The sequence below is a fragment of the Somniosus microcephalus genome, chromosome 2, assembly GCF_052327205.1.
Source record: "Somniosus microcephalus isolate GS21.2 chromosome 2, FLI_Smic_1.0, whole genome shotgun sequence".
In the NCBI taxonomy this organism is placed as follows: Eukaryota; Metazoa; Chordata; class Chondrichthyes; order Squaliformes; family Somniosidae; genus Somniosus; species Somniosus microcephalus.
In genome coordinates this window covers 237,520,824-237,642,719 of record NC_140988.1, presented here as the reverse complement: position 1 = coordinate 237,642,719, position 121,896 = coordinate 237,520,824, and the positions used below count along the sequence as shown (strand labels likewise).

The window sequence follows — 121,896 nt, the reverse complement described above, 5'->3', positions numbered from 1 at the left end:
GTCTTATTCTGTCTTTAATAAATTTTGGTTTTCTTGCACCAAACCACTTGTCTACTTGATTTTCTTTATCGCTGCCTGAACCTAAGTCCGGTGTCCAGAACCCAGGGGTGGGGGAACGATTCGAACCGCTCAGAGACAATCAGAGGCGAAGCTGGCTGGGCACACAGCCACCCACTACACATCAAAGATCCTCCCCTTTAAGTAGTGGAGAAAGTCTAAGCCAAACATGACTTGGAATTAGACTGCACCTGATATTGGCCTACCTGTTGAGTGGTAAGCCAATGAGCAGCAGTTTTAGCACTGAGATCAGCACTATAATCATGTAAATGAGCACGGAGCACGAATTTTGCATTTTACCTAGACCACTTTGACCCGGCGCAGCTAAGTAGCACTGGGCCATGACACCGCCCATTTTCAGGCCATATCCAATTTCTAGGCCAAAATTAATTTTCGAATAACACACCCAAGCATGTGTTCCGTTGGTCAATAAAAGGTGTTTATTACATACAACACTTTTATCATTACACACTACAGGACCAAATGCAGTGTTGGAATTCAAAGTAATGTAAACCTAAAAAGACAACACAATTAGAAACAATTGCACTTTGCAACACTTTAAAAAATAAAATTAAACCAAGTTACAGTAACATTGTATCATAAAATCACTTTTGTACATGGAATGAGAGTAGTACAGTATTAGAAACATTTATTTTGATTATATGTAACTCTTAGCCATTTATATTTGTATGGTTACAGGAAATAGTTTTACATTTTGTTTTTAAAAACAGTAAATGAAAATGTAAAATTACAAACACAAAATATTCAGCAATGACAAAAGTTTTGTATTCCAAAAAAAGTTAAGAATTGTGCCCTTGAATAAACATTTTGATATTTTATTTTATATTAAAATTAACTACACAGTGCTTGTTCCTTTCAGTGCTGAATAAACGAGAACTCCATATAATTAGCTCAACAAATGCTGTGACAGAATTTTAAGGATTAATGTAAAGCTACAGCATAATAGTACTTAATGTTTGTTAGTGCAACGTATCTTGAACAAAGGTTTGGACAATATACAGATATCATATTTCACTTTCTACCAGTATAAATTGCCACTCCAATAAAATTATTTACCGGAGTAACAGGGTCGTTAAGTTTTCCGGTGTCAGGTTTGTCTGCATAGTAACTATACATAAACACAGTTAGCACATTAAATAGCTGTCATATATTTTAATACGTGACCCCCATCTTTTATAAATTTCAATGTATCTCAGCATAATACCTATCAAATACATGAAATACTGTGTATTGACACCATTGATATAGCATTTACAAATAAATTGGATGACATTGAACCCCACCTAGAACATTAAATTGGAATGAAACTTTACTGTAATACAGTATCTTAAAATATGGTTCTCCAGAAGTGTATCTGTAAATAGTTTGGGGTCAATCTCCAGCAAGCCAATTACTTAAATTGAATTTTCTTTACAATACCGATGAAACAATAATTTGTCTTTTGTTCTATATAAATGAATATTTTTTCATTCTTTCATTTTAGAATCCATAATGAATCACTGTGGGAAATCAGCAAAAAATGTATCCTCACAAATTAAAGTTTATTTAATCTATAATACCTTGAGGAGATGTTTGCAGCAAGAAAGCTGTGTGTGACACACCTAAACAACAGATGTGTTTTGTGAAAACCGGCACTGATCGTAAACATAACCTTAAAATTACTTCCACGTTAATATGCAGCAAATTATGCATAAGGTTCTTAATTTTCAGGCCTTATTTTAGGATTTCATTTAATCCCGAATCCAGTGTAACATCTTCCAGGGAGCAAACCAAAGTCACAAAAAAATTATACAGTGCTTCCTGCCTTCCTTTTGATTTTAGGGTAAGTAAATTCAGAAATGATCAGATTTGTCCAATCTAAATTTTAAAAAATTGTTTATTTAGAATGAATTCATTTTTGTCCATTTAAAAATGTAATAATCCCAAAGGGGAATTGTACCCCAGGCACTTTTGGGAGTAATAAATTTGATTTAGGTTGAAATAGTGTTAGAGGCTGCTTGGAGATGGAGAAGGAATGGATACAGTGGGGACAGAAATAAGTCAGAAATTCAGTCGAGGGACCAGAGCAATTGGTAGCAGGGCATAACAGTCAGCAGAAAGAATCTGAAATGTCAAGTTTTAAAAAATGAGCTACTATTTGACAAAAATCAATAAAAAAATTAGTTGTGAGTTAAAGATAAAACACTAAAAAAAACTGGATAGTTAAAATCAGAGATAAAAACAGAAAATGCTGCAAACACATAGCATATTTGAAAAAATGATTACGGTTTCTGATGTATACCTTTTGTCAGAAATAGACTGTGACACATAATCAAATTCCAGTTCTGACTAATGGTTATAGTTGTAATATTAGCCCAGCTTTTCTTTTAGATGCGGACAAACCCGACGTGTGTTTTAAGCATTTTCCAATCTTAGTTACACATTAGTCTGTTCAATCAGAATTTCACAAACCAATATCAACACCGATTAAAGCCAAAGTTCTACTTTGTTGAACTGTGTGGGAATTGTAATTTCAGGAAAACTTACACAACTCAATGTAAATTAGGATGTTCAGCTGCCTTCTGTTTGACTTATTGCCACGTCTAAAGGCTTGAAAGGCATGGATTATAAACTGGTAAATTATAAAGACGTTTTTTACAGTCTTTTTGTACTGAATGTGCAGTTCACATCCATTGTTTCTGTCCACATGCCACATCCCATAGACAGGCATGTAGCCAAAGTTTAAAAAGTAAGAAACATGAAGAAAGTGATTTTCTGTGTATATTTCTCTTGAAATTCCAACTTCATTTACATCTGATAAAAATTTAAAATGGAAACAATGACAACTGTACTCCTGGAAAGGTCCTACATTGCTAAGCAGGCAATGTAAAAATCATCAGACTGCTTGGAAGCACTAATAATTTAGTTTTTAAAAAATAATTAAATTGACTGATGGGAAGCAACTCACATAAATTGAATAAAATTATGGAAACAGTATGTTGTGCACATGATTTAATTACCTAAAATCCCTGTGATAGTTTAGTTATTGAACAAGCAGTCAATGATGACTCCTAAAGCTAATGAAGCTAATATATTACCCAAAGAGTTACAGTAGTGTTTGTTTCAATAATTGTAGACTGCAATAGCTTCTAGATTAGATTAGAATGGTTCATTTTTATCTAGACATGCTACATAAAAGCTGAGGGCTTTATGTTGTTTCATTAGTTTTTATTATGTCCTAGAGCATTAATTACTCTTGTTTTATTGTTTTTTTCCTCCTAGGATAAATAGTATAAGCAAATCTCATAAAATACATTGCTTACATCATTTTAGACAGTTAGCAATCAAAATTAAAATTGATCATGATTTTGCTTTTATGTCAGAAACTGATGGTCAAAATAAACAAAGCAGAACATTCTCAAATATTGACTAATTTCTATAGTTTCATGAAATGTAAAAACACCATAATAAACAAAATGCATAAATTGGCAACTTAAATACAGGTCAAAGAATACATATTGTTTAAGTAATAGTGGATGGCTGCTTACATTACACAGCGAAACAGAGGATTTGCAGGTTTAATTTGAATTAATCAGCCTGCTACTTTCCATTGCAGGGTGCAAGATAGGCAGAGTTGCTATTTCTGCTGAAGTTTCTGTCTCAGTTTCAGTCATTATATGGTTTTTCTTTTGTTATTGCTTATAAAAACATTAGTGCTTGGACTAAAACAGTTGATAATTCCATTACTGCAAGCATGCTGAAGAGTTGACATTCTGTTATGTGTCAGGCCTAATTATTCCTTTGTGAGTTTAAATTTAGTGTCAGGTAAGCAGAAAGTTATATTATTACATGTGATGGAATAAGGCTGTATGTTTTTAATAAAATACATTTTTCTTCTGTGGGGGTCCCTCAAATACAACAAAGTAGAAAAATGCTTCCTATGAAAGTGTGCCATTTTATATATAATTTAAGGGCTGTCATAAACTATTTTGGCAGATTAAAGTGTGTTTTGATCACAATAGTTCACAGTAACTTTTCTAAGTTCAAACCAGTAAACAGTTGATTCCTGAATAGCTTTGAGTAAATCTTGTAACCCTAATGAATAGCTGTTTAATAAAACTTAAATAATGATTATACATAACCTGCTGAAAAGGGGTGTCTTTTAATAGCTGCACTGCATCTTAAAAGCAACCAGGGAACAACAATATTCCAGACATTTTGACCAGTGCAACCCTGTAGGTTTTTCCGATATCTGTTATTTTCCTTAGGCGATTGATTATACTATCATTTTCACACTGAATTTATGCCTGCAGCAATGTAAACTTAGCATAAAAATCATAGGTGTTGAATTTCAATCTACTTTGGCCATGCTATCTTCAGCAAATCCCAACCAGTGCTGAGACAATGGTGGGGAACATTATGTCAGTGCTGGAGCACCAGTCAGAATTGATATAATACTCAAAAATGGATTAATTTAGAAAAATCCAAGTTAGCTATATTCAGATTAAGAAACAAATTTGCAGTTAAATTCTGCTCATCTGTGAAATATGAATAATAATTCGAGATATAAAGAAAAAGAACCCTAAAGCTGCTTCTTCCTCTCCTCAGAAATGGAAAAAAAGCTTAAGCAGTAAATCCTGCTTAAATTTTGGTTATCTTCCAGCTTAAAGTATATCTGAAAAGTTTTTTTTCCATTGTTCAATATCTTCTGTTAATAGCATTTTCTTGGTTGCTGGAAGTGTTGCAGATATGACAATTTACAAAATACTGTAGTTTATAAGTCACACATTTGCAAACTTATTTTTCCCTTTGGCAAATTTTGGAGGAGTGACGTGCACTGTTCTGTGGCCAGATTTTGAATGTTGTGTGCATCATCGGGAGTTTTCAATCCTGCTGTTCTTTCCATGTATGTGAATCCGCCAGTTGGGGAGAAGGAACTGAACAATAGAGAGAAGAAACAGAGAAGTGATGTGAAGAGACATGGAAAGGAGAATCAAGCTGCCAACAAATAAAAACTGATGTATAGGAGAGAAAAAGAGAAAAGTGTATAGAGGAGTGTACATAAGTGAAAAAAGAGCAGACATACAAATGAGTCAAGAAATAATTACTCAAAAGATAGGCGAAGAAAGAGGGAGAGAAACCAATTGACAAGAACAAGTAAAAAGGACTTGGAGAACAGAAGAGAATGGCCCAGTGAGAAAGACAGAAAAGAGTAAGAGAAAATACAGGGATGTATTGGAGTAGGAGGCAAACTCAACAAGAAGAATACTGACTTGCTTGAAAGGAGCGAAAGATACAGGCCCAGAAAGCAGAATTTGCACAAACAGGGAGACACAAACATGAGCTCGAAAGAGGGGCAAGAGCTTAGCTCCCTTCAAGGTCACAGCAGACAAGTATCTTGAAGAGTAACACATCAGCGACAACAGGATAGCAAAAGGTGGACTAGATGGACATCTGAGGAGTGAATTTCCATGGGGGTTCTCCTGGTAGTCTGCTAGAAGAGCCATGGAAGCCCTGGAAAAATAGCGTAAACGGTAGTTACGCCATTTTTCCAGGGTTTCTGTGGTTCTTCTGCACAAGTTACAGGAGAACCCCAGCAGAAATTCATCCACCATGGTCTTTGAGACTGTCCCACAGAGCAGGAGAAATAAAACAGAACCTCAAACAGTCTGAGACAGATTAAGGTGAGAAGCAACCACTGAAGTGCAGAGGAGATATCCTCACCACCATTCAATGCAGCAAATGTCACTTACTGTACAGACATCGGCACCTTACCCAAATTCTGTACAACAGGAAAGATCAAAAATTAAGACATGGGCCTAGAAATTCAGTGGCCTGCGCCACCAGTTTGCGCCCAAAGAGGGCTTTTGCGCCAGTCTGCAAACTTCAGGCGAAATTAAGCGGGGCGCTAATGGCGGCGTTAGGCTGTAGCGCTGCGCCGCCACCGATGACGTCATCGGTGTGCGCAGCGCCCCGTTTCCGCAAAGAACGCCATATTAAGTCGCGCCGGCCGCAAACAGCGACCGGTACACAGGGCCTACCTGTGGCGGTAATTAAAGTGGAGGTGCGGCCGGCCGCTTTTTCAGCGGCTGCCTGCCCGCACCTCCTTCCCCGGCCTCCTCCACCCCCCCCCCCCGCGGCATTGCCGGCTGGTTTCCGGGAGCCCGGCACTTCTCCGTTCTGCCGGGCTCTTTTGCCGGCACTCGCGATCGGGGCTCCAGCTGCTGCAGGCACCTCCCCCTTAAGAGAGGGAGGAAGGCCTGCAGTACCGCAGCCTGCCGCTCCGCTGCGGGTGGCGCTGCGGCCACTAGCGCGCCGATAATCAGTTTCAGCGCCCAAGCGGGGCGCCGAAACCCCTGTTTAGCGGCCGCCTTCCACTTGGTGCGCTGACACTGAATATCCCGCTTGCGCAAGTGGATCCGCGCGCAGCGGTAATTCCGGCGCCCAGGCGAGCTGGGCGCCCCATAATGAATTTCTAGGCCTATATTCTTAATTACAGTCAGATCAGCCATGATCGTATTGAATGGCCGAGCAGGCTCGAGGGGCCAAATGATCTACTCCTGCTCCTACGTCTCATGTTCTTATGTTCTCATGTTACATGGGGGGAGAAACTATTTTTCATCACTATTTTAACTACCATGTGTAAGCTGTTTTAACTATTACCATGGCATTTTGGATTTGTCTTCTGATCTATATTACAGGGTACTGCAATTCTTTCATTTCTGCTTTAAATGTTGACTAAATTAACCAACTATTCGAAACAAATAACCTTTGTTTCTTGTCCATGTCAGTATTTTTTGAAAAAAAACATATTTTTTGTTCTAGAATTACAAGCATGTACATCATGCCAGAATCCAATCTGCCTGTATTAAATATAATTTAAGTAAATGCTAAAATTAAGATCAGGTTTCATTCACAGTCAAGTTATGAAAATATTTAATATTTTATTGTAGGTCTTTAAGACCCCATTTCGATGACCCTACAATACAAGTCAAAACTGAGACATTTTAGAGAAAAGGGAACATCCTTTCTGACAAGTTTTGAAAGTAAACCTGGGTTTGAAGTGGTGTTAGCAGGAGGGAACAATACCATACGCAGTCGAGGACCACAACAGTTAAATGTACGCAGTGGCAATTGCTATACATGTATGTTCAAATTTACAAATGATATTGGGAAACTACAGAGAATGTGAATGGAGATAGATTTACAAGCTAGATGTTATTTGCATTCTTGATATACTGAGAAAGGTGATGCCTGCAGCACATGCGGTGGTTTTTATGGTTTTAATCTATTTTGAAAAAAATACAATTTAGCACTTTTTGTTTAGTGATAGCTATACAGGATATAGTGGCAGTTCCCAAACCATTTGGGGTCATTTAATTATCTGAGGACAGTCGCTCCAAGCTTTAGCTTTTCTCTTGGCAAGGGCTAGCCAGGCAGGTTCCACGGATACTGGCGCAGCATCAGGAGTTGAGAATCTCTTCGGTAATTCTTTTACTGCTGGAGTTGATGCCACCGAATCACAAATTTCAACTATGCAAAGAGAATTTAGAAAAAATTATATACATGAAAATACCAAAAATGGATTTTATTGAAGAGTAAAATATAAGGAAAATATTGCAATGGGGAATAGGAGGAGCTTATTATAAAGAAGTAGAACTATATATTATCAATCTAATTCAGTGTGCTGCCATTTCTTCACAATCCTTTCTGTTGACATGGTATTACTGTACAACATTGCTTTTGTGGGGGGAAAAGATTTCAGAGAATAATAATTCTTGTTTAGTCAATGAAGTAGTTTTGGAAGTGGAAATTCTAACAAACCAAATTTAACTTGGCATTCTGCTCTTGGCCAAATATTAGTGCTGTGTGAGACAGATTGGGCTGTGGGAGGTTTAGAGTACCAGAAAGTATGATTTGATGTCCCAACTTCAGCAATAAGAATAAAACAAATTTCATAGCAGACTTTTTCTCACAGCATTTAACTGCTTTATTTTAGTTGTGCACAAATTGTTAATATTATTCTTATATTTAAAAAGGAAGATAGAACAAGTCCAGGGAATTATAAACCCACTAGCTTCACGACGATGGTAGGAAAGATAATGGAATCAATACTCAGTAAAAAAAATGCACATGGAGATAATGGTCCGGATTTTGCAGTAAGAATAACGGTGAGGCTATCAGCGCTCACCATTATTAAGGAGTAAATCGGACGGCAACGTCCGGCGTCCACACATGTATAGTTGAATGCGGAAATCAGGAAGTTGCTGTCCGATTTGCCCTACTCCTCCAGAAGCTTCGCTACACCGGTAGTTCGGCGAGAGACTCCCCATTCAAATACATGAAGTTGTGGTGCTTACCCACTAAACACACAAGAAAAAGTTAGGGCTTATCCATTCAAGTGTAAGTGAATTTCTAACAATGAGATATGTCTTAATTACTGCCAAACAACCTCTCTGGCACTGAAAATTTTCTTTTAAAAGTGTGGAGTCTCATTCCTTCAGATTTTATTATTGTTGGAGATTTAAAAAAATTCAAAAGTTACTTTTTTTTTAACCTTTTATCTCACTTTATCCCATCTTTCTTTCCCTCTCTTTATTTTGATTTCTGTACATGATTTGGCATTGAATTAAATATTCTAACTGACATTTCCTGCTTTAGACTCTGCGTGGCTCAGTAAGGATTCTTTATTCTGATTGGTTAAGGAGACTCATCATTGCTTGCCCTGTTCACACAGGTCCCAGATCCCCTGCAGATGGTGCCGCGGTGTTTTGGATTTCTAATTACTGTAAGTCGCAGTGCAAAACAGAAAGTTTATGGGCAAGTGTAAGTGTAATGAATGGCAAGCGCCATTTTTTTGTTGCTGACTGCAAAACCCGGGTCATTAGATTGTCATGAAAACCCAGTTATTTCACTAATGTCCTTTAGGGAAGAAAACCTACTGTCCTTACCCAGTCTGGCCTATATGTAACTCCAGTCCCACACCAATGTGATTGACTCTTAACTACCCTCTGAAGTGGCCTAGCAAGCCACTCAGTTGTATCAAACCACCACAAAGTATAACAAAGTGACATGGACTTCAGTGGTTTAAGAAGACGGTCCACTACCAACTTGTCAGGGCAACTAGGAATGTGCAATAAATGGAGGCCTTGCCAGTAATGCACACATGCCGAGAATGCATATAGGATAACACGCAATCATTCTTTGTCAGGTTAGATATTAGGTGCCAGCTTTGGCTCAATGGAACCACTCTTGCCTCTTGAGCCAGAACATTTTGAGTTCATTGCGCACTCTAGTGACTTGTGTTAGCCTAGATTATGTGCTCATCAGTGCTGTACTGAGGGTGTACTGTACTGTTGGCCGTGCCATCTTTCAGATGAGACGTGAAACTGAGGCCCTGTCTGCCCTCTCAGGTGGATGCAAAAGATCCCAGGGTGCTATTTGAAAAAGAGCAGGAGAGTTTTCCCACTGTTCTGGCCAATGTTTATCCCTTATCCAACATCAATAAAACAGATTATCTGGTCATTTATCTCATTGCTGTTTATGGGATCTTGCTGTGCACAAATTGGCTACCGCGTTTCCTACATTACAACAGTGATTACCCTTCAAAAGCATTTAATTGGCTGTAAAGCACTTTGAGTGTCCTGAGGTTGTGAAAGGCGCTATATAAATGCAAGTTATTCTTTCTAAGCCTGATCTCACGCCCTTTATAGAACTCATTTGATTTGCATTCCACTGAAATCAGCTAGGTCTACACCATTTTCTGGTGGAATCCCTGAGGATTTTCAGGGCCATTATTTTTAATTTAGGGTTAATAAAATGAAAACAGCATTGAAATAAAATCACTGTGACAAGTCAGCATTCTAGAGGATGAGTTTCTCACACGAACTGAGCTGCAGAAATGTTAGAAGCACACTGTTCCAGGATCCACTTGTTCCCAAAACACATCTAAGGCAGCGACATTACTCATTTAATGTAATTTCAAAATAGTAATGTGTAAGAAATGTTATCCTGTTTAAACATGGCCTGGAGTTTCCGCTTGATAGCGCTGTTTTTTTGGTGCAATTCCCCCAATATCGGCGTAATTGGCACAATAGATCGTGGAATTGTTAAGCACAAATTGTGTTCAGCACAACTCGAGTTTCCGCGATCTTTTGCGCTGGAAGCAGGCCCCACCCACAAAACTGGCCACGTCCCCAGGGTGAATTAATAACCATTGGGAGTTTCCGCAAATTACGCTTGTTTGCAGGCCTTCGAGGAGGCTCCAAAAATTAAGCTGGATCTATTGGGCGCAAGGACACTAATAGGCAAGTTTTGAATGAATTTGTATTTTTAATTTACTAAGGAACTGACTACTGTACCCCTATATAACTAGAAAATAGTTTTGTATTTTTTTTAGTCACTTTTATTAATCTAAAATCAGTTTACTCTCAGTGATGCATTTACACTGTGATTTAAAATACTTACTTTTTATGATAAACCTATTTTCAGCTGTATTAATCAACCTTTACCAAGTTGCAACACTTAAATATATCAAGGAATGCTTTTTAAAACAAATTTTTTTTTTAAATTGCATTTTAAAACACTGCCCAATTGCACTGGTTCACGGTAGATTTTGTGTTCGGTGATATGCAAATGAGTTTGAATGGAAACTCGGGGTGGGGGAGGCGGAGAAAAGCATTTTTCAAATGGGTGGAATTTTGGGCACAGTTTGTGCAGGAATCACCGTTTGTGCCCAAAGCGAAAACTCTACCCCATGAACTGACAATATGTCTGCCCTCTTAAAACAATTATATCAAGTACCTGTGACAGAATTTGGAAGTGTGGCAGATTTTTTCAGGTGTTCACGACGTTCCACTTTTGACAAAATATTGCTCCCAATTTTCTTTTCTTCATCCTGACTGGATTTCTGCAGTGCAGTTACATAATGATTGCCTCCTTTATTGTCCATGCAGCTGGAGACCATTGTCTGTAATGGCAAAGACAGACCAATATAAATGAGAAGACATTTCTTTATATTTTTTTCCCAATATATTTTGCATTTTACCAGATAGTTGTCCTATTTGTTTGTTAGAACTACAAGTGGCTTAAATCTGGTGTCAGTATCTGGTGGGTGTATTATTTAGCTATTTGAGTAGCAGGGTAAACTATATGCATGTTTTCTATTACATTCGAGTTACATTCTTTCTTTTGTCAGCCAAAAGATTTGATGATCTTTGTTGAATTAAAAATTATTTTTTTCCATGATAAATTCAGTTTTGGGAAGATGTCCATCTTAGGGTTGCCCTGGGTGTATTCGTGAAGGTTTCATCACATGACCTCCCACCTCAAACCATCCTACCCCCACATTCCCGCCATTGGTTCATCCTCCGGGCGCACTGCTTTCCCCAGCCAATTGGAAAGTGAACAGGCTCTTTGATATCCGAATGAATTAATCTTGACTGTTAATCAAACAACCTTTCTTCTCCATCTCCAATATTTTTATAATCAATAAAGTAAAGTATTTAAAGAAATTGATAAAAACACATTCTTTTCAATGCCCTATGATTTTTCTCCTGGGTTGCTCACAGCAGTGACCTGGAGATCAATTTTCAATTCCTGGAGACTCCAACACAATCCTGGAGGATTGGCAACCCTACTCCATCTTTGTAATATTTTGGAAGTAACCTTCTGAAATATCTATATTTTGGGATTGAAGGTAACATGACCATGGATGAGCAACTGACTGCATGCTATTTTAAAAAGAGTGAGTCTCATCATCATCGACTTTCCTTTTCAAAATCAAACCATTACAAAGAATAGCAATTACCTTGTCAAACTGTTTTTCTAAACCCTGTTTTGTTAAAAAAAAAATTGTTTGAGCAGTTTCTGATAATAACCATCTGTATCTTCCCTCTGACATTCCAGAGCTGAATGTCTCTCTAACTCAAACCCACTTGCCGTTCTCTTCTCCAATTTCACACCCACATATCTAATTTAAAAAAACATGCTACACTGCTGGTTTTCCAGCAGTTATATCTTGATTTAAATTGTTTCCTGCTAGTTTTCTTCCTTCTTCTAGAGTATGATAGTATGTAGCACAATCTCCATATGCTAGCTGACTTTGAGGCCACGTGTAACAAATTTTCTTTCACTGTGCACATTGACTTGTTATCTGTGGTAGATCAACTCAAATTACTTAAAAAAAATTCCTTGCATGAACTGTGTCAGATGGGTAAGGGATTGATAGACACATAACACAGATGTTACTGATTAACATTTTCCCTCTTATATACTTTAAACACTGGCTTATATTTTTATTGGCTTGGCTTGAGGTTTGAGAGTCAAAGCAAGATTCATGGCTTCCCTTGGGTTCAACACAACCTTGAAAATATCTGGTATGCTCACTTTTATGCTTAGAGTTATAATCTGATTACAGAATTAAATCAGAAGGCCTATTATAAGAACATGGTTCCAGTTTGTATAGCAAGGCCTCTAAATAATGCAAGAATAGTAGGGATTGTTGTTAACAACAGCTGCTTAGTAACTGCTTGTCTCCAGTTGTGGAAACAAGCATCTAGTTAATATATACAAAAAAAATCACTGTAATTTAAATTTTGTATAGAAGTGTGACAGACATTCACGCTCACTCACCTGATCCGTATATTAGTAAACCTGTTTAGAGCAGGCTCACTAAGTTATAGTGATAGCATCCTCCTTCCCCACGTTAGAGGTATTTAAATGAGATTCTTCTTCAGAGAGTTTTTTTTAAAGATAATGGCAAAATCATTTTTTAATTCGTAAGTTAAGTTCATTAGCATAAACGCCATTACCATGCCCCCACCCCCTGACTTCACCCCAGGTTTTGTAAAGCCAGCACATGTAATTGCTGAGCTATAATGAAGCATCTACTCTCAATTTACATATATAGATTAAGGTTTAGTTAGCAGAATTTGCAAATAATCTTTAATAGATCAAAACGTTCTGTGTTTAATAAAGATAGGGGGTTGGAGTTTTTACTTTGGGCGCAATCATGAAATTGCACCCAAAATGCGCTCAAAACTGCACTGGTTAGGTTACAGTTCAAGCTTCATAATCATAAACGTAAAATCTTCCATGAACCAGTGCAATCAGGCAGTGTAATAGAATGGAATTGTTTCTTTTTTTTCTTTTCATTATAAACTATTCCTTGAAGTATTTAAGAGTGGTAACCTGGTGCAGTTTTATTAATCCAGCTGAAAATGGGTTTATCACCAAGAATCAGCATTTTAATAAGTGTTCTAGTCCTCCACCTGTGAGTAACCAGATTTAAAATCACTGAAAATTACTTTAAAAAAAACTATACTGAACCATTTAATAGTTTCATTTGTGTACACTAGTCTGTTTCTTAGTAAATTCAGTATTTTTTGATATAAAAAAACTTAAAACGTGCCGAATAATGCCTGTGCGCCTAAGACAATTAGCTCAATTTGAAGCACCTTCCCTAACCAGTGCAATTTCACAATTTTGACCTGGGGGTGTGGCCAGTTTTGTGGGCGGGGCCTGATCTGGTCAAATTGAATCTTAAACCAGCGTAAATGGTTGTGGACAACATGACCATAAATAGTTTTGGGCTAAACTCATGTTTAAAATTCCCCGATATTTTGCACTGGTTTGGCCAATTCCACCCAGATTGCGCTGATATTACTAGCGTAAATGAGCAGAAACAGTACCCCAGAATATGTAGTTTTATATCGAATATACAGCATAGAATCAGGCCATTCGGTCCAACTAGTTCATGCTGGCAGAGTTATAAGGTTATAAGGCAAATCTCATTTGGATTAAACCTATTTTGTATATATAACTTTGGTCTGTTCTGCATGATTAGATACATGTTATCCTTAGAGTAATGCATTTACAACAAAAACTTGCATTTATATAGCACTTTTGATACAGAAAAACATTCCAAGGCACTTTACAGAGGCATAAAGAAAACCAGATGCCAACCCAAAGGAGGAGTGACCAAAACTTGGTTAAAGAAGTGAGTGGTAAGGTGGATATTTTAAAGGATGAGATATAGGTGAAGGGCTATAAGGAGGGAATTTAAGAGCATGAAGGCTAGGTGGTTGAAAGCACAGCTGCCAATGATGGGTGAAGGAGGGAGAGATATGCACTGGAGTCAGAAGAATGGAGAGTTGGGGGTGGAATTGTAGGGCTGGAAGAGGTTACAGAGATAGGGAGGAGTAAAGCCATGAAGGGATTTAAATGCAAGGATCAAAATTTGAAATTGGAGGTGTTTGGGGACCAGGAACCAACGTAGGTCAGCGAAGACAAGGGCAATGGGTGAGTGGGACTTGGTGTGGAATAGGATTTGGGGAGCTGAGTTTTGGATGAACTGAAGCTCACAGAGGATGAGCAAGAAAGCACTGGAATAACTGAGCCTGGAAGTGACAATGGCAGGAATGAAGGTTTCTGAGACAGATGGGTTGAGGTAGGGGAAAATATGGGTGATGTTACAGAAATGGAAGCAAGAGGTCTTTATAATTGAGTGGATATGGGTTTGGAAACAGTTCAGGATGCTGAGGTTTTGAACAGTCTGCTTTAACCTGAGACAGTGGCTAGGGAGGGAAATGGAAGTCAGTGACAAGGGCACAGAATTTGTTTCCGGGGCCAAAGATCATGGGGATGATTTTCATTCAGAAGTTGGGAAGGAGGCGGGACTACAACTTTCGGGGTTGTACTCCCGCCTCCATCGAGATGCGGCCAATCCACGCGATTTTAACTTGATTGACCTTGCTGAGCCCGCCCAGCGGGCTCAGCAAACCAATTAAAGGCCACCCAGCAACAGGTGACGTCACAGACTGAAATTTCATCTGTCAAGACGTTTTGACAGATGAAATATCAGTGTTTCACAGCTGTTTGAAGCTGTCAAACTCTGACAGTGTTACTTCTAACCTGATTACTTCTCCACAGACTCAGTTAGAAATCTCGCCGGCACAGAAAGCTGCAGGCTGTCACTTTTGACAGATCACAGCCATTCTGCTTTCTGTGCCGGTTAGATGATGGACTCCCGAAACCTAGAGGAAGGAAGGCTGTAAAGGTAAGTACAGGTAATTTAAACTTATTTACACACTTTAGACACACCAAACACACTTACCTTTGCACTCATGCACACGTCACTCACCTGAACACCGACATCTCGACCCCTCCAAGTCCTTCAACCTGACGGCCCGACTCCTTTAACTTGGCGTGGTTTGGAGCCATTGGGAATCCCACACTTCAAGCTCTAAAATAGGGATTAGGCTAAAAACTGCCTGTTAACTACCTGTTAACAGGCAGTTAATTGGCACTAATCCCTTACCGCCTCGGGTAGGCGGGTCCCAGTGTGGGGCGGGTACCCGCCTCCTTTGAAACTTACATGGAGGCGAGTTGGGGGCAGGATGGTGTCGGGACCCCCGAATTCGGGACTTTAACCCCCCCCACGTCTCCAATCCTGACTCCACGGGTCAATGAAAATCGACCCCAATGTCTTCACAATGTTTAGCTGGAAGAAATTCTGGCTCATCCAAGATTGGATGTCAGATAAGTAGTGTGATAGCACAAAGGCAGTAGAAGGAATAAGTAAGATAGTGGAGAGGTAGAGTCGCGTATCAACATCATATATGTAGAAGCTGACCTCATATCTCCAGATGATGTCACCAAGGAGCAACATGTAAATGAGGAAGGGGAGGGCCAAGGATGGATCAGGGAGAGGGGTTTAAGGAGGTGGTTGGCAGTAGATAAAAGGATCCTTCGCTTATTTTTGTCCTCTGGGATAATCCTAGAGTAGTGGGAAGTTTTGACAAAGGAGAACAAAGCCTAATAGAACTTAATGTAGTTGAGCCAGATCTGGTCAGATGGATGGCTTAGGGGGTGACATGAATTATGGGTAGGAGAGTTTATATAGAGGAAGAGGCTTAGGGAGGAGAGAATATCAGTGAATTCGGAGGACAGGGCACAAGGGGAGGGGTTGAGATGGAGATTGAAATCACAGAGCATGTGGAGTTACTTGGTACAGAGACTGAGGAAAAAAGAAAAAGAAAGTCTTGCATTTATATAGCACCTTTCACGACCTCAGGATGTCCCAAAGCGCTTTACAGTCAATTAAGTATTATTGAAATAACAACACAAAATGCTGGAAAAACTCAGCAGGCCAGGCAACATCCGTGGAGAGAAAATAGAGTCAACGTTTCGGGTGAAAACCCTTTGTCAAGACTAAAGATGCACAGGAAATGAAATAGATTAAGAGGCCACGCTGGGAGAGAACAAAAGAGAAGAGACATTAAGAGGTATTCAAAACGAGACGAGATGGTGATAGGACTAGTGGAGACAAAAGACGGTTCTAGATTAGGTGTGAAATGCGCTGGCAGAATGGGAGACAGCTGCCATGTGGGAGAGAGAAAAAAAAAGAAAGGGGGGGGGGTGGGGAAAGGCCAAAAACAAAGGTGTGGATAAAAAATATAAGTTAAAATGTAATAGGGGCCGAGCTTATGATCTGAAATTGTTGAACTCGATATTGAGTCCGGAAGGCTGTAAAGTGCCTAATTGGAAGATGAGGTGCTGTTCCTTGAGTTTACGGTGAGCTTCCGTGGAACAATGCAAGAGGCTGAGGACGGTGAGGTCCGAGAGGGAATGGTGCGGTGAATTAAAATGACAGGCGACCGGAAGCTCGGGGGTCACCCTTACGGACTGAACGGAGGTGTTCCGCAAAGCGGTCACCCAATCTGCGTTTGGTCTCCCCAATGTAGAGGAGACCACATCGTGAGCAGCGAATACAGTATACTAGATTGCAAGAAGTACAAGTGAATCACTGTTTCACCTGGAAGGGGTGTTTGGGGCCCTGGACAGTGGGAAGGGGGGGAAGTATAAGGGCAGGTGTTACATCTCCTGCGCTTGCACGGGAAGGTGCCAGGCGAAGGGGAAGGGGTGCTGGGGGAGATAGGGGAGCGGACTAGGGTGTCTTGGAGGGAGCGGTCCCTACGGAATGCTAAAAGGGGAGGGGAGGGGAAGATGTGTTTGGTGTTGGGATCACTTTGGAGGTGGCGGAAATGGCGGAGGATGATCTGTTGAATGTGGAGGCTGGTGGGGTGAAAGGTGAGGACAAGGGGAACACTATCGTGGTTCTGGGAGGGAGGGGCAGGGGTGAGGGGAGAAGTGCGGGAGATAGAACAGACACGGTCGAGGGCTGTGTCAACCACGGAGGAGGGGAATCCTCAGTTGAGGAAAAAGGAAGACATGTCGGAAGCACTGGTGTGGAAGGTGGCATCGTCGGAGCAGATGCGGCGGAGACGGAGAAATTGGGAGAATGGAATAGAGTCCTTACAGGAGGCAGGGTGGGAGGAAGTGTAGTCCAGGTAGCTGTGGCAGTCAGTGGGCTTGTAGTGAATGTTGGTCAATAACCTATCCCCTGAGATGGAGACGGAGAAGTCGAGGAAGGGAAGGGAAGAGTCAGAGATGGACCATGTGAAGGTGAGGGAAGGGTGGAAATTGGAGGCAAAGTGAATGAAATTGTATAGTTCAGGGCGAGAGCAGGAAACGGCACCAATACAGTCATCAATGTATCGGAAAAAGAGGTGAGGGAGGGGACCTGAGTAGGACTGGAACAAACAGTGTTCCACATATCCCACGAAATGGCAGGGATAGCTAGGACCCATGCGGGTACCCATAGCAACACCTTTGATTTGGAGGAAATGAGTGGAGTCAAAGGAGAAGTTGTTCAATGTGAGAACAAGTTCAGCCAGGCGGAGGAGGGTAGTGGTGGATGGAGACTGGTCGGGCCTCTGTTCAAGGAAGAAGCGGAGTGCCCTCAGGCCATCCTGGTGGGGGATGGAGGTGTAGAGGGATTGTATGTCCATGGTGAAAAGGAAGCGGTTGGGGCCAGGAAACTGGAAACTGTTAAAGTGGCGGAGGGCGTCTGAAGAGTCGCGGATGTAGGTGGGAAGAGACTGGACAAGGGGAGAAAAGATAGTCGAGATAGGTAGAGATAAGTTCCGTGGGGCAAGAACAGGCTGAAACGATGGGTCTACCAGGGCAGTCCTGTTTGTGGATCTTGGGAAGGAGGTAGAAGCGGGCTGTGCGGGGTTGGGGATCTATGAGGTTGGTGGCCGCGGGGGGAAGATCTCCAGAGGAGATGAGGTCAGTGACAGTCTTGGAAACGGCGGTTTGATGTTCGGTAGTGGGGTCATGGTCCAGGTGGAGGTAGGAGGAGGTGTCGGAGAGTTGGCGTTCAGCTTCCGCTAGGTAGAGGTCAGTTCGTCAAACAACAATAGCACCACCCTTGTCAGCAGGTTTAATGACAATGTCAGGGTTGGATCTAAGAGAATGGAGTGTTGCAAGTTCAGAGGGAGGTAGGTTGGAGTGAGTGAGGGGAGCAGAGAAATGGAGACAGCCGATGTCACGGCGGCAGTTAGCGATGAAAAGATCTAGAGAGAGTAAGAGGTCAGGGGGAGGGGTCCAGGTAGAATTATTATTGAAGTATTATTGAAGTGTAGTCACTGTTGTAATGTAGGAAAGGAGGAAGGTTATCTTGAGGAAAAACATGAGGTGGGGCAGGAAGGGGCTAGTAAACAATGAGGAGTTTAAGGGACAGGCGAGAGCGGTGGAACAGGTAATGTGCCAGAGTAGTAGGGGGCAGAAGCCAAGGTGTGACTTGGTGATGAGGACCATGCCATCTATGTGGCAGTTTGGGCAAGGCAGGTGCTGAAAAGTATAGCCGGGGGACACCTTGGTAAAGGGCAAGATGCTGCGACACATGAGCCAAGTTTCCAAGTGTCAGTAAGCCAGGATGTCAATACGATCATCCATAATAAGGTTGCTGATGGCCAGGGCCTTGCTTGCAGATGAACACACATTCTGGAAAGTAATGTTGGGACTGGGAAGGTCAGTGAGAGAGGAGGATAGGACAGTTGGAGTTACTGCTCTTAAGGAGGCAGTGATAGATATGGATAGTCACATATCTGAAACAACTTGCTGAGTTTTATGACTTTTAATACACATTGCTGGCACTATACTAGTGTAATTAAAGCTGGTGATTCACAACAATTTCTTCTCATGCTGTAAGTACCCTACAAGGTGTAGAGAAGTTAAAAAAGAAGCTGTACTTAAAATTCGAAGTAAATATTTAAAAAGTGGCCACAAGTTCATTCTTATCTATGTTGGACAAGTAAACCACAAACTTTTAACATATTTATGTATTTTCAAACCAACTGTTTTCTTTAACTTAGGTTCACTCAATGCTGCCAAATCTCCCAAACAACAGGACTAAAGGCAAATAAAAAAAAACTCAAACATTAATTGTGGTCCCAATGATGAAAGCAGTAGAAATTTGATAACTACACTGTGCAAATGATGGTTGTATTAAAGGAAGAAAATATTGTCACCATTGTTACTGTTGATCTCTACCAGAAGTAACAACCTTAATACGTCCAACAGCTTTATAATGAAATAACAACAGAAAATGCTGGAAATACTCAGCAGGCCAGGCAGCATCCGTGGAGAGAGAAACAGAGTTAACGTTTCAGGTCTGGGACCCTTCATCAGATTTCCAACATCCGCAGTATTTTACTATTGTATTAGCTTTATAATGAAATTAGCTCCCACCAGACTAGATGTGCAGTTCATTTGGTTCAGTCTAACATTAAACCTTAGAATAACAGGAATTGCATACATTTTCTTTAGCCTGTTTATCTGCTATCTTGGCTTCTCTGGCTTGCCTTCTCTCCTCTCGGCTGGCCTGCTGCTCACGGAATCCTTTCTGTTTCTGCATCGCCAGGGTGATCCATAAAGGTTGGGCAGATTCCACCTTGTCCATGAGCCTTGAGCTGTCCAGAGAATGTCTGCTCTGAAGAACAGGTTTCTCTGGAAACAAATTGTGGAGCTGATTAATTTTCACCAAAAGGATGATAGCGAAATAAAACTGGTGATACAGATACATTTACGGTCAGATTATCTAAATTAACTGCAAATTATTTACGGCGCTTGACAAATGAAAACTAGATAGAGGAAAAGAGCTCAGTAATATCAATTATTGTAATGAATACACATTTTACTCCAAGCGGTAACAAAAGGAAATAAATACTTTCAATTTTAAGCTTAATGTTTGATGGGGCTGAGATGATATCAGTAAAAAGCATGTTTCAATACTAAATAGTAAATATCAAAGACTCCATGTTCAAACGCTGACTCCAGAATTTACCCCACATAATCCCAGATGATGAAGATATGAAGGGACTGAAATATTGACATTTCAGTAATTTTAGCAAAGAACAGATGTGAATAAAGAGTCAGGGATTTCAAGTTGTGTGGGATAAATACTAAATTCATGATCTAAATATCAATTATTACATCTAAAGGCATATTGGCATAACATAGTTTTAAGGGTAAGATTACTGTTTCTCTCTTTTCTCTGGTCTTCCTGAGAAAATGCAACTTAAAAGGAAACTCAGCAACCTGCTGGCAGACTTCTGTCAATGCCATTCTAAATTAGTCACCAAATGGCACTCAAATTCAAATTCAAATTCAAATCGCTTTATTGGCATGATAAGGTACATCTTATGTTGCCAAAGCATCAAAATACATTTATGGTTGAACACATAAACGCAGTTCTATTCATACAGTGTATAAACAGGTATATCCCTGAGTGTATAAATATACATTCGCATTGTTTATATATACTCTTTTCTTAGTTTACTGGTTGTCCCTCTGTTCATGGCAAGCTGTAACATAGTGTGCCGCCAGTGTTACACAGCTTCTCTCCTCCCCCAGTAGGAATGGGAGTTTTTGGTTGTCATTCAGATTTCTGAATTCAGGGCATATTTGTGAGAATTTTTGGTAGAAATTCTCCCTGATGCCCTGATATTTTCCACAGGCTGTGAGGAAGTGCATCTCTGTCTCCACTACTCCCTGACTGCAGTGAGAGCATATCCTGTCTTCTCTTGGCAGCCTTGTCTGCCTTTTTCGATCGCTAGGCTATGTTCGCTAAGTCTGTACCTTGTCAAGGTTCTTCTCAGTTTGTTATCCTTTACCATGGTCAGGTAATCAGCTATGTTGTATTGTCTGTTTAGGGCCAAGTAGCAATTGAGTTTGCTTTGGGTTTTTGTTGTTTCTGCCCAATATGTCAGATATTTTTCCTTTTGCTTAGCGACGATTGTGTTGGGTCGAATTCTTTGTGTTACCCTGTCACTGTCCTGGGGCTGGTTATTGTTAGTATTGTTAGTAGTTACTTCACTGAGTCCCAGGACTAGTTGACTGAGGGTATTCTTCTTTATGGTCAGCTCTTGGCATTTCAGGGCGTCGTAGTGATAGCATTGGGGGTTGCTCATTTGTAGGTGATTCCAAAATTTGGTGGCTCTTTTTTGGATAGTGATTATTAATGGATATTGGCCTAGTTCCGCCCTGCATGCATTGTTTACTGTTTTCCTTTGAGCTCCCAGATTGGTCTTGTGGTCACTGTCCTTCTAATTTCCCTGCTCTTGCCCCTACCTCCCGTAAGAAAAACTTCTGGCCTCCACTCTACAGCGCATAGCTTTCTAATAGATGAGTATTATAAGATATATAAATTTAAGATCAAAATGTTAACAGTAATAGTAGCATGCTGTCGGTTTCAGAATTTATCATCCTTTCCATATCTGCTGACTGGGGAGATGTGTTCCTATAGCTGTGCTGTTCAAATTAATTTATATGGTTTTTTAATATTTACAGTGCCTGTGCTGTGGACCTGGAAAGTTAATTTCGATCCAGATCCAGTTATGATGTTGATATATAGCTTATGTTTTTACAGCTGAGTGTAGTAGCTGCAGAAACCGATGCCCAAGTAGGAAAATAATTCCATAGATGAACAGACTGGGTAAATAAAAAGGTGTGGATTAACATCCCACACTTTGTATGGCCGCAGTGTTTTGTTCTTTTCATGTGTTTGATACACATAATAGATTGATCTCCAGCTACCATTTTTGGTACTGGGCGTATATTTAATTCAACCTCATAGCAACTGCGAATAAGGGTGGTTTTTAAGTTACCCTTTTTCCAGCATTATGGAATTATTTCTAGAGCAATGGACACCCTGTGGTGATCGTAACACTGTAATTCAATCAAGTGGTTCAAATAATGGCATAACCTCTGAGAGAGGGAAGCTTGAGTGCTTTAGAACCATCATGTGGTCCTTAGATAAAATGATAGTCTCATGATCACTCCATGTTGCCCGTGTTTTTATGTAAAGATTCAAAATAACTGGAGCCAGGGTGTCTGCAAGCTCTTTCTCGACATCTGTAGGTGCTCACTTAAGTTGACAGCAGCAAGTTCTTAACCGACTTCCGCTTGAGCTGAGTGTTTACTTAGCGGCAACCAGAGTTCGAACTCTTAAAGGGGGACACACCTACACTTTACACCTACACTCGAACGAGCCGACAGAAGGCCAGAGATTTTTTATGTTCCCTGGAGGAGAACTCCTGTACCTTGTGAGCCACAAAAATAAAAGTGAAAAAAATCCTTTTCCAATTTCCAAGTTTGTTTACTTGAAAAACTTTCAGAATTTAATTTGTTTGTCTTTTGTAAAAAAAACTCTCAGGAATAGGCTTTGTGATACAATAAACAGAGAAAAAATTAAATATTTCAGAATACTCATTATATCTATCTCTATGTTTAGGTCTATGTGTCTCTCTCACTCTTTCTCTTCCTCACTGTCTCTGCCTTATTCTGTGTCTCTGTAAAAAAAATGATCATATGGTATTGTTTAAATATGAAATATTACCTGACTGTAGTGTTTGAAAATTTGCCATGTGCTTTTCAAGTCATTTTGAAACACATAGAAACCTCTCAAACAATTATGGATACAGTTTGTACGTGCATAATTCAGAGTTATTCTACTAATGCATGCAAGGAAATTCTGGAAACTACACATGATCAGACTGCACAGGAATGATCTGTAATTCCCTTCTACTAAAAAATGTCCAGTCAAACCATTGGCTTTTGAGATGGTGGCTGCGATGTAAAATCTTCAAAAGACTGTAGAGACAATTCTATAGTAAATTTAATAATGTTATTGTGCAATATCTAATTTTTGGAATATTTTTATTTTGTTTAAAACCTTATTTTAAACATTGGAAATTTCAGTTCCTAAGCAAAAATGGTCGAGGAAAGAACTCAGAGTATTTTTCTGTGAATTGATTGGCTAGCCATACCCACTGTGTGTAACTCAAGCACCTAGAAGAAATGTGTTCAGAGGAGAGAAAGCAAGATCTTGCACTTATATAGCACCTTATCACATCCTCAGGATGCCCCAAAACACTTTACACCCAATGAATTACTTCTGAAGTGCAGTCACTGTTGTTATGTCAGTTTTTGCAGCAGCTAATATACAGTCAGCAGGGTCCTGAGAAAGTAAATGCAATGTTTATGGTGGCATTGGTTGAGGGAAGAATTCCCTGCTCTTCTCCACAATGTGCCATGGGAACATTTACATCCACCTGAACAGGCAGACAGCATCTTGGTTTAACCTCTGATCTGATAGACAGCACCTCCAGCAATAAAGCGCTCTCCAAGTGCTGCACTGAAGGGTCAGCCTACCTTAGGCATTCAATTCCTGGAGTGAGGCTTTATTCGCAGCCTTTGACGTCGCGGCAAGCTTAGCTCAGTTGCTAGCATAAGTGTCAATGGAATCAATTTGTATAGCACCCAATCAATCGCAAGATGTTTAGATAAAATTGCTTAAAATACATTTTATAAGTAATACATTTGGGTGGATGGCAGAACCAATCATAGGTAAATAGAAGAAATAGTGTTAAAAGTAGTAATAGTATGTGTAACAGAAAATTGGCTGGGGTTTCCACGGATCTTCTACCAAAGTTATGGCAGACGATCAGGTGAACCCCTATGGAAGTTCAACCTCTGTGTGGGAATTTGGGGATTATGTCATTTTGGTATTAACAAACTAGACTAGGGTTGCTTCATCAGTTCAAATTATACTATTCAAATTCCACTGTAAACCTCAAAGAGTTAGCATGAAGTGAGTCTAAAACCTGACTATGCAGAGCTCAATCACTGCACATGGTTTCAGCTTTAGCTCATAAATAAGATTGACTTAATATGAATTCAGCTTATTGTTCATTTATAGTTCATGAAGATGAAAGAGCCCCCCAGTGCCTGATAATCTGCATCCCACAGTACTAAAAGAGGTAGCCATGGAAATAGTGGATGCATTGGTTGTCATCTTCCAAAATTCTATAGATTATGGAACAGTTCCTGCAGATTGGAGGGTGGCAAATGTAACCCCGCTATTTAAAAAAGGAGGGAGAGTGAAAACAGGGAACTACAGACCAGTTAGCCTAACATCAGTAGTAGGGAAAATGCTAGAGTCTATTATAAAGAATGTGATAACAGGACACTTAGAAAATATCAACAGGATTAGACAGAGTCAACATGGATTTATGAAAGGGAAATTGTGTTTGACAAACCTACTGGAGTTTTTTGAGGATGTAACTGGTAGAATAGATAAGGGAGAACCAGTGGATGTGGTGTACTTGGATTTTCAGAAGGCCTTTGATAAAGTCCCACATAAGAGGTTAGTGTGCAAAATTAAAGCACATGGGATTGGGGGTAATATACTGGCATGGATTGAAAATTGGTTAACAGACAGGAAACAGAGAATAGGAATAAATGGGTCTTTTTCGGGGTGGCAGGCGGTGACTAGTGGGGTACCGCAGGGATCAGTGCTTGGGCCCCAGCTATTCACAATATATATCAATGATTTGGATGAGGGAATCAAATGTAATATTTCCAAGTTTGCTGATGACACAAAACTAGGTGGGATTGTGAGTTGTGAGGAGGATGCAAAGAGGTTTCAAGGCGATTTAGACAAGTTAAGTGAGTGGGCAAATACATGACAGATGCAGTATAATGTGGATAAATGTGAAGTTATCCACTTCGGTAGGAAAAACAGAAAGGCAGAGTATTATTTAAATGGTGATAGATTGGGAAATGTTGATGTACAAAGGGACCTGGGTGTCCTTGTACACCAGTCACTGAAAGCAAACATGCAGGTGCAGCAAGCAGTTAGGAAGGCAAATGGTATGTTGGCTTTCATTGCAAGAGGATTTGGAGTACAGAAGCAAGGATGTCTTACTACAGTTGACATTCTGTTGTTTGATGAGTCCTTGTATTCAAGACTCATCAAACCTATCTGCTGAGCAGAAATCAGATGGCTGCTACATCAGAGAATGCAGTAGCCATCTGTCATCTCTGCCGGTGTGATGCCAGTTCCCCAACTGTTGAAGCCTGCAGGAAGAAACAAAGGTAAGTAATCATTTTCTATCACTTTACACTCACCTCACATACTTACCTCTCCACACTTGTACCCATCACTTACCTCCACAGCGCACTTTTGGACCCCTCCGACCCCCACAGACCCACTGCTCGCCTCGCTGACCCGGACGGGGTTTCCCGACATCGGGAAGCCTGCTCTTGTAGGGGTAAAATGGGGATAATCCTCTTAAGTGACTGTTAACTACCTGTGGGAGCCGCCTTCCTGAGGTGGGAAGGGGATTACGGCCACTTTACTACCTGTTAACAGATAGTTAAGTGGCCGTAATCCCCTTTCCGCCTCGGGAAGGCGGCTCCCAGTGCGGGTTGGGTACCCGCCTCCTGGGAAGATGGCACCCACCCGGGTTGGGGGCAAGATGGGCACCCACCCCCAGATTCTGCCATTTTCCTAGCAATCCTGCCTCCAAACCCGCCTCCCCAGGGCTGGCAAAATTCCCCCCAGAGGGTCAGCCATGATCATATTGAATGGTGGAGCAGGCTCGAGGGGCTGAATGGCCTACTCCTGCTCCTATTTTTCTATGTTTCTATGTTTCTAAAGCAAAATGATCATCGCTCCTTATAAAATCTCTTACATAGCAATCAGAGGAGAAATTTGGAGATAAACACACTCAAATTACAAATCAATTGCTGATATTTTCTTTTATATAACTGAGTGATTATGCAAACCTCATCCGGTAATTCATTTTTTTTCAGATAGCGGGTCATTCAAGTATTACAATTTTTCAGCTGAAGGTTCAGAAGCTATTAGTGATGCATTATTATATGGATATTGGCTATTGGATTTGTTAAACACTTGACCCCTTCTGAGGCCTAGATTTAAATTAAGGCTAGAATGTACAGGACCAGAAAAGACCATTTATGGCCTAGCTGGCTGATCCCAAAGGATGGGATTAGGATTGTCTATCTGTGCTCATGGTTTAAAAATGATATTCAAAATTCTTAACTGAGCTTCTAGTTGTCAGAATTCCTCATAATCTACAATTTATACAGATATAAATGTTTAGCGTTTAAATAGGTTTCCGTGAACTGTTTAGATTATTGTTTCCTATTTTTGTCAGCCTCCAATATACTTCATGATCTAGGATGTATGTATGATGTATATATTACACTCAAAAACTCATACAGAAGCTGTTGTTAATATGCTAAGCTATTTAAAGGATGGTGTTAGAGTTGATTTATGAACTGAATTGGTCTAAATATCTTTTGCTTGCTTTACACCACTGTAACATGGGTTTGAGCAGCAACCTTTTTTCATGTATTAGGTAGCAGAACAATAGGGCAACTGTACTAATGACAGATGTTTTGCAAGATTGACCAAAGGTAATTTTACTGATCCCACCCTTCTCCATCTGCAGTGCTCTGCACTGCGTCCAGGAACCACGTTCAAAGGGAATGCTAGACAGAGATGGGGCTACAACACTATCACAGCAATTCTCCAACCCATGCTCCCTTTGATCCACTAGGAGCACAGCATCAGTAAATTTACCCCCAAAAAATCCAAGACAATTTGTGCTGGGGTACCAAGGGGAAAGCCCCAAATTATTTAATTCTTTAATGCCATACAACACTACCTTCTCACTTGACACATATCATGCGGATTCAAGATTTTTTTAATATAGACAGATACTTAGATGCGATAGCTCATTTTGTCATGGCACTAGTCTAACAATGTGACCCCTTTTTGGCAAAATGACAAAAAAAGTAAAATATACAATAGGCTCGCTCTGATTCAGGAGGATATCAGGCTGTTGCAAATGTTGTTTGAGGAAATAAAGTAAAAGGAAAACATGAGGGAACAAAGAAGATTGGAAAAATTTACCATGAATGCAAAAAGAAAATTTTAACAGAGTACAAACATTCCTAAAAATCTAATGCAAATAATAAAAACAAATGATTAAATATATTGGTAATACCATTTCAAGAAATATTGGGTCTGAGTTTGCGGTCGGAGGCTTCCTGCGGGCAAATGCCTCCGAACTGCAAGAAAAATACGAACCTACCTGATGGTCCCGGGATGCCTGAATATTGCCTGAGCCTGAGGATGAATTTCAGGCGCCCTTCGGATGCAGTACATATCCCTGCAGAACTGGCTATTTTTTCCCCCATTTCATGCCCCAAAAATGATCCAGTTTTTCCCCTGTTGATTTTCTACTTCCTCTCCCCAGTAATGGAATATTGTTACCTCCACACATGAAGGATATTACTTTACTAAATTGGATAACTCTAAATTATATTTCATTAATTAATGCTACTCAATTCAAATACGATTACAGAGTAGGCCTAGAAATTCAGTTGTTTGCGCCAGCCGCTAGCGCCTTAGGAGGAGGAGAAGTGGGGTGCTAAGCAGCTAGCACCCGGGCGCAGCGCGATCTGCGCCTCTCGCGAACTTCAGTTAAGATTTAGCGGCGGCACAAAACCTTTGCGCGCGCTCAGCTGAGCGCGCATATCCTGACGTCATTTCATGGTGCAACGCCCTTTGTGCGCCCCAAACCGGAAATTCAGTGGCGCCGGCCTATTGTGCGCCTGGCGCCCCTAGCGACTGGTAGAAGGGAACGGTTCCCAGTCGCTGCAGGGCGCGGGGGGCGCTAATTAAAGGGCACTCCTCCTGCAGTATAAATGACAGCCATTTTGCACCACTCCTTCTTTGTGAGAGACGGATCTTTGGAGAGAGACAAAGGTAGAGAGCTTTCTGGTTTGGCTCAACACTCGCACAGGTACTTGTGGCTTCAGGCCATAGCTTTGCACTTGTCTTTAACTTCAGAGTCATAGCATTGATTGGAAACATATAATGGGGGCTGCAATGGGTGGAAACGTTGGGCTTCTCCATTGCATTCAAAGGGCTCAGAGACGCCGTGCCAGTCATGGCCAGATGGAGAAGGGGCAACAGGCGTCGACAAAGGAGGCCTTACCCACCCAGGGTATACCGCCAGCAGTTCTCATATCTGAACATGTCTGAGGAGCAGTGTGTTCGGAGGCTGCGATTCAGAAGGGCGGTGGTCACTGAGATCTGCCACCTGCTTTGCGGAGATCTGCAGCCACAGCTGAGGAGCAGGACGTCTCTCTCGGTGGCAGTGAAGGTGACGGTGGCTCTCAACTTCTATGCCACGGGCTCCTTCCAATCCGCTACTGGGGACATTTCCAACATCTCCCAGTTTGCGGTACATTGCTGCATCCGCCAGGTGACCAATGCCCTTTTCAGAAGGAGACGTCAGTTCATCTCCTTCCCCATGACCGTTGACAAGCAGCAAGAGCGTGCAATGGGCTTTGCAGCATTAGCGGGCTTCCCCATGGTGCAGGGCGCCATTGACTGCACGCATGTGGCTTTGCGGGCACCTCTAGAGAATGGCGAGGATTACCGCAACTGGAAGGGCTACCATTCGCTCAACGTGCAGTTGGTGTGTGACCACAGGCAGCTCATCCTAGCTGTCAATGCCCACTTTCCAGGCAGCAGCCACGATGCCTTCATCCTGCGCCAGACTTCTGTGGCAGACATGTTCGAGGCCCAGCCTCACCCACGAGGATGGCTTCTCGGGGACAAAGGCTATCCTTTGTGCACCTGGCTGATGACCCCGCTCCGTGCGCCCAGCACCCCTGCTGAAGAGGGATACAATGACAGCCATCAAGCAACCAGGAACATCATTGAGCAAACAATCGGCGTGCTGAAGCAACGGTTCCACTGTCTGGATTGTTCCGGAGGAGCCCTACAGTACTCGCCTGAGCAAGTCTCCCATTTCGTTGTCGTGTGCTGTATGCTGCACAACCTGGCTATCCACAGGACTCAGCCACTGCCAGCAGACATTGGAGGACCACCAGAGGAGGAGGAGGAGGAGGAGGAGGAGGACCAGCACAGGAGGGAGGCAGAAAGTGCAAGGGCTGCCCGTCGGCGGCTTATTGCAAGTTGGTTCTAGGCCCCCTCTCAGGGAATGGCTTGTGCCAATGGCAGAAGATGAATGTAGCCGCTCCACAAGCCCTCAGCCGAGCAGGGCAACCAGGACTTCCAAAAGAAAGCATGGACAGTGCGATTTAAGAATTTTTTTTACTATGATACCTCTGTGCCCTTCCCACATGACAAACTAATGGAGAGAAACCCCCCCCAAAAACACAAATACACCAGTCTCGGCCTTTACAAGTAAAACAAATAGACCAGTCTCGGCCTTTAAATATGAAACAAATACACCAGTCTCGGCCTTTAAATATGAAACAAATACACCAGTCTCGGCTTTTATAAGTAAAACAAAACATTTGGCCACACCTTCTACTTTTTCCCCTGCGAGGGTGATCCGTTTCGCTTCCGTGACTGGCCCCTACCCGCCCTGCAGCTCCTCCTCAATGGGACCCCAGTGGCTGCAGCAAGGCTGGGGGAAGGCTGCTGAGGGTCAGATGGTGAGGCGGCAGATGCCCTTGGGGGTCGGCCTGGACCAGCTCTGGGCCTGGAGGGGCCGGCTGCTGACTGCTCCAACTCTGCTTGGGCGGCAGCAGTCTGTCCAACAGCTGGTGGCAGCTGCAATGGAGGAGTGACAGTGTTGGCTGCAGGAATGCTGCCAACCTGACAGATCACAGGCACTCCCTGGTCGGCTGATACATTGGCATGCGCACGGGCCAGCACTGCAGCATGCGCAGCAATCTGCTGAGGCACAGACTGCTGGGCTGCTGCGGCACAGTGAGTGCCCCGGCGATGCCTGGCCGATCCAGCGAGTGTGGCAGCAGTTAGTGCCCGTGTGGCCCTGGTCTGTGTCTGCATGACAGCAGCCAGTGAATGCACGGCACGACTGAGCACTTGGCTAGAAGCCGCCTGTGAAGCAGCGAAGTCCTGCTGACTCCTAGCCTGTGCTGCCGCGATGTCCTGCAGACTCCTGGCCTGTGCTGCACTGAATTGTTGCAGACTCCTGGCCTGTGCTGCCCCGAATTCCTGCACACTCCTTGCCAGTGACTCTATGGAGTCAGGCATCCTTGCCACTGCAGCCATGAGCTCAGTGTGCCTGCGCTCAGCCTGGGCGCCCATTTCCGCTAGGAGCCGCACCTCCTCTGTGCTCACCGTAGCAGGACTGGAGGCCGCACTCACCCTCCGGGGAGAAGGCCGCCGAGCTTCCCCACCCCTCCCGCGTTGCTGCAGCCCGCTGGTCCCCGGAGCTTCACTATCCTCCGACCCTTCCCCCCCTGCTCCCCTCCAGGGAAGACGTGTCACCATCATGGCCATGGGCTGCCTCGGCTGAGGGTGTCCCTGATGGGCTGGCTTCCTCTTCCTCCTCCTCTATGTCTGACTCGGACACAGTGCCAGCTTGAGGGGCCACCTCCTCACCTGGCGAGTCACCATCTGAAAGCAGGGAGGCACAAGAGTTGCTTTAGAGTGAGGACAGGGCGGCATGAGTGCTGCTGTGCACTGCATTGGTTCGATAGTGGCAAAGGATGCTGGTGTGAGGCGCAAGTGGAAAGGGAGAGGTCAAAAAGGTGATGACCTTACCATTGGTGCCCAGAGCAGGGTCAGCATCTCCAGTGATGACGGGGCCACTCAGCCGGCCTGCCATGATCCGCTCCACTCGCTGCTCGAGGTCGCTCAGCTGTTTCAGGTCAGGACGGCCTCCCCCGGTCTGTCGCTGCTGTCTTCTGTTATGTGCCAGCTTGGCCTGCAAGAGAAAGGACCGCCTCTAAGTACAGTGTCAAGCCCTGATCTTGCCCGCACTGCCTCCCATGGTCGAATAGCCCTGACAGTGTCTAAAGTCCTGATTGCGCAAGTGCTTTTCATGACAGTCCCATAGCTGCTGGATGAGGGCTGGCCATTAGGGCTTTCAGACCTGTTTGGCCATAAAGTGAGGTGCACATGCAGGGATGAGGAGGATACTGGAAAGGGTACTCACCCTGACAACCCGAGTGAGGTCGTTGAATTTTTTCCGGTTGGACGTGACCCGGTTTGCCACATCCCTCCATGCTTTCCGATATTCGGCGGGCAGCGGCCTCCTGCCACCCTCAGGGAAGAGGATATGGTGCCTGTGGTCCACTGCGCCAACCAGCAGCCTCAGGTCACCCTCGCCGAAGCGCTGCGCTCTCTCCCTGGCCTTCTCCATTCTCCTGGGCGTGGAGCTGTTCCAGAAGCAGTGTTCAGGCCTTGCCTTAGGGCTGCAGTGTGCAGGGCATGGCAGCCAAGCAATTCCACCCTCCCCCTTTAAGTGCTGACTGGCACCTGACTGTCTGCCCTCAATGAGCAACTCGCCGCACCTGCGCTGTGCCCGCCTTCGGTGTTTGCGCCCCGGATCGCCGGCTTAGCGCCTAATGATAGTCGTGCATCGCCTGCTTTAGCGCAGCAGCAACCTCTTGAGGCGATGCAACTGAATATCGGCGAAGGTGGCGCTAAGTTGCGCCGGGCGCAAAAGTTAGCGAACGCCATGCTGTAGCGCCCCAAACGTGGCTATACTGAATTTCTAGGCCTAAATCCTTTACCAGTCCTAGACCAATCCAACCACAGTCAATGGATGCACAGGTGGAGGATACGCCAGCAACATTATAGCGCTGATTCTCCAACCTATTGTCATACCTGATGCAAACGAGGATGGTTGTGCTTGTTGGAGGCCAGTCATCGCAGTCCCAAGACTTCACTGCAGTGTCCTCGGCCCAACCATCTTCAATTGCTTCATCAATGACCTTCCCTCCATTGTAAGCTCAGGAGTGAGGCTGTCCACTGATGATTCCAGAGTGGTCACAACTCCTTTGATAATGAAACAACCCTTGCCAGTCCACAGTAACAACAACTTATATTTCTATAGCGCCTTTAACGTAATAAAACATCCCAAGGTGGTTCACAGGAGTGTTATCAAAAAAAAAACTTTGATGCTGAGCCATATAAGGAGATGTTAGGGCAGATGACCAAAAGCTTGGTTGAAGAGGTAGGTTTTAAGGAGCGTCTTAAAGGAGAAAAGAGAAGTGGAGAGGCAGAGAGATTTAGGGAGGGAATTGCAGAGCTTAGGATCTAGGCAGCTGAAGGCACGACCGCCAATGGTGGAGCATTTAAAATCGGGGATGTTCAAAAAGCCAGAATAGGCAGTGCGCAGAGGTCATGGGGATTATAAGGCTGGAGGAGATTACAGAGATAAGGAGGGGCGAGGCCATGGAGGGATTTGAAAACAAGGATGAGAATTTTAAAATTGAGATGTTGCTTAACTGGGAGCCAATGTAGGTTAGCAAGCACAGGGGAGATGGGTGAGCGAGACTTGGTGCAAGTTAGCACACGGGCAGCAGAGTTTTGAATGACCTTAAGTTTATGGAGGGTGTAACTAGGGAGGCCAGCCAGGAGTGCATTGGAATAGTCAAGCCTCGAGGATAAAGGCATGGATGAGGGTTTCAGCAGCAGATAAGTTGAGGTAAGGGTGGAGTTGGGGGATATTACGAGGGTAGAAATGGGCAATCTTAGTGATAAAATGGATATCAGGTAGGAAGCTCAATTCGTGATCAACTATGACACGAAGGTTGCGAACAGACTTGGTCAGCCTTAGATAGTTGCTGGGAAGAGTGATCAAATCAGTGAAAAGGGAATGGAGTTTGTGGCATGAACTGAAGGCAATGGCTTTGTCGCAGTCAATCAGGATGTAATTTGTGACCTTGGTAAGAGCAGTTTCGGTACTGTGGCAGAGGCGGAAGCCTGATTGGAGGGATTCAAACAAGGAGTTCTGGGAAAGATGGGCATGGATTTGGGAGGCGACAACACGTTCAAGAACTTTCGAGAGGAAAGGGAGGTTGGAGATGGGGTGATAGTTTGCAAGGATGGAGGGGTCAAGGGTTGTTTTTTTGATGACGGCAGATTCGAAGGAGAGGGGGACAGTACCTGCGGCGAGAGAACCATTAACAATATCTGCTAATTTGGGAGCCAAGAAGGAAAGTTGGTTGGTCAGCAATTTAGTAGGAATAGGGTCGAGAGAGCAGGAGGTCGGTCTCATTGATAAGATGAGCTTGGAAAGGGCAAGAGGGGAGATAGGAGAGAAATTAGATAAATATGCAATTTAGGGTTAGGGCAGAGGGAAAATGGAGAGGAAGTAAGGTCCAGTGGGTTTGGGGAAGGGAGGGAATTGAAAGCAGAAGCAGTTGAATGGATGTTGTTGATCATTTTAACAAAGCAGTCCATGAGCTCCTCCTGTTGGAGGTGAAGGAGGAGGAGGCAGGGGAGGGTGGCTTGAGGAGATGGTTAGTGGTGAAGAGAAGCCCGGTGTTATTTTTGCCATCCTAGATGTTCTTAGAATAGTGGATGGTTTTAGTGATGAGAGCAGGACCTGGTAGTGCTTTATATGATCTAGCCAAATCTGGTGATGGATGATTCGACCAATTGTCCGCCAAAGACTTTCAAGTTGTAAGGTCCACAAAATTTCGGCAGCCCCCAAAGATTATTTGATTAAAGAAAACCTGGTTGAAATGTACTTTAAAAACCCAGGACATCAAAGATGGCTGTAGCCGGCCCCGTGGCAAAAGAGAAAGACAGCCTGTATGAATATGAAAGGGGGATCTCCCAGCACTGGCTGACGAAAGGATTGAAAAAAACCCCAGCTTCTGAGTACTTAAGTACTTGAAGTTGTCAATCAACTGTGGTTAGGAAGTTTCAACACGGAACAAAGGACTCTGTTTACACAAGCCCTCAGCAGTGTTGACTCAAGGGCTTAAGTGGTTGCTGTCAATCAAGTTGCGGTTGGGCTGTAACCACAGGACAAAGGATTGTTTACACTAGCACTCAAGTACTGTTTACCTAGCACTCAAGAAACCAGCGAGACATTTCAAACTGGGACAGCTCCATTCACAAACCAGTTAAACGAATGGGAAACGCATTATAGCCGCATTCAAACCCATTATGGTCAATGGGGCCAGATCGGTCCCTTTTGTGTAACCCAGATACATCCAGATTTGGGCGCGAAGGTAAAGGCTCCCAATGGGGTATAAAGGTAGCCCCTCAGGAAGCCATTCTCTCTCTCTACCGCCTCGCCTCCAGTGCCCTGCCTTCAAGAGGACTGTCACAGCCCACCCAAAGAAGTGGAATACCAGCAGTTACTTTTGAATTACTGGGGTATCTCTACTTCGGGCGGTGAAAAATCCAAGGCAGACCGCAGGGCATGGAGCAGGCGTTTCAACATCATAGACTGGTAGCATAAACTTTCTGGCCCATTACAAGGCAACCTAGATAGGTATAAGGGGTGGGAACTAAAGGGGAATTTTGTTAAATTGTCATTTTAGTCAATTTTCCCTCGATGTGTCCGTCTTTTCTCATCCCCGTTAAGTAAAAGTGTGCTGTATTCATAATTATTTTCACTGTATAGCAATTTATTCTTTATTTCAATAAAACATTGGTTTTCTTTGCAACAAACCACTGGTCTCATTTTGTCTATATCGCTACTGAAATAAGTCCGGCGGTCAGAACCAAAGGGGAAGCGATTCGAACTGCACGGGGCTGGAACAGCTCAGACACACGGCTGACTGACCAGGCAAAAACGCCAAACCAACCCCCCCCCTTACAAAGTCTGCATCCCTTGAACTTAATGGAGCGGAGCTGAGGGGTATTCCAGGGGGAACCCGTCCTGTGACAGTTTAAACTGACTCTCTCTCTTCCTGTGACAGTTTGAACTGACACTCTCCCGTCCTGTGACAATTTGAACTGACACGCTCCCGTCCTGTGACAGTTTGAACTGACACTCTCCTGTCCTGTGACAGTTTGAACTGACACGCTCCCATCCTGTGACAGTTTGAACTGACACTCTCCTGTCCTGTGACAGTTTGAACTGACACGCTCCCGTCCTGTGACAGTTTGAACTGACACTCTCCTGTCCTGTGACAGTTTGAACTGACGCTCTCCCGTCCTGTGACAGTTTGAACTGACACTCTCCCGTCCTGTGACAGTTTGAACTGACACTCTCCTGTACTGTGACAGTTTGAACTGACACGCTCCCGGCCTGTGACAGTTTGAACTGACACACTCCCGTCCTGTGACAGTTTGAACTGACGCTCTCCCGTCCTGTGACAGTTTGAATTGACACACTCCCGTCCTGTGACAGTTTGAACTGACACTCTCCCGTCCTGTGACAGTTTGAACTGACACACTCCCGTCCTGTGACAGTTTGAACTGACACTCTCCCGTCCTGTGACCGTTTGAACTGACACTCATCCGTCCTGTGACAGTTTGAACTGACGCTCTCCCGTCCTGTGACAGTTTGAACTGACACTCACCCGTCCTGTGACAGTTTGAGCTGACACTCTCCTGTCCTGTGACAGTTTGAACTGACACACTCCCGTCCTGTGACAGTTTGAACTGACACTCTCCCGTCCTGTGACAGTTTGAACTGACGCTCTCCCGTCCTGTGACAGTTTGAACTGACACTCTACTGTCCTGTGACAGTTTGAACTGACACTCTCCCGTCCTGTGACAGTTTGAACTGACACTCTCCTGTCCTGTGACAGTTTGAACTGACACTCTCCCGTCCTGTGACAGTTTGAACTGACGCTCTCCCGTCCTGTGACATTTTGAACTGACACTCTCCCGTCCTGTGACAGTTTGAACTGACACACTCCCGTCCTGTGACAGTTTGAACTGACACTCTCCCGTCCTGTGACAGTTTGAACTGACACTCTCCTGTCCTGTGACAGTTTGAACTGACACACTCCCATCCTGTGACAGTTTGAACTGACACACTCCTGTCCTGTGACAGTTTGAACTGACACTCTCCCGTCCTGTGACAGTTTGAACTGACACTCTCCCGTCCTGTGACAGTTTGAACTGACACACTCCTGTCCTGTGACAGTTTGAACTGACGCTCTCCTGTCCTGTGACAGTTTGAACTGACACTCTCCCGTCCTGTGACAGTTTGAACTGACACACTCCCGTCCTGTGACAGTTTGAATTGACACACTCCCGTCCTGCGACAGTTTGAACTGACGCTCTCCCGTCCTGTGACAGTTTGAACTGACACTCTCCCGTCCTGTGACAGTTTGAACTGACACTCTCCCGTCCTGTGACAGTTTGAACTGACACACTCCTGTCCTGTGACAGTTTGAACTGACGCTCTCCTGTCCTGTGACAGTTTGAACTGACACACTCCTGTCCTGTGACAGTTTGAACTGACGCTCTCCTGTCCTGTGACAGTTTGAACTGACACGCTCCCGTCCTGTGACAGTTTGAACTGACACTCTCCCGTCCTGTGACAGTTTGAACTGACACTCTCCCGTCCTGTGACAGTTTGAACTGACACTCTCCCGTCCTGTGACAGTTTGAACTGACACACTCCCATCCTGTGACAGTTTGAACTGACACTCTCCCATCCTGTGACAGTTTGAACTGACACTCTCCCATCCTGTGACAGTTTGAACTGACACGCTCCCGTCCTGTGACAGTTTGAACTGACGCTCTCCCGTCCTGTGACAGTTTGAACTGACACTCTCCTGCCCTGTGACAGTTTGAACTGACACTCTCCCGTCCTGTGACAGTTTGAACTGACACTCTCCTGTACTGTGACAGTTTGAACTGACACTCTCCTGTCCTGTGACAGTTTGAACTGACACTCTCCCGTCCTGTGACAGTTTGAACTGACGCTCTCCTGTCCTGTGACAGTTTGAACTGACACGCTCCCGTCCTGTGACAGTTTGAACTGACACTCTCCCGTCCTGTGACAGTTTGAACTGACACTCTCCCGTCCTGTGACAGTTTGAACTGACACTCTCCCGTCCTGTGACAGTTTGAACTGACACACTCCCGTCCTGTGACAGTTTGAACTGACACTCTCCCGTCCTGTGACAGTTTGAACTGACGCTCTCCCGTCCTGTGACAGTTTGAACTGACGCTCTCTGTCCTGTGACAGTTTGAACTGACACACTCCCGTCCTGTGACAGTTTGAACTGACTCTCTCCCGTCCTGTGACAGTTTGAACTGACAAACTCCCGTCCTGTGACAGTTTGAACTGACACTCTCCCGTCCTGTGACAGTTTGAACTGACACTCACCCGGCCTGTGACAGTTTGAACTGACACTCTCCTGTCCTGTGACAGTTTGAACTGACACTCTCCCACCCTGTGACAGTTTGAACTGACTCTCTTCCGTCCTGTGACAGTTTGAACTGACACACTCCCGCCCTGTGACAGTTTGAACTGACACTCTCCTGTCCTGTAACAGTTTGAACTGACACTCTCCCGTCCTGTGACAGTTTGAACTGATGCTCTCCCGTCCTGTGACAGTTTGAACTGACACGCTACCGTCCTGTGACAGTTTGAACTGACACTCTCCCGTCCGGTGACAGTTTGAACTGACACTCTCCCATCCTGTGACAGTTTGAACTGACACACTCCTGTCCTGTGACAGTTTGAACTGACACTCTCCCGTCCTGTGACCGTTTGAACTGACACTCTCCTGTCCTGTGACAGTTTGAACTGTGTTAGATCCGTGATTCTGAGAGTATGATGTTTTCCAATAACCACACGGATGCTGTAACTGAACAATCAACAGATGTTTACTGGAGTAGGGTAATCTCAAGACTGGGGTACAGAGGCATGCTCAAGGCTTATATACAGGTGTTGTCACTGCCAGTACTACAGTATACAGGAGCTGTAAAAGTAGTTCTCTCTTAAAGGTACATACACTACAATTCCTCCCCTTTTAGATTAGTAGTATCCATAATATTCAAATAACAATTAACACTTTAACATGTACATTAAACAACAATAGTCCATTTATAGATTCAGTCTTTGGGGCGGCTTCCTGATCCTTTCGGGATTGCGCCTTTCCTGAGGTTCTTGTTCTTGGTGCGGAGGCGATTCTGGCCCCTTTTCATCGGTTAGTTCATCGGGTTCCACTGCTACTGGTTCGGAGGTAGATGCTACCGGTATGTTGGGTTCATCCCCAGGTACGCAAGACATGGGGTTGACTCGTTCCTGTGACGCTAAGATCTGATCAACATGGTGTCTCACAATGTTCTCCCCGACATCCACTGTGTACATTAATGGCCCCTGCCTTGTGCATATCGTTCCGGGTTGCCATTTCTCTGTTCGGTAGTCACGGGCCAAGACTGGTTGTTCTACATTGAAGCTCCTTGTTGGCTTCTCATTGATGTGCTGGAATTGTTTATCCTCAACATTTCTTCACACATTTGGTAAAGCAAGTCCAGACGAGATCGCAACCTTCGGTTAAAGAACATCATGGCCGGGGTCTGGTTGGTAACTGCATGTGTCGCGTTTCGGTAGGCTAATAAGAAATTGTCCACCTTATGCTGTAGTGGAATTTCATCGTCGCACGTGGCCTTTATCGCCTTTTTAAAGGTTTGCACGAACCTCTCAGCCAATCCATTTTTGGCTGGATGATACGGGGTGGATGTGTAATGCCTTACCCCATTCCTTCTCATAAATTTTTGAAACTCTTCGGACACAAACTGTGGTCCATTATCAGAGCAAAGCTGCTCTGGCAAGCCGTTTCTGGCAAATATGGTCCGTAGGACTGCAATCGTTTTCTCTGTAGTGGTTGAGGACATTTTTATCACCTCAGGCCACTTCGAATGAGCATCCACTGCTATTAAGAACATTGAGTCCATGAATGGACCAGCAAAATTAATATGCACCCATTGCCATGGAGAGGAGGGCCACTCCCATGGGTGTAGAGGGGCATGTGGTGGTGCATTTTGGACCCTCTGGCATCCTGAGCAGCTCTTGGTTAGGTCTTCGATTTGTTGATCGATTCCCGGCCACCACACATAAGCCCTAGCAAGGCTTTTCATTTTCACTCCCCCCAGATGACCTTCATGTAGCTCCTTTAGCACTCTCTCCCTTAACTTGGGTGGAATCACCACTCTGGATCCACACATCACTGTCCCCTGGCATACTGACAGCTGTTCTCTTCTGGATGAGAATGCTGGCAACAGTGAGTCGCCATGTGTTGGCCATCCCCTCACCGTCAAATCATATACCCGAGACAGCGTCGGATCATTGCGGGTCTCCTTCTCTATATCCGCGTTAGTTACTGGCAATCGTTCAATTATTGACGAATAAAATATCTCGATAGGGTCCACTGCTGGTGCTTCCTCCACAGTAGGCAGTGGCAGGCGCGATAGCCCATCAGCGTTTCCATGCTGTTTCGTGCCTTTATATTCTATTTCATATTGATTCGCCCCTAGAACCTAGAAACAGGGACCATCTTTGTAACCGTTGTGCCGTCATTACTGGAACGCCCTTCTTAGGATTAAAGATGGAGACAAGTGGTTGGTGGTCAGTCAGCAAGGTGAACTTCTGCCCATGCAGATAGTGGTTGAATTTTTTTACTCCCCATACTAGGCTGAGGGCCTCCCTGTCAATCTGGGCGTAGTTGCGCTCGGCTGAGGTTAGTGGCCGAGACGCAAAGGCTACTGGCCTCGCCAACCCATCTGGGAATTTGTGCGACAGCACCGCTCCAATACCATAGGGTGATGCATCACATGCCAAACGAATTGGTAGTGCTGGGTTGAAATGGGCCAACACCTCTTTTGATGTGATCAATTCTTTACACTTGTGGAAAGCTCGTCTACGTTCGTCATTCCACTTCCATGGTACCCCTGTTTGTAGTAGGGTGTTCAGTGGGTGCAATACTGTGGACAAATTTGGTAAGAACTTATGGTAGTAGTTTACCAGCCCGAGGAACAACCTCAGTTGTGACACATTTTCCGGTGCTGGAGCCTTGACTACTGCCTCAATCTTTTCAGGGGACTTATGTAACCCCTCTTCATCGATGACGTAGCCACAATACGAGATCTGCTTCTGGAAAAACTCGCACTTGTGGCGATTAGCTCGTAGCCCATATTCCTTTAATCTGGTGAGCACCTTCTCCAAGTTGGCGAGGTGATGACTGTCATTTTCGCCCGTGACCAGGATGTCGTCCAAATAACACTGGGTCCCTGGAATCCTTTGCAGGACTTGATCCATCGCCCTTTGCCAAATATCCGGAGCCGATGCTACCCCAAACACCAGACGGTTGTATTGATAAAGACCTTTATGAGTGTTAATCGTAAGGTATTGTTTTGAGGCTTCTTCTCCCTCCATTTGTAAGTACGCCTGGGCTAGATCAATTTTGGTGAAGCATTTACCTCCAGATAGCGAGGCGAAAATATCCTCAATTCGTGGAAGTGGATATTGTACCGTGTGAAGGACTGGGTTCACTGTCACCTTAAAATCCCCACAGATGCAGACCTTCTTTGGTTCCCCAGGCGTATTACTCAACGACCTCTTCATTACAGGAATGATGGGTGTAGCCCACTCGCTCCAGTCTACTTTGGACAGTACTCCTGAACGTTCCAACCCTTCCAGCTCTGCTTCGACAGCTGGTCTGATCGCATAAGGCACTGGTCTGGCCTTAAGAAACTTTGGGCTTGCATTTTCCTCTATTTTAATCATTGCTGTTATGCCTTTTAGTGTTCCGAGTCCCTCCTGGAACACTTCGTTTGCATCAGTTAGCATTTTTGACAGTCGTCCAAGTGTGACGTCGTCATCCTTTTTGGCCTCAACCTTCAGTGCCTGTATGGAATGCCAATCTAATTGTATCTTCCGGACCCATTCATGTCCTAGCAGTGGTGGTCCTCCGTCTGGCAATACATATATATCGATTTTAGGTATTTCCTGGCCTTTATATATCACTTTCACCCTTATTTTTCCTTTGGGGTAGACTTTTTGTCCCGTGTACGTCTTCAAGACAATCTCTGTAGCTTTCAAGGGTATATGTGAAAATAGCCGCTTGTAGTCCCTTTGGTTTATGACTGTTAGGGCTGATCCTGTGTCCAATTCCATTTTCACTTGGACTCCGTCTATCTTGAGTGTAACCCAGATAGTCTGGTGATCCTCCATTTTGGTTACCTTATGTAGTTTCAGACAACCCAGCTCCTTGCTTCCGGAGTCTGTATCACTTTTCTGTTCGTCTGAACTACTGTCCATCACCTGGTGTACCTTTTTGTACTTCTCCTGTGGAGATTTCTTACTGTTGGTTTTCTTCCCAGAACTGCAGACTCTTGCTATGTGTCCTGCTTTTCCACACTGTCTGCACACTTGGTCCTTGAACCAACAATCCTTCTGGTCATGTGTTGTTCTGCCGCAGCGATAGCACTTCCCTGTTCCATGGGACATTTCATTGGTGCCATATTCTTGCGGTCTCCGTTGTATCTCTGCAGCGCCCCTTGTGGCTGCTTCGTGTGATACTGCCATACTGAAAACCTTGTCCAGCGTAAGATCCTTTTCTGATAGAAGCCGTTTCTGGGTTCCTTCACTTTGCAGCCCACACACAAACTTGTCCCTTAACGTATCTGCTAGTCCCGCTCCAAACTGGCAGTGTTTCGATAGCTTGAGCAGTTCCGTTAAGTACTCAGCTTTGCTTTCGTCTTTGTGTTGGTTCCTTTTATGGAACTTAAATCATTCTGCTATCAGCAGCGGTGTGGGGTTTAAGTGGTCCTGTAGGATTTCTACTATGCTTTCGAAATTCTTGTTCACAGGCTTCTCTGGGGTTATTAGGTTTCGCAGTAACCCATAAGTTTTTGCACCCATGGAATTTAACAAAACCAGTGCTTTCCTAGCATCTGGCACTTCATTCGCCCTGCAGTACACCTCAATACGTTCCACATATGTCGCCCAATCTTCGACTTCATTGTCGAACGTAAAGATACTGCCACTCTTCTGCATCCCTGGGTGTGATTTAACTGTCAAAAATGGCGTCTCCCGCGCTTCCCCTTCTTCTCCGCTGGCACAAAATGGCGTCTCCCGCACTTTCCTTCCTTCCCGCGCTCGCCCTTCTTCTCCGCTGCGGCTTCTAAAAATGGCATCTCCCGCGCTCTTCCTTCTTCTCTGTGGCTCAATGGCATCTCCCGCGCTCTCCCTGCGGACACTGTTCAGCCCTTGAGCCCTGGCTGTGCTCTGCGTGTTCTTTTTTTTTTGTGCGCCTTTCCCGTTTCCGCCACTCGGTCCTGAACCCGGCTGTTGTTTTCCCCTCTCTCTCTCCATTTTGTTTTTCCTCGACGCTGCTCGGTTTTCAACCCCCGGCTGCGCCCTGTGCGCTTCACCCTCTGTCTTACCCCGTCGATGCTGCTCGGCTTTCTCTCCGCCGTCGGTCGGCGCCAGCCGCCGCTGTCCGGGAAGGGTCTGCGCTGTACCTGTCGTCAGTCTATTGCTGATCGTCATGGCTGGGGAATCAAGCCCGGCTCTCCACAGCCACCCCTGCGATGTTCACTCTCTGCCGGACGACTGGGCGGTTGCTCGTGGTCGACGCCCGTGTTTCTGGCCTCGACTTTCTTCCACCGCCCTCCCGGAGCGAATCCTCGAAGGGAAATGCAGAGTTGCAGGTAGATTCGAATCGACACTCGTCACCACTGTTAGATCCGTGATTCTGAGAGTATGATGTTTTTCAATAACCACACGGATGCTGTAACTGAACAATCAACAGATGTTTACTGGAGTAGGGTAATCTCAAGACTGGGGTACAGAGGCATGCTCAAGGCTTATATACAGGTGTTGTCACTGCCGGTACTACAGTATACAGGAGCTGTAAAAGTAGTTCTCTCTTAAAGGTACATACAATACAAACTGGCACTCTCCTGTCCTGTGACAGTTTGAACTGACACGCTCCCGTCCTGTGACATTTTGAACTGACACGCTCCTGTCCTGTGACAGTTTGAACTGATGCTCTCCCATCCTGTGACAGTTTGAACTGACACACTCCTGTCCTGTGACAGTTTGAACTGACACTCTCCCATCCTGTGACCATTTGAACTGACACTCTCCTGTCCTGTGGCAGTTTGAACCAGCACTCTCCCATCCTGTGACCGTTTGAACTGGCACTCTCCTGTCCTGTGACAGTTTGAACTGACACTCTCCCATCCTGTGACCATTTGAACTGACACTCTCCTGTCCTGTGGCAGTTTGAACCAGCACTCTCCCATCCTGTGACCGTTTGAACTGGCACTCTCCTGTCCTGTGACAGTTTGAACTGACACACTCCCGTCCTGTGACAGTTTGAACTGACACACTCCCGCCCTGTGACAGTTTGAACTGGCACTCTCTCATCCTCACCACATAAGCAGGACATGGCTAACACCCAGCCTTTGGCTGACAAATGGCAAGTAACGTTCACACCACATAATTGCCAGATAATGACCATCTCGAACCAGAAAAGGCCCAGCTACCTTCCCTTAACTTTCAGTGTCACCGCCATCGCTGAGTCCCCCACCAACAACGTCGTGGAAGCTATCAAAGATCAGAAGATGAAGTGGACCAGCTATATCAACACAATGGTTACAACATCTAGGCAGAGACTGGGTACAACGAGATGGTCACCTCCTGACCCCTCGAAGCCTCTCCACCATGTACAAGGATCAAGTCAGGAGTGTGTTGGAAACTCACCACCCACCTGGATGGATGCAGCCACAACAACTGATAGGGTGAATAAGGAAAAATTCTCTCATTCAGGACAGAGCAGTCTGCTTGTTTGGTGCCCCTGTCATCAGGCTCAATATCCATCCCCATCATTACTGGCGTATCATGGCTGCAGTATGTACGATCTACAGGATGCACTGCAGCAGATTACCAAGGTTGCTGTGACAGCACCTCTCTTCCCTTACCACCAAGAAGGACAAGAGCAGCAATGTTATGGGAACACCATCATCTCAAGGTTCCCCTCCAAGTCATTCACCATCCTGACATGGACATATATCACTATTTCTTCATCGTCTCTGGGTCAAATTCTTGGAATTGACTATCTAACACCACTGAGGGGGCACCACTGCCACAAGGACTACAGTAGTTCATGGAGAATGACCAATGCCTTCTCAGGGCAACGAGGAATCGGCAATAAATGCGGCTTTGCTAGCATTGTCCAATACTGAAAACAGATTTTTTTAAACTATGCTCCCTTCCAGCATGGTGTACCACTAGTCAGTGAATTTACCCAGCTAGATTCAGCAAGATCCATTTCACAATGTGGACCTCGTTTGCATACCAACACCAAAACTTTGATGAAAGGCAGTGGAATTGCAAACTGTGCTCATTTGACATTGGAGGCACTGTATTCATGAAAAGTGTTTGGGGAAACCTTGGAGAGATTTGAAGAGTTATGCATTATTTACATAATGGTAATGTCGTGCCTAAGTGGTATGGTTAAATATTTTGGTAATATTTTCATCATCAGAAAAGATTTGCCAAATTTTTCTTCTTGAAAACTATTGACCTGAAATTTCTTGAGCCAGAAGTGCAAGATTATCAGCCGCCAGTCTGTCTTACCCTTGAACCTGTCCCAGATCCCAGGGACAGGGTCATTTTCATAAACTACAGTGACATAAATCAAGTTAAAAACATGGGGATAGATTTTTGTCTTCACCGCCTGCACAGTCGTCTGGTGGAGCTGATCACCCAGGAATTATAGAACCTACCTGATTTTCATTCCATTGATTGTTCTATAATGGGCGGGCAGGCGATCTGGTTTGACAGACTGTTGCTGATGCAGTGAATTAAAAAATTTACCTCATAATTACATAACCTGTTTGTGCCATCATTGTGACAAAGTGACATTTGGCTCTTGTTTCTCTCTCAAAGAAAATTGGCTTGCCAAACATTTTTTCATGAAAACCATGCCTCTTTAAAGTGAACCACATGTACAAAAACACAGAACCAGGAGTAGGCCATTTGATCCATCAGACCATGTCTGATCTTTATCTTTTAATCCCAATTCTTTGTCTTTACTCTATATCCCTTAATAACCTTACTTCCCAAGTATCTATCTCCTTTTTAAACATCTCAGTTGATTCTGCATCTATAGCCTTCTGCAGTACATTCCACAGTCTTGCAACCTCTTGTGTGAAGAGTTTTTTGGATTCATTTTAAACTAGCTTGATTCATAAGAATGCATGCATAAGAAAATACATCGAAAAGGGCAAGAACAGCCCATCAGGCCCATCAACAATCACCCTAACCGTCAGATGATGCAACCTTGTGCACCACCCTCCCCATCTAATACTGTTGGTAATTCCCGGGGAAGGAATTCTCCCCGGCCATTCCTAATGGTCATTCTTGGGGAAGGCAGGGGGAAGAAAAACTTTAGCTCATTTCAGAAAAAAACCTCTGGGAAATTTAACCCTGAGTCAGAAAACCAATCAAGCATGCTCCAGCAGACCACAGTTACCCATTGGGCATCACAAACCACACCCTTTCCCGTCCCATCCCTCCTCCCCCCTCCCCACACTGCCACATGTATTAATGTCGCTGGACTCTATAGCACCAGAAAAGACCATTTCTGCCCATTGAGCTAATTCTAATCCTAAAATGATGTCCCCTTGTTCTGGATTCCTCTACTAGAGAGAATTTTTCCTTATTCACCCTATCAGTTTTCTTTGATCTTGGTAACGGAATTTCTCCATGGTTAGTGTTGCAACAAAGGGTTATTAGTTTGGCAACAATAACTCCGCTCATGATTCCAGACTTGAATGTTTTTTAGAACAAACTGTAATACATTGACTGATAACAGTCGCCATATTGTATTAAATGACATGCAAATAATACAACCTGGTTCCCAGGCTTCGACTACCTCAAGAATGCTCCCACCCCTGAGAGAAACAGGCATCCCATGTTTCTAAGGCATGGCGTGACCAGATGCAGCCCTCTAGGTGGCTGCGTAACTCATGACCACCTCGAGCATGCTCTCTGCCTTGTGGGGAAACAGGTTCTATTCTTATACTATAATACAACCTTGGCCTGTTACGTAGACATGTTTAGCTGAGGCTGCATTGTTTGGTCTTTACCCCGCTTATAATCTTTTCAGCCTTTGCCTCTATTCTACAAGCTTTGCTTATAATACAGTAAGTACATAGCCAATCTTTATCTTTTACTGTGGCATGTGGTGTCTTGGCAACTAGTCTCTTATCAGTGAATGAGCCTTTTTCTCCTGGGTGTTTATCAATCTGTGCCCTTGTGTTTCCAAACTGTCTGTTGTTCATACATAGAGACAAGATTCAAGTTCCTTTTTCTCCCACATTTGCTCTGACACTAAAAATGTGAAGGGAAATGATGCTGGGATACCCGGCCATTTAAATCATCTTAAAGCATTCTAACAGTTCCTCTAAACACCGCAATCAGATCACCCCCTAACTTCCTCATTTCAAGGGACTATAAAACATGTTTACTCAGTTTATCTTGGTGAAATGTCATTGAACTCCCTCCAGGGCTGGTGTATATTTTCTAAGGTGGGATCCTAAAACAGAACACTCCAAATAAGATCTGACTAGCACTCTGTATATTTGCAGTAGCATTTCATTGCTGCTATTCTATTACCTTTGTGGTGTAGCCCAGCATCCCATTAGCCTATTTTATTGTTTTTGCACCTTCCAGATAGCTTTTAATGACTTACTTATCTAGAACCCTAAATCTTCGTAAGGGGGACCCCGAGCTCCCGGCGGCCTGTCACTTTAATTCACCGCCCCATTCCCACTCAGACCTCACCGTCCTCGGCCTCTTGCATTGTTCCACGGAAGCTCTGCGTAAGCTCGAGGAACAGCACTTCATCTTTCGATTAGGCACTCTACAGGCCTCTGGACTCAACATAGAGTTCAACAATTTCAGATCATAACCTCGGCCCCTATCACATATATATATTTTCTTCTTTTTTTTATCCACATTTTTTGTTTTTTCTTCCCTCCCTTCAGCTGTCCGTCATTCTGCCAGCGCAATTCACACCTCATCTAGAGCCATCCTTTATTCCTTAACCTGTCCCATTTCCACCTTACTTGCCTTGAATATCTTTTAATGTCTCTCAATGTCTCTTAATCTCTCCTGCTTTCTATTCTATCACTGTCCTTCCCTTTTGTTCTTTCATCCCCTCCCCCTTTTCCCAGCCACCAAACTTGCTTTCCATTTCCTGCTTTTTTCCAGTTCTGACGAAAGGTCATCGACCTGAAACGTTAACTCTGTTTCTCTCTCCACCGATGCTGCCTGGCCTGCTGAGTTTTTCCAGCGTTTTCTGTTGTTATTTTGGATTTCCAGCATCCACAGTATTTTGCTATCCTAAATCTTCTTTGTTCACCTACATGCATCTACATCCTGCATGCTTCTCCATTGTAGATCAACAGAATGGCTGTCAAGCTATGATAATGTGGCCATAAGTGGTTCCCAGCACCTACACCAGTTCTCCATGGGAGAAGTTGTATAACAGTATTATTACAGCTCCTGATACAGAACTCCAACAATAGGAATCTAGTCAACTGTGGCTCAGTTGGTAGCACCCTAGTCTCGGAGTCAAAACTTGTAGGTTCAAGTCTCAATCCAGGGACTTGAGCACAAAATCTAAGCTGACACTCCAGTGCAGTACTGAGGGAGTGCTGCACTGTCGGAGGTGCCATCTTTTGGATGTGACATTAAACCGAGATTGCATCTGCCCTTTCAGGTGGATGTAAAAGTTCCCTTGGCACTATTTCGAAGAAGAGCATTATCTGGTCATTATCACATTGCTGTTTGTGGGACCTTGTTATGTGCAAATTGGCTGCCGTGTTTCCTATAACAGTGACTACACTGGTTGTAAAGCGCGTTGGGAGGTCATAAAAGGTGCTATATAAATGCAAGTCCTTCATTTCTTTTTATAGTACAGTGCTCCTGAGGAATTGAAGTGCATGACCCTTTGTAGCAAGGAAAATGTTCTACCACTGTTACCGAAGCACACTGAAACCAAAATACCTACAAAAAATTCACACTTTGCCTACCTTTCTTAATGGAGTCTGACTTTTTGTCTGACCTCTCCCTCCATGGAATGTTGATGGATGGGAAAAAAGATTTTCTATCTTTTATTTCTTCTTCTTCTTTCTTTAATCTGTATGTTTGTACTGAGGTATCATTCTTCTCATCTTCTTTTCTCACATTTGAATCAAGTGAAGCCATTGTGTTTTTGTGATCTGCAATCTCAATAAAGTCTGTCTTGTTTAAGGTATTGTGAGGGGACAGAAGTGGAGTGAACTGTGTAGGCTTGGGCACTAAAGTTGGTTTTTGAGATGGTTGTGGCCTTGATGAAATTTTCTCATTTGAAAGTGCAGCAAGTTTATTTTTAACATGTTTTGCCACATCGATACTACTTAGATATGTAATCCCAGTCTGTGAAATGTCTGAAATGTTATTTGAGCTGTCTTTCAAAATGTTACTATTCTTATTATCTTTGCTATAAGTGCATTGCTTACCAGAAACAGTGTATGATTCACATTCTTTCTCTTTTGCGGCCAGGAAGGCTGGAATTCCTTCCATACTATCTCCAGCACTGTATCGCTTCTTCCTTTTTTGTTCTCCTTGCTGTTCATAGTGGAACCGAAGGGAATAGTGTGTCCTCCGTAATTTTATGCCAAATGGTGATGTATCCATTGCCCCTTCAGTTTGTGAGATCAAATTCATAGCAGCTTGGTTGCTAAAGGAAGGTTGAGCTTGCGGCAGTGAACGTTCTTTCCTCGGTGTAGCAGGAAGACTTGGAACTAGAAATGATGGAAGATCTTTGGCAAACTTGTAGCCTTCAGCAGCATCTGCTATCCTAATATTATGATTATCTGAATGTGAGCCCTCTCTTATGTCTTTGGCTACATCCTGTATAATGTCTCCAGATGTCAAAGACCTACTAGATTCAGAAGAGTCCATTGTACAATTACGTGCAGACACAGTTTCCTCAGGTATATTTTGTTTCTCTGTTTCATGAGAGATATTTATTTTCTCACAATCATTGAGTTTATTGCCATCTGCCCATTTCTGCCATGCAGGCGTTATTGAAAATTTTGCATTAGCAGATAGCGTTTTTCTCAAGCTGCTATGCATACTGGAAACTCTGAAGTTAGTCCAGTCGTCACTAAGTCTGCCATGGACCCTTCTATCTTTTTCTTGCAACCTTTCATCAGAACTTTTAAGAATTTTAGCCCTAATGGTAGCCCACTCAGTTAAAGTTGTTGATCTTGACTGGTCAACTGATTGTTCTGGATTGAATTTGGATTTACCAATTCTACTTCTCATATCATGATTGGATTTATTTGGTTTTTCAACAGGTGGCAAATCAGCAGTTTTTCTCTCTTCTGAAAAACCAAGCAAAGATTTGCAGGCAGTGTCTCTGATCTGTTTCAGATCAACAGCTGTACTACATAATTGAGCTCCAGTAACCAAAATGGCTGTATGAGGAACATAAATTGAAGAAGAGAGCCCTTTACTTGACTTTGGAGAGGACTGTAAGTCATTTGCATCTAAAGAAGGAACTGTTTCTCTTGGATGGGTCACAGGGGTCAGATTAACTTTCTGAAAAATAATTTGCTTTTCTCCTGAAGCAACTTGGAATGAAAATGGCCTTGACATAGTTTGTCTTTGATCTAACTCTTTCCATCTAAGTTCCCCTCGACGTTGCTCCTCTTCCTGTGCCTCAAGGAGTCTTTGCTCTTCTTGATTTAACAGTTCACTGTCCTTTTGCCTCTGGTCTTCTCCCCTTTGTTGTTTCTTCAAATCATGCTGCCTCTTTTCTTCTTTCTGTTGTTTTTGCACTTCCAAATCTTGTTCTCTTTGCTCTTCTTCATTCAGATGTTTGTTTTCAGCAGCATGGAAATGCAGTTCCTCTTTCTCCTGCCTTTGTCTCAGACCTTCTGCCTCAGCACATCTTTGCTCCTTTTTCTTCATTTTCAACTCTACCATCTCATGATATTGCTTTTCTGCTTCCCTATTTTGTTCCTCCATTTCACAATGTCTCTGTTCTTCCTCGTACAATTTCTGCTCCTCCATTTCACGACATCTCTTCTCTTCCTCGTACAATTTCTGCTCATCCAATTCACGACGTTTCTGTTCTTCATGTAAATTTTGCTCCTCCATTTCACGACATCTATGTTTTTCCTCTCGTATTCTTTTTTCTTCAGCTTCCTGTTTTTGTTCGTCTTCCCATCTCTTTTGTTCCTCCAACTCATTATGTCTTTGTTCTGCTTCCTGCCATTTGTGCTTCTTTGCTTCATCGCTGCATCTTTGTTCCTGATCCTTATGAGGCCTTTTTTCTTCCTTTCTTTTTTCCTCTGCTATTTTGTAATGTTTTTGTTCATTCGCAACATGAATCTGCTCCTCTTCTAGCTCATATTCAAATTCATGGACAGTCATATTCTGCATATCCTACAAGTTGCAAAGATTTTAATTAATTCCAAACACTTCTATACAATTTGCACCTATTCACAATAACTTAAATATCAGATACCTCAATCCCAGCCTCAAAAGACGACCCCCACTGCACCAGTGTGCCACTTTTCCACTTCTCTGAATGAGACTGATGATTTAGTGACATATTAGTCCACAGGTGGAGGCTTGAAAGCAGGTCACATATCAACCTGCACACCTGAGTCAGAGTGTGTCAAGGAGGGAACATGTAGGATTAAGTAAAAAATGAGGTTTATGCTCTCAAAAAAGAAAGAAAACATAGATGCTTTATAATCACTGCAACTGGAATGTAAGTTAATAATTCCATCTCTTCATCCAGATTACATTATTCTACTTCTTTGAGATAATTATTTAACCTGATGGAAATAGAATGGGCAAACAGGTGACAAATGCAGTTTAATGTGGATAAGTTTGAGGTAATACATTTTTGGAGGAAAAACCAGGAATGGGAGTATACACTCAATGGAAGGATATGGATAAACAGAGACCTAGGGGTTCAAATAATTCCATGAAATTGCAGTACCGATTGATAAAGCCATAAAAAAGGCCAATAGTATTTTGAGTTTTATAAATAGGTGCATGGAGTAAAAAAGTAAAGAGGTAATTATAAATATATACAAAACATTGGTTAGGCTATAGTTAATGCAGTTTTGGGTGTGCCTTTATAGAAAGGACATTAAATCCATAGAGCACATCCAGTGTAGGTACACCAGAAATGAGAAACTATAGTTATGAGGACAGACTTGAGAGCTAGAAGACTAAGAGGAAATTTTATAAAGCTTTTTAAAATTATGAAGGTATTGGCCTAAAATTTGCGATCGGAGGCTTCTGGATGCCTCCAACTTGTAAAAAATCTACTCATTTACCTGGTGGCCTGGGAGGTATGGAGGCTTGCGATCCTGGGCCTCTCCAAGTACGCGCGGGCAGAGGCCCACGTATCCCAGGGGCGCATGCGGTTCGTCATGCTTGACTAATCTACTGGAATTTTTTGAGGATGTAACTGGTAGAATAGATAAGGGAGAACCAGTGGATGTGGTGTATTTGGACTTTCAGAAGGCTTTCGATAAGGTCCCACATAAGACATTAGCGTGCAAACTTAAAGCACATGGGATTGGGGGTAAGGTACTGAATTGGACAGAGAACTGTTTGGCAGACAGGAAGCAAAGAGAAACATAGAAACATAGAAGATAGGAGCAGGAGTAGGCCATTCGGCCCCTCGAGCCAGCTCCGCCACTCAATGAGATCATGGCTGATCATCCAAATTCAGTACCCCGTTCCTGCCTTCTCCCCATATCCCTTGATCCCTTTAGCCTTAAGAAATATATCCAACTCCTTCTTGAATATATTTAATGAATTGCCCTCCACTGTCTTCTGTGGTAGAGAATTCCACAGGTTCACCACTCTCTGGGTGAAGAAATTCCTCCTCATCTCAGTCCTAAATGGCTTACCCCTTATCCTTAGACTATGACCCCTAATTCTGGACTCCCCGGCCATCGGGAACATCCTTCCTGCATCTAGTCTGTCCAGGCCTGACAGAATTTTATATCTTTCGATGAGATCCCCTCTCAATCTTCTAAACTCCAGTGAGTACAAGCCCAATCGACCCAATCTCTCCTCGTACGTCATTCCTGCCATCCCAGGTATTAGCCTGGTGAGTCTTCGCTGCACTCCTTCCATGGCAAGAACGTCCTTCCTCAGATAAGGCGACCAAAACTGCACACAATACTCAAGGTGCGGTCTCACCAAGGCCCTGTACAACTGCAGCAAGACATCCTTGTTCCTGTACTCAAACCCTCTTGCTACAAAGGCCAACATACCATTTGCCTTCTTAACCGCCTGCTGCACCTGCATGCTTACCTTCAGCGACTGGTGCACAAGAACACCCAGGTCTCTTTGCACTTCCCCTTCTCCCAATCTATTGCCATTCAAATAATAATCTGCCTTCCTGTTTTTGCCACCAAAGTGGATAACCTCACATTTATCCACATTATAGTGCATTTGCCATGTTTCTGCCCAATCACCCAACCTGTCCAATTCGTACTGGAGTTTCACAACATCCTCCTCACAGCATACCCTCCCACCCAGCTTTGTGTCGTCTGCAAATTTGGAGATACTACATCCAATTCCCTCGTCCAGATCATTAATATATATTGTGAGCAGCTGGGGTCCTAGGACCGATCCTTGCGGTACCCCACTAGTCACTGCCTGCCACTCGGAAAACGACCCGTTTATTCCAACTCTTTGCTTTCTATCTGCCAACCAGTTCTCTATTCAAGTCAATACCTTGCCCCCAATCCCATGTGCCTTAACTTTACATGCTAATCTCTTATGCGGGACCTTATCGAAAGCTTTCTGAAAGTCCAAATACACCACATCCACTGGTTCTCCCTTATCTATTTTACCAGTTACATCCTCAAAAAATTCCAGTAGATTAGTCAAGCATGATTTACCTTTTGTAAATCCATGTTGACTTTGTCCGATCCTGTCACTGCTTTCCAAGTGCTCTGCTATTACATCTTTTATAATGGACTCTAGCATTTTCCCCAATACCAATGTTAGGCTTACCGGTCTATAATTCCCCGCTTTTTCTCTACCACCTTTTTTGAATAGTGGGGTAACATTAGCTACCCTCCAATCCATGGGTACTGTTCCAGAGTCTATCGAGTTCTGGAAGATGACCAGCAATGCATCTACTATCTCCAGGGCCACTTCCTTAAGTACCCTAGGATGTAGATTATCAGGCCCTGGGGATTTATCGGCCTTCAATCCCGTCAAGTTCCCCAACACCATTTCCCTACAAATACTGATTTCTTTCATTTCCGCCCCCTCATTAGTCCCTATGTTCCCCGACATCTCTGGGAGGTTATTTGTGTCCTCCTGTGTGAAGACAGAACCAAAATATGTATTTCATTGGTCTGCCATTTCTTTGTTCCCCTGATTCTGACTGCAAGGGACCTATGCTTGACTTCAGTTGGAATAAACGGGTCTTTTTCCGAGTGGTAGGCAGTGACTAGTGGGGTACCGCAGGGATTGGTGCTAGGACCACAGTTATTCACAATATATATTAATGATCTAGATGAGGAAACTAGATGTAATGGCCCAGAAATTCGGGTCTCCATGGGTGAGTACGCACGGGGTACTCACTCGTAGGCCCAATGGAAGTGCCGGTTTCCTGCATACACTGCGCATGCGTGGGAAACCGGCACTTCCGTTCCTCTGAACGAAGAGGTTCAGAGGTCGAACGCGTGCGCGGGAGAGGCTGCGCGTGTGCATCAAACTTAGGTTTTTCTTTTACAGGTTTTCCCAGGAGGGTACGCCTGCAGAATTTAGAAATATAAAAAGCAGGCGTAAGGCCTGCTTTTTACAAGGTAAGTGGTGAATTAATTAAAATTAAAACATTTTTTCCACAGGTTTATTATTTTTAAATATTTTAAAGCAAGGTAAGTTTATTTTTAGCCCCATTAGAAAATAAAATTATTTTTTTCAAAAATTTAAATTATTGTTTAAAATAGTTATTTCATGTAATTTATAGTTTATTTAAAAAATGTGATAAAAAAACATTATTTGAAGATTTAGTGCTATTTTGGGGCCGTAGTATTTATAACTCTTGACAGCACTTCCTGTCAGACTTATGAATGGAGCATTCCCTGCTCCGATTGGCTCCCCATGGCCCACGTGATCCCAGGGGATGCATCGAGCTAACTGCGCCCCTGAGATACGCAAGCACTGCGTGCCGGCAGCTGGACCAGGCCCCGGATCGGAATTCCACGGGGGCCCAGAGCTCAACGGCTGGCGTGCAAGGTAAGTGCAGATCGGGGGCTTGCACCCCCGGGAAGCCCCGACCCGAATTTCTGGGCCAATATCTCCAAGTTTGCAGTCGACACAAAGCTGGGTGGGTGTGTGTGCTGTGAGGAGGATGCAGAGAAACTCCAGTACAATTTGGACAGGTTGGGCGATTGGGCAGATGCATGGCAGATGCAGTATAATGTGGATAAATGTGAGGTTATCCACTTGGGTGGCAAAAACAGGAAGGCAGATTATTATCTGAACGGCAATTGATTGGGAAAAGGGGAAGTGCAACGAGACCTGGGTGTCCTTGTGCACCAGTCGCTGAAGGTAAGCATGCAGGTGCAGCAGGCAGTTAAGGCGGCAAATGGTATGCTGGCCTTCATGGCGAGAGGTTTCGAGTACAGGAGCAAGGATGTCTTGCTACAGTTGTACAGGGCCTGGGTGAGACCACACCTTGAGTATTGTGTGCAGTTTTGGTTGCCTTATCTGAGGAAGGATGTTCTTGCCATGGAGGGAGTGCAGCGAAGAGTCACCAGACTGATACCTGGGATGGCAGGAATGACGTTATGAAGAGAGATTGGGTCGATTAGGCTTATATTCGCTCGAGTTTAGAAGAATGAGAGGGGATCTCATTGAAACTTATAAAATTCTAATAGGAGTAGACAGACTAGATTCAGGAAGGATGTTCCCGATGGCGGGGGAGTCCAGAACCAGGGGTCACAGTCTAAGGATAAGGGGTAAGCCATTTAGGACTGAGATGAGGAGGAATTTCTTCACCCAGAGAGTGGTGAACCTGTGGAATTCTCTACCACAGAAGACAGTTGAGGCCAATTCATTAAATATATTCAAGAAGGATTTAGATATATTTCTTAAGGCTAAAGGGATCAAGGGATATGGGGAGAAAGCAGGGACAGGGTACTGAATTTGGATAATCAGCCATGATCGCACTGAATGGCGGAGCAGGCTCGAGGGGCCGAATGGCCTACTCCTGCTCCTATCTTCTATGTTTCTATGTTTCTATGTAAATGTATATGGTTAATGCTATTGTTTAATATATAACTGTAGAAAATTACATTTATTTATTCAATTACTGTGAATAATTTCACTGTCCAGTGAATAACAGTGCATGGTGGCATAGTGGTTAGCACTGTTGCCTCACAGCGCCAGGGACCCGGGTTCGAATCCGGCCTCGGGTGACTGTCTGTGTGGAGTTTGCACATTCTCCCCGTGTTTGCGTGGGTTTTCTCCGGGTGCTCCGGTTTCCTCCCACAGTCCAAAGATGTGCGGGTTAGGTTGATTGGCTATGATAAATTGACCCTTAGTGTTAGGGGGATTAAATACGCGGGGATAGGGTGGGATATGTGTTGGTGTAGGGGTTACGGGGAATGGGTGGGATATGTGTCGGTGCAGACTTGATGGGCCGAAATGGCCTCTATCTGCACTGTGGGGTTTCTGTGATTCTGTGATTTCTGTGAATCAACATTTCAGAGCACACTTAAATTGTATGATGATTTTTCCATGGACCCCCACTGGCACCTTACTGATATTGTATCACACGCATTATGTGGTGATTGAAAAATGTCCTAACTTTAAAAACAAAAATATACAAAATTCTCACAATAAACTTTCCTAACTTTAAAAACAAAAATATACAAAATTCTCACAATAAACTTAACAGTACATTTACCTGTGCCAGTCTCCCATGTTTTTTTGAGACTCTCTGATTTCGTGGTTTGACAGAAAGTTTATGTTTAGCAGCAGTGTTGTCCAGGCGGCTCATAGACTGTGGAACTGCATCAAGATTAATTGATTCAATGGTCCCACCAGAACTCACGGAAGACAGGGGACTAGTGGGCCATGAAGATCGAACAGGTGTAACCTATAAAACAACAGCTGTATTCAGAACAGACAACTTAGGTTTAAAAATGTAAAGATTTACAAAATACATTAAGGACACACAATGCAAATGGGTGGACTACAATTTTTTTTAGTTTTAGTTTAAAATTAAAAAGAAACTACTGCAGATGCTGGAACTCAAACAAAAATAGAAAACACTGGAACACTTCTGATGAAGGTTTATGCCTAAAATGTTAACTTGTTACTTCTCTCTCCACAGATGTTGTGTTTGACTTGCTGCATGTTTCCAGCACTTATTGTTTATGCTTAACTTAAATATTGGTGCATAGTACTAGATTGTAATGAAACAATTAATAGTATTTCTAGCTGGAATATTAGATAGCAGAGTTTATAGGCATTGTAGAATGATGGCAATTTTGTCACCACTCTTCATTTTCACATTTATTTTCCATCTTGCAAGATGTAAATAAACTGGTCAACCATTTTTTAGTGATGTCAAGCTTTGTTACCTGCTCTTCTGTTTCACTTCCTGTTCCACCTAAACTCAAGGAGCTTAGTCGGTTGGATGGGTCATGGGACTGGAGAAGGGAAAATAAAATGGAAGGATGGATTAAAAAATGTTGATGGTTATAAAAGTGATGATAATTATGAAAGATAAAATGGAAAACAGGGGGAAAGCTACTTAAATCTGAATGGGAATTGTTGATAAACTATGTAACAAAAGGTGCTTTGCACTTTTTGAAATAAACTATAATTTCACCTGCTGTTTATTACAACTAATAGAAATATCTGACTTGCGGGCCCAGAAATTTAACTCAGGCGGTGGCACAAGACGGGCAGTGTTGGATTGGCTGCCTGTTATACGCAGCGCCTCAGGCACTGTGTATAACGGGTGGCCGATCCAACACTGCCCGCTTTGCACCACCGCCCAAAACAATTTCTAGGGCACGGAATCTATTTTTCCCCATGTTCTATTCTAGTTTCAAGACCAAGGTAAACTGCTGCAGGTAAGTAGAATGCAAGAAACTTATCATTGGTGGTAAAGAGGTGAATTTTCCAAAATTTAGGCTAATATTTTGTTTAATATGGTAATCCCTCGAAAGTGCTTGGATAAAATAGTCACTGAGTAGGACTTTGCAATGCCATTGCCCCACTCATGGATTGCTAAAGGGACTTCGTCTCCATGAAAATGTGATGAAGCCATGTACAATCAACACAATAATGCATTTATATCATTGTGTCAATTGTTTCTAAAAAATGGAGAAAAGTCGCAAGCTATTTCTCATGAAGAAAGTGCCCCTTTAAACTTGAAGGGCCTAATTTTACAATTTGTCCAGAGCGGCAAACATCCTTTGCTGAAATTTCTCCTCCCACAAAATACATCTTTTGAGTCTTGCTCCAGTCACATTATGGGGAGCCCCCTAATTGAAATATTTTTTGTGGCCTTTTAATGACACGTCTGTCAACACATTATGAGCCCCATACTGTTGTGAAAATGAGCCTGTGGGCAGTAAAATCGCCAATTTAAATGGGATAGATGAGAACGGTTCAGCACTTGCCCAATTGTACAGCCTTACTTTTGAAAATGAGGCTCAGAGTTTATATTATACAAAATGTAAGATCTGCAGATGAAATCTAGTAACAACTGAGCACTCACCTTGCGTGCTGAACCTGGTAACTGGGTTTCCTGCAGAGCAGATTGTTCCAATGGACTTCTGGGAAACCCATCAACCTCTGAATTGGCTCTCGTACCTTCCATTCTTTTCACAGTAAGAGTCAGTGGGGGCTGGCCAAATTTAATGTTTTTTGCCAGCTGATGCTAAGAAATAGAACAAAATGGAAAATGAATTATGTTTACTCTAGCTTTTCAAATTGTTTGGTGTCAATTCATAAAAGCAATAACATCTCATCTCAATAAAATCACAAGTATATGCTAATTATTCTGTTTTTATCCTGATCTCCAAATGAAACCTTTCACCTGTTTACACTGAAGGCTCTGTTCTCAATCACAGGTCCATTAAAGTACAATGCTATACCGTGGGGAAAATGCATTTAATCTAACCTTCTTCCTCCCCCACGCCCCCCCCCCCCCCCCCGCTCCATAAAAATATTAGAGCTTTTTGGTCACACCAAACATTGGAAGGAACAATTATTCTATGGATTGTATGCAACTATGCGAATGCAGCCCTATTGATCAGAAAGATGTGACAGTAATTTACTGTGCAATATAAATCAACACCATTGTTAAAAAAGGTTGCAATTTCTGCCACCTGAGAGAAGAAATTCTAGATTTTCAGACTCACTGGATGCTCAGCACATCAGAGCTCCCAACTGTGAAAGACCAGTCTCAAGAGAAGTACTCAACTGAGAATTACTCAACAAACGGCAGGGGTGGTTAAAACAAAAAGAGCAATATGGGACACAGAAGTGTTTTACAGTGAAAGGCTTAATCTTATAGTTCCCTTCTCTTTTAATAAACTTATTCATTGCACAATAAATTAATATCAAGCCATCAAGTCATAGAATGAGTGTTGCAATAGGGAAAGCGGGTAATTCACGTCACTTTCTAGAGAAATGCGGAAGCTTTTATTAGTACCAATCTGAAAATGACTAACAGAGCAACTTTTACTGCCTGCACATGGAACTTTGCTCAGCTTATAAAACCTTATTGCATCCATTCAATGTTGCCTTGTGTTAATGTCCTTCTGTACGTTAACTAATGTTAGGAGAACAAAATAAACGTCGGCCACGATTTCGCTGACCGAGGTGGGTCCGGGGCGGCCGGGGTCGGTGTCATGGTCCCTGCCCGCTGCCTACTGCAGCCCGCACTCACCAAGTGATTTTATGTTAATAGGGCTTGTTAAACCCGCCCTGCGAAGTTCCCGGACAATTAAAAGGAAGCGGGTTTGATGATGCGTCATCAGCCAGTTTCCTTAAAGGGGCCACATCCAAATTGATTTTGACAGTTCTGCTGTCAGTGCTCTACAGCATTGAAGTGCTGCAAACACTGACGAGCACTGTACAGAGCTGCACAGCTGCATCCAGGCTCTCCCATGACTCCCTGTCACAGCACGTAGGGAGGTTCTCTTCTCTTCCCATGGGTGGAAGAGGCCTCCCCAGGAGATCAACGCAGCCTGGTTGCACATTGCATAGGAGAGCAAAAGCAGGGATGTCATCAGGAGGAACAGGCTGCAGTGGCGCAAACCTTTCAATGATCTCAGTAGAGCACGAAACATTACTGCCAAGTCACACTCAACCTCATCCTGCTGTGCCACTCATCACATCCCCATCACTCTGCCTTCCCTACGCTACTCCTGCACATCCTTACTCACACCAACTTACCTTGAATCTCCACCCATCCTTCGCTATCTACATTATCACTTCCTCATTTCACTAGCCACCCCTCACACTCACCCTCATCCTACTGCAAGTATACCAACTAACAACACAAGGGGAGGCACTTGGGTGGTTTAGCCAATGTTCATGTGAAGTTTCTTGTAATGTGCGGTCAAACATTGAAACTTTTATTTTCAGCACTTTGCGTTCTTGAACAGATTTGTGTCTTCTTCTTCTTAGGCAGTCCCTCAGAACTGAGGATGACTTGCTTCCACATTAAAAATGAGTTCTCAGGTGACTAATGAGTCCAATGTGGGACCTACAGTCTCTGTCACAGGTGGGGCAGACGGTGGTTGAAGGGGCGGGTGGGTGGGGTGCTTGGGTTGACATGCACTCCTTGCGCTGCTTGTGCTTGGCTTCCGCTTGCTCCAGGCGAAGAGACTCGAGGTGTTCGGCGCCTTCCTGGATGCTTCTCCTCCACTTTGTGCGGTCTTGGGCCAGGGATTCCCAGGTGTCGGTGGAGATGTTGCACGTTTTCAAGGAGGCTTTGAGGGCGTCCTTGAAGCGTTTCCTCTGTCCACCTGGGGCTCTCTTGCCGTGTCGGAGCTCCGAGTAGATTGCTTCTTTTGGGAGCCTCGTATTGGGCATGCGGACGATGTGGCCCATCCATCGGAGCTGATTGAGCGTGGTCAAAGCTTCGATGCTGGGCATGTTGGCCTGAGCGAGAACACTGACGTTGGTGCGCCTATCCTGCCAATGGATTTGCAGGATCTTGCGGAGGCAGCACTGGTGGTACCTCTCCAGTGCTTTGAGGTGCCTGCTGTACATGGTCCATGTCTCTGAGGCACACAGGAGGGCAGGTATCACTACTGCTCTGTAGACCATGAGCTTGGTGCCGGGTTTGAGTATTCAAATACTCTCTTTCTCAGGTGACTGACAGCTGCACTGGCACACTGAAGGCGGTGTTGGACTTCATCATCGCCGTCTGCCCTTGCTGAGAGTAGGCTCCCGAGGTATGGAAAGTGGTCCACATTATCAAAGTCCATGACAAGGCCTTGGACAATCAGGGGGCAGTACTGTGTGGCGGGGGCAGGTTTGTTAGAGGACCTTTGTCTTACGGATGTTTAGTGGAAGGCCCATGCTCTCGTACACTTCGGTGAAGGTTTTAACGATGGTTTGGAGTTCAACCTCTTGGACAGATTTGTGTGCACCTTTGGAAGTGGCATAGTGAGTTGTAGTGAATGGTGAGACATAACGGTACCCCCCCCCACCCCCCCAACGGTGATGAATGTGAAAGGAATGGCTTGGGCATTGTAGGGATGCTTTATGGTGTTGGTGCGGGGTGGTGCCAACCTGGCGCATCATTTGACATCCAGGGTGTACAGTGTCAAGTGAAGTAAATCTGGCCATCGTGAGGCCATCCCTGGTGTCCCAGGCAGCAACGTCGTTGGGTGTTGATGCCCTGTGTCCTGTGTAGCATCAGTTGATTGCAGAGAAGGCAGGTGTTGTTGTTGTTGCTGCTGGTGTGCCTGGTGATGCTAGTGTTAGGACTGATCTTGGTGCGATTCTGAGGACCAAGGTGAGATATTTTCAAGGGCAACGATGCTGATGGAATAGATGGTAGGTGAGGTTGTGATGACAGAAGCGATCTGTCAATGGTGAGCAAGGTTGTTCCAATGAAGTGGCACTGGATAGAGAGTTGACTGCAAACAGTTGCAAGCTGCAGAAAGCTCAATATGTCTTCCAACTGCAGTAACCAACAGTTTCTGAGCTTTGAAAGTGAACAGCTGTAACATGGGATCTTTTATACAACTTGGGCAGCTGTCAGGTCATGAGATAATTCAATGCTGAATCCACTCACGACATGTTGAGCTGACGTGTTCCTGAGCAGTGGGTAACCCATGGGGGAGCACGTAAAATTGAAATGTAGGATTAAAATAACAGTTAATTGGCTGTTAACAAGCCATTTAATGATGCGAATTGCCTCCTTTGCTGCTTGGTGTCAGGTCTGTTCAGCGCCGACAGACCCGACACCTGGGAGACCCGCGTGGAGGCGGATTAGCAGCAGGTTCCCTACCCGCTGTCAATCTTTGCTATTTTGATAGCAATCCTGCCTCCGAACCCGCCCATGAGCGCTGGCAAAATTCAGCCCATTGTCTCTAGTTAATTTATGTAATATAATGAAAAGAAACACTGATGATGAATAACGTTTTACTGTTACCCTGATAAATTTTAGTGCAACAATAAGAATTGAAGCAAATAGGGAAAACTGAATTCAGAGTTTGGTCTGGTCTTTCAACTTACTGGTACATGCACCCCTAGCTGAGTGACACTGAAACATTTATGATAAACTAGCAGATCTCCTGTGGCATTGTTGACAGTGAGTTGTAGGATACAGTGTGTTATATATAGGGGCATTATCAAGGCACGGCAGTTACAGAACTGTGTGCTATATGCAAGACTTTCAATATATTATAAATAAAAGCTTGTGAACTTTCCTGTCTACAATTACACAAATTTCATATATTTTTTTTTAGACAGAACACCATGCTCACTTACAGCATTTTATGCAACAATGCAATATATTTCAGACTCTCTGAAAAATTGGCCATGTGGTTGATAGTGAGGAAGAAAGCTGTAGACCGCAGGAAGATATCAATGGAATGGTCAGGTGGGCAGTAAAGTGCCGAATGGAATTCAATCCGGAGAAGTGTGAGGTAATGCATTTGGGGAGGGCTAACCAGGTAAGGGAATACACAATAAATGGTAGGATACTGAGAACATAGGAACAGGAGTAGGCCATTTAGACCCTCGAGCCTCTTCCGCCATTCAATGAGATCATGGCTGATCTGTGACCTAACTCCATATGCCCGCCTTTGCTCCATATCCCTTAATACCTTTGGTTAACAAAAATCTATCAATCTCAGATTTAAAATTAACAATTGATCTAGCATCAATTGCCATTTGTGGAAGAGAGTTCCAAACTTCTACCACCCTTTGTGTGTAGAAGTGTTTCCAAATTTCACTCCTGAAAGGTCTGGCTCTAATTTTTAGACTATGCCCCCTAGTCCTAGACTCCCCAACCAGTGGCAATAGTTTCTCTCTATCTACCCTATCTGTTCCCCTTAATATCGTGAAAACTTCGATCAGATCACCCCTTAACCTTCTAAATTCCAGGGAATACAAACCTTTTTGGTGTAATCTCTCCTCATGATTTAACCCCTGGAGTTTGGGTATCATTCTGGTAAATCTATGCTGCACTCCCTCCAAGGCCAGTATATCCTTCTGAAGGTGTGGGGCCCAGAACTGCTCACAGTTCCTGACAACAGATGTTGGGCTAACTGGTCTATAATTTCCTGGTTTCCCTCTCTCACCATACTTAAATAGCGGAGTGACATGTGCAATTTTCCAATCTAAAGGAACGATTCTTGAATGGCGAGAACTTTGGAAGATTCTAGTTAGGGCATCTGCAATGTGTTCAACTGCTTCCTTTAAAACCCTGGGATGGAAAACATCTGGTCCTGGGGATTTGTCACTCTTTAATGCCATCATTTTCATCATTACTGTTATTTTGCTTACGTTAATTTTGTTGAATCCCTGTCCCTGATTCTATATTAATTTCCTTGGGATTTCCAGCATGCTATCCTCTTCCTCTACTGTAAATACTGACACAAAATAATTATTCAATATGTCCGCCATTTCCTTATTATCATTGACAATATCACCATTATCAGTTTTCAAGGAGCCATATTGCTCCTGACCATCCTCTTTTTCCTAATATAATTGTAAAAATGTTTTGTGTTGATTTTGATATCCCTTGCAAGTTTCTTTTCATACTCCCTTTTTGTAGCTCTTACTAGCTGTTTTGTGACCCTTTGCTGTTCTTTGTATCTTTCCCATTCACCAGGATCTGTGCTCTTATTTGCATTTTTGTATGCTTTTTCTTTTAAAGAATTGTAGAAGAACAGAGGGACCTTAGACCTGAAGTTAGCAGGACAGGTAGATAAGGCGGTTAAGGCGGCGTATGGGATATTTTCCTTTATTAGCCGAGGCATAGCATATAAGAGCAGGGAGGTTATGGCTGTATAAAACACTAGTTAGGCCACAGCTAGAGTACTATGTATAGTTCTGGTCACCACATTACAGGAAAGATGTGATTGCACTAGATAGGGTACAGAGAAGATTTACGAGGGTGGTGCCAGGACTGGAGAATTTTAGTTATGAGGAAAGATTGGATAGGCTGGGGTTGTTTTGAAGGGATCAGCTACTTGAAGGAAAATCCACATCGGAGCAATGGGAGTCTTTCAGAAAGGAAATCGAGAGGGTACAATGGCAACATGTTCCCGTAAAGGTCAAGGGTGGGACCAACAAGCCCAGGGAACCTTGGATGTCAAGGGATATACGAGAATGGATTAGAAAAAAAAGGGGGGCTTTTGGCAGATACAAAGGACTAAAGACAGAGGAAGCCCTAGAGGAGTATAAAAAGTGTAGCGGGATACTTAAAAAATAAATTAGGAGAGCGAGGAGGGGCCATGAAATAGCACTGGCGAGCAAAATAAAGGAAAATCCTAAGGTATTTTATAAGTATATTAAGGGCAAGAGGATAACTAGGGAAAGAGTAGGGCCCATTAGGGACCAAAGTGGCAAGCTGTGTGTAGAGCCAGAGGATGTAGGTGGGGTTTTAAATGAATTTTTTGCATCTGTGTTCACTAAGGAGAAGGACGATGTGGACATTGAAATTGGGCAGGGGGACTGTGATATACTTGAACATATTAGCATCGAGAGGGAGGAGGTACTAGCGGTTTTAGCAGGCTTAAAATTGGATAAATCCCCAGGCCTGGACGAGATGTATCCCAGGCTACTATGTGAGGCAAAGGAAGAGATTGCAGGGGCTCTGACACAAATTTTCAGAACCTCTCTGACCACAGGGGATGTGCCAGAGGACTGGACAACAGCTAATGTAGTACCATTATTCAAGAAGGGTAGTAGGGATAAACCAGGGAATTACAGGCCAGTGAACCTAACATCAATGGTAGGGAAATTATTGGAAAAAATTCTGAGGGACAGAATTAGTCTCCACTTGGAGAGGCAAGGATTAATTAGGGATAGCCAGCATGGCTTTGTCAAAGGAAGATCATGGCTGACCAATTTGATTGAATTTTCCGAGGGGGTGACTAGGTGTGTGGATGAGGGTAGTGCAGTGGATGTGGTTTACATGGATTTCAGTAAGGCTTTTGATAAAGTCCCGCATAGTAGACTGGTCAGGAAGGTAAGAGCCCATGGGATCCAGGGTGCCTTGGCACATTGGATCCAAAACTGGCTTAGTGGCAGAAGGCAGAGGGTGATGGTGGAAGGTTGTTTTTGTGACTGGAAGACTGTGTCCAGTGGGGTACCACAGGGATTGGTGCTGGGTCCCTTGCTGTTTGTGGTCTACATTAATGATTTGGATGTGAATGTAAAAGGTATGATCAGTAAGTTCGCAGATGACATGAAAATTGGTGGGGTGGTAAATAGCGAGGAGGGAAGCCTCAGGCTACAGGATGATATAGATGGGTTGGTCAGATGGGCGGAACAGTGGCAAATGGAATTTAACCCTGAAAAGTGTGAGGTGATGCATTTTGGACGGACTAACAAGGCAAGGGAATACACAATGAATGGTAAGACCCTAGGAAAGACAGAGGATCAGAGGGACCTTGGTGTGCATGTACATAGATCCCTGAAGGCAGCAGAACAGGTGAATAAGGTGGTTAAAAAGGCATATGGGATACTTGCCTTCATTAGCCGAGGCATAGAATATAAGAGCAGGGAGCTTATGATGGAGCTGTACAAAACGCTGGTAGGCCACAGCTGGAGTACTGTGTGCAGTTCTGGTCGCCACACTATAGGAAGGATGTGATTGCTTTGGAGAGGGTGCAGAGGAGATTTACCAGGATGTTACCTGGGCTGGAGCGCTTCAGCTATGAAGAAAGACTGGACAGGCTGGGGTTGTTTTCCTTGGAGCAGAGAAGGCTGAGGTGGGACCTGATTGAGGTGTACAAAATTATGAGGGGCATAGATAGGGTAGATAGAAAGGAACTTTTCCCCTTAGTAGAGGGGTCAATAACAAGGGGGCATAGATTCAAGGTAAGGGGCAGGAGGTTTAGAGGGGATTTGAGGAAAAACTTTTTCACCCAGAGGGTGGTTGGAATCTGGAACTCACTGCCTGAAAGGGTGGTAGAGGCAGGAACCCTCACAACATTCAAGAAGCATTTGGATGAGCACTTGAAATGCCATAGCATACAAAGCTACGGACCAAATGCTGGAAAATGGGATTAGATTAGACAGGGATTGATGGCCAGCATGGACGCGATGGGCCGAAGGGCCTCTTTCTGTGCTATATAACTCTATGACTCTATGTTTTCTTTGGAAGAGAGGAAGTTGAGGGGAGACTTAATTGAGGTGTATAAACTTATGAGGGGCCTAGATAGAGTGGATAGGAAGGGCCTATTTCCCTTAGCAGAGAGCTCAATAACCAGGGGCCATAGATTTAAAGTAATTGGTAGAAGGATTAGAGGGGAGTTGAGGGGAATTTATTTCACCCAGAGGGTGGTGGGGTTTTGGAAACTACTGCCTGAAAGGGTGGTAGAGGTAGAAACCCTCATCACATTTAAAAAGTACTTGGACATGCACTTGAAGTGTCGTAACCTACAAGGTTACGGACCAAGTGCTGGAAAGTGGGATTAGGCTGGATAGCTCTTTGTCAGCCAGCACAGACAAAATGGGCTGAATGGCCTCCTTCTGTGCCGTAAATTTCTATGATTCTACTTGGTAACATGAGCAATCTATCTAATTTTAATTCAGGCTATCAATAAACAAGTAAATAAAAATGACTAAAGCTGGCAGAGCAGGCTCTGTGTCAGGACTGTAGTATGTAGGAGTTTGTGGACAGCGAGAATGTCCCAGATTCCCACATCTGCAGGAAATGTCTCTGCCTTTAGTCATTCCGGCTCAGCGTCATTGTGCTGGAGTGCGAGTTTGAGACACTCCGAAACATAAAAGAGGGGGAGGAATTTCTGGACAGTTTTATCCAGAATACAGTCACACCCCAGAGGAATGCACAGGTTCAGGAAAGGGAGCCTGGTAGTGAGGACTTAGGAGAGGTTGAGAAGGAGGTCCTGCAGACTCTGGTCCTGTCCAACAGGTACGATGTACTCGCTACCTGTGAGGGCAACGGGAAAGACTGCGGGGAGCACAGCCACAATGCAGACCAAGGCACCATGGCTCTGAAGGCTGTCCAAGGGCGGGGTGGGTGGAAGAGCAAAGTAGAAATGTGGTAGTGATAGGGGAGCCTATAATAAGGGGGATAGATAGCATCCTCTGCAGCCATAAAACAAGAGTCCCAAAGGGTGTGTTGCCAGGGTAAGGGATATCTCGAGGTGGCTGGAGAGGAATTTGGAAAGGGAGAGGGAAACTCCAGTTGTCGTGGTCCATGATGGAACAAACGACACAGGTAGGAACAGGGAGGAGGACCTACTAAGGGAGTATCAGGAATTAGGAGCTAAATTAAAAAGCAGGACCGCGAAGGAAATAATCTCTGGATTATTGCCCAAGCCACATGCAAATTGGCATAGAACCAGACAGATCAGGAGAATTAACACGTGGCTAAAGGGCTAGTGTGGAAAAGGGGTTCCTTTTCATGGGACATTGGCGGTAGTGGTGGGGAAGGAAGAAGCTGTACCGATGTGGCGGGCTCCACCTGAACCAGAATGGGACCAGTGTCCTAGCAGAAAGGATAAATAGGGAGGTGGCAAAGGCTTTAAACTAATAAGACAGGAGGAGGGATCTACAAGAAATGTAACAAGCCTGAATATACACAAAACAGGAAAAGAGAGCATGGGCATACTAAACTAAGGGAGGAAATAAATGGCAGGGAATAGGGGGAAAAATTCGGTAGCGCCCCAGAAAAGTTAGTGCCCCTGCACCGTAAATTCAGTCGTAGCGCCTCAAGCAGGAGGTGGGGTGGCACTGGACGTGCTCCCCCTCCTTCCTGGGGTGCTACAAGTGAATATCGCAGCGCTCCGTGCAACAGCGCCATACGCGTCGGCACGTAACGTTGCGGTATTGCAGGCCTCCCTCCCCTGATTAAAGGGGAGGGGCCTAGTGCTGCGTGCACTGCGGTCCTGCTGGACCACCGGAGAGCGGGGTGCCGGGAAAGCAGCCCAGCACTCAAGAGGAGCGCCGGGCTGAGCGATTGCGGCTGGCACCCCGAATAAAAAAGGGGAAGGGGGCAGGTGCTGGCAGGCGGCCAAAAAAAAAATAGTCGCCCAACACCTGCCCTTTAAATTGCGCCGCCACGGCTGCAGAAACGCTCCCTGGTCCTGTTGGACATATCGTCCAGCGATAGGTCAGGGGGTGCAACTGAAGTTTGCGGCCGGGGCACTGCGCACAGCGATGACTTCATTGCTGGAGGCGCTGTGCCGCGGGGCGCTACTGGCTACTGCCGCTGCTAACCTCCTGCTGAATGATCATAAGTATCACTATGGTCAGCTGGAGGCGGGAGCGTTTCCCGAACTCCAAAACCGGAACTGGCAAAATCCCGCGGAGGCGGGTTGGAGGCGGGTTCCGAACCCAACCTCTTTGAATCTGATTTTCCCACCTTTCCCGTCTCCAAACCCGTCTCCTCCGACGTCAGAAAATCGCCCCCAAAGAGGATTAAACCCCTGGTCCGGATGGATTACATCTGTGTATTTTAAAATAATTTAGAGAAGAGATAGCAGAGGCACTATTACACATATTTAATAATTCGTTAGGAAAAGGTGTAGTGCCAGAGGACTGGCGGATAGCAAACATTTATATATTTAAGAAGGAAGATAGAACATGTCCAGGGAACTACAAACCAGTCAGCTTAACATCGGTGCTAGGAAAATAATGGAATTCCTACTAAAAGAGAAAATAGAAAAACATGTAGGGGGAGAAATTCATTATAGCCCAGGAGTGGGCGCTAACTTTGGAAAAGTTTTAGATTTAGCGCCAGGCGCTAATGAATCTCGCTGCACACAAAATTCAGTGTCATTGCTCAAAGAAAGGACTGGAGTGCTAAATCAAGAGATAATGGCCTAGCTCAATGGCATTAGACTCAAAGCGCAAAGCAATTTCAGGTGCAGTCTAATCACTAGTCATCATTGCCACAGGATCTTTCTAGTTCTTAAAGGGGAGGTTCAATCATGCTACAGAACCTCATTCTCAGCATTGCTGGTTCTGCAGCTGTCTCAGCAAGCAGTAGAAGGCCAAGGAGAAGGAACCAGACCAGTGAAGGAGGTGTCATTATGGCAGATCAACGGCCCAGGGAGAGAACTCGCAGATTCTGTGACCAAGCATTGGAGGCCTTGGCCCTCGCTGTGGAGAGACGGAGGGCAGTGTTGTACCTGGCAAGAGACAGAAGGCCCTCACCGCAAGTCTACCGCGTCATATGGAGGGAGGTAGTTCAGCAGGTCTCGGACTGCACTGTGGCCCCCAGGACCCACACACAGTGCAGAAAGAAATTTAACGACCTCACTCAGGTGGTCAGGGTGAGTCAACGCTTCAACAAATGCTACATACCACCATCTGAACCACAGTCTGCACACACTGGCCAAAGCACCACACCCCCAGCACTCACCCACCAACAATCTCTACCTACCAACACTCACACCCACATCTCACACCTTGCACACAATGACAGCTATTCAACTATGGCAGGCACATCTCCCAAACACATTGCTCCACACTCACTCACACACTTTCCTCTCTCTTGCGGGCCAAGGTCGCTCAGGACAGGAGGGAGCAGGAGTGCACAGGCGGGGGACAAGCTGACACCCAACCACTTTCTGAGCTGGAGGAAAGAGTGCTGCAAATGATTGGGCGCCAGGTGGTGGGAGCCGTGGCCACCGGCGACATTGACCCCCTTGGAGACAACAACGGTATGTTCATCCCTACTCCTTCTTCTCACATCCCACTTCCCCCTCATCCTACAAGCCTTTCCCACTTTTCAGCTAATCATGCTGTATGCATGCCTTTCTCCCTTCCTGCCCCCCTCCCCTCACCTTAACCTGACCCTTGTGCCTTTATGTTTACAGATAATGAGCAAACAGCTGAGCAGCCTGTCCCTGAGGGCACCATAGAGAGTGAGGCGGAAGAAGAGGAGGAAGAAGAACACACCACGTCACTGCATGTCTCACCCGCAGGCACCAGCTCACATACTGGCACTACGCATTCTTTAGAGGCTAGTATAGTAGTGGGATATGCACAGGGTAATGCACTGGGGACGAGTGATAGCTCGGGGGCCAGCTCCCCAGAGAGCGAGTTCTGCTGCACAGGACTCAAATGAGGACCTCGATGGGGAGGCCTTTAGAAGAAGGGTGATGGGTATGCACACAGAGATGATAGGTACAATGGCAAGTGTAAAGTCTGTGGGTTATATGGTGAATTAATACACAGACTACAAGAGTAACTTTAACAGGACTTTACTATTCGAAGGTCAGGGCGAATCTGCCCAATAAATCCTTACACAGCACTTATATACCGGTGTGGTCACCACCGGTATTACAGTATACTGTAGCCAAGATAAAGTAGTGCAACCCTTAAAATAGTTCTCTTAAAGGTGGAACGTTACATACACTACAATCCTCCCTTTTTAGGTTAACAATATATATATATTCCCATTAATATAACATCTTAACATATATACAACTTTATGTGAAACAGTTCACAGATTCAGTCTCTCTGGAGGCTTCCGGACTCTGTCCGGATAACGCCTCGGTGGTGTAGTCGTTTTCGGTGGTGTAGTAGGTTCTTCTGGCTGTGATGAAATATTCTATTCATCACTGCCTGTGACTGTGGTTGGTTTCAGGTTTCAGTTCCCTTACCTCAGTTCCGTCTCCTCACCATTGTATTGTATATTGTAATGTATTGTGTGTAGGGCTCCGCCCATACCTGGCCCCTATGTAAGCAAGCTCAGTCTGGCCTCATATCCAGTACTGCAGACCTCCAGATGGAAGATACCTCTCTCCACTGCGTGTTACCTTCTAAGTTAATAAAAGCCTTGTTTTGTTTCGCTAACATCGAGTCTCGGAATTATTGAGGCACATCAATTTTATTAACTTATTTTTCAACACAATGGATCAACTCCTAAAACCCGAACGTTTGGATTTGGACCAGCATGCTTCGGACGCATCGGCACGCTTCGGACACTGGTTTATGTGTATGGAATTCTTCCTGGACAATTCCGCAGCCGTCAAAGACGCTACGGATGCTGCGAGTATGAAACTCGGAATTCTGCGGAATTGGGTAAGCCACCGGGTTTACCCCCTCATCCAAGACGCCGACACGTACCTGGCCGCCTGCGACATCTTAAAGGCGCATTACCAGCAGCCTACGAATGAGGTGTATGCTAGGCATCTGCTCGCTACTCGCGCACAGCGACCCGGGGAATCGGTGGAGGAGTTCCTAGGCACCCTGAAAATGCTTGGCAAAGACTGCAAGTGCCAAGATGTAAAAGCCGCAGTGTACACTGACGAGCTTGTTCGCGATGCCTTTATCACAGGCCTCAGCTCCACTTACATCCGGCAGAGACTGCTGGAAAAAACGGGATTGGACCTGAAACAGGCTGCGGACACCGCGCGATCCCTGGATGTGGCCCAGAGAAACTCGGACGCCTACTCTTCAGCCCGCGCCGTCCACGCCGCCACGTGTGCACCAAGGGCGCCGCCATCTTGGAAGGCATCTTCCCCGCCCGGCAGCCCGACACCGTTGGGGCCCCGCTCTCCCCCCAGAAGCCCTACGACAGCCGCGACGCGTCAGGGACCCAACTGCTACTTCTGCGGGCAGCCAAAGCACACCAGAAACCTGTGCCCGGCGAAAGGCACCACCTGCTTTAAGTGCGGTAAGAAGGGGCACTTCAGGAAGGTGTGCAGAGGGAACCCCGCCGGAAAACCCGCCACCGCCGCGTGTGCGCCGTGGGAGCGGCCATCTTGGACGCCATCTTGCCCGACCTCGTGGGGTCCGCCATCTCATGAGCAGACAGCGTGGACGCCATCTTGTCCCGATCAGGGCCCTACAGTGGCATCGGTCACAGTGGACCAGACCAGGCCGCACCCGCTATCCAAATCAATGGTGGACATCGAGGTAAACGGGTGCCGGGTTAAATGTTTAATTGACAGTGGAAGCACGGAGAGTTTTATCCACCCTGAACTGGCACAACAACTCTCCCTAAAGGTGGTCCCTACTCAGGGTACCATCTCTATGGCTGATAAAACCCAGACATCGACCATTCTGGGTTACTGCACGGTACAATTGTCCGTTAACGGAACTGTATACGATAATTTTAAAGTATTAATCATGAAGAATCTATGTGCGAGCGTGATCTTGGGCCTGGATTTCCAGTGCAACCACTAAAGCATCACGCTCAAGTACGGTGGGTCCCAGCCGCCCCTCACAGTGTGCGGTCTGGCTACCCTGAAGGTAAAGCCGCCTTCGCTATTCGCGAACCTTACCCCTAACTGCCGGCCAATAGCAACCAAAAGCAGGAGGTACAGCTGGGAGGACAGGCGGTTTATCGCGACCGAGGTAGACAGGCTCCTGAAAGAGCGCATTATTGAACGCAGCAACAGCCCGTGGCGCGCCCAAGTGGTAGTGGTAAGGGGTAGCGAGAAGAAACGGATGGTGATCGACTATAGCCAAACGATCAACAGGTACACCCAATTAGACGCCTACCCGCTACCCCGCATATCAGAAATGGTGAACCAAATCGCCCAATACCGGGTGTTCTCCACCATCGACCTCAAGTCAGCGTACCACCAGCTCCCTATCAGACCAGAGGACCGCCCGTACACCGCCTTCGAGGCGAACGGACGCCTCTACCAATTCCTCAGAGTCCCCTTTGGGGTGACGAATGGGGTCTCGGTCTTCCAGAGGGAGATGGACCGCATGGTCGATGACCACCACTTGCAGGCAACCTTCCCCTACCTCGACAACGTCACCATCTGCGGTCACAACCAGTAGGATCATGACTCGAACCTCGAGAGGTTCCTGAAAACCGCACAAAAACTCAACATCACCTACAACGAGGACAAGTGCGTTTTCAACACCACGCATCTCTGCATACTAGGCAGCGTGGTGGAGAATGGGGAAATCGGACCAGACCCCGACTGATTGCGCCCCCTACGGGAGCTGCCCCTGCCCAACACTCCCAAAGCCCTGAAAAGGTGCCTGGGGTTATTTTCTTATTATTCCCAATGGGTCCCCAACTACTCCGACAAAGCCCGCCCCCTCTTGAAAGCATCCTCTTTTCCGCTCTCTGCTGAGGCCCACGCCGCCTTCAAAAGCATTAAGCAGGATATTGAGCGGGCCACGCTACAGGCAGTGGACGAGAACACTCCCTTTCAAGTGGAAAGTGATGCGTCTGACTTTGCCTTGGCGGCCACCCTCAACCAGGCGGGGCGGCCCGTAGCTTTCTTCTCGAGGACCCTCCAAGGGCCCGAGATCAGACACTCCTGGGGGCCCAAGCCATCGTGGAGGCAGTGCGCCACTGGCGCCACTACCTAGCCGGCAAACGCTCCACCCTACTTACCGACCAGCGGTCGGTAGCGTTTATGTTCAATAATAAACAGAGGGGGAAGATTAAAAATGATAAGATTCTTAGGTGGCGGATCGAGCTCTCCACCTTCGAGTATGACATCATTTACCGGCCAGGGGCCCTTAACGAATCCCCTGACGCCCTCTCACGAGGGATGTGTGCCAGCGCCACCGGGGATCGGCTACAGACCCTCCACAACGACCTCTGCCACCCAGGGGTCACGCGGCTGTTCCACTTCATAAAGTCCCGTAACTTACCCTACTCGATTGCGGAAGTTCGGTCTCTGACCAGGAACTGCCGCACTTGCGCTGAGTGCAAGCCTCGGTTCTACCGCCCAGATAGAGCCCACTTAATCAAAGCTACACGGCCCTTTGAGCGGCTCAGCTTAGACTTCAAGGGCCCCCTCCCGTCAGTCGACCGCAATGTTTACTTCCTGAACATTGTGGACGAATACTCCCGTTTCCCATTCGCCTTCCCCTGCCCAGACATGACCAGCGCCACGGTCATTAAATGCCTCAACAGCCTGTTCTGCCTGTTCGGTATGCCGAGCTACATCCATACGGATAGGGGGCGTCCTTCATGAGTGAAGAGCTACGCCAGTACATGCTGTCCAGGGGGATCGCCACGAGCCGTACCACCAGCTACAACCCCCAGGGTAACGGCCAAGTGGAGCGAGAGAACGGGACAGTATGGAAAGCAGTCACTCTAGCTCTAAGGACCAAGGGCCTCCCTATCTCCCGCTGGCAGGAAGTCCTCTCAGATGTGCTCCATTCGATACGGTCGCTATTGTGTACTGCCACTAATGCCACGCCTCATGAACGAATGTTTGTCTTTCCCCGGAAATCCACCTCAGGCGTATCCATGCCGTCATGGCTCTCCACCCCAGGTCCGGTATTCGTGCGAAGGCATGTGAGGGGCCACAAGACGGACCCTCTCGTGGAGCCAGTGCACCTACTCCACGTCAACCCCCAATATGCGTATGTCCGGCACGCTGACGGAAGGGAGGACACCGTGTCCATAAAAGACGTCGCCCCAGCCGGTAACGACAACAACCACGGCAATAGCAACAACAACGATCACAGCAACTCTTACCCACCCACTACTCTTTCATCACCCCCGGAAGAACATCAACCAATGGCACCCCCACCAGCTACCCCTTCAACAACCCTGGCGGCACCCCCGGCAGAGACCCAGGAGGCCACCGGGGACACCCAGCCGACACCCGCGACACCACAACAGCCACGTCGGTCGCAGAGGACTATCAAACCCCCGAGCAGACTAAATCTATAGAAGGGGTGAATGTGATGAAATATTCCATTCATCACTGCCTGTGACTGTGGTGGGTTTCAGGTTTCAGTTCCCTTACCTCAGTTCCGTCTCCTCACCATTGTATTGTATATCGTAATGTATTGTATGTAGGGCTCCGCCCATACCTGGCCCCTATGTAAGCAAGCTCAGTCTGGCCTCATCCAGTACTGCAGACCTCCAGATGGAAGATACCTCTCGCCACTGCGTGTTACCTTCTAAGTTAATAAAAGCCTTGTTTTGTTTCGCTAACATCGAGTCTCGGAATTATTGAGGCACATCACTGACAAGGTCGATTCGGCTTGAAGGACCGTTTCAGGTTCATCGGATTCCAGTATTACCGGATCGGAGGTAGATGCTCTGGGTATCTCTGCTTCAACATTAGACGTATAGAGTTGTGGAGTAGGTTGGGCCTTTGTGGATGATTCTATGATCTGGTCAACATGGCGCCTTATTATGCTTTCACCAATGTCCACGGTATACATCAACGGTCCTAGCCTTTTTCCAATAGTTCCCGGCTGCCATTTCTCGGTACGGTAGTCCCGGGCCAAAACTTGTTGACCTATCTGAAAGGATCTAGTTGGCCTTTCATTCATGCCTTGAAATTGCCGGTTCTCTACGTCCCTTCTGACGTTTGGCTTAATCAAATCCAGCCGGCATCTTATTCTTCTATTGAAAAACATCATGGCGGGAGTTTGGTTTGTGACCGCATGTGTTGCATTCCTGTACGCCAACAAGAAGTTATCTACCTTATGTTGTAGATTTATGTCTTCATTACCCATGGCCTTTATGGCCTTCTTGAAGGTCTGGACAAACCTTTCAGCTAATCCATTGGTGGCGGGATGGTATGGGGCGGACGTATAGTGCTTGACCCCATTGCTTTTTAAGAACTTCCTGAATTCTTCGGACACAAATTGCGGTCCATTATCAGAACAGATCTGTTCCGGCAGCCCATTCCTGGCAAATATGGTCCTTAATACTGTAATGGTTTTTTCCGTGGTGGTGGAGGACATTTTTATTACCTCCGGCCACTTGGAGTGTGCATCCACCGCGATTAAAAACATTGAGTCCATAAATGGACCAGCAAAGTCGATATGTACCCTTTGCCATGGAGATGAGGGCCACTCCCATGGATGCAGAGGAGCTTGTGGTGGCGCGTTTTGGACCTTCTGGCATCCTAGACAGCTCTTGGTTATTTCTTCGATGTCTCCATCAATACCTGGCCACCACACAAACGCTCTAGCTAGGTTCTTCATTTTCACTCCACCCAGATGCCCCTCGTGAAGCTCCTTTAGTACTTTCTGCTGGAGTTTGGGTGGAATCACCACTCTAGATCCACACATCAAGGTTCCTCGGCACACTGACAGCTGTTCTCTTCTGTGCGAAAATGCTGGCAGCATTGGTTCGCCATGTACTGGCCATCCCTCCACCGTTAAATCGTAGACTCGTGAGAGAGTCGGGTCATTTCTTGTTTCCTTTTCGATCATGGAATTTGTTACTGGTAGACATTCCATTATGGTTGAGTGGAACATCTCCACTGGGTCCACTGTAGTCGCCTCTTCTTCCACTGGCAACGGTAGGCGCGATAACCCATCAGCATTTCCATGCTGTTTGGACCTTTTGTATTCGATGTCATATTGGTGTGCCCCTAGTAGAACAGACCACCTCTGTAGCCTTTGTGCTGTCATAGTGGAAACGGCCTTGTTAGGGTTGAATATGGACACCAACGGCTGGTGGTCTGTCAGCAATGTAAACTTCTTGCCCTGCAGGTAATGATTGAATTTCTTTACTCCCCACACAAGGCCGAGAGCCTCCCTATCTATCTGAGCATAATTTCGCTCAGCGGAGGTCAATGATCGGGACGCAAATGCGACTGGCCTTTCCGAGCCATTTGGTAACTTGTGTGAGAGTACAGCTCCAATACCATAAGGGGAAGCATCACAAGCTAAACGAAGAGGTAGCGTTGGGTTGAAGTGGGCCAACACTTCCTCAGAGGTAATCAACGCCTTGCTTCTGCGAAAGGCCTTCTTACAGTCCTCGCTCCACTTCCATGGTACTTCTTTCCGCAACAGAGCATTCAGCGGATGCAGCACCGTGGATAGATTTGGCAGAAACTTATGGTAATAATTAATCAACCCCAGAAACGACCTCAACTGTGATACATTTTCCGGAGCGGGGGCCTTCACGACTGCTTCGATCTTGTCAGGTGACTTGTGCAGCCCCTCTTGGTCAATGACATGACCGCAGTACGAGATCCGTTTCTGGAAGAACTCACATTTCTGGCGATTAACTCGAAGGCCATATTCCTTCAACCTGGTGAGCACCAGTTTCAAATTTATGAGGTGTTCCTCCTCGTCTTCTCCCGTAATCAGGATATCGTCCAAGTAACACTGAGTGCTTCGAATACCCTGTAAGACCTGCTCCATGGCCCTCTGCCAAATTGCTGGAGCCGAAGCTACTCCAAAAACCAGTCTATTATATCGATACAAGCCTCTGTGCGTGTTGATTGTGAGATACTGGCGTGACTCTTCCTCGACCTCCATCTGTAAATATGCTTGTGCCAGGTCTATCTTGGTGAAGTGTTTCCCGCCAGACAATGAAGCAAAGATATCCTCAATCCGCGGAAGCGGGTATTGTACCGTGTGAAGCACCGGATTAACTGTGATCTTGAAGTCTCCGCAGATGCGGACCTTCCCCGGTCCCCCTGGCTTGTTACTTGATGAAGACTTCATGACGGGAACAATGGGCGTGGCCCACTCACTCCAGTCCACCTTCGACAGTACCCCTGCACGTTCAAGCTCTTCCAGTTCTGCCTCCACAGCAGGTCGTATCGCGTAAGGTACCGATCTGGCTTTGAAAAATTTTGGGCTTGCATGTTCTGCAATGTTGATTTTTGCCTTAATTCCTCTCAGTGTTCCCAGTCCCTGCTGGAATACCTCTTTAGCCTCGTCCAATATTCTGGACAACCGTTCAGGCTTGACATCTTTCTTTCCGAAATCTACCGTCATTGTGTTTAGTGAGTGCCAGTCTATCTTTATTTTCCTGATCCACTCCCATCCCAGAAGTGGTGGACCTCCCTCGGGTAGTACATATAAGTCCATTCCTTGGTGATCTTTGCCCTTGTGTCTCACCTTGACTTTTATCTTTCCGATGGGGTATACTTTATGCCCCGTGTATGTCTGCAATACTATCTCCGTATCCCGTAGGGGAATATGTTTGAATAACTTTTTGTAATCTTGTTTATTCATGACCGTCAACGCCGATCCGGTGTCCACTTCCATCTTCACTTGGACTTTTGCAATCTGCAGTGTGACCCAGATAGTTTGTCGGTCAGCTTCTTTACTCACATTGTGAATCCTCAGACTACCCAGTTCCTTGCTGTTGGGGTCTGAATCCGAATTCAGTTCATCTGGACTCTTCACAGTCACCTTATGTACCTTTCTGTACTTCTTCTGCGGTGACTTATTGTTGCTGGTCTTCTTTCCTGACCGGCATACTTTAGCTATGTGACCCAGTTTGCCACATTTTCTACATTCCTGGTTTTTAAACCAGCATTGGTTCTGGTCGTGTGTTGTCTTCCCACAACGGTAACATTTCGTTGTACCCGAAGTCATTTGATCCACACTGAGTACCGCTGTCTTCAGCTGCATTTCCGCCGTGCCTCTCGCTGCGGCTTCGTGCGATGCTGCAATAAGGACAGCCTTATCAAGTGTAAGATCGTTCTCTTCGAGCAGTCGCTTTTGTGTTCCTTCCTTCGACATCCCGCACACGAACTTGTCTCTCAGTGCCTCTGTCAGATTTACCCCAAACTGACAGTATTTTGCTAGCCTATGCAGTTCAACCAGGTACTCCACGTTGCTTTCCTCCTTTAGTTGCGTTCTCCCGTAAAATTTAGCTCGTTCCGCTAACATCAGCGGTGTGGGGTTCACATGATCCTTCAGGACAGCAACAATATTAGCGAAAGACTGATCCGCCGGTTTAGCTGGTGATAGAAGATGCTTCAATAACCTGTATGTCTTCGCACCCATTGAGTTTAGTAAGGTTAGAGCTTTATCATAATTTGCTATCTTATTGACCTTACAATATATCTCGATGCGTTCTACATACGTGGTCCAATCTTCCACATCAGAATCGAATTCGTTGATGTTGACCCGCTTAGGCATCTTCACAATCTTCCTGAGAAACAACAACGAAATTTTTCTTTAACTTTTTTTTTTCCAAAAATGGCAGTTTCTCGCGCTTGTCTTCTTCCCCGCCCACTTTCAAAATGGCGGTTTCCCGCTCCTGTCTTCTTCTCCGCCTACTGGCGGGAGGGGTAAGCTTTTCCCTCGGGCGACGACCGCTGGCTTTCGGGGTTCGCAGCCTGCGCGCCGGCTTCAGTGCGTTCTTTGTTCCCTTTTCTCGGCAGGGCAACCGGCGCTGGGGACAACCCGTTGACGGCGAACAGTTCCAGCCGCTGGCTGAATCTCCTCGGTCTCCCTCGCTCGGCTCTGTCTCTCCCGCTCGCTCGGGCTCTGTCTCTCCCTCAGCGGCTTCCAATCGCGCCTCCCAGCCCTCTCGCAGTCCGGTCCTTTCCTCCCCCGCCTGCGGCGGAGTTCTCCGCGGTTTCTTATTTTTATTTCTTCCCGCGCCTTACGATCCCGGTCGCAGCGCCTCGCGGCCTCGGTAGCTGCCCGGCCTTTCGCCGGTCGTGGTCGAGCTGTCTCACAACGCTGTTGCGTCTCCCAGCCCGCTGGTAGCCCGGTCTCTCACACCGGCTGCGTTCCCGCTGGTAGCCCGGTCTCTCACACCGGCTGCGTTCCCGCTTGCACCGCGGCTTCCGTGTCCCACGCTGCCCCAGTCTCAGCGCCTCTGGGCCCGACTTCTGTCCGGCTCCTTTCCCCCCCGACCGTGGTCGAGTTCACCGCCCTTCCTCCGTTCTTTTTTATTTTTTATTTTTTATTTTCCCCCTACTCACAGTCAACGTGGCCGACTTGCTTCTCGTGGCTGATCGGCTCACTCACCACCGTGGCAGAAGGGACGATCACTGCCTGTTGCTGATGGAAGGCTTCGTGTCTGAATTCTTCCTTCTTCCTTGCTCTGCAGACTCGAGTCTTCTCTCAGCAGAATGACGAGGGCGGGTGCCTCCTCTCGACGCTCGTTAACTGCTTCGGATATATCGCTGCCGCAGGGTAAGATCGAACTCGTCGCCACTGTAAAGTCTGTGGGTTATATGGTGAATTAATACACAGACTACAAGAGTAACTTTAACAGGACTTTACTATTCGAAGGTCAGGGCGAATCTGCCCAATAAATCCTTACACAGCACTTATATACCGGTGTGGTCACCACCGGTATTACAGTATACCGTAGCCAAGATAAAGTAGTGCAACCCTTAAAATAGTTCTCTTAAAGGTGGAACGTTACATACACTACAGCAAGGGTGCCTGAGATCCTCTCAGCAATGGTAAGGAGCGTGGAGGAGTCCGTCTCCAACATTGCACAGAGCTATGCACACACCATGGAACCCATCATTTGCAGTCTGCAAAGGATGGTGGACTCCCAGAGAGACCGTGGCAACCCAGACCTGATGCCGTGTGTGATGGGCGATGTCGGGGCTTCCATTGCAGCACAGGCGGAAGGCACGCAACGTCTTAGTGTTGTAATGGAGTATATACTTGGTGCCATCGATTCTCAGACTACTCTCAGGCAGTCTCAGCTTGATGCCACGTAAGCTCTGACTGCTGCCATCATGGCTGGGTGAACCACCGTCCACCGGGGCTTTCACAGTGTCGCAGCAGGCCAGGAATCTGTGCTCCAGCAGATTGGTAGTGATGCTGAGGTGCTGCCCCAGGGGAGTGCCAGTGAGTCAGTGGAGCAGGAAGCTACTGTCCTCTCTCAGGATGACAGCATTCCTGCTCCCACCACTGGCACTCCACCATTGCCCTTGTCGCTGCCTGTCATCCAGCCAGCCCAGACTGCTGCCGCCCATGCTGAGGTGGTGCAGTCTACAGTCGGGTCTTCCAGGCCCAGAGCTGGTTGAGAGCATCCTGCAAGGCCATCTGAAGTCTCCTGCATGGACGCTCAGCAGCCATCCACCCGCCAACATTTTGTAGGAGCACTAGAGTAGGCAAAAGCACTGTAACAAGGGGCACGAAGGGATTGCACAAGGGTAAATAGCTAATGTTGGTGTTGTAAATATGTGTTCACTGATTATTGATAAATTTATTAATTGGCTCTGGATGATTTTGTGGGGGTCTCTCATTTCAGCTTTGTGCAGTGATATGGCCTGTGACAGGGATGGAATGATGGGGATGTGGTGAGCAACGGGGGTATGGGGTTTAATTTATTGGAACCGCAGTCTGATGAGGCAGTCACGGACCACCCTTCCAGAAGGCCAATTGAGTGGCTGCCTCCGCCCTCGCTCCTGTTCCACCTCCTCCTCCTCCTCTTGGACATGAAGAGGGGTAAGAATTTAAAAAGAAAATTATGGATCATCTCCGTTACACAAAGGCCTAGGGGAGGAATGAAGTTTCTGGGGTCGGTTGGACACTCCCCCGGATGGTAGCCAGCCAGCAGAAATATGGTAAGAGGGCGCAGGAAGCCACCAGCTCCACGCAAATAAGATGGCATCCCACTGACTTCAGTGGATCAGTGCTGGAGGACATCAGCAGGCCTGATCTCAGTCTGACTGCCAGGAATTTGGCCTACGTATTTTTGACAGTTATCTCTGACAATTGTTCCACATCCTCCTCTAGTACAGCAATGTTCTCACTGCCACCATTTGTAAAAACTGAAGCAAAATATCCATATAATGTATTGCTGCCACAACAACATCCTCCAAAGTCAGACTCCCACCTTTATCCCTGAGTGGTATATCCCTCTCGAACCATTCATATGCTTCTAAAAACACTTACTATTTCCTTTTATATTATTTGCTAGCCTTTTTTCATATTACAGTATAGCTGGTGGGTTACCACACCCTCCTGTCAAATGTCTGCTCCCGATCTCCCGATCCCCTGTCGTTACTTCGCCGGAAATAAAGTGCGCGTAAACTGGGCTTTCACCACACACTGCTGAAGTGTGAGCAACTCCAAGGCATTTTTCAGCCTATGCATTTGAAGATTTCCCACTGCTGATCTGTCAACCTGTTTGCTAACTTTTCTGCCCTGTTACTTTGTGCCATATCCCTACTCACCTTACAGTTCAGGGCCTAGAAATTCGGTGGGCTGCGCCACCAGTTAGCACCCAAAGAGGGCACTTAGTGGGTTTAGTGCCACTGGCCATGCCTCCCGCAAAATTTAGAGGGGCACTAATGGCGGCGTTAGCCTGTAGCACTGCACCGCCACCAATGACGTCATCGGTGTGGCAGCGCCCCGCTACCGCCCCGATCGCGATATTTGGTAGTGCCCCCCACTGTAACGCCGGTCGCAATCTGCGACCGGTTCAGGGGGGCCTACCTGCGGCGGTAGAGGCGCTATTTAAAGGAGAGGTGCAGGGCGGCCATTTTTTTTGCTGGCCACCGGCCAGCACGTCTCCGCGCTGCCGTCCCCGGCCTTCTAAGCACCCCCCCCGCCACGTTGTGCCGGCTGTGTCCCAAGAGCCCAGCACTTCTCCTCGGTGCCGGGCTCTTTTGCTGGCACTCGCGATCTCGGATCGCGCTGCAGCAGGCCCCTCCCCTTTAAGAAGGGGAGGAAGGCCTACAGTACCGCAGCGCGCCGTGCCGCAGCGTGTGGCGCTGTGGCACGTAGCGCTGCGATTTTCAGTAGCAACGCCCCAAGAGGGATGCGGGGCGCCTCGAGCAGCGCCCTGCTTCCGTTTGGGGCGCTGAACCTGAATATCGGGCTGGCGCTCGCGGCTCCTTCCGGGGCAGAACTTCCGGCGCCCAGGCGAGACTGGCACCCCAAACGGGGCGCCACCGAATTTCTAGGCCCAGCACCCTTATCTTTGACTCTTCATTATCCTTTTCTGTTCTTACATTGAACTGAACGGTATTGTTGCAGCTATTTCCCAATTGATCTACTCTCATGTCAGTTATTTGCCGCACTTCATTTCCCTGTCTTTGTATAGGGTGAATCCAGTTCGCTGTCTTTGCAGATGAATTTCCAAAATTAACAGTAGGCAGCAGTTTTATGAAGACTGTGAAGACTGGATTTCTATAACTCTAGTATTCTAGTATTTTGCAAAATTGGCAGAAATGAACCAAGTTAGGAACCTTTCCTCCATCATATTAAGATATATGTGACGTTGACTATCTTAAATTTGTGGACAAATGCTAGTTCAAAATACAGTCCAGCAAAGCCCACCTCTATCATGTGTGACCTTTGTCCTTCCTGTAAAGAGGTTGAAGTTGCAAGCACCTTCATTTACATTGGGCATGTTATTTTTAAAACTTCTTTTCCCCTCTTCTCATTCTGTTACTTATTGTTGGGGTACAACTCCACAGCATAACTTAGCAGAGTTTTCACCCCTCTCTGGCCCAGAATGGCTGATGCTAACTACAATGCTCTAACTGCTATACCAGCTGAGATAAACTAACTCATGGCAGCTCAAGGATTGGCTCTATAGACTTTGATCAGTAAGCCTTGGAATACACCAGAAGTTGCATATAATCTATAATCAGCAGGAGTGCTCTATATTGGGGCATGTTTGAGTGTATGTAGTAGGATGACTATAATTTCCACCACGTCCAATATCCAAAAAATACATACAGAAGAATGAATCCATTTTTCCTCTGTCCCTCTGTCCTGATACCGTTTCCTGTTCATGCTTCTGCCACTGATGATCATGTGAAAAGTTAGTGATCCTGCTAGATATCAGCGTAGATGTCATTCCTAATTATTCAACTACAGCCTAAATTTATTTTTAAAGATGACGGCTACGCAATTATAACCAAAATGTCAACATCAAGGAAATCTTAGAAGTGATATTTATATACAGCAATACCGACTAAAAACTCATTTAATCATTTTTACTTTTCTGAATGAGTACATCAAAATAGGGAGTGACAATTGGCTAGTCTGTTAAGGGAAATGGGAAGCAACAAGAAATATAAAAGATTTAGAAAATTGAATATTTGCAGTTTATTCCTGTATCAAACACTGTAATTTCTGTGCATAATTTTCAGCGTAATTTGTGTAAACAAATGCTTGTGATTGGTTGTCTGTTGTTTACTCCAGGACTTTATTGAGGATTTCATTAGCAGTAAGCAGATCTCTGAAAAGCAATTTTAGGACAGTTGTTTTTCTAGTTTCAGCAATTAAAATTGTCAAAAAGTAACAAGACAGCTGCAATGAAGATGAACAAGGTTGAAGAGACAAACGGAAATCCCGTCGGAGAGAAGAGCAGAACTTCTTCAAGGTGGGCATTCCTAGCAGAGAGGTGGCAGTGAACCAAACACTAATACAATAGTAACCTTATCCATCTTCATTGCTTTCAGTTTCCCTTCTCGTGTTTGATCCTTCCTCCCCCCCCTCTTTGCGCCTGCTTATCTGTTACATCTCCAGCTTTTTCCAGTTCTGATGAAGGGTCCCAGACCTGAAACATTGGCCCAGAAATTCGGGTCAGGAGCTTCCCGCAGGTGCAAGCCCCCGACCTACACTTACCTAGCGTGCCGGCAGTTGACCTCTTGGCCTGCGTGGAATTCTTCTCCGAGGCCTGTCCCAGAGGCCGGCGCGCTATGCTGGCGTGTCCCAGGGGCATAGTTAGTGCGATGCGTCCCCTGGGATCACGTGAGCAACAGGCAGCCAATTGGAGCAGGGAATGCTCCATTCATAAGTCTTGACAGATAGACCTGTCAAAACGTATAAATGCTGAGGCTGTAAAACTGTACTTTACCTTCCAATAAATTAAAAAAAAAAATCACACTTTGTAAATAAACTATAAATGACATTAAATAACTATTTTAATCAAAAATTTAAATTTTTGAAAAAAATAATTTTATAAAAAAACAGGGCTAAAAATAAACTTACCTTGCTTTAAAGTATTTAAAAGTAAAAAACCTGTGGAAAAAATGTTTTAATTTTAAATAATTGACCACTTACCTTTGAAAATGAAGTCCTTACGGCTGCTTTTTACATTTCTAAAATGTACAGACTTACCCGCACGTTAAAACCTGTAAAAAAAAAGGAAGTTCAATGCGCATGCGCAGACTCCCGCGTGCACGCGTTCGACCTCTGAACCCCTTGGTTCAGAGGATCGGAAGTGCCAGTTTCCCGCGCATGCGTAGTGCATGCAAGATTCCAGCACTTCCATCGGGTCCACGCGTGAGTACTCCGTCCGTACTCACGCGTTGGGACCCGAATTTCTGGGCCATTAGCTCTGTTTCTCTCTCCACGGATGCTGCCTGGCATGCTGAGTGTTTCCAGTGTTTTCTGTTGATAGCTGACCCAATTTAGTGAGACTCAGTAAGGTTACAATCAATGCCACTCTCCAATAAGGACGTATTTAGTCTAACTTTATTGAAAACGTGTTTCTCGAAAAATTATAATTATTAGATATATTTGATACCTATCATGCTATGTGGCTAGAAAAGGTTCTAAAACATTTTTTTTAAATGCACTGCAAGCTGCAATGGAACACAGTTGCTTTGTAATTAAAAACAATACCCTAGGATAAGGTTCTACAGGGGAGAAATTCATTATAGCCCAGGAATGGTTGGTAAATTTTGAAAAGTTTGAGAATTAGTGCCAGGCGCTAATGCTTCAGACTGCATGTAAAATTTAGTCTCATTGTCCAAAGAAAGGATTGGAGTGCTAAATCAAGCGCTAATGGTCTACCTCAGTGGCGTTAAACTCGAAACACTGACCAATATCAGGTGCAGTCTAATCTCAAGTCATCATCGTCACAGGCTTTTCCCAGTACTTAAAGGGGAGGTTCATTGATACTGCAGCACCTCATTCTCAGCAATGCTGGCTGTGCAGCTGCCTCAGCAAGGAGAAGCACAACATGGAGAAGGAGCCAGAGGACTGAAGCTCATGGCAGATCCACCTCAGTTGGGTGGTTAGGGTGATTGAATGCTTCACCAAATGCTACATACCACTATCTGTACCACAAGCTTCACACACTGCCCAAAGCACCAGACCCCCAGCACTCACACACCAACAATCTCTACCTACCAACACTCACACCCACATCCCGTGCCTTGCACACAATGACAGCCATTCAACTATGGCAGGTGAAAGGGTCATTAGTTGTTGGAATGACTGTAATACGTGTGATATGTTTATGAATAAATTTATTCATGGAGTTTGCAATATTTTGTGGGGTCTCTCATTTCAACTTTGTGCCCAGGAAGATGCTGTGATATGGCATGACAGAGGGAAATTAGGGATAGCATAAGATCCAAGGAGAGGACATATAAATTGGCCAGAAAAAGCAGTAAACCTGAGGATTGGGAGCAGTTTAGGATTCAACAAAGGAGGACAAAGGGATTAATTAAGAAAGGGAAAATAGAATATGAGAATAAGCTTGCAGGGAACATAAAAACTGACTGTAAAAGCTTTTATAGATATGTGAAGAGAAAAAGATTGGTGAAGTCAATTGTAGGTCCCTTGCAGTCAGAATCAGGGGAATTTATAATGGGGAACAATGAAATGGCAGACCAATTAAATATATATTTTGGTTCTGTCTTCACAAAGGAGGACACAAATAACCTCCCAGAGATGTCGGGGAACATAAGGTCTGATGAAAGGGAGGAACTGAAAGAAATCAGTATTTGTAGGGAAATGGTGCTAGGGAAATTGATGGGATTGAAGGCCGATAAATCCCCATGGCCTGATAATCTACATCCTAGGGTACTTAAGGAAGTGGCCCTAGAAATAGTTGATGCTTTGCTGATCATCTTCCAGCATTCGATGGAATCTGGAACAGTACCCATGGATTGGAGGGTAGCTAATGTTACCCCACTATTCAAAAAAGGTGGTAGAGAGAAAACGGGGAATTACAGACCAGTAAGCCTGATGTTGGTAGAGGGGAAAATGCTAGAGTCCATTATAAAAGATGTAACAACAGAGCACTTGGAAAACAGTGACAGGATCGGACAAAGTCAACATGGATTTACAAAAGGTAAATCGTGCTTGACTAATCTACTGGAAATTTTTGAGGATGTAACTGGTAAAATAGATAAGGCAGAACCAGTGGATGTGGTGTATTTGGACATTCAGAAGGCTTTCTATAAGGTCCCGCATAAGAGATTAGCGTGTAAAGTTAAGGCACATGGGATTGGGGGCAAGGTATTGACTTGAATAGAGAACTGGTTGGCAGACAGAAAGCAAAGAGTTGGAATAAACGGGTCTTTTTCCGAGTGGCAAGCAGTGACTAGTGGGGTGCCGCAGGGATCGGTCCTTGGGCCCCAGCTATTCACAATATATATTCATGATCTAGACAAGGGAACTAGATGTAATATCTCCAAATTTGCAGACGACACAAAGTTGGGTGGGCGTGTGTGCGGTGAGGAGGATGCCGAGAAACTCCAGGATGATTTGGACAGGTTGGGTGATTGGGCAAAATCATGGCAGACGCAATATAATGTGGATAAATGCGAGGTTATCCACTTTGGTGGCAAAAACAGGAAGGCAGATTATTATCTGAATGACAATAGATTGGGAGAAGGGGAAGTGCAACGAGACCTGGGTGTCCTTGTGCACCAGTCGCTGAAGGTAAGCATGCAGGTGCAGCAGGCGGTTAAGAAGGCAAATGGCATGTTGGCCTTCGTAGCGAGAGGGTTTGAGTACAGGAACAAGGATGTCTTGCTGCAGTTGTACAGGGCCTTGGTGAGACCACATCTTGAGTATTGTGTGCAGTTTTGGTCGCCTTATCTGAGGAAGGATGTTTTTGCCACGGAAGGAGTTCAGCGAAGATTCACCAGGCGGATACCTGGGATGGCAGGAATGACATATGAGGAGAGATTGGGTCGATTGGGTTTGTACTCGCTGGAGTTTAGAAGAATGAGAGGGGATCTCATTGAAACTTATAAAATTCTGACAGGACTGGACAGGCTAGATGCAGGAAGGATGTTCCCGATGGTCGGGCAGTCCTGAACCAGGGGTTACAGTCTAAGGATAAGGGGTAGGCCATTTAGGACAGAAATGAGGAGGAATTTCTTCACCCAGAGAGTGGTGAACCTGTGGAATTCTCTACCACAGAAGGCAGTAGAGGCCAATACATTAAATATATTCAAGAAGGAGTTGGATATATTTCTTAAGGCTAAAGGGATCAAGGGGTATGGGGAGAAAGCAGGGACCAGGTACTGAATTTGGATGATCAGCCATGATCGCATTGAATGGCGGAGCAGGCTCGAGGGGCCGAATGGCCTACTCCTGCTCCTATCTTCTATGTTTCTATGTTTCTATGGCATGATGGGCATGTGGTGAGCAAAAGGGATCTGGGGTTTAAGTCATCCTGGTGTGAGGCTGGAGGTCTGTTTGGAGGAGTTGGCAGAATTCTGTGACCACCACCTTGGTGACGTGGAGCTATCTAATATGCTTCTCCTCGCTTAACTGAAGGTAGGAGAAATGCTGTCTGAATACTCTGAGGGTAAGGCCTCCTATTGAGAGCCCTGATGGCCCTCCTCCTCCATCTGGCCACATGTTGCAATCTTTTTCGCTGCCTGTGCTCCCTCCGCCACTGATCCCGGAGGGCGAGGTCGACTGCCAGTACAGCCCCCATTAATGTAAGGAAGTGTAGCGCTTTGATATTTTGAGAATAAATAATTTTTAGCAGCCGCAATACTCCGGAGACTAAACAATCTTTAAATGACTGAATTCAACTCTGTGAAACTGACAAGGAAGCAGTGAAGCAGCACTAGCCTGACAGCTGTGACTCATTACTGAGGATGCCTTTAAGTAACACCCCTGGAGCTGGCATCCACCTGCTTCACACGTCCTTGCCCTGTCACTGTCAGGGCCAGGCGCTAAGGTAGGATGCGATAATCAATTTGGTAGATCGGGCGCGCACGCTCACTGACGTCACGATCTGCCTGGCGCTGAAATCCCTGGCGCTAACTCATGGCGGCGGCGCTACGGGGGCACCAGATTTGGCTGTGGTGCTGGATTCGCCTTGCCGCGGTGATACTGCCTCAGTGCCCTGTTAGCGCCCCCGCCAGGTGCTAACTGGAGGCGCTAAGGTACCGAATTTCTCACCCTATGATTTGCAAGGTTATGGGGAAACTTCAGGGGTGTGGGGAAAATTGGATAGCTCTTTCAAAAGAGTCCACACAGGCATGATGGGCTAAATGGCCTCCTTCTGTGCTGTATCATTCTGTGATGATGGCTTTATCCTCAATATTCCTCTTGGAATTCAAATCTCTGCAATAACATTTTGGATCTCAATACAAATTTCTCTGGAAAATTAATCTTTGATGTACACCTAGTCATATATTTTTTTTACAAAACAACAGATGTAACTAGTAGAATTCACCATTTGGGGGGATTCCTTAATATCGAAGTTACCAGCTGTCTGCTTTCCCAGCAGCCAATCACTTTTTCGATCCCCCTTCGCTTCTTTCTCACAGTAGCCCCTAAAATACTGAATTTGCCACTGAGCTGGCTCTTGTTCCATAAAGTAGCGTAATTTGCTTCTCCTCTGCTTGTGGCTACTTCGCACATGGGCAGAAGAGGCAACTTACAAAACTTTATAGAGCATGAACCAGAAAGACTATTTTAGGAGGCACTACATGAACCTGGCATCAGTGGTGTGCTGTTCTTTTGGCTGAGGCACGTAGTTCATGTAAAGAGACTACAGAGGAGGAAAGAGAGTGAAAATACATAAATTATGAAAAACTATATGAAAACCACTTTCGTTGCTAAAAAGTGACCCTGAGAATATTTGTCCCTGCTCCGTATATTTGGGTAAAACAGCTTTGTTTTCCGCAATATGCTTAAATATTTTTCCAAATATTTGTTGTGTATCCAGAGTACTCTGATTAAACAAACACTGAAAATGTCTAGGAACATGTTGTTGTAGGGATACACTTTAAATCCATCGAACACATACCAGTCTGAGTACACAGAGATCTATTTTGGCATAGCATAAACTCCTGATTTCACCATTCAGAAGAGATGTAAAGAGCACACCAATTTTATTGGTAGTGTACCCTGCTTTTTGCTAAATAATGTTGACTTATAAATGAGGCCAACTCCACAAGTAAATGTCACTTACAGGCACTTAAATCCATGGTTTTGCTTGAAAAAAAACTGCTTTTCAGAGTTCACCCTTCAGGTCCTGTACACATCCAATTGTAGCAACTCTAAGCAGAGAGGACAGACTGCAGTGCCGTGAAGCAAGGTTAGGAAAGAAGTAAAAAAAAACAATTAGGAAGGCAAAGAGAAAGTTCAAAATTAAATAATCAAGGAATATAAAAATAAATAGTAAAGTATTCTACAGACGCACAAATAACAAAAGAAATATCAGGATAGGTGTAGGGCCACTAAGGGATACACACGATACATTCACAGGTAATGACAGCGAAATGACAGAAATATTAAATAATTACTTTGCCTCGGTATTTACCAGGGAAGCTAACATGGTGGACATGACATTAGAAGAAGAGATCAAAAAGGTATGAAGACATTTAAGTTATAAAAGGGGGTGATAATTGATAAACTAATCAAACTTGAGAGGATAAAACCTCTGGTCCGGATGGATTTGCACCTGTGCATATTAAAAGTAGTTAGGGAAGAGATAGCAGAGGCACTATTACATATATATAAAAATTCATTAGAAAAAGGAAAAATGCCAGAGGATTAGTGGACAATTAATGTGATTCCTATATTTAAAAAGGGAGATAGAATAAGTTCAAGGAACTATAGACCAGTTAGCTTAATGCTGGTGGTAGGAAAGGCAATGAAATCCTTACTCAAAGATGTGATAGAAAAACATCTAGAAACTGAAAATATAATAAAGAGTAGTCAGTACGGATTTCAGAAAGGTCATGCTTGACCAACTTTCTTTAATTCTTTGAAGAAGTAACAGAAAGGGTAGAGTAAGGTAATGTAGTTGATGTAATATATTTGGATTTCCAAAAGGCCTTCAAAAGGGTACCGCATAATAGACTCATGACTAAGGTCAGAACATGTAGAGTCAGGGGACAAGTAGCAGAATGGATAGCAAGCTGACGACAAAATAGAAAATAGAGAGTAGGGGTTAAAGGTGGTTATTCAGACTGGCAAAAGGTGGGAAGTGGTGTTCACAGGGATTGGTGTTGGGGCCACTGTTGTTCACCATTTACATAAACAGTTTGGACTCGGGAATCGGAAGTACAATTTGAAAATTTGCGGATGACACCAAATTGGGGGGTGCAGTTAATACAGAGGAGGACTGCGAAAAAATATAGGAAGATATTAATAAACTTGCAGAATGGGCATGTAATTAGCAAATTAACTTCAATATAGATGAGTGTGAGGTGGTACATTTTGGTAGGGAGAATAAGGAGGCCACATACTCCTTGGAAAATAAGTGTCTAAAAATGGGGTAGAGGAACAGAGGGTTCTGGTGGTACAGATACACAAATCACTAAAAGTAGCAGCGGAGGTTAATAAGGCCATAAAAAAGTAAACAAAGCACTGGGGTTCATTTGTAGAGGGATAGAATTGAAAAGCATATAAGTTACGTTAAACTTATGTAGAACCTTGGTTTAGAGCACATTTGGAGAACTGTGAACAGTTCTGGTCTCCATACTATAAAAAGGAAATAGAGGCACTGGAGAAGGTGCAAAACAGATTTATTAGGATGATACCAGAACTAAGAGGTTATATCTATAAGGAAAGATTGAACAGTCTGGGGCCCTTTTCTTTAGAAAAGAGAGGACTGAGGGGTGACCTGATAGAGGTCTTTAAGATTATGAAAGGGTTTGATAGGGTAGACATAGAGAAGATATTTCCACTTGTGGACGAGACCAGAACCAAGGGCCATAAATATAAGATAGTCACTAATAAATCCAACAGGCAAGCTGTGGGGCTTCAACCAGGCTCAGGATTGAGGCCTCAAGGTGGGGTTGGGGCCTCAAGGTGGGGTTGGGCAGCTGCCAGCCAGATAAGTTGCGGGGCGAAGGGGGATTGCAGAGGGTGGTGGTCCCAGGGTGGCAGCGGGCCAGATTATTATTTAATAATTTGAAACTTACCTGGGGGGGGGGGGGGCTCTTCAGTTCCATTGCCTGTAGGACTGGTTGGAGTGTGCACTGTGCAGGCTCCAACCAATTCCAACCTAAAATGGCAATCAGGTTCCTATTTATGTCATAGGATCCCGATATTCATATTAAAAGGGGCCTATCACCTGAAACAGGTGGGGGCTTTGGACACCCAGTAGTAGGTCCCTTTCAAAATGGAGCCAGCCGCATTGCCGGTGTTAACAGGGCGGTAAGGCTGCCGACTCCATTTTGAGGTCGTTACTGCCCCATTAATGGCAGTGAAAATCCACCTGGGGGAGAGTGTGTATTTCATGCTTTTCTCAGTCTTTGTGAAAAAATAGTTCTCATCTAAAATTTGATCTGTTGCTAGCAAATGTATGTGGCGTCCAAATAAGATTGGAAAATGACTAGTGGTTTACAAATGATCTCACTGTAAAGCTTATCAACCCAAATCAGAAGATGAGATCTTAGATGCTGTAGAGGACTTCTATGTAAAAAATTGTTTTAAACAGTATCACCATTTTTTGTGCTTCCTAACATGTGAGCTAACATTCGTCAATGCAGGATGTTAATTAAGCTGAACCGAACAACTCTGTCCTATTATAAAATACATTTCTTTTTATGAAATGTAATTTCATGTTGACATTTGTTTCAATTCTTCCCAACCAAAATGTTGAATGTCCCTGCAGATAGTAAAAGGTGATTTGAATGCTGTTGGAATGAGAATGCTAAGGTTTGGTCCATATTGCTTAATAATCTCACTAAAATGGATTTTTGGAAATTGATAACTGCTAAATATTCTTCGTATTTCAATCCCACTGCCACACATTATTCCATGCTTCCCCTCCCCTCTCCTCACAGATTTGTCTTCTTTCCTCTCTTGAAGACGTGAACACATGCTGGGTACCATCCTGTGACTGCTAGCAGCCCTCTGCTACCTTGCTTAAATTGCCAATTTCTTTGGTTTATTTGTGCAATGAGTTATAAAAAGAAATATTTGCTAATGAGAACATAAGAACGTAAGAATTGGGAGCAGGAGTAGGCCATACAGCCCCTCAAGCCTGCTCCACCATTCATTAAGATCATGGCTGATCTTTGACCTCAACTCCACCCGTTTATCCCTACTCTCTGTTTTCTGTCCGTTAACCAATCCTCTATCCACGCTAATATATTACCCCCAACACCATGAGCCCTTATCTTGCGTAACAGCCTTTTATGTGGCAACTTATTGAATGCCTTTTGGAAATCCAAATATATTACATCCAGTGGTTCCCCTTTATCTACCCTGCTAGTTACATCCTCAAAAAACTCTAATAAATTTGTTAAACACGCTTTCCTTTCATAAAACCACGTTGACTCGGCCTAATCATATTATGATTTTCTAAATGCCCCATTACCACTTCCTTAATAATGGATTCCAGCATTTTACCGATGAGTGATGTCAGGCTAACTGGCTGTAGTTCCCTGTTTTCGCTCTCCCTCCTTTTTTGAACAGCGGGGTTACATTTGCTAACTTCCAATCTGCTGGGACCGTTCTAGAATCCAGGGAATTTTGGAGGATCACAATCAATGCATCCACTATCTCTGCAGCCACCTCTTTTAGAACCCTAGGATGTAGGCCATCAGGTCCAGGGGATTTGTCGGCTTTTAGTCCCATTAGTTTCTCAAGTACTTTTTCTTTATTGATATTAATTACTTTAAGTTCCTCACTCTCATTAGCCCCTTGGTTCCCCACTATTTTGGGTATGCTTTTTGTTTCTTGTACTGTGAAGATAGATACAAAATATTTGTTTAAACTTTCTGCCATTTCCTTATTCCCCATTATAATTTCTCTTGCCTCTGCCACTAAGGGACCATTGCTTACTTTTGCTACTCTCTTCCTTTTTACATACTTGTAGGAGCTCTTACAATCTGTTTTTATATGTCTTGCTAGTTTACTCTCATTTTATTTTCTCCCTTTTTATCAATCTTTTGGTCATCTTTGCTGGTTTCTAAAGCTCTCCCAATCCTCAGACTTATAAGCCTCTTCTTTTAATCTAATACTATCCTTAACTTCTTTAGCTAGCCACGGATGGATCACTATTCCCATTGAGTTTTTATTTTTCAATGGAATGTATATCTACTATCATACCTTTTAATCTAATTTCCCAATCTACCTTAGCCAACTTGCCCCTCATACCTATGTAATTGGCTTTATTTAGGTTAAAGACTCTAGTTTTGGACTTAATTATTTCAGCCTCAAACTCAATGTGAAATTCTTTCATGTTATGATCACTCTTCCCCAGAGGATCCTTTACTATGAGATTACTAATTAACCCTGTCTCATTACACAATGCAAGATCTAAAATAGCCTATTCCCTGCTTGTTCCACAACATATTGTTTTAGGAAACTTGCTTCTTGATCCAACATTCTTTTGTGGTCGCACCTTGGAAAGAGTCTCACACAGTGTCTAACGGTTTACAAGAAGTATTCCGTAACCGGTAGCACTGAACGAGTTTAACTGCTTCCTTCTACTTGATCAAATAATTATGAATTAAGTTAAAATTTATTTGATTAATATTTGCTCCTTGATCCAACTTTTTTGTGGTCAGACCTGGATGTTAGTTTGGACAGACCACGTGCATAGAAATACATAGAATTTACAACATGGAAACAGGCCATTCAGCTCAGCCAGCCTGTTTGCATCCTCCAAACAAACAATCAGTTCTAATCACAATTATTTCACCCCGTTCCCCTTTTCCTTCTTCCACCTATCACATCTAATCTTGACATAGTTTCTGCCTCAATAACTAACCCTGGAAGTGAATTCCACAGCCTCACAATTCTCTGTGTGATGAAATTTCTCCTGCACTATGTTCTAAGGGGGAAAAATTGGGTGTTGCCCTTTTTAGGGCGCTAACATCACTGGGGCGCTAATTTTAGCACCCCAAAAAAATTAGCACCCCTCTGCCTGAAATTCAGTCATAGCTCCCCAAGCAGGAGGTGGAGTGCTACTGGAAGTGCTCCACCTTCTTGGGGAGCTACTACTGAAGATTGTGGTGCTATGTGCAGCAGCACGTCGGCACGTAGTGCTGCATCATTGCAGGCCTCCTTCCCTTAATTAAAGGGGAGGAGCCTAGCCCTGTGCGCACCAAGGCCCTGCTAGACCACCGGGGAGCAGTGTGCCGTGAAAACAGCGTGGCACTCAAGAGGAGGCACTCGGGGGCACTAACGAGAGGCGCAAATCAACCCAAATTTCCCCTAAATCTCTTACATTTAACCTTGCATCCATGGCCCCTCATTCTAGGCCCCTCACTTACTGGAAAAAATCTGCTTCTACATACCCTGTCTCAGCCTTTCATAATTTTAAACACATCTTTAAATTGCCCTGTAATCTAAGTTGTTCTGAAGAAAAAACTCCCAAAATCTTTCTTCAGATTTGTATTTCTCCATTCCAGGGAGCATCCTAGTGAATCTGTGTTGTACCCTCTCTAAAGTCTCAATATCATTATAAGTATTTGTGATGGCATTGGGCTTGCTGAATGCCACCTATCACCATTCTGTACAAAACAGAACAATCTCCACCTCCCAGGCGTAAATTGGTGAAGATTTTGCAGTTAATGTGGATGATGGAGATAGGTCTGTAACTCTCACTGCTCTGAAGGTCTTTCCTGACTTTTTGAGCAGTTTTTTCTTTTAAAACAAAATGTTCTTCTTGCAAGTAACAGATATTTCTAGATATTTCCATGCAGTTATCTTTGTTTCACCTTTGTGTATGGTTTCTTTCTCCGGGTCTCCCTCTCCTTAATGCTGAATCACAATACACTTCAAAATGCTGGACAATGCACAAAATGTATTAAATATCAGTTTCCTGGGTGCAATAACTCCCAAGACTTGGGACTTGGTGAAGGTGGTGTCATTGAAAGTCAAGGGAGCCAGACAAAGCAAGCTTACAACATAAGCTAGCTTCATGATGAATGCTCATTTACTTAAGAACTGAAGAACCTAAGAAATAGGAGCACGAGTAGGCCAAATGGCCCATTGAGCCTGCTCTGCTATTCATCAGATCATGGTTGAACTTCTACCTCAATTCCACTTTCGCGCCCTATCCCCATATTCCTTGATTCACTTAGTACCCAAAAATTTGTCGATCTCAGTTTTGAATATACTCATCGACTGAGCATCCATGCCCCTCTGGGGAAGAGAATTCCAAAGATTCGCAACCCTCTGAGTGAAGAAATGTCTTCACATCTCAGTCCTAAATGGTTGACCCCTTATCCTGAGACTATGACCCTAGTTCTAGGCTCTCCAACCAGGGGAAATAGCCTCTCCACATCTACCAAAATGGAAAATTGCCCAGGTATGTCCTGTCCACAAAAAGCAGGTCAAATCCAATCTGACCAATTACCGGCAATCATCAGCAAATTGATAGAAAGTGTCATCTACAGTGCTATTGAGCAGCACTTACTCACCAATAACCTGCTCACCAATGCTCAGTTTGGGTTCCGCCAGTACCACTCGATTCAGACCTCAATACAGCCTTGCTCTAAACATGGACAAAAGTGCTGAATTTTAGAGGTGAAGTGAGAGCGACTGCCTTTGACATCAAGGCAGCATTTGACGGAGTGTGGCATCAAAGAGCCCCAGTAAAATAGAAATCAATTGGAATCAGGGGGAAAGCTCTCTACTGGTTGGAGTCATACCTTGCACAAAGGAAGATGGTTGTGGCTGTTGGAGGTGGGGATGTTCACTGATGATTGCACAGTGTTCTGATCCATTTGCAACTCCTCAAATAGTGAAGCAGTCTGTGCCTGTATGCAGCAAGACCTGGACGACATTCAGGCTTGGGCTGATAAGTGCACACAAGTGCCAGGCAATGACAATCTCCAACAAGAGAGAGTCTAGCCACATCCCTTTGACATTCAACGGGATTAACATCACCGATTCCCCCACCATCAACATCCTGGGGGTCACCATTAACTGGACCAGCCACATACCTAATAGCACTGTGGGAGTACCTTCACCACACGGACTGCAGCGATTCAAGAAGGCAGCTCACCACCACCTTCTTAAGGGCAATTAGGTATGGGCAATAAATGCTGGCCTTGCCAGCGACGCCCACATCCCATAAAATGAATCATAAATAAATAAATATTGTGACTACAAGAGCAGGTCAGAGGTTGGGTATTCTGCAGCGAGTGACTCACCTTCTCACTCCCCAAAGCCTTCCCACCATCTAAAAGGCACAAGTAAGGAGTGTGATGGAATACTCTCCACTTGCCTGGATAAGTGCAACTCCAACAACACTCAAGTAACTTGACACGATCCAGGACAAAGCAGCCCACTTGATTGACTCCCCATCCATCACCTTAAACATTCACTCCCTCCATCACTGGCGCAACTTGGCTGCAGTGTGTACCATCTACAAGATGCACTGCAGCAACTCACCAAAGCTTCTTCGACAGCCTCTCCCAAACCCATGACTTCTACCACCGAGAACAAGAAAGGCAGGAGGTGCATAGGAACACCACCACCTGTAGGTTCTCCAGGTCACACACCATCTGACTTGGAAATATATCGTCATTCCTTCATCATTGCTGGGTCAAAATCCTGGCACTCCCTCCCAGGCAGCACTATGAAAGCACCTTCACCTCACGGACTGCAGCGGTTCAAGAAGATGGTTCACCACCACCTTTTCAAGGGCAATTAGGGAGAGGCAATAAATGCTGGCCTTGCCAGTGATGCCGACATCCCATGAATTAATTTTTTTTTAAACGTCAAGCCCTCTAAGAATTTTATACATTTCAATGATATCATCTGTCATTCTTCTAAACTCCAGAGAATATAAGCCCAATCTACTCAATTTCTCTTCATACGGCAGCCCTCTCATCCCAGGAATCAATCCAGTGAACCTTTGTTGCATCCCCTCTAAGGGAAGTATATCCTTCTTTAGGTAAGGGTACCAAAATTGTACCCAGAACTCCAGGTGTGGTCTCTCCAAAGCCCTGTACAATTGTAGTAAGACTTTGTTACTCTTGTACTTTAACGCCCTAGTGTAATGAAATCTGTTTGTCTTGATCCTGTATTCGTTTTGCACTCATGTATATTACCCTCCCCCACTGTGTATAGTTTCACTTCCTCTTTCCCGACTAACCTGGGAGGTTCCAGGTCTTGGCTCTTGGCTCCGCCCCTGACTTCTCTTACATAAAGATCCCAGGAGCTGTATGACTCATTCCTGCGAACCAGTCGGCGTGTTGAGATGTTAGCTCTGAGCTTAGTGATTAAAAGCCAACTTGTTTAAGTTTATAACTTCTAGTTTTGTGGTTATTGAAGGCCCATCAATTTTAATCACTAAAGAATACTAGGATGGATTGACTCCTAAAACCAGAGCATCTGGACTTGGATCCACATTCTGCTGAAACATCAAATCAATTTGGACACTGGCTCAAATGCTTCGAACTCTTCGCGGGGGCCTCATCCGCTAGCGAGGTAGATAAACTGAGTCTACTGACTACTCGCGTTAATCATCGGATTTATTCGTTCATCCGGGACGCCACCTCTTGCACGGAGGCCATCACTATCCTGAAGGCCCAATACCAGAGGCCGGTAAACGAAGTGTACGCCAGACATCTGCTGGCTACACGCAGGCAGCGACCAGAGGAATCAATGGACGATTTCTTACAGGGCCTAAAGGACCTGGTCCGGGACTGTAACTGCAAGGCCGTGACGGCCAACGCGTACTCTGACGAATTGGTCCGCGATTCCTTCATCACGGGCCTCAAGTCGAATTATATCCGGCAGAGGCTGCTGGAGAAGGAGGTCCTGGACTTAAAAAAGGCAGTGGCCACTGCGCGATCGCTGGACGTGGCCCAGAGAAACTCTGACTCTTATTCTTCTGGCCATGCGGCCCTCACCGCCTCGTGCGCGCCGAGGGGGCCGCCATCTTGGAATCAGCCATCTTCCCCATCCAGGTCTCAGACCAGCTCTACGCCGCCAGTGTCCCCACACAGAAGTTCACCCAGGAGTCCTACTACAGCGGCAATGTCTCGAGGCCCGAAATGCTACTTCTGCGGCCAGGCCAAGCACCCCAGACAACGATGCCCAGCGAAGGACGCTACATGCTTCAAATGTAAGAAAAAGGGGCATTTTAGCAAAGTCTGCAGGGGGAATCCGATTTCCAACTCCGTCACCACCTCGTGCGTGCTGTGCGGGCCGCCATCTTGGGATCCGCCATCTTTTCCTGACTCAACGGACGCCCAGGGCCCAACAGTGGCTTCGATCACGGTGGATCAATCCAGGCCACACCCGTTGACAAAATCCATGATGGACATACAGGTAAACGGGAATTTAACGAAATGTTTAATTGACTGTGGGAGTACCGAGAGTTTTATCCACCCTAGCCTGGTACGGCGGCACTCATTAACGGTAACCCCTACACGGAGCAGAATTGCTATGGCTTCTAAGCCCCACACTTCGGACATTTTGGGCTACTGTGTGGTAACACTGACTGTAAAAGGCACGGACTACAAGGATTTTAAACTCCTCGTGATGCCAGAACTCTGTGTTAATGTAATCTTGGGCCTGGACTTCCAGTGCCACCACGAAAGTGTCACGCTAGCATATGGCGGGTCCCAGCCGCCACTCACAGTCTGTGGCCTATCAACCTTAAAAATCAGCCCGCCCTCTTTATTCGCTAATCTCGCTCCGAACTGTAGGCCCATAGCGACCAAAAGTAGACGGTACAGTCTGGAAGACAGACACTTTATCAAGGCGGAAGTGGACAGACTCCTGCGGGAAGGCATTATTGAATGCAGTACCAGCCCGTGGCGTGCCCAAGTAGTCATAGTTAAAAATAGCGAAAAGAAACGGATGGTAATTGACTACAGCCAGACTGTTAATATTTATACCCAGCTGGACGCCTACCCTTTACCCCGCATATCAGAAATGGTCAACCAGATTGCGCAATACCGAGTCTTCTCGACTATCGACCTCAAATCCGCGTATCACCAGCTCCCCATTAGAACGGAGGACCGCCCATACACCGCCTTCAAGGCGAACGGGCGCCTCTACCATTTTCTCAGAGTGCCCTTCGGGGTAACAAATGGGGTCTCGGTCTTCCAACGTTAGATAGACCGCATGGTTGACGAGAATAAACTACAAGCCACCTACCCCTATCTGGACAATGTCACTATCTGCGGGCACAACCAGCAAGACCACGATCTAAATATTGCGAGATTTTTAAAAACTGCCCTAAAGCTGAATCTAACCTACAACGAAGACAAATGTGTCTTCAACACAACCCGTCTCTGTATCCTCGGCTGTGTGGTGGAAGATGGGGTAATTGGACCGGACCCTGACCGATTACACCCCCTAAAGGAACTGCCCCTGCCACACAATCCCAAAGCTTTAAAAAGGTGCCTGGGATTTTTTTCGTATTATGCCCAATGGGTGCCCAATTACTCTGATAAGGCCCGACCCCTCATTAAATCGATGTCCTTCCCACTATCAGCTGAAGCTCGGGGGGCTTTCACCAGTATTAAACAGGACAATGAAAGGGCTGCAGTGTGTGCAGTGGACGAATGCATTCCCTTTCAAGTCGAAAGCGATGCGTCAGACTTTGCCTTAGCTGCGACCCTCAATCAGGCTGGGAGACCTGTGGCCTTCTTCTCCCGAACCCTTCAGGGACCTGAAATCAGGCACTCTTCTGTCAAGAAGGAGGCACAGGCTATAGTGGAGGCAGTGCGGCACTGGAGACACTACCTAGCCGGCAAACGTTTCACCCTGCTCACCGACCAGCGGTCGGTGGCTTTCATGTTTAATAACAAAGGGGGAAAATCAAGAATGACAAAATACTCAGGTGGAGGATCGAACTATCCACGTTCGACTATGATATTATGTACAGGCCGGGAGCCCTTAATGAATCCCCAGATGCCCTATCGCGGGGAATGTGTGCCAGCATTCATACGGACAAATTACAGGGTCTCCACAACGACCTCTGTCACCCAGGGGTCACCCGACTATACCATTTTATAAAGTCCCGCAATCTGCCCCACTCAATTCAATTCAATTCAATTCAATTAAAATCGCTTTATTGGCATGACAAGTTACATCTTATGTTGCCAAAGCATCGAAAAACATTCATGTTTGTTCACAAAAATACAGATCTATCCATACAGTGTATAAACAGATATATCCCTGAGTGTAGAAATATACTTTCATATAATTTATATATACTCTATTCTTATATTTAGTGGTTGTCCCTCTGTTTATGGCAAGCTGTAACATAGTGTGCCGCTAGTGTTACACAATTTCTCTCTTCCCCTAGTAGGTATGGGAGTTTTTGGTCGTCATTCAAATTTCTGAAATCTGGGCATATTTTTGTGAATTTTGGGTAGAAATTCTCCCTTATGCCCTGATATTTTCTACAAGCTGTGAGGAAGTGCATCTCTGTCTCCACCACTCCCTGACTACAGTGAGAGCATATCCTGTCCTCTCTTGGTAGCTGGGTCTGCCTGTGTCTACCTTTTTCGATCACCAGGTTATGTTCACTAAGTCTGTACATTGTCAAAGTTTTTCTCAGTTTGCTATTCTTTACCATGGTCAGGTAATCAGCCATGTTGTATTGTCTGTTTAGGGCCAAGTAGCAATTGAGTTTGCTTTGGGTTTTTGTTGTTTCTGCCCAATATGACAGATATTTTTCCTTTTGCTTAGCGACGATTGTGTTGCGTCGAATTCTTTGTGTTACGCTGTCACTGTCCTGGGGCTGGTTATTGTTAGCAGTGTTTGTAGTTACTTCACTGAATCCCAGGACTAGTTGACTGAGGGTATTCTTCTTTATGGTCCTCTCTTGGCATTTCAGGGGTTCGTAATGATAGCATTGGGGGTTGCTCATTTCTAGGTGTTTCCAAAATTTGGTGGCTCTTTTTTGGATAGTGATTATTAATGGATATTGGCCTAGTTCTGCCCTGCATGCATTGTTTACGGTTTTCCTTTGAGTCCAGAGGATACTTTTACAGAATTATGCATGTAGGATCTCAATTGGATGTTTGTCCCATTTTGCAAATTCTTGTTGTGTTAGCGGTCCCCACACCTCACTGCCATAGAGTGCAATTGGTTCAATTACTGATTTGAAAATTTTGAGCCAAATGCTAATTGGGATTTCTATTTGGATTGATTTTTTAATGGCATAGAAAGCCCTTCTTGCTTTCTCTTTCAGTTCATTCACAGCCAGTTTGAAATTTCCCGTAGAACTGATTTTTAAGCCCAAGTATGTGTAGTTAGTGGTTTGTTCAATTTTGGTTGTTCCTAGTGTGAAATTTATTTTGGGTCCCTGATGTCTGGATCTTTGCTGGAACACAAGGACTTTGGTTTTTTGGGGATTTATTGTCAGGGCCCAAGTCTGGCAGTACGACTCCAGCAGATCCAGGTTCTGCTGTAGACCCTCCTTAGTTGGTGACAGCAGAACCAGGTCGTCTGCATAGAGGAGGAATTTAACCTTGGATTCATATAGGGTGAGGCCGGGTGCTGTAGATTGTTCAAGTAGTTTTGCCAATTCATTTATGTAAATATTAAAGAGTGTCGGTGAGATTGGCGAGCCCTGCGTCACCCCCCGCCCCTGTGGGAAGTATTTTGTTTGTTTGTCTCCAATTTTAACTGAACATTTGTTGTTTGTATACATTGATTTAATTACATCATATGTTTTTCCCCCTACCCCGCTTTCGATAAGTTTCAGGAATAAACCGTCAGGCCAGATGGAATCGAAAGCCTTCTGGAAATCTATAAAGCATGCGTAGATTTTGCTTTTGTTTTGATGAACGTGTTTGTCAATTAGGGTCTGTAGGGTGAAGATATGATCTGATGTTCTATAGTTTGGCAGGAATCCAATTTGGCTTTTACTCAAGACATTGTGCTCCTCAAGGAAGTTTATAAGTCTTTTGTTTATGATACTACAGAATACCTTCCCCAGGTTACTGTTTACACAGATGCCTCGATAGTTATTTGGGTCGGCTTTGTCCCCACTTTTGTATATGGGCGTTATGAGTCCTTTGTTCCAGATATCAGGGAAGTAACCGACACTCAGAACCATCAAGGAGGTCAGGGCAATGACTAGAGCCTGCCGCATCTGTGCGGAATGCAAGCCTCGTTTCTACAGGCCTGACCGTGCACACCTTATCAAAGCCACACGGCCATTCGAGCGCCTAAGTCTGGACTTCAAGGGACCCCTTCCCTCTGCCGACCGTAACGTATACTTCCTCAATATCATTGATGAATATTCCCGCTTCCCCTTCGCCATTCCCTGCCCAGACACGACCAGTGCCACGGTCATCAAGTGTCTCTGTAATCTATTCTGCATGTTTGGCATGCCGAACTACATACACAGCGATAGGGGGACGTCATTCATGAGTGATGAGCTGCGCCAGTTCTTGCTCTCAAAGGGGATAGCCACTAGCAGAACCACTAGCTACAACCCCCGGGGTAATGGGCAAGTGGAAAGGGAGAATGCTACTATTTGGAAGGCTGTCACGTTAGCCTTAAAGTCAAAAGGCCTTCCGACCTCCCGCTGGCAGGAAGTCCTCCCAGACGTGCTCCACTCCATAAGGTCTCTGTTATGTACTGCCACTAACGCTACCCCTCACGAAAAGATGTTCGTTTTCCCCCGGAAATCCACCTTGGGCATATCTCTACCCGCGTGGCTGACGTCTCCAGGGACAGTACTATTGCGGAAGCACGTGAGAGGCCATAAAACGGACCCCCTTGTGGAAAAGGTACAGCTCCTCCATGCAAACCCTCAGTACGCCTATATCGAATACTCTGACGGGCGAGAGGACACTGTTTCCATAAAAGACCTCGCTCCCTCAGGGAGCAGAGAGAACGATGGGAGACTACCCGATGAAGACCTACACTACAAAGAGACAGGACGCCCAGAGGTATCAATACCCAACTTTAACCTGGAGGACACTGCAGATAACCTGGAAGACACTGCGGAGGCCCGGACAGCAGAGGAACCAGAATCCACTCCCCTAGAGGCACCCCAACCGGCTTTGCGCCGATCACTGAGAACTGCAAAACCTCCTGACAGACTCACTTATACCAACTTTTAAGAAACATCACCCCGATGGACTAAATCTATAGAAGGGGTGAATGTAATGAAATCTGTTTGTCTTGATCCTGTATTCGTTTTGCACTCATGTATATTACCCTCCCCCACTGTGTATAGTTTCACTTCCTCTTTCCCGACTAACCTGGGAGGTTCCAGGTCTTGGCTCTTGGCTCCGCCCCTGACTTCTCTTACATAAAGATCCCAGGATCTGTATGACTCATTCCTGTGAACCAGTTGGCGTGTTGAGATGTTAGCTCTGATCTTAGTGATTAAAAGCCAACTTGTTTAAGTCTATAACTTCTAGTTTTGTGGTTATTGAAGGCCCATCACCTAGTAATAAAGGTCAACATGCCATATACCTTCCTAATTGCTTGCTGTACCTGCATGTTAACTTTCTGTGGTTCGTGTACAAGGACACCCAGGTCCCTCTGAATCTCAACATTTACCAATCTCTGACATTTTAAAAAATATATGGCTTTTCCATTCTTCTGACCAAAGTGGATAATTTCCCTCTTTCCCACATTATACTCCATCTGCCACCTTCTTGCCCAATAATTTAAACAGTCTATATCCCTTTGCAGCCTCTTTGCATCCGCCTCACGGCTTACTTTCCCATTTAGCTTTTTATCATTGGCAAACTTGGATATATTACACTCAGTTCCCTCATCTAAGTAATTGGGCTGGATTTTGATTGAGGAGGCGTGTAGGAGGCGGGACTACAACTTTCGGAGTTGTAGTCCCGCCTCCATCGAGTTGTGGCCAACCCACGTAATTTTCACTTGATTGACCTTGCTGAGCCCGCCCAGCGGGCGGATGAAATATCAGCGTTTGACAGCTGTTTGAAGCTGTCAAACACTGACAATCTGTACTCCAAGTTAATTCCTTCCTCTCAGGCTGATTTAGAGATCTCTCCAGAACAGAAAGCTGAATGCTGCAACTTTTGACAGCTCGCGGCCATTCTGCTTTCTGTGCCGGTGAGATGAGGGACTCCCGAGACCTGAAGGAAGGAAGGCTGCAAAGGTAAGTAAATGTAAGTAAAACTTCTTTAAACACTTTACACACACCAAATACACTTACCTCTGCACTCATGCACCCATCACTCACCTGAACACCGAACATCTCGAACCCTCCAAGCCCTTCAGCCCGACGGCCCGCCTCGCTAACTTGGCGTGGTTTGGAGCCATCGGGAATCCCACACTTCAGCAATAAAAATTGGGATTAGGCTAAAAACTGCCTGTTAACTACTTGTTAACAGGCAGTTAATTGGCACTAATCCCCTTCCCGCCTCGGGGAGGCGGGTCCCAGCACAGGTCGGGTATCCGCCTCCTTTGAAACTGGCATGGAGGCGGGTTGGGTTCGTGTCCCCCGATTTCGAGATTTTAACCCCCCCACATGCCTCCAATCCCGTCTCCACGGCCCAATGAAAATCCTGCCCACTGATTTAGATTGTAAATAGCTGAGCCCCAAGCACTTATCCTTGCGGCACTCCACTAGTTACACCCTGCCATCCCAAAAATGACCCATTTATTCCTACTCTCGGTTTTCTGTCCGTTAACCAATCCTCAATCCATGCTAATATATTACCCCCAATCCCATGAGCCCTAATCTTGTGCAACAACCTCTTGTGTGGCACCTTGTCAAATGCCTTCTGAAAATCCAAATACAGTACATCCACTGGTTCCCCCTTAACTACCCTGCCAGATACACCCTCAAAAAACTGTAATACATTAGTCAAGGACGATTTCCCTTTCATAAAACCAAGTTGGCTCTGCCTAATCATATTGTGATTTACTCACACACAAGCTGAGATACAGGTGATACTCAATTTATTTACTCATCAAACTTCCAGCATCTCAGCACTACTTCTCTACTTGGAGGATAAGGAGGTTCACAACAGACAGGAACAACCCCCAATGGGGGTATGGCACTATAATACTAAAGATTTTAGAACAGGCTGAACATCCTCGGGCTGAAAAACATTGAACAATGGGCCACGTTGAAGCTGGAAAATTGAGGGCCATTACCGTTCTTAGTACTTCATTGGCTGTAAAGTGCTTGGGGACATTCTGAGGTTGTGAAAGGCACAATATAAATGCAAGTCTTTCTTTTTCTTCTTTAGTTAGTATTTTTCCACTCAGATACTGACTTAAAAACTCACAAGCGTGCACTCCAGGATACCACCATATCACACTAATATAACTAAGTACTGTAAATACTGTTTGAAGAGATGCCTTGCAGCCAGCATATTTTCCTTTTCTGTTTCTAGCCAAGAATCAGCCCAACCTCCCTGAAACAGCAAACAAGCCAACATCTCACTGCCCCATGCATGAAACATTCCATCCATTGCAGGCACCAGCAGAAGTACTTCCATCCAGTTGTCCAGAAGGAAAGGTAATGCCAGAAACAACTAAGTCAGGCCACAGAAGAAGCAGTGGTTAATTAATTTTTGAGGAAAGAAGTGATATTGAGTGGGAATTTGCTTCCCTATTACTTTACACCTTCACTTATTGTCTGTAAATAAAGCTGCTTAACAATTGCATCTGGTGTTTCTCAATCTGCTCTTGGAAAGATTAGAGAAGAACACATGAGTGAAGACAGGTTTTCCAGAATAGAAGATAGATATACACTCCTGAATGTAAGATGCTCAAAGTGCTTTCAGGAGTGACCGGCACCACTGTACTCGAGAGAATACCTAAAGCAGACACAAATAACAAGAGGAGCAGGAACCTGCTGCTGAGGGTCAGCTCACGTACTGCCATGGCCCCGGGCTTTGGACGACAACAGTGGAGGATTCCACAACCTGCATCATTGTAGTCATGTAGAACCTTTGTCTGACACGTAGTCCACCATGGACCACATGATAACTTCAGGGGCATCAGCATCTGAGCCCCTGAGACAGGAGCACTCATTATACTGCTATTACCATACAGTCGAATAAAGCGCTCACACATCCCGTAGGCTGGCCATGCAGAATGGAAAATCTGACCTTATAGTAAGTTAGATTGAGCTAATCTTTTAGGAATATGAAATCTTTTTGATGCTTATGTGTTTGATTGAGAGATCCTGAGGGTAATTTTCTACTTAACGCTGGAATGTATAACTGGCTTTGCGGGTTGGCACCTATTATAGAAACCACCTTTCCATTTCCTTTCCATTTAAATCAGTTGCATGGTATCTATAATGGGCGGTTAACCCCCAAAACCAGTGTTACACTCCAACAGTAGGTTGAAAATGACCCTCCACCAACCTCACATTTATATTGGAGTACATACATAAAGTAATAACTTAAGTATGGGGTATAGTCAGCAAAATGTTTATAGAGTAGTTAAAATGCTTGAAGCACAATAATTTCTGTAATGCAGGCTGAAAATTGTGGAGCATATATCGTGGATGATTGGGTATTACAATGGATCAGCACACTAATCTTCAGCTCTGCAATGGATCAGCACACTATTCTTCAGCTCTGCAATGGATCAGCACACTATTCTTCAGCTCTGAGGCTTGGGTTCAAAGTCAGTAGGATTGTGGGATGTAAACCTGTTCTCTCTGTGCTGCGGTCCTGTGCCCACAAATTAAGTTGAGACTGCTCAAATATGTTTTGTGTAAGATCCTTATAGCTGCCACAGAGACTTTCACCCCATCAGTCTGTGCTTCATTCATGCCAAATCTCAGAGGGGCAATAACTCACTCCTCCACCCAGCTGCTTACCTGCTGGCAAATGTCCTAGCCAGCAGTAGTGAATCAATAAAAAAAAGTGACCCCCTGTGTATAATTTGTAAAAGTAATCAGCATGTGTTAGATTAGAGGTGAGAATCTCAGCCTAGCAGTAAATGCCCACTTTACAGTGCTGTTTCACTCCATGCGGTTATCTACAGGCACTTCTTAACTCCTTAAAAGTGAGGGAATTTATAAATATTTCCTGCAAATGGGCACTGAACCATCCAAAAATGGGGTCGGTTTGAGACAATCAATACATATGCAAAGCCAATAACAACTGCATGAGTTGGTTCAGGTCAGATCCACGCGATCCGCACTGAATGCACCAGCCTTTTCTGGTCAATGCAGTTTTGGTATCACCCTGTTTTTGTAACACCTCTCACCTGAAGGGTTTGGACTTTTCCTGGGATGTTTTCCTGGGATGTCACATGTGCTGTTGCTCCGTCGCCTGTTGAACCCTCTGGGATAAAAATACTGTCATGTGACAAAGCCCTGGTTCCCATGCTAGTGCTAGCAGACCTGTCAACATTTAATAAATAGGTTACAAGGTACAAATTGCATTAATACCTTGCTTAATTTTTACTAGTATTAAAAAGGTGCAATAAAAACCTGGCAAATTTGGCTCTGCCATTTCCATTTTTCATTTATTTTTAAGGATGAGATTCCATCTTCCATTTTTTTTTAATTCTCAAAAATATTTATTCACTTATATTTTATCAAAGTGTATAGTCACACATATATTTTGTAAAAGTATACATCCACAGATATTTTTTAGAAGAGTATATTCATATCTGTATATTTTTTAAGCCACTGTTTCTGCATTATTGGCTGGGTTAGGTCTGGTTCATTAGCTTTCTTCAGGCTTTTTGTCTTGTCTTGGTCATGAAGGTAACCACTATTGTGTATATGTGGACATTGGGTGAACACAGGGTTGGGCTTAGTCACACCTGTAGTTCAATAGCCAGTCGAAACTTATAGGTGAAGAAAGGCAACTTGAACAAGATACAGGAAGATGGTCAGCACTTCTGGAACCATGCTGCCTCCAGGAGAGGGTAACAGGGGTTTGGGGAACTAATTACTGGAAGGGGAGGGTGGTGGTGTGTTAATTGAAACAACTGCAATCTTTGAGAAACTCACTTTTCCAAAGGTGATGTAAATCATATATGTGAAACAGTGCAATCACAACAGTGGAATTTTCAGCACACTGTGTTTGTGGTGTAAAATTGCAAAAGTGAATATCAATTCCAATATATATTGCATGATGATCACCCTGAGGTTGCTGCAGGCTACTGAGATTGTCAACATTATTGCAGCCCTTCACAGGGGGTGGGGAAGGTGCTGTGGAGAGTTCACTGGACCGCGGAGGATAATGGCTCCTGCGTGCGGAGGCCTCCGATCTGGAAAAAATCTACGCCCTTACCTGAGGGCTCCAGAGGTCCGGCCATTTCCGCTCCTGGGCCTCTCCACGATGAAATGCGCAGGGCCCAGGTATCCCAGGGGCGCATGTGGGTCGCAAGCGTCCCTGGGATCACGTGTGCCATGGGGAGCCAATGGGAGAAGGGAATCTCCCTTCATGCTTTTGACAGCTTACGCCTGTCAAAAGTATGAATGGAGATCACCCCAAAAAGACATCAAAACATAAAATATATATATTTTTTAATCACGTTTTTAAAATTAGTTAAAATTACATTAAATTAAATATTTTAGACAAAAATTAAATTTTTTGAAAGAAAAATTAAAGTTTTTTACGGGGCTAAAAATAAACTTACCTTTTTTTACCAGGCATAAGATTTTTAAGCGATTTCTGCGGGCGGAGGTTCTGCAGAAAGCGGAACTCTCCACCGCAGAGGCCCTTCTCCAGGGCAGGCATCCGATCTGTCAAGAAGATTCTTGACAGATCGGAAATGCCGGTTTTCAGCACATGCGCTTTGCATACCTGAAACCGGCATTTGCGAAGTCCCTATGGGTGTGTACACAGCTCATACACACCCGTAGGAATCGGAAAATATGGCCCATTGTGTCAATTTGTTAGAAAACAATTTTTTTAAATAATAATTTTCTGTCTCATCCTGGACAAACTGCATGGCATTTATGGACATATCCTCAGAGTATTCTCCTTAATGAAAAGGTAGGGAAATGAAACCACATGATGAAAAAAAGTCCCATACAACAACATTCCTCAGAGTTCATAAGGCTGGGGTAGTTTCAAACCCAGGTCCTTGAGATGAAAAGGCAATGTGCTAATCCATTGTGCTACTGTATCGCCCCAATTAATTTAAATTTTGATTACATATAAGGATTGCAAAGCATTGGAAATAGAGCTATGTTCTATATCCACCTGCTTAAATATTAAACCCATAAAATACAAATTACAAAAATAATGCTGGGAAAAAAGTTGATGAAAAGGCAAATTGTGATTCCTCATTGCAGTTTTTTTGACAGTCACCTCTCTGATTCTTATTTTTTGGCATACACTTCAAGTCCAAGTTTTGGAAAAGACATTTTAGAAGCATATCTTGCTTTTGCATCGGCCTTTATTTGCCCAGGTACCCTGATTTGGGGTGTGCCGCAAGCATTTTCCATACCTCATCTAAACGAGGAGCATTGATTTTGTAATTGGTATAGCTAGCCTTAAGGGTGAAGGAAAGTCTAAAGGGAGTACTACATGGAAAAAATATAGTCAGAAATATATCTTTTGAAATTAAAAAGAAAGTGGCCGAGAAATTGGTTTTTGGCGCAGCGACGGCTTTAGCGCCGGAAGTTAGTGCCGGAGCTAAGTCGCGCTGGGCGGGCCAAAAATTCACTAGTTCTGCGCCCAAAGGGCTGCCGGCGCTGCTGAAAGCTGTTTGCGCCTGAAAACTGGCGCTACGCGCTGAATTGCGGCGCTATTCCGGCGCTGCGGTGCCCGCTGCGGTGCGGCAGGTTCGGGAAGTGCAGGCCTCCTCCTTCCCTTAAGGAGGAGCTGCCTGCACCCGGCCGCGGCCCGCGAAAATCATTGTAAAAATGAGCCCGGCACCTCGGACAAGTGCCGGGCTTGCATCTGTCCCGGGGGGGGGGGGGGGGGAGAAGTCCGGGGAGGGAGCTGCGGCCAGGCGGCCGGCGGGAAAGTGGCCGGCCGCCGCGGGGCCTTTAATGCGCCGGCGCAAAGTCCAGTAAGGCACCTCTGCCAGAACATTGCTTGCGGCTGCCACGGGCGAGGCGGCCGCAAGTCAATTTCGGAGTTCGGGCGGGTTACCATGGCAACCGGGACGCTGCGCACACCGATGACGTCATCGGTGCCGGCGCAGCGCTAACGGCCTAACGCCGATTTAGGGACCCACTCAATTTCCAAACTGGCCATAACTCCGGCGCTAGGCCCTCTAGCGCCTCAAAAGCGGCGCTAAGCCTACCGAATTTCTAGGCCAGTATCTTTAAATCTGCTGCCTGATGGAAATCTGCCATTTTGAGTCTCCAGAACTGCTCTGGGGACATCAGTGACAGAGAGTGAGCCTCCTGTGTCCTGCAGCAGCTCCATTCAATTTAATAGTGTTTGCAATTTTCCACTCATCCACCTAGATTCTCATCATTGCTTTTTTTTTTAAACCATGTATTGTGATTTGTTTTATAAAAATATTAGTCAAAACTAGTCATTGGCAATAACACATTACAAACCTATTTAAAAAAATACATAGGGGCCATCCAATATCGATAAATTCTCTGCCAGACAGAACATTTATTCGGATCGAAACCTGGGTTTTGAATGTATTGTCATTTGTCCTCTCATCATCCTGATCATATAACTGGGTGCAAAAAGTTTTCCACACAGTTAGAAAATCAGATATTTCAGCCACGTATCAGACAATAGATCCAATTTACTTCAGATTCAACTCAGTCATCCACGATGATGACAAATTGTCGGCAGAATTTAGGCCAAATGAAACATGGTATAAAAATTGCACGGTATGAGAATTTTACTCATTTATCACTAAAATATACATAATAAAAATGCATTTTCAACTTTGTTCCCCAGTAATGAATACATACATTCAGACATATTAATGCCATATTTTAATTTTGCAACATAGTTCAATAGTATAATTCGATAACTAGAAAGGAATGTAATTGCAAAATGTGCTTGTGACATGTTTATGAATCATATTGGTTAAACATTGTTAAAATGCAGATTAGATGCCATGTTAAGATGCAAATCAAGGTAAGATCAACAGGTTTAAAGAGAGACACATAGATCAGATGTTTCTAGAAGCTGTTAAAATCTATATTCCACAGTCAGAAGTATAATCAGAAATACATTGGATGTAACTTCATTTTCAAATTTCTGATAAGATGTGAATGAAATATTTTCACAAAACTAAGAAGTAATCAATATAAAACTTTTATTTCAAATAGAAATATGGACAACTGTTACAATAATTGTTATGATTAAGATAAACAAAATCTGATTTTACAGTGACAAAGTTTAATGAAATTACATTCACTTATTAGTTTTAATTGTGATATGTATAAATACAAGCAAATTTGCAAATAGTATAATGTAAAAGTGCTAAAATAACTCAATAATATTGCACTACTTTATATTTGAAAATATTAACTATTTTTTTCAAAGTAGCCAAATGTCAACATAGTAAAATTTACTGAAATCATTTACACTTCATTTATTTACAGGTATTCCAGTTTACTATCTGAGGATCTCAAAAGAGATATTCTGCATATTAACTACCCTGAGGATGGATTGGCAAATCAAAGTCTCAACATTCCCCTCAACATGGCCTTCAGTTGACTATGTGGAAGGGGGAGGTCTATGTAGTAATATTCTGGCTCAGTAAGGAGGAAGGCTGAACGGGGTCATTTTAACTTTCGGCAATGGCATAAAACAGACGATATTGGATTGGCTACCCATTATACACCCCGCCTGATTTTCCTTTCCGTCGACCTCTGCTGCCCACATGGACTTAGTCAAGTGTCTTTTCTTTCCATCTTTCCTTAAATACACTAGGATCTTTTGTGCTGGCAGAAATCTCCTTCTTCTCCTCTCAATCACAATGCCATGCTGCTGTCCCAACATTGGGATAAAGAGAAGGCTAAACCAATTCCGCTCACATCCGATTTTTTCTTCCTTGGGTGTATCCAGGTCCTGAACTTTGGATCACCTTTTTGTTGAACTCGAGTTTGTTGTCTGGTCACTCACTGGAAGTTGTTGATGCACCTCCTGCAGATCTCGTATATTCTTATATAAGCTTAGAAAAATGTACAGTTTCTTGCCTACAATGCACCAACATCTTCAATGGCTTTCAGTTGTAGATGTTTGACATTTTGTGCCTAGAAATAATTCTTTCCATTTAGTTGGCACTTTGAGTGCCACAGGTGAAACATAAAGAAAAGTTGAGGGACAGTACTTTATATTCCAAGTACTCCCTTCATCTCTGCAGCTAGAAATTTGCAGAACCTATGGCACCTGACAGAAACAACCATCACATTTTCTGCCTCATGGCGACCTGGATATGGTAGCATAGTGGTTATGGTACTGGACCAGCCTCATGGAGGCTGTGAGTTCAAATCTCCTGATGTAAATTTGTGAAATTAAATTCCATAAATCTGGTAACTTAGAGTGTCTTTTAGGGAAGGGATCTTGTCACTCCTACCCAGTCAAGCCTACACAACTCTAAATGTGCTCTGAAGTGATCTAGCAAGCCACGTAGTTGTAAATTACAACAGTGACTACACTTCAAAAAGTACTTAATGGCTGTAAAGCACTTTGGGATGTCCGGTGGTCATGAAAGGCACTATATAAATGAAAGTCTTTATTTCTTTCTTAAAACAACCATCAAAAAGTAGAACAATAAGAGAAACAGGATCTGTAACAAGACTCAGGCAATCTCAACCTAGTACTAGGCTTTTTTTTCCCATTCTCGGAATGTGGGCATTACTGACAAGGCTGCATTTATTGGCCATCCTTAGTTGCCTTAAGAAGGTGGTGGAAGGCTTTCTCCTTGAACCGCTGCAGTCCACGTGGTGAAGTCCAGTTCTGTTAGGTAGAGTTTTCCAGGATTTTGTTTCAGCGACGAACAAATGGCAATCTATGTCAAAGTCAGGATGGTGTGTGATTTAGAGGGGAACCTGAAGATGATGGTGTTTCCAGGCACCTGCTGCCCTTGTCCTTCTAGGTGGTGGAGGTTGCAGGTTTGGGAGGGGCTGCTGAAGAAGCCAAGCCAGCTGTGTTCAGAAAAGTGGTCTACACGAAGTCTAACCCACAGTCCTTAAAGGGACCACTGGGAGTCGCCACCACAAAATTAAGTTTGTTAAAAAAATACTTACCTAAATGTGGAAGTCAATTATCATGGCAAGCTCCTTCTCAGCCCCCTCCTGATTACCTTCCCCATTCACTCCTGATCACTTCCCCCCAGCCCAACTCCAATTGTTTCCCCCTTCTCAAGACTTGAGGGTCGCTGCTGCCAATGCAGTGGCCCAGAATCCAATGTCAATGCGCTGGCAAAAAACTGCCTGGGGATGCTCAGCATATGTCCGCAGCTAGCCGGTCTCATTTAAATGAGGCCCAAGGCCCAATATCGGGTCTGTCTTGGGCTTACCCTTTCCGGCACAGGGATCATTCTCTGCACCCAGTATGTGCCAGTCAGATGGCATGAACCAATTTCTAGGCCATATTCTCATCTCCACAATATGGACACGCTCCATCATGTAGCGTGGCACTACTCCATGCTAAGTGGGACATAGCTTTAGCAGCCCAAAACCAAATTGCATGAGGAGCTAGGGGCCATCAGCAGCAGCAGAATTGTATACCATCACAATCAGTAACCTCATGACATAGCACATTTCTCACTGCTCCATCTGGGGAATCAACTCTGCTTGAATGGGGAGTGTAGAAGGGCATGCCAGGAGCAGCATCAGGCATATGATAGAATGGGGACCAACCTTTCTCATGCATTTCATACGTTACAGAGAAGGGCCTCATGCATGAGTGGCTCCATTAAACTGAAATGAGCTGGTGAGCTGATATGAATCGTTAGGTTTTGGTAAAACAATGCAGCAGCTAGGTATTGTGCCAAACTCAACCAGTAGAGGGCTATCCAGGGCTTAGCAGCTCCAAGTCACCTTCTAGTGAGGAAGACTAGGGGTTGCAGAAGAGCAAAATGAGTAGCAAGGTTTGGTGGGCACTGAGACGAGACAACAATGCATGACATTTCGACGTGTAAAATTGAAACCCATAAAGCTGGTAGCTCAGCTGCAAGCCCTACCTCATCAATTGATTCAAAACATTATTTTCAGAATTGTATTACCAATATCTGAAAGTGGAATGTTCTGAACACATAAGAATAACACAGTGCATATTATAGAGGGTAGGTTCAGAATGCACCATACCCTTACACCTTTCATTGCAGCTCCTTTGTTTTATTCCTATTTTTAGCAATGCCAGATACTCAACTCCAATTGAGGAAATTAGCTTTATTAATTGAATCTGCTGTTTACTGTTTTCCTCAAATTATTCTTGCTGTTCCTTCACTTCATCCTGATTCTAATTTCTCAAACCAACAAACAATATGAATGATCAAAACTACTGCTGAATGTAACATAAATCAGGTACATTGGTTCATGACTTCTCTGCACCACAAGACTTGTATACTTTGTGCGTTTAATCCGCAATGAAAAAATGTAGTTCAAGGAGGCTTTACCTTAATTCATCTTCAGATTCCTCATCAGCTGACCCAATGCCATTTCGAACATCCCCAGTGGATTGACTGGTTTTTAGATTTACTTTCTCAGGAATTATGGTAGGCACCTTCCTTCTCTTTTTACCGAACAGCTTCCTGAATGGTTGGAATTTGCCCTGCTTTTTCTTCTCTGTTAATTGCAAGGATCACATACACTTTATGTATATTGACTGCTGTTATGCCAAGGGTTCAATGCTGAGTAGGTAGAATAAACAGTCATAGTCATATGCAAAACACGGTCAAAGGGCAATTACTAGATCAACCATACATTTCATCTAGAATGATACTGGAGTTTCTTTTAGTTAAAAAAAGAACATGCACACTTGTTGGAGGTATCTGTCCTCGGTACAACTTCAAGACCTTATAAGGTCACATCACTGAAAGGCCATTTCAGACGAGGTGTCAGAATTTCTAATCATCCTGCTGAGACATTAAAATGCTCCCTACACACACATACAACAGTTCCTCTCACTACTGTACTTCTATGGCAATGTGTATGAGGCAGATAGGAGCACTCTGCACTATGTTATTTGTGTGTCCCTATGGCAATTGATAGAAAAAGGTTTTGGGCACTTGGACTCTGTGGGGTGAAATATATCTTGGGTGGTAACGTAAAATGGGCGATAGCGATTCGGCAGCCCATTTTACACTCCACCTGAAAAAGAAAATCAGGTGAAGTGTAAAATGGGCTGCAGATTCATTATCACCCATTTTGCACAACTACTGAAGACCAATTTCGCCCTCATGCGCGTGTACACACACAATTTGACTGGCCATTTCTGTCATTTAACTAGAGTAAAGGTGCCAAAAAATGAAGGTCACAAAAAGAAGATAATAATACGGACGATAGCAGAAAGGATCTCATTTCTAATATCTTGCAAAGTTACATATAAAATAATCTAATGCACCGTATACCAGATATAATACAGACTAATCTGATAAGGTTTCAAATAGTACTTAGCTATACCACTGATATTTGTTGCCTTCTTATACTGGCATTCCAGAAAGTTTTAGATTAAAAAATAATTCTTAAAGGATTGTTAAAGAATTATAGGATGAAATCATGCAGGACAATGTTCGCATGCAAACACATACAACAAAATTGCGATTTCAAACCTCTGCATTCCCACCTCATCCTTCTTAACTTGTCTGCAGCCTTTGACACGGTTGACCACTCCATCCTTCAACACCTCTCCACCATTGTCCAGCTGGATGGGACTTCACTTGCCTGGTTCCATTCTTTTCTATCTAATCGTAGCCAGAGAATCACTCAATGATGGTGGAGCCCAGCACGTGAGTGCAAAAGACAAGGCATTTGCAACTATCTTCAGCCAGAAGTGCCGAGTGGATGATCCATCTCGACCTCCTCCTGAGGTCCCCAGCATCACAGATGCCAGTCTTCAGCCCATTCAATTCACTCCACGTGATGTCAAGAAACGGCTGAAGACACTGGATACTGCAAAGGTTATGGGCCCTGACAACATTCCGGCAATAGTACTGAAGACTTGTGCTCCAGAACTAGCTGCGCCCCTAGTCAAGCTGTTCCAGTACAGCTACAACACTGGCATCTACCCGGCAATGTGGAAAATTGCCCAAGTATGTCCTGTCTACAAAGAGCAGGACAAATCCGACCCGGCCAATTACCGTCCCATCAGTCTACTCTCAATCATCAGCAAAGTGATGGAAGGTGTCGTCGACAGTGCTATCAAGCGGCACTTACTCAGCAATAACCTGCTAACTGACGGCCAGTTTGGGTTCCGCCAGGGCCACTCAGCTCCTGACCTCATTACAGCCTTGGTCCAAACACGGACAAAAGAGCTGAACTCAAGAGGTATAGATACATAGATAGATAGATACATAGAAGATAGGAGCAGGAGTAGGCCATTCGGCCCTTCGTGCCTGCTCCGCCATTTAATGAGATCATGGCTGATCCTTTAATTCAGTATCCCGTCCCCGCCTTCTCTCCGTAACCCTTAACCCCTTTTGCCCGTAGAAATATATCTAATTCCCTCTTAAATATATTTAATGAGCTGGCGTACACTGCCCTCTGTGGCAATGAGTTCCACAGGTTCACCACTCTCTGAGTGAAGAAATTCCCCCTCATCTCTGTCCTAAATGGTTTAGCCCTTATCCTTAAATTATGTCCTCTAGTTCTGTTCTCACCCGCCAAGGGAAACATTCCTTCTGCATCCAGTCTGTCTAGACCTGTCAGAATTTTATACACTTCTATGAGGTCCCCTCTCAATCTTCTAAACTCCAGTGTGTACATCCCTAAACTACATAGTCTCTCCTCATAGGTCATTCCCGCCATTCCTGGTATCAGCCTGGTGAATCGCCGCTGCACCCCCTCCATGGCAAGAACATCCTTCCTCAGATGAGGCGACCAAAACTGTACACAGTACTCGAGGTGTGGTCTCACCAGTGCCCTGTACAGCTGCAGCAAGGTATCCCTGTTCCTGTATTCTAACCCTTTTGCTATGAAGGCCAGCATACCGTTTGCCTTCTTGACCGCCTGTTGCACCTGCATGCTCGCCTTCAGTGACTGGTGTACAAGAACACCCAGGTCTCTCTGTACTTCCCCCTCTCCCAATCTATTGCCATTTAAATAATAATTTGCCCTCCCGTTCCTGCACCCAAGGTGGATAACTTCGCACTTGTCCACATTATAGTGCATCTGCCATTTATCCGCCCAATCGCCCAGTCTGTCCAAATCGCTCTGGAGCTTCCTGGTCTCTTCCTCTGAGCCCACCCCACCTCCTAGTTTAGTGTCGTCTGCAAATTTGGAAATGCTGCATCCGACTCCCTGATCCAGGTCATTAATGTAAATTGTGAACAGCTGGGGGCCCAGGACAGATCCCTGTGGTACCCCACTTGATACTGCCTGCCATTCAGAAAATGAGCCGTTTATTCCAACTCTCTGTTTTCTATCTGACAGCCAGTTCCCTATCCACGCCAAAACTTTCCCCTTTATCCCATGAGCCTCAATTTTCCATGCTAATCTTTTATGTGGGACCTTATCGAAGGCCTTTTGGAAGTCCAGGTACACCACATCTACTGGCTCTCCCCCATCTATTCTACCAGTTACTCCCTCAAAAAATTCCAATAGATTAGTCAAGCACGATTTACCCTTTGTAAATCCATGTTGACTCTGTCCTATCCTGTCCCCATTTGCTAAGTGCTCCGCTATTTCATCCTTAATGATGGACTCCAGCATTTTGCCCACAACTGATGTAAGGCTTACAGGTCTGTAATTACCTGCTTTTTCCCTACCCCCCTTTTTGAATAGTGGGGTAACGTTAGCTACCCTCCAATCCATCGGCACTGTTCCCGAGTCTAATGAATTCTGAAAAATCATCCTTAGTGCATCCGCTATCTCTAGGGCCACCTCCTTCAGTACCCTAGGATGCATGTTATCAGGCCCTGGGGATTTGTCCACCTTCAATCCCTTTAGCTTCCTTAACACCATATCCTTAGAGATATTGATTTGCGTCAGTTCCTCCTTTGCCAATGTCCCTATTTTTCCCGATATCCCAGGGAGGTTTTTTGTGTCTTCCTTCGTAAAGACTGACCCAAAGTATGCATTTAGTTGATCTGCCATTTCCTTATTTCCCATTATATATTCCCCCGTATCTGACTGCAATGGACCAACTTTGGTTTTCACCAGTCTTTTCCTTTTGATATACTTATAAAAGCTTTTGGAGTTAGTTTTTATATTTTCCGCCAGCTTGTTTTCGTAAGCTATTTTGCCCCTCTTGATTATGCCCTTTGCCCTCCTTTGCTCTATCTTAAACTGTTCCCAATCTTCCGCTCTGGCGCTTTTTTTGGCTATTTTATACGCCCTATCTTTGGATTTTATGCTGTCTCTAATTTCCCCTGTTATCCACGGTTGAGTCACCTTTTTAGATTTCCTTTTATGCCAGATTGGTATAAACAATTTTTGCAATTTTGTCATTCTATCTTTAAATGTTTGCCATTGTTTATCTACCTCCAGTCCTCCCAGGAACGTTGTCCAATCAGACCTACTCAGTTCCCGTCTCATGGCATCATAATTCCCCTTGTTTAAATTCAGGACCTTAGTCTCTGAGTCAATTTCTTCGCTCTCCATTTCGAGTGAGAAATCGATCATGTTATGATCGCTCTGACCCAAGGGTCCCCGTACAACAAGATTACTGATTAGTCCCTTCTCATTGCACAGTACCCAGTCCAATATAGCCTGTTCCCGAGTTGGTTCCTCGACATATTGATCCAGATAACCATCCCTCAAACACTCAAGGAATTCCTCCTCCTCATTATTTTTACTGATTAGGCTAGTCCAATCTATATGTAAGTTAAAGTCACCTATGATGACAGCTGTGCTCTTATTGCACGCTTCTCTAATTTCCCTCGTGATGCCCTCCCTAACCTCTATTTTACTATTTGGAGGCCTATATACCACTCCTATTAATGTTTTTCGCCCCTCGCTATTTCTTAGCTCCACCCATATAGATTCTGTATTAACTGAGTTAATATCCTTCCTTTCAATTGCATTTATCCCCTCTTTTACTAGCAATGCTACCCCTCCTCCCTTTCTTTTTTGTCGATCCTTCCTAAATACTGAAGTGGTGAGAGTGACTGCCCTTGACATCAGGGCAGCATTTGATCGAGTGTGGCATCAAGGAGCCCTAGCAAAACTGAAGTCAATGGGAATCAAGGGGAAAACTCTCCATTGGTTGGAATCATACCTAGCACAAAGGAAGTTGGCTGTGGTTGTTGGAGGTCATTGATCTCAATCACATGACATCACTGCAGGAGTTCCTCAGGGCAGTGTCCTAGGCCCAACCATCTTCAGCTGTTTCATCAATGACCTTCCCTCCATCATAAGGTCAGAAGTGGGGATGTTCGCTGATGATTGCACACTGCTCAGCACCATTCGAGACTCGTCAGATACTGTCGCAGTCTGTGTCCATATGCAGCAAGACCTGGACAACATTCAGACTTGGGCTGACAAGTGGCAAGTAACATTCGCACCACACAAGTGCCAGGCAATGACCATCTCCAACAAGCAAGACTCTAACCATCTTCCCTTGACATTCAATGGCATTACCATCGCTGAATCCCCCACTATCAACATCCTGGGGGTTACCATTGATCAGAAACTGAACTGGACCAGCCATATAAATACTGTGGCTACAAGAGCAGGCCAGAGGCTGGGAATTCTGCGGCGAGTGTCTCACCTCCTGACTCCCCAAAGCCTTTCCACCATCTACAAGGCACAAGTCAGGAGTGTGATGGAATACTCTCCACTTGCCTGGATGAGTGCAGCTCCAACAACACTCAAGAAGCTCGACACCATTCAGGATAAAGCAGCCCGCTTGATTGGCACTCCATCCACCACCTTCAACATTCACTCCCTTCACCACCGGCGCACTGTGGCTGTAGTGTGTACCATCTACAAGATGCACTGCAGCAACTCGCCAAAGCTCCTTCAACAGCACCTTCCAAAGCCGCGACCTCTACCACTTAGAAGGACAAGGGCAGCAGACGCATGGGAACATCACCACCTACAAGTTCCCCTCCAAGCCACACACCATCCTGACTTGGACCTGTATCGCCGTTCCTTCACTGTCGCTGGGCCAAAATCCTGGAACTCCCTTCCTAACAGCATTGTGGGTGTACCTACACCATATGGACTGCAGCGGTTCAAGAAGGCGGCTCACCACCATCTTCTCAAGGGCAATTAGGGATGGGCACTAAATGCAGGCCTAGCCAGCGACGCCCACATCCCATCAATGAATATTTTTTTTTTTTTTTAAACCTGCAACGGCTTCTCTTCCCGCTTCCGCATCATTACCTCTGGTGTCCCCCAAGGATCTATCCTTGGCCCCCTCCCATTTCTCATCTACATGTTGCCCCTTAGCGACATCATCCAAAAACACAGTGTCAGTTTCCACATGTACGCTGATGACACCCAGCTCTGCCTCACCACCACTTCGCTCGACCCCTCCACGGTCTCTAAATTGACATCCAGTTCTGGATAAGCAGAAATGTTCTTCAATTAACTATTGGGAAGACCGAAGCCATTGTTTTTGGTCCCCGCCACAAACTCCGTTCCCTAGCCACTGACTCTATCCCTCTCCCTAACATCGGTCTGAGGCTGAACCATGCTGTTCGCAACCTTGGTGTCACATTTGACCCTGAAATGAGCTTCCGACCACATATCCACAGCATAACTAAGACCGCCTATTTCCACCTCCGTAACATCGCCCGTCTCCGCCCTTGCCTCAGCTCATCCGCTGCTGAAACCCTCATCCATGCCTTTGTTACCTCTAGACTTGACTATTCCAACACACACCTGGCTGGCCTCCCACATTCTACACTATGTAAACTTGAGGTGATCCAAAACTCGGCTACCCATGTCCTAACTCACACCAAGTCCCGTTCGTCCATCACCCCTGTGCTCGCTGAGCTACACTGGCTCCCAGTTAAGCAACGCCTCGATTTCAAAATTCTCATCCTTGTTTTCAAATCCCTCCATGGCCTCACCCCTCCCTATCTCTGTTATCTCCTTCAGCCCCACAACCTCTCGAGATATCTGCGCTCCTCCAATTCTGCCCTCTTGACCATCCCTGATTATAATCGCTCAACCATTGGTGGCTGTGCCTTCTGTTGCCCAGGCCCTAAGCTCTGGAATTCCCTGCCTAAACCTCTTCGCCTCACTACCTCTCTTTCCTCCCTTAAGACGCTCCTTAAAACTTACCTCTTTGACCAAGCTTTTGGTCACCTGCCCTAATTTCTCCTTATGTGGCTTGGTGTCAAATGTTTTGTCTTATAATACTCCTGTGCAGCGCCTTGGGATGTTTTACTACGTTAAAGGTGCTATATAAATACAAGTTGTTGTTGTTGTGTAAATGAG

General features: G+C 44.9%; 1 protein-coding gene across 3 annotated transcripts; it reads right to left on the bottom strand.

Moving 5' to 3' along the window:
- Positions 1-474: 474 nt before the first annotated feature.
- Positions 475-115,133, bottom strand: cracd (capping protein inhibiting regulator of actin dynamics). Of its 3 annotated transcripts, none has more exons than XM_085970406.1 (9): positions 114,966-115,133; positions 107,664-107,799; positions 57,805-57,966; positions 56,657-56,725; positions 55,978-56,169; positions 48,056-50,459; positions 19,721-19,911; positions 10,861-11,026; positions 475-7,590 (listed from the first exon to the last, which is right to left on the bottom strand). In XM_085970406.1, exons 2-9 carry the CDS (start codon positions 107,781-107,783, stop codon positions 7,430-7,432), a joined length of 3,465 nt encoding a protein of 1,154 aa, XP_085826532.1. In that variant the 5' UTR covers positions 107,784-107,799; positions 114,966-115,133; the 3' UTR covers positions 475-7,429. The 3 variants fall into 3 exon arrangements, with proteins under 3 accessions (XP_085826532.1, XP_085826540.1, XP_085826523.1); XM_085970414.1 differs by having other exon boundaries at positions 48,524-50,459; positions 114,966-115,048; XM_085970397.1 differs by lacking the exon at positions 114,966-115,133 and adding an exon at positions 89,518-89,623 and having other exon boundaries at positions 107,664-107,751.
- Between the last annotated feature and the right edge of the window lie 6,763 nt (positions 115,134-121,896).

Bases quoted from the DNA above. Each gene is read 5' to 3' on its own strand.
- cracd (XM_085970406.1), bottom strand. From the start codon at position 107,783: ATGGGAACCAGGGCTTTGTCACATGACAGTATTTTTATCCCAGAGGGT. The intron at 50,460-55,977 runs GTAAATGTACTG...TGCAACTTGTAG, and splicing joins AACATGGGAGACTGGCACAG to GATATGCAGAATATGACTGT. The intron at 7,591-10,860 runs GTACTTGATATA...CTCTTTGCATAG, and splicing joins ACTTCCAAATTCTGTCACAG to TTGAAATTTGTGATTCGGTG.